The 129,198-nt window shown below is 43.6% G+C and overlaps 2 protein-coding genes and 1 pseudogene across 3 annotated transcripts in view; 1 reads left to right on the top strand and 2 right to left on the bottom strand.

Annotated features, from left to right (window-relative positions):
• RPL6 (ribosomal protein L6) overlaps nucleotides 1-1,719 on the bottom strand; it is a 5,098-nt gene extending 3,379 nt beyond the window's left edge. The window contains exons 1-3 of the mRNA XM_044244239.1: nucleotides 1,651-1,719; nucleotides 517-753; nucleotides 330-428 (exon numbers count right to left, since the gene is read on the bottom strand). Coding sequence (XP_044100174.1) covers nucleotides 330-428; nucleotides 517-753 — 336 coding nt within the window. The 5' untranslated portion in view covers nucleotides 1,651-1,719. The remainder of the gene's footprint in view (nucleotides 1-329; nucleotides 429-516; nucleotides 754-1,650) is intronic.
• Nucleotides 1,720-17,973: 16,254 nt separating this feature from the next.
• Nucleotides 17,974-103,671, top strand: PTPN11 (protein tyrosine phosphatase non-receptor type 11). 2 transcript variants are annotated; one of them, XM_044244237.1, is made up of 16 exons: nucleotides 17,974-18,164; nucleotides 40,753-40,875; nucleotides 47,727-47,921; nucleotides 50,932-51,124; nucleotides 55,678-55,794; nucleotides 56,457-56,570; nucleotides 73,255-73,351; nucleotides 76,085-76,164; nucleotides 76,297-76,455; nucleotides 80,425-80,556; nucleotides 84,501-84,667; nucleotides 85,797-85,864; nucleotides 86,368-86,519; nucleotides 97,044-97,156; nucleotides 98,931-99,032; nucleotides 99,706-103,671. In XM_044244237.1, the coding sequence occupies exons 1-15, from the start codon at nucleotides 18,151-18,153 to the stop codon at nucleotides 98,998-99,000; spliced, it is 1,794 nt and encodes a 597-aa protein (XP_044100172.1). In that variant the 5' UTR covers nucleotides 17,974-18,150; the 3' UTR covers nucleotides 99,001-99,032; nucleotides 99,706-103,671. The 2 variants fall into 2 exon arrangements, with proteins under 2 accessions (XP_044100172.1, XP_044100173.1); XM_044244238.1 differs by having other exon boundaries at nucleotides 17,975-18,164; nucleotides 84,513-84,667.
• LOC122903413 lies at nucleotides 33,673-34,512 on the bottom strand (annotated as a pseudogene).
• Nucleotides 103,672-129,198: the final 25,527 nt, after the last annotated feature.

The raw sequence follows: 129,198 nt of genomic DNA, 5'->3' as shown, positions 1-129,198 counted from the left end.
ATGGAAATTACAAAGCAAATGTTGAGAAAATGTCTTGTGCATGGTAGAGGAGCCAAGCAACAGTCCTCTGGTATCTAACTGTTCTACGGGCTCAGCAGCACCAAGAATTCGTGCCCCACGTAATTCTCCCAACACCATGAGGCAGACCTTTATTCCTGCTTTACTGGCGAGGAAAAGCAGACAGACGACAAACGTTTAAGAGGCCTGGGGGTAAACCCAGAATCCTCCATTAGTCATTTTCTGGCCAAGGCACACCTTTAAAACCGGAGAACACCAAAAACCCCTCATGGTTTTCAAGTATCCCGTTTACAGGCTCTTCCAAATCTTACCATTTTGCGCAGTTTAACCACTCGGGTACCACCGTTCTTGTCACCACCAACTGGTTTTGTGATGGTAGCAAGAACCTTCTCCTTCTTTTTCTTTTCAACCTGTCACGGAAATGCATCAAAGTCAGGCAGACAAAAATTTCTAAGGTGAAGACAAAAGTCGAGGTCAGTGATCCTCCTCACCCCTTACCCTGGATTTAGCTGCCGAATACTTCCTCTTGTACATGGCCTTTCTGGAATACATAGCCGATCGGGAGTACCTGCCAATTCCTCTGACTAGGACAGGGTTTCGGCTGCAGTGGGGCTTCCCCTTCTTCGGAGTTTTAGCCTTCTGGTTACCCTTCTTAGCCTTGCCACCGCCATCAGCCTTCTTGGCTTCAGGTTTCTTCTCCTTAGTATCCGGCTTCTCAGCTTTTTCGCCCGCCATCTACCAGGACACACATTTAAAAATAAAGGGACTTCTCCAGTTATCACAGGACAAAGCAGGTCTACACAGTACACGGACAGGCTTCCGAGACGACGAACCCGCGAACCCTCACCCTCTCTTCCCAAGCAGCCGTAACATCCTTTCACCCCTTCCCTGAAAAACCCCAAACCACACACACGTGCAATAACCCTCACAGTGGTTAGTTTTTAAGAACCTGAAGAGCTCTTACCACTGTTTGCTAAACATTTAGTGGCTAAAAGTCCCTGTTCCATTCAATCTTTATTCCTGTTCTGCGAATTAGAAATCTCACGAATCGCCACAGTTTATGGAGCAGCGACGCTGGACCCTGAAACCAATTGCTTCCACAGCTTCTGCGCTTTTAGACTGCTGTCTCACTTAAGAAATCCGGCTTAGGAAGGAACACACACCGGCCCAAACTCAGACCAGACTGAAAGGCGCAGAGCCAAGAGGCGACTTCCGGTCGCGGACGTGTTAAGAAGGAAAAGTTGAGTTTGGCCTCAGCCCCGAAGCTCAACGTGGCTCCGACGAGCTCGGAGGCGTTTTCTGGAACCCGAACCCGGGATTCCGGAGCACGCGCCATCATCCTGGTCCCTACCGCCCCACTACCCCGCTACGGATCTGCAGAAGGGTCCTGTAACTCCAGCCCAGAAGAGTGGCAAGCAGCCGGGAGTTCCGGAGCCTCTTTGGCACCCCACCTCACCCACTTCGTGCCCCGCGCAAACCCAGGCGAGACAAATGAAGCGTCTAGGAGGGCTCTCAGTTGGCCCCGAGCATGTCCGACTCCTGCAGGTGTCCACTTGATACCCTCCTGATTCGGATGGCGAAGGATGGGGGATCCAGATATCGAGTCTTGCAAAGAGGCCCCGCCATTCTTACCTTGCAAGATGGGAAAGAGAACTAAGCTCCCGGCTTCCGGTCTATAAGGAATCACGGGAAGAGCCTCACTTCCTTCCGGATACGAGGCATTATGGGAAATGTAGTTTTCTCTCCTTTGCCACATACCAAGAGCAATTTCTTCTTTTAAGAGGCGATAGCCAAGAACATTTTGAACATATTTCACTTTATAGACCAATAAAATTCTCAAAATACTTTTGGAAGTCGACATAAATTACAATTTTTTATTTTGCTTTCTAAGAGCATTAGAAAGGACTGACAATTCACTGTTAAGAGGGGAGAGATAGATGAAAGACCAAATTCCAAAAAAAAAATATAAATAAATAAAGCGAAATCTTTCCTATGAAAGGCTAGTTGGGAACCTTTCATAGACGTTTTCTCTGCAATTGACTTAATACCTACATCCCCTTTTCAGACTATAGCCTATGCTCAATGGCCGAGAGTCAGAAAAGACAGAATTGGCTGGCTTAATTGGTAGATCATGTAACTCTTGATCCTGGGATTGTTGAGGTCAAGCCCCACACTGGGTGTAGAGATTACTTAAAATAAATTCATTAAATAAGTAAAAAAATAAGGGGTGCCTGTGTGGCTCAGTGGGTTAAGCTTCTGCCTTCAGCTCAGGTCATGATCCCAGGATCCTGGGATCTAGCCCCACATCAGGCTCTCTGCTGAGCAGGAAGCCTACCCCCCTTTCCCCTCTGCCTGCTTCTCTGCCTACTTGTTATCTCTCTCTCTGTCAAATAAATAAATAAAATCTCAAAAAAAAAGTTAAAAAATAAAATGAATAAAATATATTCCTGCTCTCAAAGAACACACATTCAAAGGAAAAATAAACAGAAAAAAATGAATATAAATGATTTCTTCTGGGAGATTTTGGAAGTTTTGCAAAAGAGTTGGGTTTTGTGTTGGATTTGGAAGAGTAAATACAAATTTGGCAGGTGAAAGTGGTAACTGGAAAAATTAATGCAAGAGGCATGGAAACATAAGAGCATGCTTGTTCATCCCTTCTACAAGCATTTCTGGTTACTTTGTACTTCATTTCTTTTCTTTTGGAAATTTTTTTTTACTTTATTTTATTTATCAAATTATAGTTGACACACAATGTTACATTAGTTTCAGGTGTTGTACTGCTTTCTTCATTTCCTTTAAAAAAAAAGATTCAATTTAATTTATTTGTTTGAGAGACAGCAAGCATGAACAAGGGGTAGGAGCAGAGGGAAAGGGAGAAGTGGACTCCCCACTGAGCGGGAAGCCCCACATGGGGTCGATCTCAGGACCCTGAGATCATGACTTGAGCTGAAATCAAGAGTCAGATGCTTAACCAACTAAGGTGCCCAGGCACCCCCAGTTTCTTCATTTCTAAAATGAGGATAACAATATGACCTGCCAGTGTGCCTGGATGGCTCATTCAATTAAGCATCTTTCTTGGACTCGGGTCATGATCTCAGGGTCCTGAGATCAAGCCTCATGTGGGGCTTCCTGCTCAGTGGTGAGTCTGCTTCTCCCTCTGCTTCTGCACACACACACACACTCTCTCTCTCTCTCTCTCGCAAAAAAATAAATAAAATTTTAGAAAAGAAAAAAACAATATTACCTTCTCCACAGTGTTGTTGGAAAGATTAATGAATCACTATACACAAAATCATGAAGAACAGTATTTGATGCATGGTAAGTGCTAGATAAATGTTAGTTCTTATTATCATGACCTGCCCCCCCACCCCCTGCACGACACCACTGTCATCAACATCGACATCATAGTTGTTATGAGATCCTAGTTGGTGAGATCCATAGTTGGTGAGATCCTACCAGGTGCCAAATATTCTGCTAATGTTTATGTAGCAGGGATAATAAAACCAGTACTGTATGCTATGTGGTTAGAACCCGTGTTATATGCCTTGCTTTATTTTATTCAATCCTCTCAACAACATACGAAGGATATTATTAAGAGGAATCTGCAGCTCAAAGAGGTCAAGTAACTTATTCATAACAGGGATCTGATTTCAGGGATTGCACTTTTAACCATTCTTATATAAAGATTAAAACGATGACTAATGAAGATGAAAAAGAGAGTTCCTTGCTCATATTAGAATTAAGAAGAAGTATATTTATTACCTTTGCAAAATAAACAAAACACTATATCTTATCGTTTTCTACTGTATCCAAGTCCTTAAGGCAACATGTCCACATATATGACAGTGTTTGGCCTGAATTTTCCATTCTTTCATTTGCTTGTTGTTAGTGGTGAGAGCTTTTCACCTTGATTTTCTTCAGATCCAAATCACCTGTTTTGCGGCTGTGTCTCCTGGGAATCATATAGCCTTTTCCCATTCTGGATGACTAAAGATACAAATGTAGTGATCAATGTCTCAGAAGGCCTCAGAGATTTCCGTGGAACCTTTCAGACTACAGTGAATGCAGACTCGCTATGCCTGCTGAAACACGTGGCTTCTAAACAAGTCTGTCTTCCTTCCATGCAAATTAGGGAGGCTGCATTTGATGCCAGTGTAGGATTATTCACTGTCTGGGCCTATAATAGTCTCAAGGAAAAGCTTGGGGGACTGCTCTTTCTTAAGAATGGGAAGTCAGGGTGCCTGGGTGGCTCAGTGGGTTAAAGCCTCTACCTTCAGCTCAGGTCATGATCCCAGGGTTCTGGGATCTCTGCTCAGTGGGGAGCCTGCTTCCCTTCCTCTCTCTCTGCCTGCCTCTCTGCCTACTTGTGATCTCTGTCTGTCAAATAAATAAATAAACATCTAAAAAGAAAAAAAAAAAAAGAATGGGAATGTCAGCAGCTTTACTTGTTCAGCTTCCTGAGCAAAACACCTCCTAAAAATAGTCACTTCAGAAAATGTATTGGAGGGCGCCTGGGTGGCTCAGTGGGTTAAGCCGCTGCCTTCGGCTCAGGTCATGATCTCAGGGTCCTGGGATCGAGGCCCGCATCGGGCTCTCTGCTCAGCAGGAAGCCTGCTTCTCTCTCTCTGCCTGCCTCTCCATCTACTTGTGATTTCTCTCTGTCAAATAAATAAATAAAATCTTTAAAAAAAAAAAAAAGAAAATGTATTGGATGCTGTGAAGTGTGTAAACCTGGTGATTCAAAGACCTGTACTCCTGGGGATAAAAATATATGTTTATGAAAAATAAAAAATTAAAAATATATATAAAAAAACAAAAAAAAGGAAATTTATTGAAAAAAAAAAGGAAAGTGTATTGGAATGAATGAAGTGCAGAGTTGCTCACTTAAGTCTCTAAAAAAATTAAGAATTTCATAAGCTTTCACGTAGTAAATGCACCTACCATTGAAATAAAAACACAAATGAACCCCCTCTTGTGTTTCGTTGCGGTACTGCAAAATTACTTGACAAAATATGGTCAATGTATTAGCTACAAAGTAAACATTATTATCAAGCACCTAGTTTTGCCATATATAAAATGCTCTTAAATTTGCACAGTGCTTCATTAATTACAAAGGAGACGTTTTTGCAGAGACTAAATCATTTTAAGCCTCAAGGCAACCTTTTTGAAGATTTTATTTATTATTTTAGAGGACAGGAGGGGCAGAGAGGGAGGGAGAGGGACCAGCAGACTCCACTCTGAGCATGAAGTCCCATGTGGGACTCTAAGCAGGACTCTATCCCATGATCCTGACATTATGATATGAGTCAAAATCAGGAGTCAGACCCTCAACTGACTGAGCCACCCAGGTGCCCCTGAAGTAGGAATTTAAGATGAAAGAACTGAAACTCATTTATAACAAATGATTTGCCCAATGTCACACAGGTACATTGAATCCTACCTCTTGGTGCCACAGAAAGACAAAATCAGCAGGCAGTTATGCCACAGAGAGGGTACTGACCTTGTAACCTGGAGCTCACTTGATATATGATCTTATGATAAACTTCTGCATATAAGTCTTCTTGTTTTTATTTTTTATTTTTATTTTTTTTTTAAAGATTTATTTTATTTATTTATTTGACAGACAGAGATCAGAAGTTGGCGAGAGGCAGGCAGAGAGAGAGGAGGAAGCAGGCTTCCCACAGAGCAGAGAGCCTGATGCGGGGCTCGATCCCAGGACCCTGGGATCATGACCCGAGCCGAAGGCAGCGGCCTAATCCACTGAGCCACCCAGGCGCCCCATAAGTCTTCTTGTTTTTAAATTGGGGATGGGGACTCCTGGGTGGCTCAGTCAGTTAAGCATCTGATTTTGGCTGTGGTCATGATCTCATTGTCCCCACATCAGGCTCCCTGCTCAGCGTGGAGTCAGCCTCACTTTCTCCCTCTCCCCTTCCCATTGTGCTCTCTCTTGCTCACTCACAAATAAATAAATAAAATCCTTAAAATTATATATATACAGAATTGGAACAATATTGACAACATTGATAATACCTCCCTAAGTTAAGATCAATATAGTGATTTACTCATTCATTGAATTTTCTCATAAAAAAGTTTAGGGAAGGGTGCCTGGATAGCTCAGTTGGCTAAGCATTCAACTTTCAGTTTTGGCTCAGGTTATGATCTTATGGGTCATGAAAATGAGCCCTGTGTCAGGCTCTGCACTCAGCAGGGAGTCTGCTTGAAGATTCTCTTCCTCTGCCCCACCTCTCCCCTAAAATGAATAAATCTTAAAAAAAAAAAAAAAGAGGGAAAGGGGTACCTGGCTCAGTTGACTAAACATCTGCCTTCTGCTCAGGTCATGATCCCAGGGTCCTGGGATTGAGCCCCATGTCTGTCTCCCTGCTCAGTAGGATGTCTGCTTCTCCCTCTCCCTCTGCCCCAGCCCCTTTTTGTTCGCTCTTTCTCTCTCCCTCTCAAATAAATAAATAAAATCTTTTAAAAAATAAAAAGAAAGTTGATGAAGGGGTGCCTGGTTGGCTCAGTCAGTAGAGCATGCAACTCTTGATGTTGGGGTTGTGAGGTTGAGCCCCACATTGGGTGCAGAGATTACTTAAAAATAAAATCTTTAAAAAATAAAAGAGAGTTAATGGAAACACTATTTTCAGTGCAACTCCCCACCCCCAAACCCTAGAAATAATTCGAATGTCCATTAACAGAAGTGGACTAAAAATGTATATCCATTCTACAGAATATTATGCAGCAATAGGAGAGAATGACTTCCATGTAAGTGTGTTGTCTATACAGTAGCATTAGCCAAAGGTGGTTATGGAGCATTGGAAATGTAGCCCGTTCACACTGAGATGTGCTGTAAGGGTAAAATACACACTGGCCTTTGAAAGCTTAATAAGAAAAAAAGAATTTAAGATAGCTCACTCATTTTTATACTTATTGATTTATGTTGAATGATAATATCTTGATATATTGGGGTAAACATATTTTCACTGATTATACCCCTTTTTACTTTTTAAAGTGTGAATATTGTAACATTTATTAATAAATTAAATAAAATTATTATTTTATTTAAATTATTAAATTAAAATTATTTATTTTATTAATAAAATAAAAAATAGCAAATAAAATTATTTATTTATTTATTTATTTTTAAAGGGTTTTATTTGTTTATTTGACAGAGAGAGAGAGAGAGATCACAAGTAGGCAGGGAAGCAGGCAGAGAGAGAGGGGAAGCAGGCTCCCTGCTGACCAGAGAGCCTGATGCGGGGCTCAGTCCCAGGACCCTGAGATCATGACCTGAGCTGAAGGCAGAGGCTTAACCCACTGAGCCACCCAGGTGCCTCTAAATACTATAACATTTAATATTGCATATATGGCTCACATTATATTTACACTGGACAAAATGCTGGTTTAGGGATATTTACTACATATTAAGAGAAAAAATTAAGTCACGAACATATACAGTCCTTGTGATTATATATGCATGTAAATACACAAACTTAATATAATTATTTTATTATAACAATGGATTCATACATATTATGAATCCACAAATACAGACACATATTATGAGCTTGTTTAAAAAACAGAATAGAAAAAAAAAATCCTGGAGGAGTCCAGGATGGTCAAGGAGGAGGAGACCTTAATGTTGTTTGGTCCCAGGAATTCAGCTAGATAGCTATCACATCATTCTGACCACCTGTGAACTCAACCAGAGATCTAAGAAAATAATTGTTGCAACTATATAAACAGAAGAGTGTACACTTTCTGCAAATATGGCAAGATGGAAAAACTCACCACAAAAAAGAGAACAAGAGTTAGTACTGACTGCCAGGTCAGTATGGTCATAAGTAAGATGTCGGAACTAGAATTCAGAATAACGATTATAAAGATATTAGCTGGGCTTGATAAAAGCAGAGAAGACACTAGAGAGTCCCTTTCTGGAGAAATAAAAGATTAAAATCTCATTAAAGATTAAAATCTAATTAAAATTAAAATGAAATAAAATATTAAAATCTAATTACAATCTTATCAAGTAAAATTTAAAAGGCTATTAATGAGATGCAATAAAAAATGGAGCCCCTAACTGCTAGGATAAATGAGGCAGAAGAAAGAATTAATGATATAGAAGACCAAATGACGGAGAATGAAGAAGCTGAGAAAAAGAGAAATAAACAACTAAGGGATCATGAGGAGAGAATTCGGGAGATAAGTGAAACCATAAAACAAAACAATTTTAGAATAATTGGGATCCCAGAAGAAGAGGAAAGAGAGAGGGGGAGAGAGGGGTTAGAAGATAAATTGGAGCAAATTATAATGGAGAACTTCCCTAATCCAGGGAAGGAAACCAGCGTTCAATTCCAGGAGGCACAGAGAAGCCCCCTCAAAATCAATAAAAATAGGTCAACACCCCAACATGTAACCCTGAAACTTGCAAATCTCAGCAATAAAGAGAAAATCCTGGGGCGCCTGGGTGGCTCAGTGGGTTAAGCCGCTGCCTTCGGCTCAGGTCATGATCTCAGGGTCCTGGGATCGAGTCCCACATCGGGCTCTCTGCTCTGCAGGGAGCCTGCTTCCTCCTCTCTCTCTCTCTGCCTGCCTCTCTGCCTACTTGTAATCTCTCTCTGTCAAATAAATAAATAAAATCTTTAAAAAAAAAAAAAAAGAGAAAATCCTGAAAGCAGCTCGGGACAAGAGGTCCATTAGCTACAAGGTTAGAAACATTAGTCTGGCAGCAGACATATCCACAGAGACCTGATAGGCCAGAAAGGACTGGCATGATATATTCATGGTGCTAAATGAGAACAGTATGCAGCCAAGAATACTTTATCCAGCTAGGATGTCATTTAAAACAGAAGGAGAAAAAAAGCTTCCAAGACAAACAGAAACTAAAAGAATCTGTGATCACCAAACCAGCCCCACAAGAAATATTAAAAGGGATCCTTTAAGTGAAGAGAGAACCCAAAAGTAACATAGACCAGAAAGGAACAGAGACAATATACAGAAACAGGGACTTTACAGGTAATACAATGACACTAAATTTATAACTCTCAATAGTTATTCTGAATATAAATGGGCTAAATGTTCCAATCAAAAGACACATGGTATCAGATTGGATAAAGAAGCAAGACCCATTGACATGCTATCTGCAAGAGATTCATTTTATACCTGAAGACATTGAAAGTGAGGGGGTGGAAAGACATTCATCATGCTAATAGACATCAAAGGAAAGCTGGGGTGGCAATCTTTATATTAGACAAGTTAGATTTTAAACCAAATATTGTAATAAGAGATGAGGAAGGACACTATGTCATAATTAAAGGGTCTATCCAACAAGAAGATCTAACAATTGTAAATATTTATGCCCCTAACATGGGAGCAGCCAATTTATAAGCCAATTAATACTAAAATTAAAGAAACACATGAATAATAATACAATTATAGTAGGGGGACTTTAACACCCTCCTCCCACTGCAATGGACAGATCCTCTAAGCAGAAGATCAACAAAGAAACAAGGGCTTTGAATGACACACTGAGCCGGAAGGACTTCACAGATGTATTCAGAAAACTCCATCTTAAAGCAACAGAATACACATTCTTTTTTTTTTTTTAAAGATTTTATTTATTTACTTGACAGACAGAGAGCACAAGTAGGCAGAGAAGCAGGCAGAGAGAGAGGAAGGGAAGCAGGACCCCCGCTGAGCAGAGAGCCCAATGTGGGACTCGATCCCAGGACCCTGAGATCATGACCTGAGCCGAAGGCAGCGGCTTAACCCACTGAGCCACCCAGGCGCCCCCAGAATACACATTCTTCTTGAGTGTTCATGGAACATTCTTCAGAACAGATCACATACTAGGTCACAAATCAGGTCTCAACCAGTATGAAAAATTGGGATCATTCTCTTGCATATTTTCAGAGCACAATGCTTTGAAACTGGAACTCAATCACAAGAATAAATTTGGAAAGAACTCAAATACATGGAGGTTAAAGAGCATCCTACTAAAGAATGAATGGGCCAACTGGGAATTAAAGAAGAATTGAAAAATTCATGGAAACAAATGAAAATGAAAAACATAACTGTTCAAAACCTTTGGGGGTGTAGCAAAGGCGGTCCTAAGAGGGTAGTATATAGCAATACAAGCCTTTCTCAAGAAGCAAGAAAGGTCTCAAATACACAACTTAAATTTATATGTAAAGGAGCTGGAGAAAAAAGAGCAAATAAAGCCTAAACCCAGCAGGAGAAGAGAATTAATAAAGATTAGAGCAGAAATCAATGAAATAGAAACCAAAAGAACAACAGAACAGATCAATGAAACTAGGAGCTGGTTCTTTGGATGATTAATAAGATCGATAAATGCCTGGCAGGACTTATCAAAAAGAAAAGAGAAAGGACCTGAATAAATAAAATCATAAATGAAAGAGAAGAGATCAGAACCAACACCAGAGAAATACAAACAATACAAGAACATATTATGAGCAATTGTTTGCCAATAAATCAGGTGATCTGGCAGAAATGGATGCATTCCTAGAGACATATGAACTACCAAACCTGAAACAGGAAGAAATAGAAAACCTGAAAAGACTGATAGCCAGCAAGGAAATTGAAGCAGTCATCAAAAATCTCCAACAAACAAGAGCCCAAGGCCAGATGGCTTCCCAGGGGAATTCTACCAAACATTTAAAGAACTAGTATCTATAGTTATGAAGCTGTTCCGAAAAATAGTAATGGAAAGAAAACTTCCAAACTCTCTCTACGAGGTCAGCATTACCTTGATCCCCAAACCAGACAAAGACCCCAGCAAAAAAGAGAATTACAGACAAAGATCCCTGATGAACATGGATATAAACATTCTCACCAAGACAGAAGCCATTAGGATCCAATAGTTCATTAAAAGGATTATTCACTATGACCAAGTGGAATTTACTCCTGGACTGCAAGGACGGTTCAACATCCACCAATCTACAACACATTAATAAAAGAAAGGACAAGAAGCACCTGGGTGGCTCAGTTGGTTAAGTGGGTGTTTTTGGTTCAGGTCATGACCCCAGGGTCCTGGGATCGAGCCCTGCATCCGGGTCTCTGTTTAGCAGAGAACCTGCTTCTCCCTCTTACTCTGACTGCCACTCTATCTACTTGTGCTCTCTATCTCTCTGCTAAATAAATAAATAAAATCTTTTTATTTATTTATTTGACAGAGAGAGAGAGACACACAGTGAGAGAGAGTACACAAGTAGGAGGGGTGGGAAAGGGAGAAACAGGCTCACTGCTGAGCAAGGAGCCTAATGTGAGGTTCAATCCCAGGACCCTGGGATCATGACCTGGGATCATAACTGACTAAGCCACCCAAGCAGCCCTAAATAAATAAAATCTTTAAGCAAAATAAAAGAAAGGACGAGAAATATAGGATCCTCTCAATAGATGCAGAAAAAGCACTTGACAAAGCACATGACAGCATCTTTCCTTGGTTAAAACTCTTCACAGTGTAGGGATAGAGGACTCAATATCATAAAAGCCATATACAAAATGCCCACAGCCAGTATCATCCACAATAGGGAAAAACTGAGAGCTTTTCTCCTAAGGTCAGGAACACAGCAGTGATGTCCACTATCACTACTGCTGTTCAACATAGTACTAGAAGGCCTAGCCTAGACAATCAGACAACAAAAAGAAACAAAAGGCACCTGAATCCATAAAGAAGAAGTCAAACTCTCACTCTCTGCAGATGACTCAATGCTCAATGTGGAAAACCCAAAAGACTCCACCCTAAAATTGATAAAACTCATACAGGAATTCAGCTAAGTGGCAGGATATAAAATCAATGCACAGAAATCAGTTGCATTTCTATAACCATGAGACAGAAGAAAGAGATATTAAGAAATTGATCCCATTTACAATGGCACCCAAAATTGGAAGAAACCTAGAAATAAACCTAACCAAAGAAGCAAAAGATCTGTACTCAGATCTATAACTATAGAAAGGTCATGAGAGAAATTGAGAAGACACAAAGAAACGGAAAAACATTCCATGCTCATGGATTGGAAGAACAAATATTGTTAGAAATGTCTATGCTACCTCAAGCGATCACATGTTTAATGCAATCCCTATCAAAATCCATCAACTTTTTTCACAGAGCTGGGACAAATAATCCTGAAATTTGTATAGAACCAGAAAAGACCCCGAGTAACCAAAGGAATGTTGAAAAAGAAAAGCAAAGCTGGTGGCATCACAATTCCAGACTTCAAGCTCTATTACAAAGCTGTCATCATCAAGACAGTATAGTACTGGCACAAAAACAGACACACAGATCAATGGAACAGAATAGAGAATCTAGAAATGGACCTTGAACTCTATGGTCAACTAATCTGTGACCAAGCAGGAGAAGAATGTCCAATGGAAAAAAGACAGTCTCTTCAACAAATGGTGTTGGGAAAATTGGACAGCCACATGCAGAAGAAGGAAACTGGACCATTTTCTTACACCACACACAAAAATAGACTCAAAATGGATGAAAGACCTTAATGTAAGATGGAAATCCATCAAAATCCTAGGGGAGAATAGAGACAGCAACTTCTGTGACTTTGGCCACAGCAAATTCTTGCTAGACACATCTCCAAAGGCAAGGGAAACAAAGGCAAAAATGAAGTATTGGGACCTCATCAAGATAGAAAGCTTTGGCACAGCAAAGGAAACAGTTGACAAAACCAAAAGACAACCAACTAGATGGGAGAAGATATTTGCAAATAACATATCTGATAGAGGGCAAGGATCCAAAAATCTATGAAGAACTTCTCCAACTCAACACCCAAAGAACAAATAATCCAATCGAGAAATGGGCAGAAGACAGGAACAGACATTTCTCCAAAGAAGACATCCAGATGGCCAAAAGACCCATGAAAAAGTGCTCCACATCACTCAGCATCAGTGAAATACAAATCAAAGCCACAATGAGATACCACCTCACACCAGTCAGAAAGGCTAAAATTAAGAAGTCAGGAAAGGACAGATGTTGGCAAGGATCTGGAGAGGGGGAACCCTCTTACACTGTTGGTGGAAATGCAAGCTGGTGTAGCCACTCTGGAAAGCAGTATGGAGGTGCCTCAAAAAGTCGAAAGTAGAGCTACCCTATGACCTAGCAATTGCACTACTGGGTATTTACCCCAAGGATACAAATGTAGTGATCTGAAGTGGCACCTGCACCCCAAGGTTTATAGCAGTGATGTCCATAATAGTCAAACTATGGGAAGAGTCCAGATGTCCATTGACAGATGAATGGATTAGTAAGATGTGAGATATATATATATGAATACTACTCAGCCATAAAAAAAAAAAAGAAATCTTGCTGTTTGTAAGTGTGTGTTTGGAACTAGAGGGTATTGTGCTAGTGAATTAAGTCAATCAGAGAAAGACAATTATCCTATGATCTCACTGATATATGGAATTTAAGAAACAAAACAGAAGATCATAGAGGAAGGGAGGGAAAAATAAAACATGATTAAATCAGAGAGGGAGAAAAACCATAAGAGACTCTGAATCATAGGAAACAAATTGAGGGTTGCTGGATGGGGTGGTGGTGGAGTGATGGGATAATTGGGTGATGGTCTTTAAGGAGGGCATGTGATATAATGAGCAAGGAGTATTATAGAAGACTGATGAATCACTGACCTCCACTTCTGAAACCAATAATACATTAATTTGTTGAATTTAAGTTAAAAAAAGGAAAAGTAGACAAAATCTTTATACATGTTATTTATGTGAGTGTGTGTGAGGTATATCTGTGTGTATTTGTATAGGTATAGAGAAAAGTGAAAGAATACATATCAGACCATTAACACTAGTGGGGGTTTGAGTTGGCAATATGCATACATGAGAAGCAGGGAAAATTACTGTTTTTATAAAGTTTGTTGCAAGGAAATTGTATTGCTTTTGTGATTGAGAAAGAAATCAAAATAAAATATGTCTCAATGAATACCTCTTTTTTTTTTCCCCTAAATGAACATTTCGTAAGCCTGTTCTAAACCAGGCACTGTACTAGACTCTAGGCATACAAAGATGAAGAAGGGGGTGCCTTGCTGGCTCAGTCAGTGGATCATGTGACTCTTGATCTCAGGGTCGTTGAGTTCAAGCCACACACTGGGCATGGAGCCTGTTTTAAAAAAAATATATAAAATAAAGTAGAAGAAGACAATGACTTTGGGGCGCCTGGGAGGCTTGGTTGGTTAAGCGACTGACTTTGGCTTAGGTTATGATCCTGGAGTGCCGGGATCAAGTCCCACGTCCAGCTCCCAGCTCCATGGGGAGTCTGCTTCTCCCTCTGACCTTCTTCCCTCTCATGCTCTCTCTCTCTCTCAAGTAAATAAATAAAATATAAAAAAAAAAAGACAATGACTTTGTTCTAAAAGGAACCCATGATCTAGGGGAAGAGACAGAAGAATCAACCAACAGCGATGTTAAACTGTTAGGGGCTTTAGAGAGATGACTAGGCAGCCCCTAAAGCATAGGCAGGGTGTCTCTATTTTCTTCTCAGGAAGTGTTTGAGGGGTGTGTGCGGAGAATGTTTCCTGGAGGGGCTGATTGAGTTAGAGTTGAATCTTGCCTGCTGCTTAGTTTTCCAGTTGGAGATGGGTTTAAAGGGTGTTCCAGACAGAAAGAACTCAATTTAGGAAGACAGGGATGCAAGAAACAACAACAGGGCTTTGGAAACTCTGAGATTATGTGAGGGAGTGGGAGTAAATGAAGCTGAACAGGTAGGCATTGTTCATATTTAGAAGGGCCTGATGTGCTAATGTAAGATTTTCATTTAATGCTACAGGTTTTGAACTCCCTCATAGAACAGGAGAATGACATGATTAGATTTGTACTCTCAAAAGATCATTCTTGCTGCAGCCTGTATAGAATATAGGAAAGAGTGGGGAAGCAATGGTTTCTGCATTCAAAGAGATCACAGTTTACTTTGGAAAAGAGACAAGCGATAACCAGCATTTAGCAACTACTTACGTGGCCAGCGCTAAGCACTTCATAAATAGCAAATCTCTCTCTCTCTTTTTAAAAGATTTTCTTTATTTAGACAGAGAGAGAGCAAGTGCACAAGCAGGTGGACCCTGGGATCATGACCTGAGCCGAAGGTAGACACTGAACGAACTGAGCCACCCAGGCGCCCCCAGGGGGAAATATTTCATGCTTCACCACCTACCTGTGGTAACATGTGGACCCCTCCATTTTTTCAAAAGAAGGAAACTGAGACACAGAGAAGTCAAGTGACTTGCCTCTGGATAGCCAAGTAGGCAGGCTGAGCTTTGGAGATCAAGAACTTAACCCCCACATAGTACTGTTTCTTAGATTTATAGTGGACTGTGTTTGGTTCTAAGCTAGGATAGGTGACTCGGGGACCATCTAACCTGTTCTGGGAGAATCAGGTAAGTTTTCCTATCCCAGAGGAGATGACTTCTAGTCTGAGATCAGAGACATAGATTAGAGTTCATGAGGAAGGAGGTGAGAAAGAAACCTCCAGGGAGAGGGAGTAGATTGTGTAAAGATACTGAGCTGTAAGAGAGCTTCATATATTGAGGGGAACTGAAGGTCATTCAGCATGGCTGAGTCACAAAGTCCTGGGAAGAGGGGCTGGTGAGGTAAGTGAGGGACCGGACTGAGTTGTTAAATTTTTTTTATGATTTCATCCTAAAAGCAATAAGTAGCCATTGAAGTATTCAATGCAGGGAGTGACTACTTTTGCATTTTAGATTACTCTTTTTATTTGGTGGAGAATGGGTTAGAAAGGGCAAGTCTGTGGGCCTAACATCAGTCAGTGTTGTTTGAGTCATCTAGAGGGCCAGGACTTTTAGGGGGTCTGGAAAGAAACGGGGTAGGCAACTGCTTGTTGAAGGTCTAGTATCTAAATTAAACTGACATATATTAACGATACGTTTTGTCAGGTTTTTTTTTTTTTTTTGTTGTTGTTGTTGTTTTTTGTATCACCAAGGCTTAGGAAGTCAGCACCTCATATCAGAGTATTAGAGTTCTCTTTTTAGGAATGAGGTGGGGAGCATTGGGAGGAAATAAAAATAAAGATTCTGGAGCTACATAGATGTGGGTTCGAATTCTGACTCTGCCACTTACTAGATCTGTGGCCTTTAATGAATCACAAGGACATTCATCAGGTAAAGGCTCTAGCTTCTCATTCTGGTCTGAGCCATCATCATCTCTAGTCTGGAATATTACAGTATTCTGAACTAGTCTGTTTTCAGACTTGTTCTCTTGATCTGATTCTCCCAGAGTACCCTTACTTTATTACTTTTAATTTTAAAACAGATTATATTCCTTTTTTGCTAAAAATATTTCTTTTTTTTTTTTTTAAAAGATTTTATTTATTTATTTGACAGAGAGAGATCACAAGCAGGCAGAGAGGCAGGCAGAGAGAGAGGAGGAAGCAGGCTCCCTGCTGAGCAGAGAGAGCCCTATGTGGGCCTCGATCCCAGGACCCTGAGATCATGACCTGAGCCGAAGGCAGCGGCCTAACCCACTGAGCCACCCAGGCGCCCGCTAAAAATATTTCAATGGCCCTCCATTTTACCATTCATTTAAATAGCCTATAGGACCCCAGATCATCTCTATTCTGTTCTCACCTCATCTCCTACTGGTCTCCCTTCACCCCTCCCATGGCCTTCTGTGCTCCAGTCAGAGAGCTTGTCATAGTTTCTGGAAAACAGGAGGCAGCCTCCTGCTTCAGGGCTTTTGCACTTGCCTCTCCCTATGCTTGAAATGCTATTTGCCAGAGTCATTCCCAATGACTACTCTAGGATCAGATTTGTACACAGATTGTAATTCTCAGTGAAGACTTACCTAACTACTCTACTGAAGATGAAATATAGGGGTGCCTGGAAGGTGCAGTGTTTTAAGCTCCAACTCTTGGCTTAGGCTAGGGTTGGGAGACTTACTCTCCAGTGGAGCCCACCACTCAGCATGGAGTCAGCTTGAGATTCTCTCTCTCTCTCTTTTTCTGCCTCTTTCTCTCTCTCTCTCTCTCAAGTAAATAAATAAATCTTAAAAAAAAGATAAGGGATACCTGGTGGTAGGGCAGTCAGTAGAGCATCCACTCTTGGTGGAGTGCCCAACTCGTGGTTTCTGTTCAGGCCATGATCTCATGGTTCTGGGATCCAGCCCCTTGATGGGCTCAGCAAGGAGTCTACTTGGTATTCTCTCTCTCTAAAATAAATAAATAAATAAAAATCTTTAAAAAGTGGTAATATAAAGGGGTATGGGGAAAAGAAAGGAAGACGGAAATACAGTATTTTCTTGAGTTAAAACACTCAGGGTTTTTGTCTTCAGTTCACTACCGTATCCCCATTGTTTTTTTGTATCCCCATAGTTTTAAACAGTGCCTACCAGAAAGAAAACATTCAACAGATGTTGAATTATCATGATAATCCAGATAACAGTCACAAAGGACTTATTAAATAGGTCAGGCCGGGAGTTCTAAGCATTTTGCATATTTAATCCCCATAATAATCTTATGAGAAGAATACAATTACCATGTTCACTTTACAGAAATGAAGAAATGGAGAACACTGAAGCTCAGAGACTCAACAGTTGACGCTCAGGAACTTTCCTAAGATTACACAGCTGAAAAGTGGAGCGGAGATGGAATAAAATGAATGAAATTCGATTTGGCTCTCAGGACAGGGATGAAAATTGACACGGTGAGAGAGAATGCAATCGCCTCGTGGGAATGCGGTCAGTAGTGAGGGCGCCGCGCGCGCCTTGCAGCCCGGGTCTAAAGGAGAGTGCAAGTGCTTTGCTAACTGCGTCGCGGCGGCTCCACAGAGACTACGAACTGCCATTACCAGCCGCCGCTCAGTCTCGGGCGGAGTGGGAGCAGGAAGTGGCGGCGGGCGTCGCGCGGGGTGACGTCACGGCAGCGCCGGTGGGGATAGGCGGGGGAGGAGGAGGAGCGAACCGGGCTTGGGGGGCGGCTGCACAGTCTCCGGGATCCCCAGGCCTGGAGGGGGGTCTGCGCGCGGCCGGCTGGCTCTGCCTCCCTGTCCGGTCCCGAGCGGGCCTCCCTCGGGCCAGCCCGATGTGACCGGGCCCAGCAGAGCCTGAGCAAGGAGCGGGTCCGTCGCGGAGCCGGAGGGCGGGAGGAACATGACATCGCGGAGGTGAGGAGCCCCGAGGGCCCGGCCCGGGCCTCAGCCCGGCCCCCGCCGCGTTCGATCAGCCCCGCCCGGGAGGGGGCGCCCCGGCCGGGCTTCGGACTCCCGCTCAGGGTCGCGGGGGGCAGTCTTCCTCCGAACTTCTCGTTCTCCCGGGGTCGGGGGCCCGGCGCCACCGCGCCCCCACCTCTCGGGTCCCCATTCATTTCCTGCCTCCCCGAGTTCCGGCTCCCGCAGCGCTGGGGATGCCCGTCAGGACGCGGGCAGGTAGAGCCGCCCAGGGAACCGCGGACGCCAGCGGCCCGGCTCGGCGCCGCATTCCTGACCCATTGCCTCATGAGAATTGCCTCATGGTGATTCCGAAATAACCCCGCTCACTTGGGGAGGCTCCTCGGCTCGGGACGCGGGAGGGGAGAGGAGGGAGTTGCGCGGGGCCGGGCCCCCGACAGTCGAGCCGCTCTGGGTCACTCTGCCTCTCGCGTGCGTTTGGGGGCTTCACTCGGGAACTTGACCCCTTTATGTGGCTCTTTGCACCTCCGTTCCCCCCCACCTCTCACGTGTCAGAAATGGAAAAACTGACTGTATCTGCTGCTATTAGAAGTATTTCCTTCCTCCGCGGTCTTCGCTTTGGGAGATGGGAGGGAAGGGAGCCCTATCTCTTATTAGCTAATCCTCAACCACAGCCTCGAAAGTCAGGTAACATTAATCGCCCCCGTTTTACGGATGTGGAAACTGAGTGTCAGAAGTTTCACGCTAATAAATGACAGGATTTTGCACCTAAGAGTCAAAGGAGGATTAGTGAATTAATGAGATCCTTTGCAGGTTCAAGGTAATAATACTTCTAATAGCTAACGTTTATTTAGTTCTTACTGTAAGTCACACACATTTAATTCTCACTATAACCCTATGAGAAGAGGAATTCTTCTTCTTCTGTTATCCTGGTTCTAAAGATGAGTAAACTGATTTTCAGAAGTTAGGCAGCTTGCCTGAAGTCCCTGAACCAATAAGTGGTGGAGCCAGAATCCCCACTGTTTAATCACCATGTTGCTATTATTATTTTATAACTATTGTTAATCATTTGTAAGCCTTATTTTGTTGTTGAACTGCAGTGTGACCTATTGTTTTCAGAAAATGATCCTGTTATTTTGTATTGCCACTCTATATACGATTGTTTGGTCTTTTCCTTTATTGGCTTGCCATGGTCACTGTCTTAGACATTTAAAAAACTGTTTCAAGCTGTTGGGGTTATTTTCAAAATCCTGGGAATGTCTTCTCAAAATACACCTGCAAATTATTTATTTGTGGAATGAAAAGAGGGAGAGAAAACAAAACCAAAACCTCTTAGGGAGTGAGTGATTTGGACAGGTCTCCTGGCCAAGTGCTTACAGATCTGGGTAATATAGAACTGCATTTCATCAGAACAGTGTATAGCCTCAAATGTTCTAATTCTTTAGGGAGCTTTTAAATAAAACAGTTGTCTATTCTTGAATCTGTCAAATAGTCATTGAACCTTTTGTTCCTTGTGTCTGCTCTTCCAGACAAGTAAGGATCTGCTTCTTTAGGAGACAAAAAGACTGGGGGTTGGGAGTGGGGAAGGGGCCGAGTAGTAATAGACCCTACATTGTCCAGCTTGTTAGTGTAGAATTGGAGAAGTTGGGGTTATGGCCAAAGCTGTAAGTGGCAAAGATCATTCTGTTTCTCTGGCCCTCTTATGTTATCGAAAAGAAATGCATTCCACCTAAAAAATCAGCTTGTGAACATAACACATGTAATTGGAAATTATTTATTATATTTTCAGATTGCAGGTCTGTTTTATTATTTTTAACCAGCTTTTTTTTTTTTAAAGATTTTATTTACTTATTTGACAGATCACAAGTAGGCAGCGAGGCAGGCAGAGAGAGAGGGGGAAGCAGGCTTCCTAGTAAGCAAAGAGCCCTATGTGGGGCTCAGTCCAGGACCCTGAGATCATGACCTGAGCTGAAGGCATAGGCTTAACCCACTGAGCCACCCACCAGGCACCCCTTTAACCAGCTTTATTGAGGTATAAATGGCACGCATTAGATTACATATATTTAAGCATACAATTTGATGTTTGGACACATGCACATAGTCATGAAACCATCATCATCGTGAAGATAGTGAACATGTCCATCATCCCATATGATGTTTCCTTGTGACTTTTTAAATCCCTTCCTTGCTTGTCAGGGGACCACTCTTCTGCTTTCTGTCACTACACCTTAGTTTACAAATCTTAGAATTTTATATAAATGGAATTTTATATCTGGTGTCTTATACTCAGCATAGTTACGTTGAGATTCATTATGTTGTAGTATGTATCAAAAAGTTCATTTCTTTTTATTATTTGGTAGTATCCCATCGTATGGGTGTACTACCATTTGTTTATCCATCCACCTGTTGATGGAAACATTTGGAATGTTCTAGAGTTTGGCTGTCACAAATAGAGCTGCTGTGAATGTTTGTGCACAAGAGGTATTTACCAAAATACCTCTTGGGGGAGTGACTGGCTCATCTAGTTAATGCATATTTAACTTCTTCAGAAATTGCCAAACTTTTCCAAAGTAGTATATTCCTACTAGTAGCATATAAGAGTTCTAGTTATTCCACACCTTTAACAACACTTGGTATGGTCAATTTCTAAATTTTAGCCATTCTAGTGGATCTGTCATGGTATCTCATTGTAGTTTTCTTTTTTAAAGATTTTTAAAATTTATTTGAGAGAGAGAGAGCAAGTGTTCATGTGTATGAGTGATGGGGGCAGGGGCAGGGGCAAGGGAGAAGCAAACTCCCTGCTGAGCAGAGGGCCAGATATAAAGACCCTGAGATCATGACCTGAGCTGAAGACAGATACTTAACTGACTGAGCCACCCAGGCACCCTTCATTGTCGTTTTCATTTTTTATTTTTTTTAAAAGATTTTACTTATTTATTTGACAAAAAGGGAGAGATGGCAACAGAGAGCACAAGTGGGGAGGAGAGGGAGAAGCAGACTCCCCTTGAGCAGGGAGCCTGATGTGGGGCTTGATCCCAGGACGCTGGGATCATGATCTGAGCCAAAGGCAGATGCTTAACTGACAGAGCCACCCAGGCACCCCCTCATTGTAGTTTTAATTCATATTTTCCTTGGTGACTAATGATGTTGATTATCTTTTCATGTGCTTATTTGCCACCTGTATATTTTCTTTTGTGACATGTCTATTTGATCAAATATTTTCCCCCATTTTTATTAAAAACATTTTTTTAAAAATTGAGATTCAAGAATTCTTTATTCCAGGGGCATCCAGGTGGCTCAGTCAGTTAAGGATCTTTGGCTCAGGTCATGATCTCAAGGTCCTGGGATCTGAACTCTTGTCAGACTCTGCCCAGCAGGGAGCCTGCTTCTCCCTCTCCCTCCATGCTTCTGCTCTTTCTGTCAAATAAATAAATAAAATCTTTTTTTTTTAAATTTTTATTTTTTAAAAAATATTTTATTTATTTATTTATTTATTTGAGAGAGAGAGTGAGAGAAAGAGAGCATGAGAGGGGAGAAGGTCAGAGGGAGAAGGTCAGAAGCAGACTCCCCATGGAGCTGGGAGCCCGATGTGGGACTCGATCCTGGGACTCCGGGATCATGACCTGAGCCGAAGGCAGTCGCTTAACCAACTGAGCCACCCAGGCGCCCTAAATAAATAAAATCTTAAAAAAAAAAAGAATTCTTTATTCTGGAAACAAGTCCTTTATCAGGATTGCAAATATTTTCTCTTAGTCTGTGGTTTGTCTTTCATCTTTTTTTTTTTTTAAGATTTTATTTATTTGAGAGAGAGAGTGCACAGGCATAGGTGGAGGGTAAGGGAGAAGCAGATTCTTTTCTAAGCAGGGAACAGGGCTCAGGACTCCATCCCAGGACCCTGAAGTTATGACCTGAGCCAAAGGCAAACAGATGCTTAACCAACTCAACCACCCAGGTGCCCCCCTCCTTTTAAAATATTTATTTATGTATTTCACACACACACACACACACACACACACACACCCATTCACCCATGAGTGGGGAGAGGGGGAGTGGGAGAGGAAGAGAATCCTCAAGCAGATTCCTCAGACTCCCCTCTGAGTGCAGAGCCTGATGCAGGGCTGGATCCCAGAACCTTGAGATCATGACCTAAACCGAAACCAAGAGTTGGATGCTTAACTGACTGAGCCCCATTGTCTTTTCATATATTTTTTTTAACAGTCCCTTTAGAAAGAACAGAGGTTTTTAATTTGATGAAATCCAGTTTATCAATTTTTATTTTATTAAATTAATTGATTAACTAATTAATTTTAAAAGACTTTATTTTTAAGTAATCTCTACACCCCACATGGGGCTTGAACTTACAGCCCGAGATTGAGAGTCACATGCTCTGTTGGCTGAGCCAGCCAGGTGCCCCTCAATTTTTTTTTAATGGATCGTGCTAAGGAATCTTTGCTTAATTAAACCAAGGTCCCGAATGTTTTCTAATAGGTTTCTAACAGGTTTATGATCTACTTTGAGTTAATTTTTGTATATGGGAGGTGTGAAGATTTGTATGTATGTGCACACGTACATATATATATTTTGCATATAGATATCCAGTTTTAGCACTGTTTGTTGAAAAGACTCTTTCTTTTGAATTTGTATCTTTGTAGAAAATTTGTTGTCCATTTATATGTGGGTCTGTTTCTGGAATCCATGCTGTTTCATTGATCCGTTTATCTGTCCATATGCCAATACACATGGTCTTGATTATTGTAGTTTTATTATAAGGCTTGAGGTCAATGTTAGTCTTCCAGTCTTTTAAACAAAAGACTTTTTCAAATTATTTTGTCTTTTTCAAATTATCATTTAAAAAAAATTTTTAAAGATTTTATTTATTTATTTGACAGAGAGAGATCACAAGTAGGCAGAGAGGCAGGCAGAGAGAGAGGAAGGGAAGCAGGCTCCCTGCTGAGCAGAGAGCCCAATGTGGGACTCGATCCCAGGACTCTGAGATCATGACCTGAGCTGAAGGCAGCGGCTCAACCCACTGAGCCACCCAGGCGCCCTCAAATTATTTTTAACCTTGGTATTAATTCAATCAAATAGTTATTGAACCAGGCAGGATAAAGCAGTAAGATTGGCAAAGATGCTCTTCATTTGGTTGAGAGAGGGAGAGAAAAGAAAAACCTGCAAATGAAGATTACAATTTCAGGTAGTAGTAACTGCTGGGAGGGCAAAAAACAAAATAAGTGGGGATAACGTTAGTTTGATGAGTTTAGGAATGATCTCTCTGAGGAGATGACCATAGGAGTTGACTCCTGAGTCACCAATATTATTCTCAGTTTTGTTTTGCCTAATTATTAAAATAATTCTTTTTGGTGTGTTTAAGATTAGATTTTATATGCATTCAGTAATTAAAATGTCAGCATATTCAGTATACTGCTATTTCTCAACATCGTAAGTAGGGAAATGAAGGCAGTGAACAATGAAATGACTCCCCATCCACCCCCCTACAGGTGATTTAGCGGTGGCAGTACCGAATTTAGATTTTCGAGGTTGCTGGTGTGCACCACTCTGCCTTGCTCAGCTGACAAAATTGCCTGCATTCTCCAAGCCCTCTTTCAGCGTATGGCAGGTCCTTTACTTTCCCCCCCTTTTTTGGGGGGGGGATTGTTTATTTATTAGAGAGTACAAACAGCAATAGCTGCAGAGGGAGAGAGAGGGAGAAGCAGGCTCCCTGCTGAGCAGGGAGCCCAACATGGGACTCCATCCCAGGACCCGGGGATCATGACCAGAGCCAAAGGCAGACGCTTAACTGAGCCACCCAGGCGCCGCTACATTGCTTTTGTTCTTCTGAAAGATGATGTACGGTGACTTGAGCCGAGAGGAGCGGAACGTTTAGCTTGTTCTCAGACTCCAGGCTTTTGGTTTATCTGTTGCTGGTCAAGTACATTTTGTCCCAGGCTCTCCCTGGTGGCCATGTTGGTTTCTCTCCTGTGGGAGTAAGTAAACTTGCCTTGCTGAAAAATAACAGGCCTTGGTCTTCCCAGATGTGACTGGGATGACTTTATTAATGTTGTGTCCCGATGGCAGCTCTGGGTTTTGGCCAGAACTGTTCAAAGGCAGGGGCCACTGCTAAGATTACTTACCCTTCTTGCGCATGGTCAGTGCAGAGACTTAGAGAACACACAAGATCCTGAAAAAGCAGAGCCAGCTCAAGTTTGTGATTGTTACTAGTGGGCCTTAGTGTACTTTGTTAGGCAGCTGTAGAACAATAGGATACTGTCCTTATTCCTCTTTCCCTCTGGGAAACAGACAACACTTGCCATCTGATGGTGACATTTCTAAGGTTAGGCAGATACTGCCTTACCTTTAAGACAAGGCAAATGCTCATTCTCTGTGGGAGTTGTGGACTGTGGCCAAGGCTTTAACACCCTGAACTGGATTCAAACTCCTTAAATGCGAGTTCTGTTCACTACTGCGATTCGGAGGGGTGTGTGCATTTTGCAAACTTACATGTGCCGTGGTCCTTGACAACGTTGAAATGTGGAAGATGTTATTCATGGTTGCAAGGAGCATTGAATTCGGAGAGGGAGACAGACTTGTATGCCAGCATCATATGAGTTTGGTAAAGCTAGTACCAAACGGAAATAGAAATTTATCAGGAGAGGATTTTCTGTATATATACTGTATGTGTCTGTATATACACACATAAATATATACAGACATAGGATATGTTGCTTGGAAAGGTAGTGGATTCTAGATGCAAGTCTTTATCCTCCCATGTTTTTTAGTATATGTGCTGCCGAAGCGAGCACCTTTATCCTCCCATGGAACCATTCTTCTTTCTTCTTCTTCTTCTTCTTCTTCTTCTTCTTCTTCTTCTTTTTTTTTTTTTTTTAGATTTTATTTATTCCTCTGAGAGAGAGATTGCAAGCAGGGAGAGAGGCAGAGGGAGAGATAGAAGCAGACTCCCTGCTGTGCTGAGAGCCTGACAAGGGGCTCGATCCCAGACACTGGAGATCATGACCTGAGCTGAAGGCAGATGCTTAACCATCTGAGCCCCCCAGACCCTCCCCATGGAACCAATCTAATGAAACATTGATCCACTCACTCAAGAACTATTATTGGGAGATTACCGTGTGCCAGGTGCTGTGCTAGGCCCTCGGTGTTCAGATGTTGGGAAAGAGCGAGTGTGGAAGGGCTGAGGTGGGGAAGTTCTTGGAGTACTTCAAGAGCAGAAGGGAGCACACTGGGGACGCTAGGGGACTGGACCACACAGGACCTTATGAGGTCTTCGAGGGTCATGTGGACCATGGCGAGGAGCTTGGATAGTATTTTAAGAGCAGCGTAAAGACACAGAAGGATGTGATCAGGGGAGTGGCATGAGCTGGTCCGTTTAAAAATATCTCTCGGGCGGGCGCCTGGGTGGCTCAGTTGGTTAGGTAACTGCCTTCAGCTCTTCACAATTCTGGAGTCCCAGGATCGAGTCCTGCATCAGGCTCCCAGATCTATGGAGAGTCTGCTTCTCTCTCTGACCTTCTCGCCTCTCATGCTCTCTCTCAAATAAATTAAAAAATCTTAAAAAAAAAAATCCCTCTGGCTACTGTGAAGGAAGGATTGTAGGAGACACGAGTGGACTCAGGGAGAGCAGACAAGTGAGAGAGAAGCTTTGAACTAAGGTAGAAGCCCTTTGTAGAAAGACTGTCAGAGGCAGTTTGCTTTTGTCTCCTTGTCGTCAGAGCTGTGGTGCTGAGCACTGAAGCCCCATGAGAAGATATCATAAAGACAGAGCTATCTGCTACCATTAAAAAGCTGCCTCAACAACTTTTTTCTAGCTTCTGTTACTTAGACTGCTTGTCCCCATTGACTGCCCTTTCTTCATGACTTATCCTTTGCCTAGAAGATATTAAAATTTAATTAGAAAAGAGGAATATTCTTATAATCTGCATCAAGTACCAAACTATAAACTTTCTCCCCAAGGACAAAGATAATGATTTTTTCAGAGCAGCTGGTAAGAAAGATATACCCAGTGTCACTTTATATTTAGTCGAGAAACCGAAATTAGACTTTGGATCCCTAGTTTAAATTCTCTTCTTAGCATGGCAGCCTTGAATAAGAATAAGTTCCTGAAATTATTGGCCTGCTTGACTGTTTCCCCACACCACGGGGGGAAGAGGGTGCATAGATAAAACAAAATATTCAGCATCATTGTATTTTCTTTTTGGCTCATCAGCATTTTTTTTTTTTTTTTTTTAAAGACTCACTTGACATAAATAAGTTCCTATCCTCAGAGAGCTAAGGCTTTGCAGAATCTGCCTTCACGGACAGGGAGGGTTGTGGGTAGGGAGGTGGGTGGTTATCTAGATTCCTGGTGTGATTTCCTAGCAAATTGTTTGGGTTTGTAAACTTCCCTGCAGGCAGAGATTCTGTCTTTTGTTTCTTCAAGCTCGCTCAGGCTCCTGTGTTTTAGGTATTTCATTTTGGACATTGATTTGTGGCTCTTTCTCACAAGTAGTGGGCACACACGCTTTCAGCTCCTTGGAAGAGTTGGGTGGTGGTACCTGCCTAGGCCATGTGTGACCTGAGACCCTTATTAAGTAATAACGCCAGAAGGTGGCCAGTTAGAAGGGGTTGTCAGGAGTGGCAGGTTTGCAGATGTTAGAATGAGCAAAAGGGGGACACTTTTCCTTCCCTCTGCCTTCCCCATGTGACTTTTTCTCTACTTCCCTCCTCCTGATGTCTTATCCTACCTGTTTTTTTTTTTTTTATCCAGCCCCCTGCCAATTTCATTCCGTCAACAGCCATTAATTAAATGACTAGTATGTACATGGGAGGACTGGAAATGTATCTGTTTCTTCTCATCTGATACCCTTGGACCCGTGGTATTAATCACTTTTGTTGATAAACTCAAATGGAGTTCTGCTAATTTGCATTTCCCCATCTTTTCACGTAATGCAGATGCATTTATGCTACTTTTTTTTTTTTTTTTTTTTTTTTTTGGTTAGACTAACCTCTACTGCTTATATTCACACCATGTGGGAAATGGGGCCAGTCTTCGAGATGTGTGGCCTCAGTACCTAATTTACAATTGTTCATAATCCTTGAGGCCAGCCCCATATTAATTCTACTGTTTGTCTTTACCCTCCCTAATTCTAAGGGATAGAGTGAACTCCACCTTCTCCTTAGTAGTAATAAGCATGCTACACATCACAGAATTGTCAGTGATTGGACACAAATATTAAATGTAAGTGGGAAAAAGTTCTGGGGGATTACCAGTGCTTTTTGAAAAAATTGCTAAGGAAGAAGAATTTAAAATAAATCAAAGCTCTCAAGTAGGGAGGTTATGGACTAGAACTTTTTAATTTCTAATTATATGCTATTTGAAATAATGTAGGGATAGCCCCTGAACCCTGAAGTTAAGTTTATTAAAAGGCAGTGTAACATAAATGATACACATGTCAGAGTGGCCTGTGTGATACTGACATAATTACGCCTGAGAAGAATCTTTCCTGCTGTCTTCCACCAGTAATAATAATGCTAACAAAGGTGATAGCCAATGTTTATTAAGCCCTTGCTCTGTCAGGTCTTTGTGTTAAATGCTGGTTATAGTTTCACATGTAAACATCACCCTCCTCTGTTCATTCTTAATAACATGATCGGTATAATTGTAAGTTGTAAAGGAGATAATAGAGTTTATTTAATAAAGGGGTAAAGAGACAACCGTTCGCCTTATCTCCTCTTGTCAATCTACGTGATGGGTAGAGTGGTGTTTACATACACCTTCCGCAGTGGAAGTCAATTTGTAATATCTTTTGCACCCTCGGCACCAGCAGGATACTCTATGTAAGCACCAGCAGGATACTCTATGTAAGCGTTATTTCTGTGAAACATGCAAAGGTGAGAACATGTGGTTACAATAAGACAAGCTGTGGGTTTATATCCTGCTTTAGAAACTTTTAGAAGTAAATAGGAGAATGTAATGGTTACATTGGCACATGGCATTCAGTAAATGTTACCGTAATTTTAGCCAGCCATAAAGTATGATAGCCAATACAACATTATTTTGTTCTTGCTGTCGGAACTGGCTCACAATTGCTGGAAAAAAGCCTTTGTAATAAGCGTGGAGAGATCTTCTTGATTTTATAATTTGTAAGTTCTTATTTAAATATATAATATTATTGGTAGTAAAACTATAAATCTGTCTTCTTTCTGTCCCCATACTTTCTCTCCATGTAAGTTCTCATCTCTGTCTTCTCCCTGTCATCCCTTTTTGGTACCTAGTACAGCCAGCTTCAGGGATAAGGATGGATAACTCACTGATGATGGGAATCATGCTGGTGTCTTGAACAAATAGATTTTTCAGAAAATTTTAAAATAATTTTTAACTTTACTTGGAATTTGTTTCAAACTTTGAGAAAAATTATAAGAATAAGAATAATGCAAAGAACATGCATATGGATGGATTAACATTTACCCAGATTCACAACTGCTAACTTCCCATCCCATTTTCTTCATGTTGTGTGTGTGTGTGTAAATACACATATATAATATTGTATAATTTTTCTTCAAAATTTGAAGATAAATTACATAGATCATAGCCCTTTGCTCCTAAATACTTCAGTGTTTATTTTCTAAGAATAAAGTTATCTTTTAAAAAAAAGATTTTTATTTATTTCTTTAACAGAGGGAGAGAGAGAGAGAGAGAGAGAGAACGAACAAGTAGGCAGAGGGAGAGGGAGAAATAGGCTCCCCACTGAGCAGGGAACCTGACATGGGGCTCGATCCCTGTGGGATCATGACCCGAGCTGACGGCAGAAACTTACCTGCCTGAGCCACCCAGGCACCCCATCTTTTAAAATTTTTAACTAGTAATTTTACCATCGGTAATCCTTTTTTTTTTTTTTTAAAGATTTTATTTATTTATTTGACAGACAGAGATCACAAGTAGGCAGAGAGGCAGGCAGAGAAAGAGAAGGAAGCAGGCTCCCTGCTGAGCAGAGAGCCCAGTGTGGGTCTTGATCCCAGGACCCTGGGATCATGACTCGAGCCGAAGGCAGAGGCTTTAACCCACTGAGCCACTCAGGCGCCCCCATAATAATCCTTTTATCTGACCTGTTGTATTCCAGCTGTGCCAGTTGACCCAATCATGTGCTTCATAGCATTTTTTTTTCCTCTTCTAGTATGGGATTCAGTTGTATTTAGTTGTTAGATCTCTTTAATCCAGAATACTTCTACAACCTTTTGTCTTTTATGCTACTGATCTCTCCCCCTTCCCCTTTTAAAATAAAATATTTCTCATTTTGAATTTGTCTGTTTCATCATTACTAGATTTCAGCCAGAGTACTATGTAGGCGATCCTTCTTGGAGTATTGTATCTCGAGATGCATGATGTCCGCTGGTGATATTAACTATCAGTGACTACCTGGTTAAGGGTTTGTCCACTTTCTCCTTTGTATAATATTTTCTCTCTTTTTTTCTTTCTTGGTAAAGATTTTATTTATTTATTTGTCAGAGGGAGAGAGAGAGAGAGAGAGAGTGCGCATGCGAGCACAAGCAGGGGGAGCAGCTGGCAGAGGGAGAAACAGGCTCCCCATGAGCTAGGAAATGGATGCGGAACTCGATCCCAGGACTCTGGGATCATGACCTAAGCCAAAGGCAGATGCTTAACCAACTGAGACACCCAGGCGCCCCATACTTTTTCCCTGTAACTGATCAGTGGTTGATGAAGACACAATGTAAGACCATGAAGGTATCCAGCCCCCCGCCCCCCAGTTTCTCCCTAGGCTTAGCACCCATTGATGGATCTTGCCATATCCAGTCTTTACTGTGATGTTTGCTAATTGCATAACAGGGACATTTAAAGTTATACTTCAGGGGTACCCGGGTGGATTAAGATGCTTAAGCATCTGCCTTTGGCTCAGGTCATGATCCCTGGGGAGGGAGTCCCGCGTCGGGCTCCCTGCTCAGTGCAGAGCCCATTTTTCCCTCTTCCACTTCTCTTGCTCCTGCTCGGGTTCCTGCACTCGCTGTGTCTTTCTCTGTCAAATAAATAAAATAAATAAAATCTTTTAAAAAATAAAGTTATACCTCAATTTTATACATCAGTAGCTTTTAAAAAACAGATACAGAAATATATATATATATTTATATAAATATATATATACTTATGTACTTTGAAATATTTCTTTCCGGGGGCGCCTGGGTGGCTCAGTGGGTTAAGCCGCTGCCTTCGGCTCAGGTCATGATCTCAGGGTCCTGGGATCGAGTCCCACATCGGGCTCTCTGTTCAGCAGGGAGCCTGCTTCCTCCTCTCTCTCTGCCTGCCTCTCTGCCTACTTGTGATCTCTCTCTCTGTCAAATAAATAAATAAAATCTTTAAAAAAAAAAAAAAGAAATATTTCTTTCTGAATTAAATTGCAGGATGCAAAAACATAAACCTGTGCCTTATCCTGACCTTTCCCAATCCAAGGAAAAAAAATTTAGTATGTTTAGAAAAATGCAACTCACATTAGTAAATGAAAATACATATATTTCTTTCAAATATGTTTGCTTACTGGCTTTGTTGAAGGGAAAAACAAATCCAGAATATAGGTGTGATTTTTAAAAAATGCACTTAATAGAAGGAAAATTATATTTTCTTCTGACTCATAAATTAAAGCCTGAAACTAAACAGTTTATATTCAATCTACCAGAACCCTGGTGGAATGGTTGCCAAACTTTGTAGCGATGTTTATGACTTTGGTTCTTTTCTTCCAATGTCCCGATTAAATATAAAATTTCATTGCTTTAAATGGGATTTGTTTATGGGGGTGCACAATGTGGTCTACTTTATTTAGCTTGTCCTATAGAAAGAACCCTGAGTCCCTGTTTTGTTTTAGAGATGGTGCAAGGTGGGGGAGGGGCAGAGGGAGAGGGAGAGAGAATCTTTTTCTTTTCTTTTTTTTAAAAAAGATTTTATTTATTTATTTGACAGAGATAGAGCAAGAGAGGAAACACAAACAGGGGAAGTGGGAGAGGGAGAAGCAGGCTTCACATGGAGCAGGGAACCTGATGTGGGGCTTGATCCCAGGATCTTGGGATCATGACCTGAGCTGAAGACAGGTGCTTAATGACTGAGCCACCCAAGCACCCCAAGGGAGAGAGAGTCTTAAGCAGGTTCTGCACCCAGTGCGGAGCCCGTTATGGGGCTGGATCTCACGACCCTGAGATCATGACCTGAGATGCAATCCGGAGTCAAGTGCTTAAACGACTGAGCCACCCAAGCATCTCATTTGTTTTTTAATATGTATTTGTTACCATGGTTATGAACACCTGTACATTTACAGATGAGGGGCACACAACACAACTGGGTGAAGTACTGTAAAGGTGCAAGAGTGGTAACAGAGACACAGAGAAGCAGACCAAGAGTTCTTTCCCTCCTGCTATAGTTAAGATATCAAATTTAGGGTTTTTCAAATGCTTTGGGAGGCTTTGGGACACATTTTTGCCTTATGCACAAGGTGTCCTGGACCTGTGCATAATTCTTTTTTTTTTTTTAAGATGTTATTTATTTATTTTAGAGAGCACGTGTGCGCGCGCACACACACACAGGAGAGAGGGGAGGGCCAGAGGGAGAGGGAGGAGCAGACTTTCTGCTGAGCAGAGACACTGACCCAAGGGCTCAGATCCCAGGACCCTGAGATCATGACCTGAGCTGAAGGCAGACACTCAACCGACTGAGCTACCCAAGTGCCTCTGCTTTGGAAAAAATATTAAAATTGTAGCCATACAGATAAGGGAAGATAACTACCTTAGCACTGCAAATTGGATAAAAATTATGTACTAGAAATAATTTTTTTTTTTGGAAGAGCTAGTGGGGCAGGTGAAGAGAGTCTTTGCCAGCTGACGCTTGTCTTCTGACAACCTCTTGTGACACCACCTATGACCTATATCAATGGGGAGCTAAGGATGTGGAAGAGCCCTGACAGGCGTCCCCGCTCTCCCACGACGGCTGCTTTTGTCCTTCCATTCTAATAACAAATATTTAAAGAATCATGTGTTAGCCCCTTTGTGTGGAGCTGGAGGTACACATTGGTACGGTAGCAGACAGGTTCTCTCTCTTGGAGCTGCCAGTCAAGTCTTTAACCTGGTATTTGGAGGAATGTGTGATGAGATTTCATGTTGATATCACCCAGGGGATGCTCAGGGTGCTGTGGAAAGGTGAGATGGGAGTGTCTGAAGAAAAGCACGTGCCAAGGCCACATGGGGCATATTTGAAGAAAACATAGAAGTCACCAGAATAAGAGAGTCAGGTTGGAGGGCAGTTGGGTGGCTCAGTCCGTTAAGCATCTGACTCTCGATTTTGGTTGAGATCATGATCTCGGGGTTTTGGCCATGTGGTCAGTAGGGAGTCTGCTTAAGGTTCTCTCTCCTTCTCACTCTCCCCCCTCCCCTCTCATGCTCAATTTCTTTCTCTCTCTCTCTCATAAATAAATAAATCTTAAACAAAAAAGAGAGAGAGGGAGAGAGAGAATCAGGTTGGGGCCACACCTTGCAGGGTCCTGTGAAAATCTGTGCCTTTATTGTAAGTATTTTATTCTGCCTAAAAACTAAATTCTTAGTTCCAAAGGTGAAACTCTTAAGGGCTGGTTCTTTGCTAAGCATTTTATGTGTATTAACTTATTTGTGTCTCACAACAGTGCTATGAATTAAGTTTTTCTAAGCATAGTGAGAAACCCCAAAATCATAAAGTAAAAAACCCAATAAATTTAACCATGCCAAGGTGAATTTCTGTGGAAAAAGAATACCACAAACAGTGAAAAGTGCAAAAAGCTAAGATGAATATTTGCCACGCATGTAATAAAGAATCATTTTCTGTTATATCAAGGGCTTCTGTAAATCAGTAAGAAGGAAAAAAATAGAAGAGAAAGCGAACAATGGGAAACTGACAACTCACAGAAAAGGAAGAAAAAGGGGCTCTGAAAACATAAAAAAGTGCTTAATGTCACACAGAAATGCAAACTAGAATGATACATTTTTCCATGAATCAGATCGACCAAGATGAAAAAATTTGGTAATATATGCAGTATTGGCAAAAGTGAGAGATAACAGGGACTTTCACACTCAATTTAGGGGAGTCGAAACTGGTACCTTCTTTTGAGTACAGCTGGGGAGATTTGTCAAAGTGAAAGGCAAACTCTAGCCAAAGCAATTTTCTGAAAATCTAATTTATGGATATACTTGAAAAAGTGTATAATAATGATTGCAAAGGATGTATTCTGCTGTATTGATTTTTTTTTGATTTGCAAATACAGTTTATTTTGCAGAAATTCAACATAATAAACAGCAGCACCTCCCACCCCACCCCCACTCCCGCCCCTGCCCTTCTCCCCGTCCTGCTGGATGCAGAACGTGCTATGCGGAGAGTGAGCAGTGAAGCAGCCCTGCTGCTTTGGAGGGAATTTCAGGAGTGATGGAGCCTGCCTGCACATGACCTCCCCCCTCCCCGCCCCCACGCACCTGTCCACTGCACAGTCCACCAGAGCCTGTCTGGACTACACTGGACCAGTTAAATGGATCCAGCCCAGTTCTCCACTTCCTTCGTGTCATCTTCTTTCTCTTCCTTCTTCTTGCTGGGTTTTGATGGTAAGGTTATATAGGGAACATTTGGTAGAGGGACTGTTGCAGGTCTGCTGACTTCCAGCAAATTCTTGTCTAGTTCTTCCTGTTCTAATTCTTCTAATTCTGCCATGAGCTCATCCTCATCAAACCCTTCTCCATATCCTACAGGTTTTGAAATAGCTGTTGAAAGCTCCTGTGCAAGTTCTTGCTGGTCAGCAATGTCCTGCTTTAACTCATCAACTTTGTCGATGGCCGTGTTGTCGTGGGCAGCCTTTGTGGCCTTAGCAGCAGAGCCCATGTTCTTGAGCACCTCTGTGTTGGTCCTGGCGTTCTCCAGGGCCTCCCGCTGAAACTCGGTGGTGGATAGTGTGCCATCGATCTGTGCCAGCTGCTTTCTGTACCTCTTCCTGCGCTTCGGTCCCTGGAGGCCCTACAGGCTTCTTTCTGTGCCGGGCTTCTTGGTGGCGGTCAGCTCCTGCTCCAGCTTCATCTCCAGGAATTCCTGCTTCTTACTTGGCATCTCCAACATGTCCCACAGCCACTGGATGGCATCCTGAGGAGTCAGGCTGCCCTTGCTGGTCTTACCCCCTCCTGCTCCAAACAGTTTCCAGAACAGTGACATGGTTTCTGCTTGCCAAGCCAACCTATGCCTCCTGCTCCAGCTCTGCTCGGGTCCAGCACCTGCTCCCCTTGTCTTTTTTTTTTTTTAAGATTTATTTTAGAGAAAGCGAACGCACTGGGGGAGAGGCAGAGGGTAGGAATCCAAGCCCCCACTCCCCACTGATCGCAGAGCCCAGTGTGAGGCACAGTCTTACAACCCTGAGATCATGACCTGAGCCAAAACCAAGAGTTGGACGCTTAACCGACTGAGACACTCTGCTCTGCCCCTCTGCTGCATTATTTGCAATAACAAAACTAGGCAAACTATAAATGTCCTGTAATGGAGATTAAATTCTTGCGAGTATATTCATACGATGGAATGTTGTGTAGCCATTAAAAAGAATGTACTGCCACAGAAGGATCTTCAAGTTGTAAATGAAAAATATTGGGGTGTAGATCAGGAGGATTCCACATGTGTGTGTTCGTGGAGGCAGTAGTATGTTTGCACACATGTATTTGTTGCTATGTCCATTTTCTGGATGAGTTAATAGGGAAGTGAAATCACTAGCTCATGTTCACAGAGTCGGATATGAACGAGGGCTGTCTAGCTGTAGTCCATGGGATTTTTCTCAAGGCCAGTCAGAATGATGTTTAGATTCCCCTTAAAACACTAGTGAGATGGTATAGGAAAAAGTAAAAATAAGGTGAATTTCAGTTAATGTTAACAGCAGGAATGTTGATAGATTATTCCTTGTCAGAACAACCTTACATTTATTATGATTGTCAATAATAATATCTAACATTTAGTGCTTAGTGTGCACCAACACTTGGACAACTAAGCATCTTGAACTTAACACATACCAAATCAAACCCTTGATTTTGCTCTCCCTACCCTTTCCATGTTTTTTTTTTTTATCTGCTAGAGCTTTTTTTTTTTTTTAAAGGTTTTATTTATTTATCTGACAGACAGAGGTGGCAAGTAGGCAGAGAGGCAGGCAGAGAGAGAGGGGGAAGCAGGCTCCCTGCTGAGCAGAGAGCCCGATATGGGGCTTGATCCCAGGACCCTGAGATCATGACCTGAGCTGAAGGCAGAGACTTAACCCTCTGAGCCACTCAAGCACCCCCCTTTCCATGTTTCCAACCTTCTAGTTGACCAGACTCCAAACCTAGGAGTCTTCTTACTTTTTTCTTTCCCATTCCATGTATAATCCTTTAGGAAATCCTCTTGTCTACCCTGAAGATAATTTTATCACTCCTCCCACTGCTGCCACCTTGGTCCTTTTACCATCATTTCTTGTCTGGATTGTTTATCACAGTGGCTTTCTTAACTAACCTGTGTGTTTTCCCTGTGCAGTAGTTTGAAAGGTGATTTAAAAATGTAAGTCAGATCATGTTGCTCCTCTGCCTAAACCTTCCAGTCCTTAACCATTTCACAAAAAATAAAGGTTGAAGTTTTTATAGTGTCTCCAAGGCCCTACATCTTCTGGCTTTTCATTACCTCACCGGCCTCTTCTGCCTGTCTGTCCCTTGCCCATTTTGCCCCAACCACACTGGCCTCTTGCATACGTGTCATATACTGTCCACCCATTGCCTGGTATGTCCCTCTCCTGTAAACAGGCATGCTGCTGCCTTGCTTCTTTGAGGTCTTGTCAGATGTTACCTTATCACTGAACCCCACCTCCCCTGTAGCCTGTATAAGCATCCCCTCTCGCTGCTTTCTTCCTCTTTTTTAAAAAAAATTTTAAAAAACATTTTATTTATTTGACACAGAGAGAGAGAGAGAGATCACAAGCAGGCAGAGAGACAGGCAGAGAGAGAGGAGGAAGCAGGCTCTCTGCTGAGCAGAGAGCCCGATGCAGAGCTCAATCCCAGGACCCTGGGATCATGACCCGAGCTGAAGGCAGATGCTTTAACCCACTGAGCCACCCAGGCACCCCTAAATTTTTAAAAACGATTTTATTTATTTTATTTGACAGAGAGAGTGTGTGTGAGAGAGAGAATGAGCAGAGAGGGGGCAGAGGGAGAGGGAGAAGCAGATTCCCTGCCAAATACGGAGCTTGATATGGGCTTGATCCCAGGACTCCGGGATCACAACTCAAGATGAAGGCAGATGCCCAAGTGACTGAGCCACCCAGGTGCCACACTTTTTTTTTTTTTAATGATTTATTTTATTAATTTGTTAGTGAGTGTACATGAGTTGGGAGAGGAGCAGAGGGGTAGAGAGAGGGAGAAAGAGAGAATCTCCAGCAGATTCCCCGCTGAGCAGGGAGCTTAGTTTCTGGTCTTGATCTTACGACTCTGAGATCATGACCTGAGCTGAATCCAAGAGTCAAGGCTTGGGTGCTCAACTGACTGAGACACCAAGGTGCCCCATTACTTTATTTCTCTTGTAGCAGTTAATCACCACATGACATTTTATTTAGTTACCTTTTTTTTTTTTTTAAATCCCTCCATTGCAAAGAAACCCTCTTGAGGGCAGGGTTATTCTGATAACTGGCATGTGGTCCTCATAGCCTGTGTTGGGTATCCACTGTTTGTGGCATGAGTGAATTTAGTAAGCCCTCTTTTTTATTATCCCAGTTTATTCTTTTTTATTTTCATTTTTTATTTATTTTATTTTTTGCCCAGCCCTTATTCTTTTTTTTTTTTTGAATAGCTTTAATGAGATATCATTCACATACCATATGTATTTAAAGGACACAGCCCAGTGGCTTTTAGTATATTCACATACTGCACTATAATCTTAGGACATTCCCATCACCTCCAAAAGAAACCCTGTACCTATTAGGTATCCACCTTCTCAAAGCAAGCACTGATTTACTTTCTGTCTATGGATTTGCTTATTCTGGACTTCACATCAATGGAATCATAGAACATGTGGCCTCTTGTGTCTGGTTTCTTTCCTTTAGCCTAACATTTCTGAGGTTTATTCAAATTGTAGCATTTATCAGTACTTCATTACTTTTTTTTTATGATTTGCTTATTTATTTATTTGAGAGAGAAAAAACACAAGCAAGGGGAGGGGCAGAAGGAGAGGGAGAGAGAGAATCGCTCAAGCAGACACTGCGTTGAGTATGGAGCCCAATGTGGGGCTCAATCCCACGACCCCAATATCCTGACCCGATCCAAAACCAAGAGTCTATTGCTCAACCAACTGAGCCATCCAGGTGCTCCCAGTAATTTGTTACTTATAATGGCTGAATGATATCATACTGTGTGGATTCTCAGTTTATTCTTAAATGGAACATGAGAATTATCATTGCAGAAAAAAACGATCAGGACTCCGGTTGCTGAGTCCAAGGAAGAAAGAACTTGCCCGGGTCATGAGCTAGTAAGCGGTAGAGCTCAGATGTGCACCTGGGTCTGGGTGAGTGGAGCCCTAATCACAAGGCTGTAGAGCTCTCCGTGCCTTAATGAATGATTTACGACAGCTCTTCCTCTTGCCTTCTCTCTCTTTCACTGTCCTAACACACTGTAATTGGGCCAATATTTGTAGAAAAGTCTCTTGAAAGTTCATTTGATTATCAGTGCCAGGACTCTACGTTTAATAATGATGTACGTTCCCTGGAGTATTGAATTAGCCTATAAAGGTCAGATAATTTGACTTTAGAAATTACTCTTTTTACCACAAATCTTGGTGACTTTTGGAATCCATGAAGGAAATCTTGCTGGGAACTAGAGAGGAAGTCTCTGAAGTGGATGGCATTCATGGTGGACTTCATTATTTGTGTGTGTGTGTGTTTTTAAAGATTTATTTATTTATTTGACAGACAGAGATCACAAGTAGGCAGAGAGGCAGGCAGAGATAGGGGGAGAAGCAGGCTCCCCGCCAAGAAGGAACCTGATGCGAAACTCGATCCCAGGACCCCAGGACCATGACCCGAGCCGAAGGCAGCGGCTCACCTGACCCAGCCACCCAGGCACCCTGTTTTTTTTTTTTTTTTTTTAAAGATTTTATTTATTTGACAGAGATCACAAGCAGGCAGAAAGGGAAGCAGAGAGAGAGAAGGGGGGAAGCAGGCTCCCGACTGAGCAGAGAGCCTGATGCCGGCCTACAGTTCTGGGATCATGACCTGAGCCGAAGGCAGAGGCTTTAACTCACTGAGCCACCCAGGTGTCCCTATTTGTGTGTTTTTAAAATCTTTTTATTTTGAAATAATTTCAAATTTATACAAATGTTATAAGAATAATACAACTTCGGTGTACTTTTAACTCAGATTTAGCAGCTAACATTGTACATGTTTGCCTCCTCCCATATGTATACACACACTGTATGTATAACTTCAGTCTGAACCATTTGAGAGTAAGTACCAGATATGATGTCTTGTTACTCTAAAATACTTCAGTGTGTATTTCCTAAAAACAGAGACACAGACATAGTTAACAGTATGCTTGTCAAAATCAGGAAATTTACATTATAATATTATTATCAAATTTCTGCCTTCCCCTGGTCAGTGATAACGCCCAGAAAGAACCATGCAGTGTATTCTTGTGTTCTTTTTCTGGCCTGTAATCTGGAAAGTTCTTTCTTGGCTGTCCCCTCCCCCTTCACAGTTTTGACATTTTTGAGGAATACGTGCCAGTGAGTTTGTAGAATGTTACGCACTTGGGGTTTGTCCGATGTTCCTCCGAATTCGATTAGGTAATGCTTTTTTGGCAGGAATAGCACAGAAATGGCACGTGTTCTCAGTGCGTGTTGTGATGCCAGTTTATTTTTTTATTTTTATTTTTTTATTTATTTTATTTTTTTTTTAAGATTTTATTTATTTATTTGACAGAGAGAGAGAGAGATCACAAGTAGGCAGAGGCAGGCAGAGAGACGGGGGGGAAGCAGGCTCCCCGCTGAGCAGAGAGCCCGATGTGGGGTTCGATCCCAGGACCCTGAGATCATGACCCGAGCCGAAGGCAGCGGCTTAACCCACTGAGCCACCCAGGCGCCCCTGTGATGCCAGTTTAATCCATAACCGGTGGCGTTAACTTTCATCAACTGGTTAAGATAGAGTCTGTCAAGTTCTCCACTGTGAAGTTCATGAATATTCATTATTTGTTAATTAATAAGCATTTTGTAGGGAGGTTCTTTGAGTTGTTGTAAATACCATCCTTCCTGAAATGTTCACCCACCAGTTTTAGTGTCCTCTGATGATTCTTGCCTGAGTCATTCATGTGCTGGTTACTAAATGGTGATTTTCTAATCCTCTTATACCTTCTATACTGCTTATATATTACATATATATAAAATATTATATATTCTATACTGCTTATATATTATTCTTTGTGATTCTGTTGCAAAGAGCTTTCCCTTTGTCCCTTTTTTTGTTTAAGATTTTATTTGTTTATTTGAGAGAGAGCCAGAGCTCTAGGAGGGGGAGCGGCAGTTGGGGGAGGGAGAAGCAGGCTCCCCACTGAGCAGGGCTCTGTGGCATGGTAAGGTACTCCAAGCTCATCTTACTTTTTTAGTGCCCCAGACCTGGAATTAGCTCTTTCTCCAAGGAACCCAGTTTCTTTTGTTGGAGAATGGTATTTAGAAATCATGATAACGGGGCTGGTTATGCTGATGGCTTCTGGGGTTTCATTGCTTCCAAGCCCTTTTGGAAGAGAGAACTAGGAAGATACATATGCATCTGCATGCACAAAAGCACATAGACGTACACAGAACCATACATCTGTATTTCTGCAGCCATCTCTATATGTGTATTAAAAAGTAGAGTTTATATTGCCTCCAATTTTTTTTAAGATTTTATTTATTTATTTGACAGACAGAGATCACAAGTAGGCAGAGAGGCAGGCAGAGAGAGAGAGAGAGAGAGAGAGAGGAGGAAGCAGGCTCCCTGCCGAGCAGAGAGCCCGATGCGGGACTCGATCCTAGGACCCTGAGATCATGACCTGAGCTGAAGGCAGAGGCTTAACACACTGAGTCCACCCAGGTGCCCTATATTGCCTCCAATTCTAATCTGCTTTATTCTGGTTTTCCCCTTTCCATATTTGTATCCCCTCTCTAATAGTGAGAAACCTGGCTCTCATTATCCTTAATATGTTTGTTTATTCACTAGTTTCTTTCTTTACTTGGGTAATTCTACTCCGTGTGTTCAATCTCCTGGCCATATGGACTGTCTTTCAGGGCTTTGGGCTCGGCTTCATACCCCCATCCCCAGTCCCACTGACCATGCCCCTGGCCCCACTGACTATGCTAGCAGGATCCCAGGATCCTTCCAAGAGGAAGTCTAGGAGGGGGGCAGTGATTAAAGAGAAGAGGGGTAAGAGGAAGGGAAGGTCCTATTTTATATTTTTATTAGCTACTCTACTCATGGGCATTTTAGCTGTCATGGTGTGGAAAGTAGTGCTTTCTGGAGAATTTCTGGAGAATTGTGGTTTTCATTGCTCTATTTTTCTCTCACTCAAGATGGTTTCACCCAAACATCACTGGCGTGGAGGCCGAAAACCTGCTGTTGACAAGAGGCGTTGATGGCAGTTTTTTGGCGAGGCCCAGTAAAAGCAACCCTGGAGACTTCACCCTTTCCGTCAGGTAAGTTGGAAGAAAAAGAGAACACTGCAAGGGTTTTTCAGGTGGGAAATGTTGAAACCCTTCCAGGACAACTTGCTACCCTCATTGAGTGTTTGAAGGCCTGCCTGCGGGCCTGTGGCAAGGCCTGGTCTGCGTGTCAGATGCGACTCAAGCCCGCTTGCAAGGCTCAGGCGTGGCCTCCTGAGAGTAGGGATGTGGGAATGCGGCACAAGGGGTGTCATCATGGGCATTTCTTCTCCCTTGAGGAAACCCCTGAGGGTGAGGTGGACAGAGTGTTGCAAGTCCTTAAGCCACACAGTGCTCCATCCTGGTTCTCGTCATCCTGAACCTGGTGGCCTGCATTTTTCCTTTTTCTTTCTGTTGATTTCTTTTTGGGAAAATTGCTTTCTAAGAGTTACTTCAGATCAGTTTTCTTTTTCAAGTAATTAACATCACTGAGGAAGTTGTGGTCCCTTTTGTTCCCCTGCCCAGTCCCGTTCTCCTCCCTCTTTCCCCAGAGGAAACCACCATCGAGAGGTTGGCATATATCCTTCCTGAATGTGTTTTTATACTTGTACTGTCTTGGTGCTATTGTGAACAATATAAAGTTGGTGTGTGTGTTTTTAGAATTCATATCCATGGTCTTATAATATATCTGCTATTCTGCAACTTCCTTTTTAAAGTTTTTGAGTTCTCTGCTGATCTAATTCTTCCTTTTAATGGCCAACATAATTTACTTACTTCTTAATTAAAAAAAATAATAAAAGCAGATTCAGATTCATAAAGCAGTAGAGTTATAGCTCCTCGAATAATCTAGAGGAAAGGGAATAAGTACATAAGAGAAAGTTAGTTTCTAGAAAGATTCTGTCACATTTGCTCATAGAGACATGTAACAGGATGCTGGTCATACTGTTCAAAAAACTTTAAAACAAACTAAAACCAACTCAATGTCCCACAATAGAGGGTTGGATAAACTGGTCGGTTTATTTAGGATTCCCTTTTGGACTTGGGAAATATCTTTTTGGGTTAGGTTAGTTTTTTTGAGGAGCCCCTGTCCTTAGCTTTTACTTGTGTTCTTCTTTTTTAAGATTTTACTTATTTATTTGAGAGAGCGCATGCGCGTGAGAGCACGAGCAGGGGGATGGGGGAGAGGGAGAAGCAGACTTCTTGCTGAGCAGAGACCCTAATGCGGGGCTGGATCCCAGGACCCCGGGGTCATGACCTGAGCTGAAGGCAGAGGCTTAACCAACTGAGCCACCCAGGCACCCTTGTGTTTCAGTTCAAGGAATGGATCTTTCAATCCTAAGGATTTACCTCAGCACAGGCTTCTAACTTAAAGCTGTGTGATATTTGGGCTGTAAGAGTTTGGTTGGAGAGCATTTGATGCTGCTGCTGCCGCTGATAGCAGACGTGACTGAGGACTTGACATATGTACCAGGCCATTGCACCACGCACTCGGCGTATATCATTGTATTTAATTTTCCTGACAGCCTGGGAATAAGTTCCACAATTACGTTCATTTTGCAGATGAGTAAGCCGAGGCACAGAGGTTAAGTTAGCTGGTCTCACGACTTGTCAGTGGCAGAACCAGGGCTAGAGAATTGGTGTGATTTTTTTCCCCATTTTTCCTCAACGTTTTTTTGTTTTTTTGAAAAATGCCTGACCTGCAGAGAAGGTGAAAGGTGAATATAGTGGACATGCATATTCTCTTCACTAGCCAGTGTTTTGTCATATTTGCTCTTTCTGAGTATGTTTGTGTATATACTTTTTTCCCCCTGAGCTTTTTGAAAATAAGTTGCAGATAATCAGGATATTTATTTTTTATCTTTATTTTATTTTATTAAAAAAATTTTTTTAGAGATTTTATTTTTAAGTACTCTCCATACCCAGTGTGGGGCTCGAACTCACAACGCCGAGATCAAGAGTCTGCATGCTCTACTGACTATGCCCGCTTGCCAGGTGCCTTTATTTGCATCTTTAAATACTTCAGTGTATATGGCAGAGAAACAAGGGCTTTCTGGACAGCTACAGAATCATTAAGAGTAATACATTTTAACCTTGCTTTAATAATCTTGTCAAATATATAATATACCGTCTGTATTCAGACTTCCCTGATTATTTCAGTAATGGCTTTAGAAGCAATTGAGTCTCTCCACCTTCCACCCCTCCTCTGCTCCTAGACTAGATTCAGGAGAATCTCGTCAAAGATCATTTATTGCATTTAATTTGTATGTTTCTAGTCTCTGTCTCCCTCCTGACCTTTTCTTTTTATCCCCATCTTTTAGCTTTTTGGGGAGTCAGGCCAGACATTTCTTGGGTTGTTCTTCAATCTCAATTCGCTGATTGTTTCCTCATTTTCACATTCACATGAAACATTTGGGCAAACACACTCCAGAGGTGATGCCGGACCACCCCATTATTTCACAGAGTGCCTGTTTGGCCCATTCTTTGGTGTTATTTGGTTTAACCGCTGGATTCAGGTGCTTGCCAGATTTTTTCCTTACAAAGGCGCCTTTTTCTTTTTGTAATTATTAAGTGGTCTGATGGGTGATAGTTTGTATCTTCTTCCCCAGCATTTTCTCTCTTCGTGTTTTTAGCATTCGTCGATGAAGTTTGTCTGAATAAATCATTTATGGCACCTGAACAATTATTTTTCTAATTCTGTTATTTCTTTCTTTTTCCTTTTTTCTTTCTTTTTTTTTTTTAAAGATTTTATTTATTTATTTGAAAGAGAGAACACGAGCAGGGGAGGGAGTCAGGTGGGGAGAGAAAGGAGAAGCAGACTCTCTGCTGAGCAAGGAGCCAATGGGCACTGGATCCCATGACCCTGAGATCACGAGATCATGACCTGAGCCAAAGGCAGATGCTTAATGATTGAGACACCCAGGCGCCCCACATTATTAATTTGATGTTCTAATTGCCCCACATTCGGTTGGCGTGGTTCCTGTATCCTTTTGACATTTCTCCAGTGATCTTTGAGTACATCCTTGCCTTCTGGCTCTGTGAGATGTTTCAGGCTATTTTTGTAATTTTTTTACCCCCGAAGCCTGGAATCATTTTGTTTCTCTCAAGAGGCTTGAGTCTTTCAATGGGAAATGGTGTTCAGGAACCAGGATTTAGAAGCTAGGTGTGTTTATTGCTTCTTGGCCCTCACAGTAGACAGAGCTGGGAAATAAATATATATATATTTCAGACCAAGTGTTATTACTGATAGTTCCAGTTCAGTGCAACTTTCTTACCTTTTGCCATTCCATATTTGTGTTTCCCTTCTCTTGTATGGGGAACCCTGCTTCCAGATGCAACAATATATGACCTCACTTGGCCAATTCTATAATACAAAAATTGTTCCAGAAATACTATACCACTGTCGTTCCTTTTTTTTTTCTTTTTTTTTTTTTTAAGATTTTATTTATTTATTAGACACACAGACAGAGATCACAAGTAGGCAGAGAGGCAGGCAGGGGGGCGGGATGCAAGTTCCCTATTGAGCAGAGAGCCCGATTGGGGCTCCATCCCAGGACCCTGAGATCATGACCTGAGCTGAAGGCAGAGGCTTAACGTTAACACTGAGCCACCCAGGCTCAGTGGAATTAGTTTTCTGTGTATTTGTGAGTTAATTATAAAGCGAGATTTCTATTTGTATTCAGTGTTTTTCAGGTATTCATTTTTTTCTGATCTTTGTTGATTAAATTATATGTTTGGAGTATGTGAAACATTTACAAGATTTAAAAATAAAACTGTATAAAAAGGTATTTTCTGAGAAATCCCCCCCCTTTTTTTGTGGGAGAAATCCCACTCTTATCTATGCCTTGCACCATTTCTATCCATCCCTGAAGGTCATCATTTCCCTTAGTTTCTAGTTTATCCTTTTGTTTCTTTGTACACATGAAGTAGAATACTATCTTTCCCTATAGTTTACTTTTTCACTTACAGAAATCTTTTAGTCATCTTTCTCATCTTTGTAGTCAACTGGATAGTGTATAAATGTATACAATTTCCCTACAGATAGGAGTTTAGTTTTTTCTAATATTTAACAGTGACCGATACGGCTGCAGTGAACGGGATCCTATTTTGCATATGTTCTGTGCTTATGAAAAAGCTGTCTTTTCAAAGCTGAGAAGTGATTTCCTGGGAGGGAGGTGACTGGTGGGGGAGACAGTATATGCAGAGGTGGCATTGCTTTATCAGATTCTTCTTCGTAGCGATTGCACCATCTCGCGCTCCCACCAGTCTTACGCGGGGGGGCCCCGTTTCTCCACAGCGTCACCATTTGAGTGTGGTCAAGTTTTCCCTTTTCATTAGCTTGATAGATGAGAAATGGTGTCTTTGCGAATTTTAATTTTTATTTCTCTCAGGATTGAAGGTGAGCATCCTTTAATGCATTTAAAGACCATTTGTGTATCTTTTTTGTGAACTTAGAACCACTGCTTTTGACAGTTGTGCGACGTGGCCGTCTTTCACTTTTTCTGTTTCTTTGTCTGTGCGTAGCCGCTGTTACAGATGTCCGCGTGCCTCTGTGTGTGCGTGTATGCGTGTGTATATGATGTGTTTATTGTTGTGCTTCTGTGCAATCCAACCTTTATATTATGTGCCCATGCTTAAAAATTAATCATTATGTTACCTTATATTCAGTTCATCAAGGAAGATTCCCCCTCTCTCTTTTCCTCCTCCTCCCACTCTCCCTTTATAATCTTGAGGAAAAAAATACAGAAAAATACATAAAGTTACGTGGAATCACTCATGTTGTATTTATGGCCATTTTCCCTTCAAAATAGAATATAAAATAAAACAATTTCCCTTCACTCACCATCCTTGATCCTTTGCTTCATTTTGTCCCATTGGCAGCTAGTCTCATGAGTTTGTTATACTTCATTTAAAAAAAAAAAAAAAATATATATATATATATATATGTTTGTAATATAATAAGTAACATTACCTGGAAATAGTATCTTCACGATAATAAAATATAACACATATATATGTGTGTGGGTATGTCTGTATCTTAAATAATCTATAGTATTACTGTGTGTGTGCTTAAATTTTCATAAATGGTACATCCTGAGCATATCATTCTATGCTGTGCTGCTTTCATGCACGATTATGTTTTTGAGCTCCATCTGTGTGGCTGTGTATTAATGTCGTTCATACCTGAAATATCTTTCTTCGTGTTATGGCGTTAAGTAAAGGCTAGAAATGGGAAGCTCAGATGTTCATGTAGAGTCAGATATAGTTGACCCGAAGGTGAGGGTGACCGGAAGGACCCTCTTTACCCACTGGAGAAGGTTTTCACGAATAATTAGAAGTAGGCATTGTCAGGAACATTTTGGGATGGCTTTTTCTTATTGTCTTTAGTCTCCATGTTCTTTTTTATTTGGTAGAAATGTGTTTATATCTTCCAGAGGCTTCATCAATAATCTGCAGGATCAGATTAAAAGCTCATATAGGTCAATGGTTATCATTTTGGAAGTGCCTGGCCCCTTGGTAATGATGAGTGTCCTTGTGATGTAGTCATTTGTTCAGAAAACTGAATGGAAATTACAGGCTGCTTAGGCTAACCAAAATACCAAGTTTTATTTATTTAATGTTTCTTTTAAGATTTCATTTATTTATTTGGCAGAAAGACAGTGAGAGAGGGAACACAAGCTAGGGGAGTGGAAGAGGGAGAAGGAGGCTTCCCTCTGAGCAGAGACCCCCCAATGCGGGGCTCAATCCCAGAACCATGGGACCATGACCCGACCTAAAGGTAGACACTTAACGACTGAGCTACCCAGGTTCCCCTAAAATACCAAGTTTTAGAAACTTTTGATCAATGTTTTGTCACCTCAATGGGAAAACATTTTAGCTATCTCGTGCTGGAAACTGTCAGTTGTCTGTGTTTTAAGGTACAATTAAGGTCTGTGATTATTTAAGGTATGATTTAAGGTACGATTATACATGGTATCTTAAGTGTACAGTGACATGAATTTTGACAAATGTATTTATTTATGTTACCAACACCATAGTCAGAATATTTTCATCACCCTAGAAGATTCCTTTGTTCCCCTTTCTAATTTCCCTCCTTCTAAGTAGCTACCACTATTCTCTAACCCTATAGACTAGTTTTGCTTATTCCGCAAGTTCATTGACAAATGAAGTCATACAGTACGTATTCATTTGTGCCTGTCTTCTTTCTCTCGCTCTCTTTTTTTAGAGATATTATTTTTAAGTAATCTACACCCAATGTGAGCCTTGAACTTACAACCCCAAGACCAAGAGTCACATGCTCCCCTGACTGTGCCAGTCAGCCATCCTTGGCTTCTTTCTCTTAATGTAATGTTTTTTGAGATGTATCCCTGTAGTTGTATATTTTAGTGTTTTTTTTTCTTTAATTGCTGTGTAATGTTTTATGGTGTGAGTATGTAACTATTTATCCATTTTGGTGATAAATGTTTGAGTTTCCAGGATTTTTCTATTCCACATAAAGCTGCAATGAATATTCTCATACCAGTTCTTGGGTAGCTATATAGTTTCATTGGCGGGGGGGCAAAATACTTACAGTGGTTTTATTGGATTAGAAGATAGATTGATGTTTAATATATGTGTCTCTATTTATTACTGATGAGAAAATTATTATCACTTAATATATGCAATTTGATAGGTTAGAATTTCAAAATAGAAGTTGTAGAAGGGAAAGGAGCCAAGAAACAAAGCCTCTTGGTGTTGAAATGTTGACCATGTGGTTTTCACTCACCACATTTATTACAGGAAAAGTATAAACTGGCTTCTTGGGTGTGTTGCAAGGTTTAGGCAGAATCTGATACGGAATATGACATCCATTTATACTAGTATGGCTCTTTATTGGTTTTTGTTTTCCCCCTAATGGACTCTTGTAGAAGAAATGGCGCCGTCACCCACATCAAGATTCAGAACACTGGTGATTACTATGACCTGTACGGAGGAGAAAAGTTTGCCACTTTGGCTGAGTTGGTCCAGTATTATATGGAACATCACGGGCAATTAAAAGAGAAGAATGGAGATGTTATTGAGCTTAAATATCCTCTGAACTGTGCAGATCCTACCTCTGAAAGGTCAGTGACTGTGGTGCATTTCTTTGATGCTGTAGGTGTTGTACGAATGCATCGTGGGGCCTTGGCTTTATCTGTTTCCCAAGCGGTCATCTTTGTAACTCAAGTTGTTTTACTGAAGCAAGAACCACAGGATCAGATTATTTTCTGAGCGCCCCTTTCTGTAAAAGCTTCAATCAGTGTTCCTTACACTTAGTTTCGCAGGGCTCTCAGACAATTCCTGTATATACTTGGTACGTGCAGTCATTTTCAGATGACTGAACTTGAGCTGATCATCTCTGAGAGCTCCTAGAGCAAAACAGCTGCTAAGGGAGGCGCCAAAACAGCCGCAGTGCCTGTGCTCGCTCCCGACCAGCTATGCATCGGTGCCACCAACAGAGGTCAGCTTAAGCTCAGCAGCCGAAAAGCGGAGCTCAGAGGGTTTTTCACCAGTTCTGTTCTGTTGTGTCCACAAATGTGGGAGAATGACCTTACCTAGAGGGAGCTAAATGATTTCAGAGGGCTTCTTCCCCTTGTATAGGAACCAAGCTGATGAAAACCAGGACTTGACTTATTTTTCTTAATTTTATTGGTTTTCGACATTTCCAGTCTCCTGTCTGACTCAGGACACATTCAGGGTCTCTTTGTTAGGTTTGTGTATTTTATATCTCCAGACAGCTTTCTTCAGCTTGCCCCTTTATGTCAGTTCTGTTTTAGGCGGATCTTTTGTTTCCCCAGATACCACTGCAGCTTCAAGCAAAAGGCTGTTGGCCAACTCAGTTTATTTCTAAATTTTACTCTGTTCAGTTGAGTGTGGATGAAAAATAACTCAAAGTATATTCCTCTAGCGATGAGCCATTAGTGCTATCCGCCACGATCGTGCTTGCTCTCTCACCAAGGTCCTGGGGGGAAAAGCCACATTAGTCATATAACTATGTTAAGATTTTTTAAAAAGTTGGTCTTTATTTATTTAATCTCTACCCCTCCCTCCCCAGCATGGGGCTTGAACGCATGACCCCGAGTTCAAGAGTCTCAGGCTCTTCCAACTGAGCCAGCCAGGTGCCCCTCTAAAATGTTTTTTATAGTACCTTTTTTTTTAAGATTTTATTTATTTATTTGACAGGGAAAGAGAGAGAGAGACAGTGAGAGAGGGAATACAAGAGGGGAAGCGCGAGAGGGAGAGAGGGTGCTTCCCACTGAGCAGGGAGCCCGATGTGGGGCTCCATCCCAGGACGCTGGGATCATGACCTGAGCCTAAGGCAGAAGCTTAGCCACCCAGGCACTCCAAAATGGTTTTTTTTTTTTAATACTTTATTTATTTATTTGACACAGAGAGAGAGATCACAAGTAGGCAGAGAGGCAGGCAGAGAGAGAGGGGGAAGCAGGCTCCCTGCTGAGCAGGGAGCCTGATGCGGGGCTTGATCCCAGGACCCTGAGATCATGACCTGAGCCGAAGGCAGAGGCTTAACCCACTGAGCCACCCAGGCGCCCCCCCAAAATGTCATCTCAGAGTCTGTCCTCATGGCCCACATTAGGACTCTGGAGTACTGGGTAAAAATGCTGATTGCTGGGTTCCTTTCAAATTAATGTATTGCTGTCTCTGGTTAGGAAGCATGGAATTTTACATTTTTAGCAAACTCCCTCACCCTTTCTCTAGATGTTACATGCTTTTAGAGCTTGGAATGATAACCTAGTGTATAGTCCAAAGATACTGACATCAATCTTCGAGGTTTTTGAAGTATTGGTTGGAAATGTTAAGAAATTTGGAATGCTTAAATTAATTTATAGTGAAAATCCTTTTTTATGTAGTATTCACATACTAAAGCAAGGGCACACATTCAAATGATTTTTTTGTTTCTATCATGACTTTCTATTTTAATTTTTTTAAAAGATTTTATTTATTTACTTGAGAGAAAGAGAGCATGAGTGAGGGTGGGGGGGTTGGGGAAGTGGGGAGGGGCAGAATCAGACCCCCCACTGAGCAGGGAGCCCAGTGTGGGGGCCATTCCCAGGATCCCCAGATCATGACCCAAGCTGAGGGCAGATGCTTAACTGACAGAGCCACCCAGGCACCCCCATTTTAAGTTCTTTAAATGGCTGTGATTATATAGTTGGTCCTTTTGGAGTAGGGCATGGAGAAAACACAAAGTACATTTTTTTTTTTAAAGTAATTTTTTTTTTTTTAAGATTTTATTTATTTATTTGACAGATAGAGATCACAAGTAGGCAGAGAGGCAGGCAGAGAGAGAGAGAGGAGGAAGCAGGCTCCCTGCCGAGCAGAGAGCCCGATGTGGGACTCGATCCCAGGACCCTGAGATCATGACCTGAGCCGAAGGCAGCGGCTTAACCCACTGAGCCACCCAGGTGCCCCCACAAAGTACATTTTTAAAAAAAGATTTTATTTATCTGACACAGAGAGAGAGATCAGAAATAGGCAGAGAGGCAGGTGTGGGGGGTGGGAAGCAGGCTCCCCGCTGAGCTCGATCCCAGGACACTAAGACCATGACCCGAGCCTAAGGCAGAGGTTCTGAGCCACCCAAGCACCCCACAAGGTACATTTTTTAAAAATGGGAGATTTAAGAGAAAATGGGAAAGATTGAGGGCATTTGTTTACAAATGACTGTGGGATCATTTGAAGTGTAATGGTTTTTCTTTTTTTTTTTTTTTTTTTTAAGATTTTATTTATTTGACAGAGAGAGGTCACAAGTAGGCAGAGAGAGAGGAGGAAGCAGGCTCCCTGCTGAGCAGAGAGCCCGATGCGGGACTCGATCCCAGGACCCTGAGATCATGACCTGAGCCGAAGGCAGCGGCTCAACCCACTGAGCCACCCAGGCGCCCCTGTAATGGTTATTCTTAACATCTTTCTCATTTTTCCTGCCTGCTTGGGATGCAAATTGTCCCGCGTGGGATTGGCCAGTCTCTTGGAGGAATGGATCTGTTTTTTAATTGTTTTTAGGAAAGCTGGATATATATGTGAGAGAATACTGTGAACCCGTGGCAAAACTCAAATTGATTTTCATTTAAAAAAATTTAGGTGGTTTCATGGACACCTCTCTGGGAAAGAAGCAGAGAAATTACTAACGGAGAAAGGAAAACACGGTAGCTTTCTGGTACGAGAGAGCCAGAGTCACCCTGGAGATTTTGTTCTTTCTGTCCGAACTGGTGACGACAAAGGGGAGAGCAATGATGGCAAGTCGAAAGTGACCCACGTCATGATCCGCTGTCAGGTAAAGTCCCGCTTGAACCCCAGCTCTGGCAAAATGTCCTCTTCGGGTGATTCTTCTGCTGGAGGAAGACAGATAGCACTTCCGAAGTCAGATTTTCTGTGCTCAGGCACAGGCTTATATGCTTTCAGAACATTATTTATTATAATTGTTTCATCATTTCAGAACTTTATTAAATTACCTCTTTCCAGTCTATCGCTGGCAGATTAAATCATGCCTCAGAGCATCATCTTTTACCCTGTACCACCTGATCTGTTTTGGCCGGAGTTGGCCTCAGTCTCCCTGTTCCTGAAGTGATGGCCTCGGCTCCTCTTTAGGGTTGTCACAGTCTGGCCTGATACTGTATTTGCCTTCTTTCTGGAATTCGTGCATCAAGGCTAGAAGAATTGAACTCTTTCTCTTTCTCTCTCTCTCTTTCTTCCTTCCTACCTTCCTTTCTTTCCTTTCCTTCCTTAGATTTTATTTTTGAGTAATCTTTACACATAATGTGGGGCTCAGTCCCGTGGTGAAGAGTCATATGCTCCACCAACTGAACCAGCCAGGCGCCCCTGAACTCTCTATTTCTTGTGATTTTTTTTTTTTTAAGATTTTACTTATTTATTTGTCGGAGAAAGAGCACGAGAGAAAAGCATACAAGCAGGGGGAGCAGCAGGCAGAGGGAGAAGCAGCCTCCCTGCGGAGCAGGGAGCCCAATGCCAGACTTGATCCCTGGACCCTGAAATCATGACCTAAGCCAAACACGGGCACCTAACTGACTGAACCACCCAGGCATCCCTCACTATTTCTTGTTTTTAATGTGGTTGCAGGACTAAGGGCTAAGGAGGTTAATTTTTGGTCAACTGTGTCAAACATTCCTTAAAAGAAACTATTTACTTATTGCTTTGGTTTTTAAATTAAATTAAATATATATTAAAAAACCCCAGCTTTATTGAGGTATGATTCACGACCATTCAATTCACCCTTTTAGAGTGGACAGGTTTTTGGTATATCCACATATCCAACTACCGACACTAATTCCAGAACATTTTCAGCACCCCAAAAAGAAACCCTGTGTCTATTACCAATCACTCCTCATTATCTCCCCTCCTTTCAGCTCTCAGCATCCCCTAATCTACTTTATATTTTTATGGATTTGCCACTTTTGGATATTTTATATAGATGGAATCATGTAATATGTGGTTTTGCCTCTGGTTTCTTTTACTTTGGATAATGTCTTCAAGGTTTATCCATATTGTGGTGTGTGTCAACCAGCTCTTTATTGTCAAAACATTCCATTGTATGGCTAGAGTACATTTTGTTTATCTATTAAAAAATTTATGGGCATTTGGCTATTATGAATGCTGCTATGAACATTTGTGTACAGATTTTTGTGATACTCTATTTGGTGAGACAACATCCTCATATTTTCTTTTAATTTATAAAGTACAGTTTCCTTTAGTTCTTTGAACATATTTATACTAGCTGATTTCAAGTTTTTATCTGGGCTTTCTCAAGGACAGTTTCTATTGAGTGCTTCCCCCCAATGTTGGTCCAGACTTTCCTGTTTCTTTGCATTTTTCCTAATTTTTTTGGTTAGAAACTAGACATTCTAAGTAATATAATGTGGTGATTCTGGAAATCAGATGCCATCTTTTCCAGGGTTTGTTGTTGCTACTTTTTCTTGTTTCTGTAGTTATTGTTGCTCTTTCTGTGTTTTGTGATTTTCCTTTATTCTTTGCTATGTGAGCTACTGAAGTCTTTGCTTTGTTAACTTAGTGGTCAGTTAATGATTGAACAGAGATTTCCTTAAACGCCGTGAACCATTAAGTCTCCCAGCCTTTGCCACAGGGGCTGTGTATGTGTGTGTTGGGGTACAGTTTCAGTGTTCTGGCAGATTACAACTCTGCCTTAGCCTTCACTTTCTATTTGTACAGAACCTCAAGGTCAGCTGGAGGGGAAGATTAGGGTTTCTTTGGATCTTCCCTGAACTTCACACAGCCCTGCACATACACATAGCCTCCTAGCTTCTTAAGAATATGTTAGAGTCTTTTTTTTTTTAACTCTTAAATTCCAGTTAGTTAACATACAGTGTAATATTAGTTTCAGTGTACAGTATTGTGATTCAGCTTGTCCCTTCAAAAGCCAGTGCCCATCACAAGTGCACTCCTTAATCCCATTACCTATTTCCCCCATCTTCCCACCTGCCTCCTCTCTGGTAACCATCAGTTTGTTCTTTTTAATTAAGAGTCTGTTTCTTGGTTTGTCTATGTCTGAGGTTTTCCACGCCTTCCATGGACATTGCTTAGATTTTCCTTTTTTTTCTTTTGGTCACTGTTTTATTTGGCTTAACTGGAATTGCCAGTGCAGGCTGCTGTGATATTAAACGGTTGCTGCTGATTGTTTTGGGCAGATCCCCTGAAGACAAGGCTCTAAGTCAGGTCAAATAAACATGGGCTCTGAAAACAGGATTTTTCCAGGGAGATGCTAAATAGGCCCAATACAGGTATATCTCAGAGATATTATGGATTCGATTCCAGACCATTGTGGTAAAATGAATGTTGCAGTAAAGCAAGTCAAATTAATTTTTTGGTTTCCTGGTGCATATAGAAGTTATGTTTATGCTGTACGGTACTGTAGTTTATTGAGTGTGCAGAAGCGTTGTGCCTGAAAAACAATAGACAGTATACTTTTCTTTTGGACAACATACCTTAATTAAAAAATGCTTTATTGCTAAAAAGTGCTAACCATCATCTGAGCTTTCAGCAAGTCATAATCACTGATCACAGATCACCATAACAAGCAAATATAATAATAACGAAAAAGTTTGAAATACTGAAAGAATTACCAAAATGCGACACAGAGACTCAAAGTGAGGAAATACCATCAGGAAAATGGCTGTCAATAGACTTGCTTGATGCAGGGTTGCCACAAACCTTTAATTTGTAAAAAATATTTATTTGTAAAGTGCAATAAAACGAGGTTTGCCTGTAGGGATTATTCTCTGGGGATCGGTCTCTTGAGAGAGGTCCAGATTCATTCTCTTCCCCTCCAGCTGTGCGAGGTCGCTGGCTTTCACAGCTACTGTGATTATGAGGTTGTTGGTTTTCAAGGCTATAGAAGAGCTAGAGAGAGATACATGGGAATATAGGGCAAGTTAAAATGTCATCATTTGCTCCTTACCAAGATGCAATCATTTTTCTTGAATAAATGGTCCTTGGAGTGTTGCAAGTTCTTGGTTAGTTTCTAGAGTTCTGAAAAATTTGATGACAATTTTTACTAGTTTTTTTTTTTTTTTTAAAGAATTTTTATATGTTTGTATGTCAGAGAGACAGAGCACACAAGTGGGGGAGTGACAGCGCTGAGCAGGGAGTCTGATGTGGGACCTGATCCCAGGACCCTGGGATCATGACTTGAGCCAAAGGGAGATGCTTAACCGACTGAGCCACCCAAGTGTCCCTTTACTAGTGTTTTTGTTGCTTTTATTGAAGAAAGGATTTTCAGAGGTCTTTCCTTTGTCATTCTGAAAGTGCTTCTTCCCTACTCTATTTTTTTTTAAGATTTTTAAAAAATATATTTATTTGACAGAGAGATCACAAGTAGGCAGACATGCAGGCAGAGAGAGAGGGGGAAGCAGGCTCCCTGCCGAGCAGAGAGCCTGATACAGGATTCCATCCCAAGAGCCTGAGATCATGACCTGAGCTGAAGGCAGAGGCTTTAATCCACTGAGCCACCCAGGCACCCCCACAATTTAATTTTTATTTTTTTTTAAGATTTTATTTATTTATTTGACAGAGAGCGAGAGAGACATCACAAGCAGGCAGAGAGGCAGGCAGAGAGAGAGGGGGATGCAGACTCCCTGCTGGGCAGAGAGCCTGATGTGGGGCTCGATCCCAGGACCCTGAGATCATGACCTGAGCTGAAGGCAGTGGCTTAACCCACTGAGCCACCCCGGCGCCCCCACAATTTTATTTTTAAATAAAAGATCATACCCAAATATCTTCTTATATAATTTCTAGGGTATCGTATTTTCTTAATAATAATAATATCTTTTCCTGTTGCTTCCCTTAAATAGCCCATTTTGATCTTTTTGTCAGAAAAAATTTCCTGGCCTCTGTTTATAACTTCCCTTTTAAATTTTCATTGGAAGAAGAAAGTAACGACATGTATGTTGGCTTTTAGTGCTGCCTACCCAGCCTTGGAGTTTGTTGTGTTTCAGAGAGAAGTAGTTATTTACCTTTTCTTCAGCAGCCTACTGTATAGTTTCTTAGCCTATATATGTAAATAAATAGTAAAGAATACTGTTTCTCCTTTCTTTTAACTTCTTAATTAACTTAGGAAGGGGACAATTTTTTGCATCCTAGTTGCTGAGCAATACTTAGAGCTGCTCACACCTCCCGGTCAGCTCTTTCACTCTGGCTCAGTCTCTCCAGTTCCATTATCCTTGCTTCCTCTCCTTTGTACTCCTCCCGCTGTTTGATCTTGGGGGGCGGGGGGAGAGCCAGTCTCTGTACTTCAGTTGGGAAAAGCAGTAATTTAGCATAAAGGTAATAAGCAGGATTTTTTTCTTGTCTTGAAAGGAACTGAAATATGATGTTGGTGGAGGAGAACGGTTTGACTCTTTGACAGATCTTGTGGAGCATTACAAGAAGAATCCCATGGTGGAAACACTGGGCACAGTACTACAACTCAAGCAGGTGAGCATATGGAAATCTAAAGCCCCATCTCCTTGTAAAGTTACAAAAAATCCCAACATAGAATATTTCAAATAGAGAGTAGTAAAGTAGTCTCATGAATTTCCCCACACTCATCACCCAGCTTCAACTGTGATCAGCTAACCAAGGCTTGTTTCATTGTTCCTGTGCTCACTGCCCTCCTCCTGTGGCATTTGGAAGCAAATTCTACATATTACATAATTTCCGTGATTATCTCCAGGTGTATCTCTAAAAGCCCTCATAGAGTTTTTAAAACAAGCTTTTACCAAGTTTGCATCTAGATCAACCTTTGGTTACCTTTGGGTTATTAAACTTAACTCACTTTGGAGTAATTGCTATCTTGAAGTTTACCTAGTGGCAGATTATGTCATCGCTCTAAGTAATATTGTAGTCTATTTATAAAGAAAAATAGGTTTGAATATTAGCAGAGTAAAGTGTGTGTGGAGATTGAAGAAAGACATATTTCCTCACAAAACAGAAAAGAAAGTGAAACTATTTGAAAACTTTTATTGTGAATTACTGTGTCCTTTGAATTTCCTGTCCTTGCCTTACAAATGATCAACATGAAACTTTTTTTTTTTTTGCATTAACACTTCTTTTTTTAATACTTTCTTCATTTCACACCAACTGCTGAATTTGATTAGCCCCTCAACACAACACGTATCAATGCTGCTGAAATAGAAAGCCGGGTTCGAGAGCTAAGCAAATTAGCTGAGACCACAGATAAAGTCAAACAAGGCTTTTGGGAAGAATTTGAGGTACGTTATTAAGTTTTTTTTTTTTTTACATGAGTTATTAAATCCTATTTTTAATGAGAGAGAAGTTGGCCCTGTATTTGGAATTGGATCTAAAAGACCTGAATCTGTGTTCTTTCTTAATTCAGCCATTGATTGACATGGAACAAGTTGCTGAGGGGGCTTCTTTGAAATAGAAGGGCATTGTGTTCTGGGAGAAGGGAGTTGGCAGTTAATATTAAATGAATGAGCCAATAGCTCCATTTGCCTCTTTTGGTTTGGACTGCTGGCAAACACCCAGAAAAACAAAAGGATCTAATTCCTTTGGAAGATTTCCAGCATGGGCTGGCTTCTTTAGAAAGAATCTATAGCCTTATTGCAGTGAACAAGTAAAAGTGAAATACCTCATGGCAGTTTTAATTTGGGAGTTGCCATTTATAACTTTGGGAAGTTAAGTGAACTGATTTTTTTCCTGAAACCAACTTGGGTAGGAGAATGTGTCCAGAGGGAATGTGCTGTGTTCCTGTTCCATTCTGGTATGTCACTTGCCAGTTTGTATTGTAACGTCATTCTCTCTCTGCTCATCCATTGGACTGCAAACTTCCTCAAAAACAAGAGTTGGACCGTGCTCGCTTCGGCAGCACATATACTAAAAACAAGAGTTGGACCATACTTACCTTCATAGTTCCTCCTAGCATGTGGCACAGTGCCTAGTACATGGTAGAACTTCCATAAATAGTTGTTGAATGGGTGTTTATATTTAGCTAATATTTGTGTCCACTTATTATTACTCTTCTATTTATGGGAACAGTAGACTATGCCATACTTTCTATTTATGGGAACAGTAGACTATGCCATACTTTCTATAGGACTTTAGACTTCATAAATATTTGTGGGATGAGTGAGTGAATGGCCACATGAAGTCTTTGAAACCACAGTAGGGCAGATCAACTTGTTGAGATAGACATCATTTCCGTTTTACAGAGGAGGAGCTGTGAAGTAAATTGTCCAGGGTCTACACCACAAATACTGATTGTACTGCGGCATTGAGGTTGAGTGCACAATAGAATGGACCTAGTCCTCGCTCCACGTTGCTGAGCAGGAACTTGAGCTCAGGTTTATTCCTTTACCCCAGGCATGGGGTTAATCAAACCGAGGACATTGTGGTGGACAAGACAGACAGGGTTTCTGTCTTGAAGGAGCTTCCCTCTCTAGTTGAGAAAGGGAAGACAGTGAGGGAGGGCATCACCAAGAAAGTGATGATCAACATAGTGAGTCAGGATTTTTAAACCTCAAGCTCAGTGCTCTTTTCATTCTGTCCCGCCAGTGGAGAAAATAAAGGGCAGCATTTCTATTCATTTTAATTATATTCACTTTATTTCATTCATTTCATGTAGTCTTCATAAAGCCTTATGAGGTACGATGGATAAGTACAGAAATTCTACAAACCTTACATTAAAATTTGAATGGAGAGGGGCGCCTGGGTGGCTCAGTGAGTTAAGGCCTCTGCCTTCAGCTCAGGTCATGATCCCAGGGTCCTGGGATTGAGCCCCGCATCGGGCTCTCTGCTCTGCAGGGAGCCTGCTTCCTCCCCTCTCTCTTCTCTGCTTGCTTCTCTGCCTACTTGTGATTTCTCTCTCTCTGTCAAATAAATAAAATCTTTAAAAAAAAAATTTTGAATGGAGAAGCTATTTTTCAAAACTTTTTATTACACAAAATTTCAAATATATACAAAAGCGGAGAGAAGGGCATAATCCTAAAAATGTGTCTGTCACTGAGCATTAACAATAGTTGATATATGGCCAGTCTTTTAAAATTTTATTTATATATGTATTTATTTATTTAAAATATTTTATTTATTTGTTAGAGCACAAGCAGGGGGAGCACCAGGCGGAGGGAGAAACAGGCTTCTTGCTGAGCAAGGAGCCCGATGTAGGAATACATCCCAGGACCCTGGGATCATGACCTGAAGCCAAAGGCAGATGCTTAACTGACTGAGCCACCGGGTGGCCAGTCTTTAATTACTCCCCACTGATTCCCTGAGCCTTGGCTTATCTTTTTTTTTTTTTAAGATTATATTTATTCATTTTTAGAGAGAGAGAGCACAAGCGAGAGCTGGGATAGGGGCAAAGAGAGAGGGAGAGAGAGAATCTCAAGCAGATTGCTCACTGAGCATAGAGCCCTACACGGGGCCTGATCCCACAGCCTTGAGATCATGACCTGAGCCAAAACGAGGAGTTGGATGTTCAGCTGACGGAGCCACCCAGGTGCCCCAGCCTTGGCTAATTTATTTATTTATTTTTAAAGGTTTTATGTATTTATTTGACACAGAGACACAGTGAGAGAGGGAACAGAAGCAGGGGGAGTGGGAGAGGGAGAAGCAGGCTTTTCACTGAGCAGGGAGCCCGATGTGGGGCTCGATCCCAGGACTCTGGGATCATGACCTAAGCCAAAGGCAAACACTTAACAACTGAGCCACCCAGGTGCTCCATCCTTGGCTTATCTTGATGCCAATTCCATGTGTTTTTTCATCTATAACTATTTCATTTCAAAAGATTTTAACCAGAATATCATTCTCACAACTATTAACAGTAATTCCTTAACATTAATGGATGTCATTCACTGTTCGCATTTTCCTGATTGCCATGTGTGCACGTGTGCACATACACACAGTTTGTGTGAATCAAGAACTGCTTTTTCCTGTTTAATTAAGAAAAAAATTTGAGGGGCGCCTGGGTGGCTCAGATGGTTAAGCGTCTGCATTTGGCTCAGGTCATGATCTCTAGGTCCTGGGATCGAGCCCCATGTCGGGCTCCCATCCCAGTGGGGAGTCTGCTTCTCCCTCTCCCTCTGCCTCTCCCCCTGCTTGTGTGCTCTCTCTCCCTCTAATGAATAAATAAAATCTTAAAAAAATTTTTTTAATGTAATATATAAAACAGATTTGTATAAAGAACCCTCTATCATTATCAGCTTTGCCAAATATTATTTTATTAATAAATACTCTGTGTTTATGGAATTCTTAAAAATTAATCAAAATACTGTTATACATCTAGAAAAAGTAAAAGCTCATCAAATACCAGTATATCATGCTAGTTGTTTTATAATTAAAAAATTTATTTGTTGGATTATGAGTCAGATAAGCTTCACACATCTCTCTCTCTTTTAAAAAATGTATTTTTTAATTTTTTTTTTTAAGATTTTATTTATTTATTTTATTTGTTTATTTGACAGACAGAAATTACAAGTAGGCAGAGAGGTAGGGAGAGAGAGAGAGAGAAGGGGAAGCAAGCTCCCTGTCAAGCAGAGAGCCCAATGTGGGGCTTGATCCCAGGACCCTGGGATCATGACCTGAGCTGAAGGCAGAGGCTTTAATCCCCTGAGCCACCCAGGCACCCCTAAAATTTTTTTTTTTTTTTAAAGATTTTATTTATTTATTTGACAGAGAGAGACCACAAGTAGGCAGAGAGGCAGGCAGAGAGAGAGAGAGAGGAGGAAGCAGGCTCCCTGCCGAGCAGAGAGCCCGATGTGGGACTCGATCCCAGGACCCTGAGATCATGACCCGAGCCGAAGGCAGCGGCTTAACCCACTGAGCCACCCAGGCGCCCCTAAAATTTTTTTTTTAAGATTTTATTTATTTATTTGACACACCGAGAGAGATGACAAGTAGGCAGAGAGGTAAGTGGAGAGAGCGAGGGAAGCGGGCTCCCTGCCGGGCCAGAGAGCCTGATGTGGGGCTCGATCCCAACACCCTGAGATCATGACCTGAGCCAAAGGCAGAGGCTTAACCCACTGAGCCACCCAGGCGCCCCTCACACATTTTTCTTTTTTAAAAGTCTCCTGTTTCTTATATTTTGGCTCCCTTCCATCCTTTCTTCCCTCTTCCTTCTTCTCCCTCTCCCTCATCTTTGTGTGTTCAGGCTGCTACAGGCGGGCTAGTTATGAACAGTAATGTGTTTCTCATGGTCCTGGACGTCTGAGGTCAGGATGGCAGCATGGTCAGGTGAGGGCCCTCTTCTGGGTTGTAGACTTCTTGTATGCTCACATGACAGAAAGGATGAGGGAACTCTGTGGGGTCTGTTTCTCCCTCTCTTTTTATATAGAAAGATTGCACGCATGCATGTGAGCAGGGAAGGAAGGCAGAGGGAAAGTAGCAGAGGGGGAGAAGAGAGAGAATCCCATACTTAATCCTGTGACCCTTAGATCATGACCTGAGCCAAAACCAAGAGACGGACACTCAACTGATAGAGCCACCCAGGTAACCTTAGGGGGGTCTCTTTTATAAGGATACCCCACCTCTTAATATCGTCAACTTTGGGGGCTAGAATTTCTTTCTTTCTTTTTTTTTAAGATTTTTTATGTATTTATTTGATAGAGATTACAAGTAGACAGAGAGGCAGGCAGAGAGAGAGGAGGAAGCAGGCTCCCCACGAGCAGAGCGCCCGATGCGGGGCTCAATCCCAGGACCCTGAGATCATGACCTGAGCCGAAGGCAGAGGCTTCAACCCACTGAGCCACCCAGGCGTCCCTGGGGGCTAGAATTTCATTCAACATGAATTCTGGGGGAACACAAACATTCAGACCATAGCACACTCTTTATTGTTGTTGTTAGAGAGAGCAGGTTTGTTGTCCTGGAAGTTCTTTATGGTCTGGGTTTTGCTGAGTTGTGTTTACTAAAAATGGTTTAATATTTTTTTCCATTAAAGAGCAACAAACCCAACACGTCTTAGGGTAGATCCTTCAGAGGTGGATAGTCTCATTCCTAGGCTTTTAACTCGCTGGTAATAGTCCTCTCTGTGTGGTTGTAAACTAACGGGCTATATAATTAGGTTATGGGTTTCATTTTAGGTTTGGGTTTTAGAAATTTTATTTGTAAGTATATGAAATGTTGCCTTTGATCCTAAAGTCAAACCTAAAAAGTGTATTCAGAGAAATCTACCTGATACCTCATCTTTTCTCCCTTTATAGCCATTTTCCAAAAAAGTTGTAGTGTATCATTACATTTTAAAATACAAGCAAATATGTATATATTTCCATATCCCACTCTTTCACAGATAAACAGTAGCGTAACTTTACAAGTTTTTTTCCCAGCCTTGCTGTTTTCACCATCCTGGAGATCATCCATAGTATTATCTAGAGACAGTCTTCATTTAGTTTTACTGCATAGGACTTCATTATGTGGATGTACCATCGTTCTTTCTGCCTATTGATGGGCATTTGGATAATTTCAGTGTATCACAAAGAGAACACAAGGAGTGGTCTTGTGCATGCATCTTTTCCTATTTTTGCTGACTGTTGTTAATAGTAACATTTTTAAATGTTTCACTTTAAAAAAACAATGGTTGTTACTCATCATTAATTTTTATTATGTTATACACAATTTTGGTTAGTGTATTTAAAGTCTGAAAAATACCATTTTAATTAAAATTGAAAGGTATCAAACCTTCTTGGTAAAGATAAGAAATAGCAAGCTACTGTGTGATCTAGATCCATGTTCATCTTACACATTCTTTTAAAATGGTAGCCAAGATGATCATTTGTACACACCACTTTTCCTTTACAGTGACTATGAACTTTCAAAAAAATGACAGCAGTGAGGTGGGTGTCTATCATAGTGGTGGGTTTTTGAACACTAAGTTCACTTGGGCAGTGCTTAGGGAAACAAAGTAAAATCATCCCAGAGAGCTTGTGACAGTAGGGGTGTTTTCATGATCTTGTTGGTCGGATCAAGATGTGAACTCAGAACAACTCCTAGCCTGACTTTTCTGGCCTTGGAAAAAGAACAATTCTACATGCTAACCTGATGATTTCACGCTGTGATATTTCAAATTCACATCTTCTTTTATACATCATTAACAACAAAGGGGAGATTGAGTTGGCTTTTGGGAGAAACGGAAAAAACAAGATCATGTCTGTTCTCTGTAGATGTCAGTCTGCAGAGCACATGTCTGTGCTAAGTTGTTATTCACTGTATCAGAGTTACTAACGTTAACCCTGATAGCAAAGCTAGATCTTTCTGGATCTCTTAGGTACCTCCTGCTCAAATCTAGTTAATTAAAAAAAAAAAATGCCCTTTGAGGTTGTGGCCAGGGGAATATGGCTAAGAACAGAACCAAATCATTATAGAAAAAATTAGATGTGTAGAACTGGAGACTCACCATAAATCCTTTGAAACTGAAGTTTGATCCCAACAGCAAGGCAGGAAGACATTATTGTTTTGGCGATGGTTCTTTAGTTGTTTCCTGGGAGGTGACAAATTTGGGATCAGTTCCTTCTTACCATGTGTTCTGATGGTCTTTAAAAGTGAACCAGAGCTCTAAATTCCAATGCCTTTCCTAACTTAACTCTGACAGCTGTGTTTTGTTTGTCTCTATGCCCGACTCTGTTATCCGTAAAACTCTGTGTGTCCTTCCAGGTATGTTACCCCAGAAGACACTTACAAATTACTTCCACGTTGGACGCATCTTAAATAGATTTTCTTGTGAAGCGCTTTGAGTCTTTTTTTCTTTTGCTTCTAAAATAAATTCAGGTTGTTGATCTTCTAGGGTTATGTTGTAGGATGAAGACATTGTGACCCCAAGTCTGATTTTTTTCCTAGAGACTGCCCATTTTTGGTCTGTGTAAACATCTTGTGTCTCTGGTATATTTCTCCTTTTAAATGGGAAGAAGCGGATAATAGTTCTAGATTTGTTTGTAATGAAGTAAAGTTCTGCTGAAATGAGATACATAATTGAAAAGGCAGGTTATGATCTTAGAATTCTGTGCCTGTGATGTGCCTTGTCTGAAACCTGAACTCAGCCCTTGTGCGTCTTAGTGATGTGCATACTGCGTGGCTGCATTTTGAGGGTCTTTGCACTCTCTTCCAAGTATTGTAATACTTACAGTGTAAGGTCATTGGCTTTTACTTGGAGAAAGACCGAAAGTCTTTGCAGGGTTCTTTTTTTTTTTTTTTTTTAAAGATTTTATTTATTTATTTGAGAGAGAGACAGTGAGAGAGAGCATGAGCGAGGAGAAGGTCAGAGAGTGAAGCAGACTCCCCATGGAGCTGGGAGCCTGATGTGGGACTCGATCCCGGGACTCCAGGATCACGCCCTGAGCCGAAGGCAGTCGTCCAACCAACTGAGCCACCCAGGGGTCCCTCTTTGCAGGGTTCTGAGCATAGGAGGGATGTGATCATGCTGGCTACCACATGGGACACCCTCTGTAAGGGGCAGACAGAAGCAGGGAGACCAGCAAAGAGGCAAATCACAGTAATCCAAGCAGGGAAATGGCAGTGGTTTGATTCAGGGTAGCAGCAGCAGAGGTGGCTGGGTTCTCGAGATGTTTTGAAGGTAGAGTCGATGGATTGTGTGGTACAACAGAGTTGGGGCAAGGATTTGATGAAAGTTTTTGGCTTGAGCCATTGGTAGGATGGAGTCACAATTTACTGAGATGGAGAGACTGGGAGAATGGGTTTGGGGGCAGGTGGTCAACTTTCATCTTGGACTTGTTAAAGTTTGAACTGCCTGTTCGACATCTGATGGGAGTAGGATTGTTCCTGTGGTGTTATGGGTGGGCCTGTACTAGAATGTTCCTTTCTCACTTCATCTTACTACCACTCCTCAGTTCCCAGCCTCAGGGTCATTTTTTCAGGAAAACCTTCCTGGATCCCTGTCCGCACACCTGGATCAGTTCTTATTACACGTGCACCTAGTAGCTGCCCTTTCCTTGATAATCCTTGCTGTCCTTGGGCTTCATGGGCACTCTCTGTGGCTATTGTTTTCATGCTTATCTCTTGTACCGTGAATTCACAGAAGCAGATGACGTTAATAGGTCTGTTGGAATAACAAGAGGTTTTGCTGAAATGAAACCATAAAGGTGAACAGAAAAAGAGAGAGAGTTAATCCTGCTATTTAAGGTCTCCTGTGTGCGTATTATCCTAAGGAAAGAACCCAAAGCAGCCCGTGGGCCATACAAGGACAGGTAATCCTGTTTTATTTCCTGCAGCCCCCAGGAGAGACTACAGGAAAGCCTGGTGTGTGGTAGATGCAAAGGATGTGTTTGTATTGAGTGTTGAATAGAAGTTGTTTTCAGAGGGGAGAGAGAGAGAGAAAGAGGTATTGGATTCAGACTGTATATTCAACAGGGAACAGCTTTCTGATGCTTAAAAAGTATGAGGGAATGTTCCAGGCTTTGCTTTGAGATGTGCCTCCTTATTCCCATGCAGTTTTCATGGGGAGGCCCTGCTTGAGGATTGTGAACGCACATTTTAGTCTTCGAGATTACACACTTACATCTACACACTTGCCCAAGAAGATCTGATTCAGGGTGGCAGGAATGAATTTCAGAAAAATTTTAGCTTTGAACCTCCTGTTTCAGACTTAAAAAAACAGAAAAACCAAACCCACAGCACACACCCATACAAACACCACACAACATCATATCCACTGGGGTTATTTTTTTCCCAGCACCGTAAAGCTCGTTTTGCTTAGTAATTTGCTTTTTGTTTTTAAAGCCCGTCCTCCTCCTGTTACGCAAGCCTCTCTCTGTCATGGTCTGAAGCTGTTTTCAGTTTGTGGGCATTGCAGTCATTTCCCTGACAGCTACACAGATGTCTTGGATCCTGCCAGCAGCTCTGCCAACCGACATGTCTCCAGGAGGAACTAATGCCTGTCTTTAAACCCACAGTCCGGTTTGATTTCCTTAAAGTGATTACATCCTGCTCAGGGGAGCTATAAATTCTATTTGGAGACGCTTCAGTTTTATGGAAACAAGACTTTAACTGCACCCCAACGCTGTGTCTAGAATCATAATTCTGGCTGGCGATCTCTAGCAGAAATCTTCCTTCCCCTTGGTGGCTGAGCCCTACTGCCCCCGAACAGCAGCCCCCCGCCAGGGCTCCAGCCTTGTGCTGAAGAAGGTGCCGGGATGGCAGGCCGGAGCCGGAGCCAGGATTTCCACGTCGGCCTGCGCTCCCAGTTGCTTAATAGGAGACGTGCTGCCTTCCTGTGGGCAGGGTACTGCCGCAGTTCGAGGCTTTATTCTGCAAGCTAAACGCTCCGTTCTGGAGAAATTCTTTTGTTTCCTTTGGACTGTTTCTCTTTCGGCACCTCTCTCTGTTCTGTTCTTTGCCCCTCCGGTGTCAGGTTTCTCTTTTTGGAGTTGGGTCATTTTGCTGGAGCTGCTTGACATCTTCCCAGAGCACAAGAACTGTAGGTGCTTTCGGGGGCTTCCCCATCTCTGCCTCACATTTCCCTTTTGCCCTTAAACGACCTTGCTTCTTTCCACTGCAGCCATCGTCCTCTGTCTTCTGCATCGGAGTGCCCAGTGCTGCGGCCTCCATTTCTTCTGAGCTCCTGCCCATCTCACCTTTGGGATGTGACTTCTTCCAAGGTAGTGAGTGAACACTGGTGGCAGACCCCAGTGGCTTTCTTATTGTGTCATAAATAGTCTTTGCTGTAGCCTCTCTTTCCCGGTGCTGTTTTGGAGACCACTGTCCAGCTCCGCATTCCCACGGTTTGCTTTTCTTGGTTTTTGTGACCTGTGGCAGCATGCACCTGGTTTCTGCCTCCTTCCCCTCCTTGTGCCTCTTGCTGTTCGCTGCTTGTTCTCCTGACCGGCTAACTCTGCTGGTTCTCGAAGACACAGTCTGGGCCCTCTGTTCATCTTGCTTGAAATTCGCTCTCTGCTGGGGGGCATGTGCATTCTCAACCTATGCTGGTTACCTCAAAGTTTATTGTGCTTCTGAACTCTGGTTTTGCCTTTTAAATTATGCCTTCTACATTTCTTGGCTGTCCTGTGTCTTCAAATTTGAGCATTCAAAATAGGAGTCAAGTAGACTCCTATAACTGAACAACCGAAATACAAACCGAATAACCCCCTTTATTTCACTGTCTCTGGTGCTCAAGCTCTTTACCCTTTGGCTCCGTGGGCCGGAAGGAAGAGCCTCTCATTGTTCCTCTTTGTCTCCTTCTCCCATACGTTGCCACTCACCAAGTGCTGTTGAATCTTCTTTCCTAACGTCTCTCTGCTCTTAGAGGTTGGAAGGAAACTAGCATTTATTGTCTACTTGGTGCTGCGTATTGGGCTAGGAAAGACACCTCATTGCATCCGTGGGCACGTTGCCGGAGCGAGGCGCCTGCTCAGGACTGCTCAGGGAGGCTGTGGCAGAGGGGTCTCGCCTGACACCGGGGGTGCAGGCTCTCATCACCCCGGAAGACACAAGCTATTCTTTCCCCCGTGTCTGACCTTCATTCACCCTTCATGCGAATCTGCATTCAGCATTTCTCCTGTCCCTCTTTGCTCAGAAACCATTAGCGGGTCCCCATTTCCTACCCGAGACATAACTCTTGCATTTTGATGAAGAAACTAAACCCCACACAAAGTGAGAAACTTGTCCCCACAGGACACATAGTTGACGGTGCACTTCCACGTAGACTTGACTCCAAGTCCATGCTTCTTTTCAGTCAGCTGTTGAAGAGTCTTCTGCCTCATTGTCAAGGCCCACCATTGTTTTTCTGACTCTCTGCATCTAACCCCATTTGCCACCACTTTCTAACACACAGCTTCTAGACTCATCTGCCATTCTCCTTAACCCTTTTTTTTTTTTTTTTTTTTTTAGATTTTATTTACTTATTTGACAGACAGAGATCATAAGTAGGCAGAGCAGAAGGCAGGCAGAGAGAGAGAGGAGGAAGCAGGCTCCCTGCTGAGCAGAGAGCCCAACTCGGGGCTTGATCCCAGGACCCTGGGATCATGACCTGAGCTGAAGGCAGAGGCTTTAACCCACTGAGCCACCCAGGCGCCCCTCCTTCACCCTTTAGTAGCTCTGGCCTCTTGGCCACATTTGCTTGCCCTCTCTAACTTGCTGGGATGTCTTCCTTTCCTCCTTGGACCGGTCTCAATACTTCATCTGCTTCAGGCCTCAGCTCTTCCCAGAAACCTGCTTCACTTAGTTTTCATGGATCTCATTTGCTAAATTCCACACCACATAATTAATTCCACACTTAATTATGGATTTGTCTTGACTGTTTGGTGCAGTTTTGTGTGTCAGAACCTGTTCTTCTACAGGGACTGTGCCTTTTAATTTATTTTTTTTCTGATTCTCCCCCTTCTTGGTGGAAAGGAGACGGGGCTTATGATAGGCAGCTGGTTGGGGGCCAGATCTTGGGTTAGTTCTGTCTGTCATCTTCATAAGTGCTTGTCCATCATATGGGGCCTTCTCCTGTGACGGGAGTCTACAGCTGCCCCTTCGTTCCCAGCTGGTGTTGTGGACGCGTTGAGGACAAGCTGCCCCAAGTCCACTGCACAGAAGTGGTGACAGGCTGTGCAGCGTGGTGTCAGGAAGTGGGGGCTTTCACCCGCCCGTGGTGCCTGGTGACACTGCAGAGTTTGCAGTAGAGAGGATGGGATGAGAAATTGCAGTGTTCCTCTGCATAGGGGACAGATGCCAGAGGAAAACAGAAGTTCATTCAGACCGGGTAGAAGGCCTGGTTTTGGATCCTGCCCAGGTGGTTACCGCTGTCTTAATAATTATTCACGGCGTCAGAGCCAGGGAGACCATCTGCCCGACAGCCTTTCTCAGCTCCCTCTCTGTCCTTCAGGAGGCCATGGCCAAGTGTGGGGTATATGTGGGGGGAGAGCTAATAGGAGCTTTTACATTTTTATTTATTATTACTTTGTTTATAAAAACCCTTCCCCTATTATCGAAGTTTTCGAACACTCAAAAGTAGAGGAAATAGTGTGATGGACCTTCTTTTTCCCAACACCCAGCTTTGACATTTAACATTTTATTAATCTTCTTTTCTCCATCTCCACCCCTCCCCCACCTCATCCATCATATATACACCCTTGGAGTTTTGTTTTTTAAATTTTTAAATTTTTATTTATTTTTAAAGATTTTATTTTATTTATTTGACAGACAGAGATCACAAGTAGGCAGAGGCAAGCAGAGAGAGAGGGGGAAGCAGACTCCCCGCTGAGCAGAAAGCCTGATGCGGGGCTCCATCCGAGGACCCTGGGATCATGACGTGAGCCGAAGGCAGAGGCTTTAACCCACTGAGTCACCCAGGCGCCCCTGTAGTTTAGTTTCTAAAGCAAAGTAAATTGGGGCGTCTGGGTGGCTCAGTGGGTTAAGCTTCTGCCTTCGGCTCAGGTCTTGATCTCGGGGTCCTGGGATCAAGCCCTGCATTGGGCTCCCTGCTCAGTGGGGAGCCTGCTTCTCCTTCTCCTTCTGCTTCTGTCCCATCGCCCACCCACCCCCACCCCGCCCCGGCGCTCATGTCACACTCGTTCTCTTTCTTTCAAAATAAATAAATAAAATCTTTAAAAAAAAATAGAAGCAGAGTAATTGTACAGTTTGGTCTGGCCTTAATGGTTAGTGGTGTTATTTTTTTGATTTGTCCCCACTGCTCAGAACAGTGCAGGCAGAATGATCATTGAGCTGTCGTCATGGTGCTTGGCGATTTGAGGCTCTGCCATTTTGTTTGCTGTCTGTCTGTCTGTCTCTCCTTGATCCTGCTCCATTTGGATTCATGGCATTCTGGTCAAGAGTCAGGTCCAGTGGTTTCAGTCAGGGCTCTGGAAGTCATGTGGGGGTCTCTTTTGGTCATTACAGTAAGTAAGGACTGCTGCTACTGGCATTTAGGCTGGCAGGGGCCCCAGGGAGTGGGAAGCAGGGGTGTTCATTCATCATAAATGTCAGGGGGATGTTTCTGCACCATGAGCACTTGTCCCATGCACTGTTGGTCATGCTCCTGGGCACTTCTTCTTTTTAAAAAAATTTTTTTAATAATTTTTAAAAATTTTATTCATTTATTTGATAGACAGAGATCACAAGTAGGCAGAGAGGCAGGCAGAGAGAGAGGAAGGGAAGCAGGCTCCCTGCTGAGCAGAGAGCCTGATGCAGGGCTCCATCCCAGGACCCTGGGATCATGACCTGAGCCAAAGGCAGAGGCTTTAACCCACTGAGCCACCCAGGTGCCCCAATATTTTATTTTTTAAGTAATTTCTGCATCCAAGGTGGGACTGGAACTCACGACCCTAAGATCAAGAGTCACATGTTCTACCAACTGAGCCAACCAGGTGCCCCAGCTCCCGGGCGCTTCAGAATGTACACTGTGGAGCAGGGGATCGGCTTTCTCTTGATGCCTTTTAAGGCATCAATTAAAATCTGATACAATCCGTTTGGCTCTAAATCTGTTTTGGCTTGTGCAATCAGGAGACTGTAGCTAGCTTCTAGCATGTTTTTAAGGGTTCATCGTTTGATCCAAATTCTTTGTTTGTAATACTTGGGCAAATGGGGTATCTTGCAGCCTCTGTCCCAGCTTTACATTGTCCCTTTTTCTGCCTGTCATTACCATTAGCATCCCTGCCACTGCCCAGTGGAGAATGCGGATGGAGACACAGTGACATTTAACTTGACAGGTCGTTTGCAGCTTTCTTGTGCCCCAGGGACTGCTGGTGAGAGAGAGGTTGTGGAAGATAAACCACGGAAGGGTTGTAGCCTGTGGGGGCCGGCTTATAGGATATTCTTCTGCTGCTTCCAGCCATCAGCCTGGTGCACCCCATAGCAGGTGGTAGCTGATTATCTCGGGGGCAGTTAGGGAGCCTCAGTGGGCAGAGTATGGCCAGTCACCCTTCTGAGTTCTTTTTGTTTTCAGCCGCACTCTAGATGGATGGCAGCCTTCCTCTGCAGGAAATGAAATGTGTTCAGACAACTTGGGCCCCAGGCGCAGATGAGAATGGACTAATGGGCACCGAGGATAGAGCTGGGGGAAGACACACAGTTAGTCATTGTTAATCTGTGACAGCTGCCGGCCGCTGCCGGTTAGCACGGATGGTGCCCAGGGTGCAGGTGCTCTAGGCTTGTCCTTTCTTGAAGACTCTGGGGCCCGTAGGCTTGTCTCAGCCTGTGTGCTGTGCAGACCCCAAATCTGCATGATAGAGGCGACTGGTAACTTGATGCAGGATGAGGGAAGCCCCTGGTCGACCTGGGGAGAGGGTCCAGCCAACTTGCGTGTTTCTGCACTTTCCACGGTAATCTCCCTTAACTCTGACGCCATCCCTGCGGGGTAGGTAATTAGGACTGTTCCCAAGTGACTCTTGAGGAAGCTGAGGCACAGACTGCGAAGCAGAAGCTGAGGTTAGAGGCAGGCCTCCGTGAGCTCAGAGAAGAGTCTGCCTTGTTCTGAGAAGCTGAGACTTGGGCTAAGTGCTCGCTTGAGCGCCTCACTGTCAGGCTCGTTTTGAATCAAGCAGCTAATTATTTCCTAGCCTCCCCCCCACCCCCCCACCACCGCGCCGCTCTTTATAGCTTTTGTGGATCTTGTTTCTCTTCACTTGTTTGACTTTTAAGTGGCTGAGTCAGTTTGCAGCGTTTGAGCTGCTTTTTGAGCCTCACTTGCCTATCTGAAAATCACGACTTAACCTTTTTTCCTAACGTGGCGACATCGCTCTGGAAGACTGGCTCACAGTTCAGAGGAAATGCCAGCCCGCAGAAGGCAAATGGCTTTAATTACTTAATCTGGGTTCATTTTAAAAATTGGAATGACCGACTCCTCATCGGAGTTCTGTGTCCATTGTATTTTATTCCTGCCCAGGCTCCAGCTAGCTAACTGCCTGTGCTGTGAGCCGTGTGTCAAGGCCAAATGCTGCATTTTCAATCTGAGATTCAAATAGCAATTTAAAATCCCGACTTTCATACCTGTCTGTGAAATTCACTTAAATGGAATGGAAATACAGTGGGCTGCTTGTTATGAAACATTGACTCTCACTCCTGGTAGAAACCTTTACGAGCTGGAATTTATATATACATATACAGCACACATATATTTTCTTCTTTTTAGTTTGCCTTCTACTTTCTTGATTTGCCTGCTTGTGATTTCTTCTCACAAATTAGACTTTTTGGAAACTAACAGTCCCTTAAAGAGGTACATTTGGGGGCGCCTGGGTGGCTCAGTCAGTTAAGCATCTGCCTTTGGCTCAGGCCATGATCTCAGGGTCGTGGGATTGAGTCCCGCATCGGGCTCCCTGCCAGTTGGGGAGTCTGCTTCTCCATCCCCCTCTGTCTCTCTCCTCGCTCCTGTGCACGCGCGCGCTCTCTCTCTCTCTTTCAAATAAATCCAAGTCTTTACAAAGAAAAAAAGAGGTGCTTTTTGTAATTTTGAAAATAAAACCTACCCCTTGAACATGTTGCTGCCTGGCGTGTCCACCTTCCTGTCTGCTTCTCCAGAGGATCCTTTTTGCTTCCCCATGTCTCCTCTTCAGCTGGGGCTAGTCCCACTGTGACTGCCTTGTTTAGTCTCCCCCTGATCATGTTCCCCACCTCCTTCCCCTACAGAAGTGTCCCTCTTGACCCCTTCCAGGAATCTAACATTCTCTTCCTCATTCTCTGGCTGGGAGAAACCTGGGGAGTGGGTGTTTGTGTAGACTCAGGCTGGCTGCCTCGCGCTCTAACGTGGGTTTCTGGCATAGGAGGAACAAAGCTTGCATGCCCCCGATCCAGCCATACCCAGTACCTCTTCTGTTGGAGCTTGCTCTGAATTAAACAATGGTAAAAGTGGGCAGTAGATCATAGAGTCAAGAGCCTGATCACAACTGTTATTTATATGCTCTACACTGATGCTCATTGGCTTTCATTCTTTTTATTTTTATTTTTTTTAAAGTAATCTCTACACCCAGTGTGGAGCTTGAACCCACAACCCTGAGATCAAGAGTCACATGCTCTTCTGACTGAACCAGCCAGGCACCCCGACTTTCATGCCTTTTTTTTTTTTTTTTCCAAAGACTTTATTTATTTACTTGAGAGAGAGAGATAGTAAGAGAGAACACGAGTAGGGCATGGGGAGAGGGAGATGTAGGCTCCTCACCGAGCAGGGAGCCTGACCCTGGACCTGATCCGAGGACCCGGGGACCATGACCTAAGTCAAAAGCAGATGCTTAACCGACTGAGCCACCCAGGCACCACTCCCCCGCCGACTTTCATTCTTAATAATTGTTACTTTAAAAGGTTTCTCTACTAATAAATATTAACTCATTGTAAAAAATTTAGGCCAAAAAAGTGAAGAAAAGGCCTTTATAATCCCACTACCCTGAGAAAACAATCCTCATTACCTTTTTGATGTATAGTCTTCTGCCATTTCTTAGTTACATAGGCGAATGCAAACATATGGCTTATGTAATAATACTGTTTTGGAAGTCTGACCTTCTTTTCACTTAACACTTACCCTGATCATTTTCTCAAGGCATTAAAAATTTTCCTAGAATGTCTTTTTAAATGGCCGCAGAATGGGGCGCCTGGGTGGCTCAGTGGGTTAAGCCGCTGCCTTCAGCTCAGGTCATGATCTCGGGGTCCTGGGATCGAGTCCCGCACGGGCTCCCTGCTTGGCGGGGAGCCTGCTTCCTCCTCTCTCTCTCTCTCTGCCTGCCTCTCTGCCTACTTGTGATCTCTCTCTGTCAAATAAATGAATAAAATCTTAAAAAAAAAAAATTTAAATGGCCGCAGAATATTTGTTTGTATGAATTAATTTCAGTGTTACACAGGCAGCCCTTTCTTACCGGAAATTGTTTTTGGCACTGTTGATGCAGTTTTAAGATGAGCATTCCTGTAGCTGTCGCAACCCTGAACCTTTCCTAGGATAAAATTTTTATAGCAGAACTGCTGAGCCATGCTTTATTTTATTTTTTTTTAAAGCTTTTGACATGCAATAATATTTACTTTTTTTCCCTCCAGACACTACAACAGCAGGAGTGCAAACTTCTCTACAGCCGAAAAGAGGGTCAGAGGCAAGAAAATAAGAACAAAAATAGATATAAAAACATCCTGCCCTGTAAGTATTAATATTCTGTTCAGTAACAGTGACTCTTGGAGTGTTGGCTTCCTCAGTGTCCCTGTAACTTTTCTTGTGTGCCACGTGCCTCCTCAGAAGATCCGGGGCCTTAGACCCTTTCAGTTGTGAGTGGTTTCCAGAACCGTTAAACATGGTGGGATGGTTGACGTTCACCGCGTTCCTGTGTTGCCCGTCCTGGGTCAGACTGCCACCAGGTGATCCTTGAGTGGGTTGTTTCCTTCTGTTAATTAATTTTATCTGCCTAAGAGTGAGAAGCTCAAGGCTTGCCATCTCCCAGGGTCAGGCCACACCAAGATCCTTAGGGGGCCCAGGCTTGTGTCCTTGCCCTTCATTCAGCATTCAGCCTGTGGGGCTTGGGGAAGGCCCACCTCCTCGCTGGGACTCCATTCCCTCTTCTGGAGAATAGGCAGTCTCCCCTCAAGGACTCTTCAACTGCTCTGCTCCCTGACCTCCGGAGCTCGGGTTACAGGAGATACGGATGATACCTACACTTAGCTTGAAAAGGACCCGGAGGTATCCACAAGGCGTTTAACACCCAAGTGCTGCCCAGTAGAGCCCAGGCCGAGCCACAGAGAACAAGGGGCCTGGAAGGATGGAGGTCTTGGGTGAGGACCCCAGAGATGGCACGAAGCCGTTGTCATAGCCCCTCTTTCCTGAGGGCTGACCCTGTGCAGGCTCTGCATCGGTCTCACTTACTTCTTACCCCAGCATAGAAAACAGATGTTCTGATTTTCCCAGTTTTATAGACCATTTCAGCAAGGTTGCAAGCAAGGGAGAACGGGCATCGGAGCCCCCAGAGCCATGGTCTTAGCACCACGCTCTTTCTTGGAGGGGTCTCCGGAGGCGGCTGTGCAGGGCGGTCCTCTGGGGGGAAGGGAAGGAACACTGAGAACTTCTTCTGATTTATATCCTTTATCTAAAAAGAGAAAGAAAGAAAAATTTAAATCTGACATACAGATTGATGGCAGTGCATGCATAATGTATTTACCAACTTAAAAATAGGGCTTGTTTGTATATATATGTGTATATTTCAGTGTTCAAAAACTTCACAATGAAAGTTTTATTGGAATGCATGAGCAAATTTGGTGAGCAGTGCAGTAATGTCTCATCAGATCCAAGCCACTTTGTCAGGTATAAACCCATTGTGCTTGCATGTGTGAGTGTATGTGTGTGTGCCTGTGTGTGTGTGTAACATGGTCTTTCTGTGTACATAGGTACACGTACGTGGTACATATGTATATCGCATCAGTATGGTTGTTTGAGTTGTGTGTAGGTGAGGATGGGAGAAAGTGGAGGCATTAATAGTAGTGAGAAGAGGCGATACGAATTTGCAGAGAATCAATCTGAGTCACAACATGGTCCTCATGTCCTTGGGGAAGCCTCATCCTGTTTATGTCTAAGTTTTCCTTTCTGCTCAGGAGACCTAATGGAACTCGTTAGTAAGATGCAGGGATGTAGGAAAAGGTGACGGGAACAATAGTATGCAGTATTTGAATAGAGTATCATTGCCTTTTCCTCTCTTAAAAATCCCAGTCAGGTGCTTCCTCTTGATTAACATCTTATTTCTTTAGAGATGGGGAGTCTGAGACATGCAGCTGTATTACTAATTCCCATTGTAAAATATTTTTTTAAGAGAAGAAAGGTGGGGAGGGGCACAGGGAGAGAGAGAGAATCTTAAGCAGGCTCCATACCCAGTGTGGAGCCTGACGCAGGGCTCCATCTCACAACCCAAATCAAGAGTTGGACACTTAACTGAGTCTCCCAGGAGTGCCCCTCCCCCCATGGTAAAATATGTTGCTTAGGTAGAGCACTCAGACTCCTGTATCAATCATGTACTTTTGTACAGAATTTAGTCAGTTGATACTATCAAAATCTTACCTTCTAGATACGTATTTCATTCTGCTTCATTAAAAAAAAAAGACCCCACCATTTGTATTATGGAAAGTTTCAAATATACTCATAAGTAGACAGAATAGTATAAAAAACCATACATACCCACTGCCCTGCTCTCAGTGTTGTTAACTCATACCCAGTCCTGTTTCATTTATACTCTGAGCCACTCTTCCTGTCTCCCCAAATTATGTTGAAGTGAATCTCAGACATTATGTCATTTATCTGTACTTTACTCTAACTTTTGTTTTAAAAAAAAGCCACCTTTTTGTTTTGAAATACTTTTAGACTCACAAGAAGTTATAAAAATATACAGAAGGTTCCCATGTACTCTTTTTTTAAAACATTTTTAAAAAGATTTTATTTATTTATTTGACAGAGAGAGATCACAAGTAGGCAGAGAGGCAGGCACAGAGAGAGAGAGAGAGAGGAGGAGGAAGCAGGCAGAGAGCAGAGAGCCCGACTCGGGACTCGATCCAGGACCCTGAGATCATGACCTGAGCCGAAGGCAGAGGCTTAACCCACTGAACCACCCAGGCACCCGGTTCCCATGTACTCTTTATCCAGCTTCTCCCAGTGATAATAGCCTGTAGATCCATAGTAAATTGTCAAGACCAGGGAGTTCCCATTGCTGCTTTTTTCGTCTTAAAGATAGCATTATGAGGCATCATATAGTGTTCAGATCGTTGTTGTGCTCATTTAGGATTTAATCTTTTATGTGGTTTTATCATTAAGTGAACAGAACTTGGTCTGGGTGGAAGGGTAACTGATTTGAAGTGACGTGTCCTGAGGAAGTATGACTGTGATCTCTTTTTCTTCCAGTTGATCATACCAGAGTTGTCCTACACGATGGCGATCCCAATGAGCCCGTTTCAGATTACATCAATGCAAATATTATCATGGTAATCTTTGCTTTCCACAGTGTTTTCTGACAGTACATTGCCAGCCATTGTTTGTATTTTATGTTTTCTATTGCTTGTGACCCTGAAAGCAACGTTCAAGTGTTTGATGCATTTTCTTCCTAAAATTTCTAGCCTGAGTTTGAAACCAAATGCAACAATTCAAAGCCCAAAAAGAGTTACATTGCCACGCAAGGCTGCTTGCAAAACACGGTGAATGACTTCTGGCGGATGGTATTTCAAGAGAACTCCCGAGTGATTGTTATGACAACGAAAGAAGTGGAGAGAGGAAAGGTATACTCAAGTTCTTCTGATATAGTATTTTTATTTTTATTTATTTTTACTTTTATTTTTTAATTTTTTATTTTATTTTATTTTATTTTAAACTAAGAGGTTTATCTGATACAGTATTTTTAAAGTATTGGCCATGTCAGGTTGAACATGTTAAGAATTGAATAAACAGATTAAGCTGGGGAGCCTGGGTGGCTCAGTGTGTTGAGCCACTGCCTTCGGCTCGGGTCATGATCTCAGGGTCCTGGGATCGAGTCCCGCATCGGGCTCTCTGCTTAGCGGGGAGCCTGCTTCCCTCTCTCTCTCTCTCTCTGCCTGCCTCTCTGCCTACTTGTGATCTCTGTCTGTCAAATGAATAAATAAAATCTTAAAAAAAAAAACAAAAACAGATTAAGCTGATTCTAACTGACCCTCTGGAGAAAAGAGAGTAGAAGAAATTCAGTTGTGACATGCCTTGGTGTAGTTCTCTTTATATTCCTTCTGCTTGGGGTTCATTGAGCTTCTGGAATCTGTGGCTTTAGAGTTTTCTCTGCATTTGGAAATGTTTTATTATTTCTGCATACACGGGACAGCAATTACACGTGTATTGGGCTGCTCGGCATTGACCTGAGGCCTACTGAGGCTTCGTTCATTTTGTGCAGTGGTTTTTCTCCCCCTTGTTCCATTTGGGATAGTTGCTTTGGCTGCGTGTCTTTAAGTTAATCTTTTCTTCTGCAGTGTCACCTGCTATTATTACTATTAGTGTGTTTTCCATAGCAGAAATTGTTTTTTTCATCTCTAGAAGTTTTATTATTGTTGTTGTTTCCTTTTAATGCCTTCTGTGTGTCTCTTTTTAACTTATGCCTTTTGGACATAGGGAGTGTATTTGTAATAACCGTTTTAATGTCCTTATCAGTGATTTCACTGGTCATATAAATTATACTTGTCGTGACGTGTGAGCATTTAAACATTAATTTGAATTATTTAAGCAATATAGTCATATACATATCCAAACACATGATGGTTATGGTTAAAATTGCCTTTGTCACTGTCCCTTGGCCACCCATTTAAAGTCCCTGTCACCAGTGTGATGTGTATCCCTCCATGCTCTCTTCTTGGCATTTATATACATACATGTGTGAGAGGCATTTACACGTATGTGTGTGCTTACATATGTATGTGTGCCTGTGGAGGTATATAGCACTGTTTTCTGAAAAACACTGTATGCAAAAGTGTTTTCATATATTAACTTTGTTGTGCATCTTGGGCCCCGCCCAGATGAATGTTCTAACATCTACTATTAGTACATAGTGGCCTGTGGCCTTCTTTTTAGTAATTGCATGATGTTCCGTAGTAAGGATGTACCATACGTTATTTCACCATTATGAATCGGGCACTTAAATGTTTCTGTTTTTGCTGTTAACAAACAGTGCTAAAACGAATAATCTTATTCTTATTTCTGTGTGTGTGTGTGTGTTTGTGTGTGGCACGTGTTTCTCTAGGTTAGATTTCATAAAAAGGAATGCTAGGTCCCAGGGTAGGCATGTTGTAAGTTCAAAGACACTCCGCCCAACTGCTCCCAGAGTGGTTGTCCCAGCATGCCCCCCCCGCCCCCAACCCAGCTGCTATGTCAAGTACTCCTCTCCCCACACTCTTCATGATACTTCAGGTTTTAAAAATTATAACAGCCCACACCTACAGAGAAGCAGACAGATCTCACTGAGTGACATTTCTCTGTGTTATCCCAGAGTGAGCCCATCCATGTGGGGTTTTAATGTGGAAAAGTTCTGTGTTTTTGTGTTTTAGTCGAAGTTATTTTGTAGCTACACTTTAATTGGTTCACATAAAATTTGCCTGGAATATAGCACCCATACCTTTAAGTTAAACCTGAGACAGAGGAGTGATTCTGGATTTTAGCGCTCCTGATGTAATTTTCCTATCATTTTGAAGGGCAGCATGATTTTGTAGGTTTTTCACTGCTGTGCTAACTAGTCGTCGTGCTTCTGAAAACCTTTAAGGCCAGATCTGGTCATTGTGAAACAGAGGCTTCCTCCAGCAGCTACCCGCAGTAACATCAGATTTTTAACTCAGGCACCTGCCCAAGTATAGAAAGGAAAACTGAGCCATCTGTCCTGCCTGTTGTCTGGTTCATAGGTGGCTACCTCTCCTTACAGGACTTGGGGGCACGAAGAGAAGGTTCTTGTGTCACTTCAGGGGGATTCGTTTTGTTCCCCTTGAGAAGACCTGCCGGAAGCTCCTAGAACAGGCAGACATTGGGCCAAATCAGCCTGCCCCTCTGCTTGCTTCCATCCTGCTTATGCTGTTCAGTCCCAGGGTGGAGAGCATGATGGATGCATTCTCTCCACAGTCCAGAAGTTCTTCTTCTTCTTCTTTTTTTAAAAGATTCTATTTATTGGACAGAGATCACAAGTAGGCAGAGAGGCAGACAGAGAGAGAGGGGAAGCAGGTTCCCTGCTGAGCAGAGAGCCCGATGTGGGGCTCCATCCCAGGACCCTGAGATCATGACCTGAGTTGAAGGCAGAGGCTTTAAACCACTGAGCCACCCCGGCGCCCCCAGAAGTTCTGATAGCGTGCTCTCTTGGTCTCAGACTCTAGATTCCCTTTGAGTCCTGGGCTTTGGTTTAAAATGTGTTAGCTGTCACATTTTAGAATTTTTGCCAAAGTCTACGTCAGAGTTTGGAAAACTAGGAGGAGGGCCGGGTAGTCTGCTGATGTTCAAAGTCTGCTGAAATGTTTTCAAGTTTGTGATTTAATTTTTTGTTCTCTGTGAGTCTCTTGAACAACGAACAGTCACAGAATTGATTGGCCAACAATAGCATTGAGTACAGCTAATATTTAAGGTGTTTATTTGGGGATAATAAAAGTTGTATCAAATCTGTCGAAGAGGTATTTGGATCTACCAAACAGTGCAGGGAGAAAGCTGAATTCAGAATATTAATAAATAATAGACCATATAAGCCATTCCCAGGCAAAAAAAGTTGCACTATTAATCCTTCTGTTCAACTTTCCTTCTGCTGTGTTTTTTTTTTCTTTCAGTTAATCATTGACTGAGGGGATGCCTGTAGCTGCTCTCTTAATTATAGTTTTAGCACTGAATTTCTCTGTCTTCCTAATAGAAAAAGTAAATTTCTCTTGCCGATATTGGTATCTTGGTGGTTGTGGGAAGTTCACTCCCAGAAAAAAACAAAACACAAAAACATTCTCTGCCCAGGACACGTCACCAGATATATACAGGCTCATTTCTCATTGAGCTAAATATCTTCCTCTTTGGCACCAAGAATGATGTAGTTGGTGCCATATTTTTCAATCTGTCTGCTCTGACGCCAGCAGCTGTTGCAGGCTTGGTGTTCCCAGGCACCCAGGGAAGCGAAGGGGACGTGTATAGTAGGTAGCAAACGGATCTGGATATAGAAGAAGCAGCTGGTTCAAAACCCCATCGGCTGCCTTGCTGTGTTGGAGCTGTTCACACGTGGGTTAGATAAGGCACAGAGTCCTCCTACACGGGTGCGGAAATGAACCAGACAAGTCTGGCTCTTTGGGCAACCCGTCCACCTCCAGAGTGCTTGCTTGCCTTCCTTGCAGAGGGACTGGCAGAGCTCTGGAATTCAGACTTCAGTGATTGCTAGGCAGAACCCTCAGATTGGGTAGTCCCTCATTCTGCATCTTTGGTTCTTTGGAGATAAATGAACAATCCTTGACCGTCCTTTGACATGCATCTTAGATCAGACAGCCCTGCAAAGGCTGCTCTGTCTTTTAGCTTCTCCCTGGTTTTCCACGCACCTGCTTTTCTTATTTAAACTTATTTTTCCTCTCCTTTGAAAATTCACCAGATGCTAGATAGGCCATTTTCTGAATATTGAACATTAAGCAAGACTCGAATTTTTTTTTTTTCTGAGTATTTATTTTCCTCTGGTTTAGGCTTTAATTTCAGAATTCACAGAGATTAACTGTCTTTTCTCTGTTCCCTTTCAGAGTAAATGTGTCAAATACTGGCCCGACGAATATGCTCTGAAAGAATATGGGGTCATGCGTGTTAGGAACGTCAAAGAAAGTGCTGCTCATGACTATACATTAAGAGAACTTAAACTTTCAAAGGTTGGACAAGTAAGTATATTGTCGTATTTTAGAGACTTTAGTAACTGGTTTTGGCATGCAGTAATTCGAGGTCATGTGGTTACTCATATTTGCGTGCGTTCACGGCCTCGTTTACTCACTGATTTATTGGGTGCCTTCTAGGTACCAGGGGCCCAGGTGCATACTGATACATTACAAACAGGATGGGGGCAATCCCTGCCCTCACAGAGCCTAGGGAGATGGAAGGTTAAAAACTCAGCAACCAGTTAAGCTTTCTAGTTGGTCTGAGGCTATGAAGGCTTCAGGAAGTTATGTTAGAAGTGACTGGGTACCTGAGATGGAGGAGCCAGGGAGGGCCTGTCTGAGGTTGTATCACTTGAGGCCAAGGTGGGGGAGCCAGGCATCCAGAGAGCCCAGAGAAGAGTGTTTCCAGCAGCGGGAACAGCAGTGGCAAAGCGCCTGAGGCCAGTTTCGTGACCACATTCCGTGGCATCTGATCTTAGCTGCACGTAGTTTAAGTTTGTCACTGGGGTGACTAACTTTATAAAGCAGTGTTAGATTTGGATTCATTTTAATTTTGGGGTTAGAGGGGGCTTATTTTTTTGAGGTTGTTTGGGGACCCGGAGATGAGTGAAGTCTTTGAGGAATTGGAATCATGTAGCAGCGAGGATCCACACACACAGATAGCCATGCTCCCGAGCAGACGGGCTGCAATAGGTCCGAAGTGCCATGAAACGTAGCAAAGGCCAGGTTTCCTTCTGGCTGGGACGTCAGGGAGATCATCTCAGAAGACACTGGGCTTGTCTGGGTCAGGTTTCCACTGGAGAAGATGATGGGGAGAGGGCCTCCAGATGGAGGTGTCACTGTGAACCCCGGGCCTGATGTGCAGACTGAAGGGAAATGGGATTTATGGGGAATGAAGGCAAGTGGAGAATCAAGAGAATAGCCGAAGAGAGGGGGGACCAAGTCGGGAAAAGTCTCAACTGTCATGTTCAGAATGTGAACTCCATGTATTAGGAGGCTGGGTGCTGGGTGAGGCTGCTGCCAAGCGAACGCAGATGCAGAGCTGCATGCCAGGAGTGTGTCTGACAGTCCCCAGTCGGGGGGGCCCGGGCTGGATGAACCGAGTGGCCAGCAGGACTGCTAGGAGGCTCTTGGGTGTTCTGGGTCTGGTGGCCTTCTCTCCAGGTTAGAGCCCAGGGACTCCGATACTTGTTTCCTTATTCCTGCCTTTGGAAATGAATATTATGCAAAATGCCAGAATAAATGGAAGAGGAGCGACGGACAGATGGACAGATGTGCCAGATGCATTGAGGTGGCACCTGCAGGGCGTGGGGAAGAATCAAATGCAGTGTGAGGGGACAGTGGCGCTGCGGTGAGGGCAGAAGAGCAGGCAGAGACTGTGCGGGAAGCCAGGGCTTGCGTGGTCCCGGGGAAAGGTGGTGCGGGGCGGTGGACAGAGGAGGACTGCCTGGAGGAGAGAGAGGAGGCGATGTGAAGGGGTTTGGTTACAGTGTAGGTGGGGGGCGAGGGCGGTGTTAAGGATGACCGCCAGTTCTCTAGCTTGAGCGCTGGGTTGGTGGAGGGGCGGAAGGGTGAACGGGAGGAGGGACCGGTAAAGTGTGAGATACCTTGGAGACGGCGAAGCAAAGAGGCCAGGGAGGCAGGAATGGAGGATGGCGATGGGGGGAGATGGGTTCCAGAGCATTGCGGATGGATGGCAGCAGGGGGGCAGGAGGAGGAGGTGACCGCAGACGCAGATAGAGGAGCCTACATGCAGTTTCTTGATGTTCTCCATGAGGCAAGGCCATCAACTGGCATTTGAAGGGAATCAGAGATGAATTATCTTTGGAAAGTGGGGAAAGTATTCAATAATAATGAGTAGAGACGGTGAGGAATCCATTGAGTTTTCAGGCAGCGCTGAATGCCCAGTTGAGCTGGTGAACATGAATGTTCAGCGACACCAATCCCCTGGTGTGATTTTTCTCCGTGGGTATAGAACGGAGAAGGTGCGCCGTTGGTTTTGTCCAGGCCTGGGGCTTTGCCCAGGGGTGTTCTGGATGGAGAGAGGTGGAGAGAGGGTGAAAGGGGGATTGTCAGAATAGTACACGGGGGTGGGGGGACCTGGGTGGCTCAGTTGGTTGAGCATCCCATTCTTGATCTCAGCGCAAGCCCCGTGTTGGGACTCCACGCCCAGCCTGGAGCCTCCTTAAAGTAGTATGCAGAACCCAAGCCCGACAAGGGGACAGTGGGGGCAGGAGAGGCGGGTGGAGAGCGGAAGAGGGCTCAGTGGTCTGCTGAGCTCCACGAGGTGGTCGGGGGACCAAAGCGAGCTGGAAGCCTGGGCGGTTGTGGTCCAGGATGGGATGCTGGGACTTCTGATGTTAGCGGGGCTGCGGTTCTGCTGATGGTGGGCTGGGGGAGGTTTACCCTGCTGCAGAGACAGAGAGAGAAGCTGGAAAAACATAGCTGTCAAGCAGAAGTGGAAGAGATTTAGAGGGCACTGGCCAGAGATACCACATAGGTTCATTCAATTTTAGGCTCCGCCACCCATCTTCTTGTTATCAGGTGTTTCTGAGTAGCAGGTGGATGTTTCTTCAGTTTTAGTGATAAACCATCCATCTTCTTGCTAACAGAGATTTTTGAGCAGCAGGTACAGGAAATGTTGGTATTTGGGTTTGTGTTTTATACCCCGTGGGTTCAGGCGCCATCAGAGGACAGGTGATTCTCCAGAATTCCTGGTTGCATGTTACCTGCTTTTTATAGAACACATTATATTTTTTTCTAAAGCGCTGTGCCATGATCTCGTTACATTTCCTAGCAGGGAGGAGTTGGGTTAGAGATCTTTTGGGACAGAAATTTACCAAGGAGGAGGAGCAGGGATATGCTGGGCTTCTGGGTTCCTTCCCTGTCGTTCCTATGTAGCCCCCGAGTTTGAGCTGACTCATATCATCAAGAAATATTTTATCATGACATCAGTAAATTAAATGCACGTAATTCACAAAAAGATCTTAATTGTGGTTCAACTAACTTGAATGTCCTGAAGGTCACTGGTGGTGGACACTGGCTTCATTTTTCTTTCTTTTTTAAATCTACTTTAAAAACATCAGTAGCTAGGATTTCCTTCAGATACAGAGGACAGAGAGGGAGCAGTCAGCAGGGCTGCTACAGCGGCCTCATCTGGGTAGACCCAGAACGTGGTACTTTTGGTCTTCTCTAGACTTGACCTTTGTTAATGACCCCTGTCCTCAGAAGGGCACTGGTGACGGTGCTGCCAAGGAGTGACTATGTGTTTACTTGGTCTTGTTAAGTCCCTCTCAGTAGCATGGTGAGGGAGATTATCATTCCTCTTTGCACATGAAGAAATTGAGGCTCAGAGAGGCCTGGAGACCACAGTGATTATGAGTGCGGGGGTTCGGACCTAAACCCAGCCTTCTGGTCACAAAGCTTGACTTCTTACCTACTTTGAATTAAACAGAATGTTTAAATACTACGATGAAATAATAAAAGTGGGTGTTTTGGGAGAGGGGAGGAGGGGGCTGGGTGTAAAAAGGCACAGAGGAATATATGTCTTGAGAAGACAGCTATTTTCTAATCAGCTGGGAAGGAGAGCCCCAGGTCCCGGAAGCTTCAGTCGCCTCCTGAGTTGGGCTACCCGTGCACGAGGAGGAACGGGGACATTGCCTGCCCCTGAGGGTTCAGAAAGGTGACTCAGAAAGGTGGTTGTAGCTTCCTGAGGAGCTAAATGCTGTCCTGTACATTTTGGCTCTTAGGACAGAGGCAAAGAGTTGCCTTCAGGATTGCTCAGCCAGATCCAAAAGGAGACGTGATTGGGAAACTCATCTGACCTTTACACGAAGCGTGAGGTGACTTGGCGCCTGCCTGTTCCGTTAGCTCACGTCAGGTTTGGGGAAGATCAACACTGGGTGATTCCTCAACCCCTTGATTTATTTAATTCTTTTTGGTTTTTCTTGGCTCTACTCCAGGGGAATACAGAGAGAACCGTGTGGCAATACCACTTTCGGACCTGGCCGGACCACGGAGTGCCCAGTGACCCTGGGGGCGTGCTGGACTTCTTGGAGGAGGTCCACCATAAGCAAGAAAGCATTATGGACGCAGGGCCTGTGGTCGTTCACTGCAGGTGACTGGCCCCTGCCCCCTCTCTGGGCTGTAGCCAGGCTTCGCTCTCTGGGCCACTAGGGCTTGTTTTTACCCACCCACCTCAGCTCTTGAACTGTGAGAAAAATCTAATCTCTATTTGAGGCATGCATAAACTGCATTAAGGGACATTGACCCCGGAGTATTTTTCTCATGGGTCCTGCAGGACTGCCAGGTATTGGCGGTGGCCGGGCAGGGGGTGGTGAACTTAGGCCTTACTCTCAGGGAGCCCTTACGTAGTCTAGTAATGTCTGCTTATGTTTTTTGCTTTTTAAAAAAACACGGTGATTTAGAATTCATCACCTTGATTGTGATCCTATTCTCTTCTGCCACAGAAATAAGATTCATTCCCCGCCCCCATAAGACACTTGTTTGCTTCAAAAGATTTGGACCACTCCCCACCTAGGCTCTGGAAGCCCCGCCCATGGCCCCTCACCATGGTTTACAGCCTGCTGGCACCCAAGGCTGGGCTTCATGGTTGTACTGGGGAAAGTTTAGTTTCCCAAAGCTCATCCGTACACTGGGCAAATAGCTGTGTGTGAAACTTCACCTTTTCTTTTTTCTTTTAAAGATTTTATGTCTGTCACAGAGAGCACAAGCAGAGGGAGCAGCAGGCTCCCAACTTAGCAAGGATCCCGATGCGGGACTCGATCCCAGGACCTCGGGATCATAATCTGAGCCAAAGGCAGACGCTTAAACAACTGAGCCACCGGACTGGGACGTCACTTTTTTAAAAGCTACTGTTTATTGAGCACTTGTTCTGTTCCAGCCTCTGAGCTTAGTGTTTCCCATACATGACCGACATTTGATCCACACAGCCACCTTGTAAAGTATGTACCCTTATCCCCATTTCACAGACAAGGAAACTGAGGGTCAGAGAGGTATGAGACTTGTCTCAGGCACATTGTACTGGAGAAGCTGGGCTCCAAGTACAGTTTGGACTAACTCCAAAACCCTGTGCTCTTAGCTAATCTATTCTCAAATACAAATAGACAGTCTTATAAATACTCCCAAGAGCAGACATTGTTTCTGTTAATATTAAGAGTTGGTTTTGAGTCTGAAACCCCCATGAACGACTCCATTGTCACTGCTCTCTGTCCTTTTGCCCACAGTGCTGGAATCGGCCGGACAGGGACGTTCATTGTGATTGATATCCTTATTGACATCATCAGAGAGAAAGGTAGGTCATCTGGAGGGCAAGAAGCGATAGTTCCCATTTTTCGTTTATGGAAGGAACGTGCTGGTGAAAATAGCCTGGGGGAGAGAATTTGAGTGTTAAAACATTTTCACAAAATCTGGGCTGAAGGCTTTGACTTTCATTATCTTTGCGGGAGAACAAAAGTGATTCGATTCGAGCTTTTGACATGAAACGCAGCTTAGGAGCTGTGGGTCCCACTGCCATGGTCTTTTGTTGACGGTGTGGTGGTGGTCTCTGCCCACCCACCTCATCCAGGCTGACTTTATGGGGTTGGAAAGCGAGGGGGTCCCTGACCTCCAGCACTTTCTTGGGTTATTTTCTGGAATCATTTGTATCGGTCAGAAGGCCAGTGTAGCCCTTGGAACATGTTCAGTTAGAACATTAAAGACTAAATTTGCTCTCTGAGTCTGCTGAAAGTTGTGCCTTAAACCATTTCATCCCGGCCCTGCGGTTTCTCCTAATGCCTTATGGTGCTTGCTTTGCAGGCGTCGACTGTGACATTGATGTTCCCAAAACCATTCAGATGGTGCGGTCTCAGAGGTCAGGGATGGTCCAGACAGAAGCACAGTATAGGTTCATCTATATGGCTGTCCAGCATTACATCGAAACACTACAGCGCAGGATTGAAGAAGAACAGGTACCGGTGCCGGAGGGGCTGGTGGGCAGGTTTTCTTTTTCTTTTCTGGGTAGCTCTGCCAGATGCGCTTTTCTTTTGAGCAGGATGGGCCTCTGAGAGATACCTGTCACTGTTTGGGAATGGGAATCTCATTCCCACCTAGGAAGGGCCTCTCTTTATTACTCTGATATTTCAGGACCGCTTAGCATAGGGGATTAGCTGCTATTGTCCTGGCCTGGCAGTTTGGGGAACTGCCCCTTGGAAAGGTTGGGATTTTCTCAGACAGACCCCAGGAGCTTCACAGGGCAAGTTTGGAACTGAAAGCCTCGAAGTTTCCAGGCTGTTCTGGTTTAGATCCGGGCTGTCTTTATACGGATCTCATATCTTAAACGGATGCTTCACTCTTCAGAGCACACAGCAGTTTGAACCATCAACTTGGTTGAGTTGGAAACAGTGAAATTTCAATTTTAATAAGCCATGCATAATGAAGAAGAATGTGGAGTTGGAGTGTTTCCATTTGAAGCTATTCATAACAGACACAAAGCTGAGTTAATTAGGAAGACGCTGAGAGGAGGGAAATGAGGAGACTGCTCCTTTGGGGATCTGGGAGTCTCCCCCACTCCCCTCTCAGCCCCGCCGCTCTGCTGCAGACGGGAAGTGTCTAAACAGCACCGATACCTGCCTGCTTTGCCCTGTGTATTGCCTTCCAGAGGACCTGGCTTCTCAGGATGCTACCTGCCGGCAAATTGTGAGACATCCAGCCTAGCAGAACAGCAGCCACATTATCAAAGCTTGGCTAGCCAAAGTAAGATACCTGTTAGTTAGCTTAGTACGTTCAAAGTTCACGTCAAAACACTAGAGGGGCTCTTGGGTGGCTCAGTCGATTAAGCATCCGACTCTTGATTTCGGCTCAGGTCACGCTCTCGGGCTTGTGAGATCGAGCCCTGGTGTCCGGCTCCACACTCAGTGCTTGTCTGCTTGCCCCTCTCCCTCTGCTCCTTTCCCCACACACTCTCTCTCAAATAAATAAAATCTTAAACCCCAAACACTGGATTGTTTCATTGTACAAAAACATCTTCAGCAACAACAGTTTGGTATAGATATGTAAGGTCAAATAATCAACAAAGTACTGGTTTTGACCTTCAGTGCCTTAAATCTGACTTGGTGTCGTTGTAAGTTTTGTGAAATATTTAGATGGTTACTATAGGCTATTTTCTTTCTCTCTCTCTCTCTCTCTCTTTTTTAAAGATTTCATTTATTTGAGAGAAAGAGAGGACAAGCAGAGGAAGGGGCAGAGGGAGAAGCAGACTCCCCCCGAGCAGGGAGCCTGATGCAGGACTCGATCCCAGGACCCTGCATCATGACCTGAGCCGAAGGCAGATGCTTAATGACTGAGCCACCCAGTGCCCCACTATAGGGTATTTTCTCTTTGTCTCCCAGTTATAGTGAATTTGGGCCAGGAATAGTTAAAGCATAAAGTTGCCTAAAGAGAAGGACTTAGGTCCTAATCAATACAAAGATTATTTATAAACATAGTATAAACACAGTTGGTATAAATTCAGGAATATCTTTTTTTTTTTAAACATTTTTTTTAAAGTTTTTATTTATTTATTTGACAGACAGAGATCGCAAGTAGGCAGAGAGGCAGGCAGAGAGAGAGAGGAAGAGAAGCAGGCTCCCTGCTAAGCAGACAGCCCGACATAGCACTCAGTCCCAGGACCCTGAGATCATGACCTGAGCCGAAGGCAGAGACTTTAACCCACTGAGCCACCCCGGCGCCCCTAAATTCAGGAATATCTTGAGGCATATTATGTAATCTTGTTTAGAAAAGCTGGGGGGAAAGCTGTCTTTTATTTATTTATTTATTTGAAGAAAGCTCCTTTTATTTCATTCAGAAACTTCATTTATCCTTGTTTTGGTGACTTAAGGGCCTACCCCTCCCTTCCTTGGTAGCAGTTCAGGTGTTCTCATTACCATATACAGTCTCTCTGACCCTAAATCTCAAGCTGTGATTCGGATTTAGGAGCTCCTTTAAGAATATCTTTATCGCTGCCGTTTTGGTAAAGAGGTACCGTGATCTGGTAGAAAGCTTAAGCGGTAGCCTTAAGAAACAGTGAGGCGGCCTGAGTTTTAAATTAAGCAAAGGCATGAAACTCACTTAGGATCATTGATTATTCTTTTCAATACCATCATTTCCACAATTCTGAAGAGTTAAGGACCTTCGGGACTGAAGGAATTTGTGAAAGAGGATAGATGAAAAACGACCAGCATCTGGGGTGGTGCGCCTGGGGAAGGAAGCAGGAAGTAGCACCGGCACTGGGAGGAGGCGAAGCAGAAACAGGTGGGCGTCCAAGGGAAGGTGCAAGTGAGGCGAGTTTGAGAAAATTCTCAAGTTTTTATAAAGGGTTCTTCCCACACTCTGCCATTTACTTGAAAATAGATTTCTTTATGAACTTCCATTTACGGTATTAAAAATTTTTTTTTTTAATTTGGAAAAACAGTGCATGGAATTCCCTTCACCCTGTTAACATTTCAGCACACTTTATCATTCATTTGTATTTTCTCTCTATATCTACAACGTGTGCTTCTAAAAATGAAATGCTCGTAAGTTGTCAACCTTTTTGCGCCCCTGCCTCTTAATGCTCTGATGTGTGTGTCCTGGAAATGAAGACATTCTTCCACCTAACCACTGTGAAGTGTTCAGAACCAGGGAGTTAGCATTGATACAGCACGGTTTTCTAGTCTGCAGACCATATCCAGTTTTCTAGTTTGTCGTCCTCCTGTCTTTCTGTGGTCCAGGGTCCCCTGGCGCATTTGCTTGTCACATAGCTTTCCTTTCCTCTAGGACAGTTTCTCGGTCTTCGTCTTCCTCGACCTTGCCATTTTTCAACAGTTCAGGCCAGTTATTTGATGGAATGCCCCTCAATTTGGATTTGTCTGATGTGCTCTCTTGATTAGATTCAGGTCATGCGTTTTTGACAGGCCTGTCATAGAAGCCATGTTCCGTCCTGATACCTCCCGTCAGGAGTACCTCTGTTGACGCGTTTCACGGCTGGCAGTGTTCTCTTTGATCACTTGTTGAAGGTGTTGTCTGTCAGTTTTCTCCACTGTGCAGTGATCATTTCCCCCTTTTTATTTTTACTTTATTTCATTTATTTATTTTTTAAAAAGATTTATTTATTTGATAGAGAGAGCACAAACAGGGGAGTGGCAGGCGGGGTGGGGGAGAGGGAGAAGCAGGCTCCCCTCGGAGAAGAGAGCCTGATATGGGGCTCGATCCCAGGACTCTGGGATTATGACCTGAGCTGAAGGCAGATGCTTAACAACTGAGCCACCCAGGTGCCCCGATTTCCCCCTTTTTACATAGTATCTTATAGGAAGATGTTTGAGACTATATAAATAACCTGCTTTCCATCATTCTTTTTGCCCAGTTATTTTACATGTACTCACTATTGCCTGGAAAATTTACTCCTGCGATATCTGCCCAGTGGTGGTTTCTTACTTCCATAAGTCCCTTTTCATTTATTAGTTGGGAGCCTTCTCTAAGGAGGAAGAGTTTTCCCTTCTCATTCATTCATTCATTCATTCATGTCAGAATGGGTGATAATCCATTACTGCTATTTATTTTGTTGCTTAGATTATTCCAAATTTGGCTAGTGGACACCTGTTCATATTGGTTCTTCTGTCCTTTTGATAGATCCCATTTTTGAGTACTTCCTTACCCTTTTTTTTTTAAAGATTTAATTTATTTATTTGACAGACAGAGATCACAAGTAGGCAGAAAGATTGGCAGAGAGAGAGAGAGGGAGAAGCAGGCTCCCTGCCGAGCAGAGAGCCTGATGCGGGGCTCGATCTTAGGACCCTGGGATCATGACCTGAGCCGAAGGCAGAGGCTTTAACCCGCTGAGCCACCCGGCATCCCCCTTACACTTTTTTTTTAAATGAAGTTTTTATTTAAATTCCAGTTACCGTACCTTGGTTCCAGGTGTAGAATTTATTAATTCAACACTTATGTACAATACCTTGTGCTCGTCACAAGCACCCTCCTTAATCCCCTCACTTAATTCATTCATCCCCCTACCCCCTCCTCTCTGGTAGCCATCAGTGTGTTCTCTGTAGTTAAGAGTCTGTTTCTTGGTTTGCTTCTCCACCACCACCCCCCCCGTCCCCCTGTTCATTTGTTTAGTTTCTTACTTTTTTATATATATTTCTTAGATTTTTAATTTATTTATTTGAGAGAGACTGAGAAAGAGCGAGAGCTCTGAAGTGTCAGAGGGAGGGGGAGGAGCAGACAGCGAGTCTGATGCGGGGCTTGATCCCAGGACTCCGGGATCATGACCTGAGCCACCCAGGTGCCCCATCTTGCTTCCTCACACTTTCTGATGCCGGAATATGAAGGCGTGGCCTGTACTCTCCAGTTGTTTTTCCTGGAAGCCCTGATTCTCTTTATTGTAGAGTGGTATTTTGAAGCCAAGATCTGGCTGTACTTACTGGTACTGTATTGCAGTATTTGTGTTGCTAATTAGCTAATTAATTACTGCTATAGTTGAACTTTTGCTATACAACCTCATATTAATGTGGGTTTATATATTCTATTGTATATATAACTCTCCTTTTCCATCCAGTAGTTTTTAAAAATTGACTTTTTATTTTGGAATAGTCTTTAAACTTCTAGAAAAGTTGCAAAGATAATACAGAGTTCCTATGTGTGCGTCATTCAGTTTCCTGTAATGTTGACATCTTGTATAACCATCGTATCTTTATCAAAACTAAATAATCAACCCTGATATATTGCTAGTAACTAAATTTTACAATTTATTTGAATTTCACCAGTTTTCCCATGAGTGTTCCTTTTTGTTCTAGGATCCTGTCCAGGATCCCACATTGAATTTAGTGCCCCTCTGATCTATATTAACTTCTTAGTCTTTGTTTTTCTTGACTGTGATACTTTTGAAGAGTGCTAGTCAGGTATCTTATAGAATGGCCCTCAGTGTGGGGTTGTCTAATGTTTTCTTGTGATTTGGTTGGAGTAATGAATTTTGGGGCCGAGTACCAACAAGGTGAGTTGCAAGGTGCCCTTCTCATCGCTCAAGGGGTACCCGATAATAACATGGCCTGGGGATATTAACCTTCATCACTTGGCTTAGGTGGTGTCTGCCAGATTTTTCTCACTGTAACAATGACGCTTTTTCCTTGTCCTTACTCTTTTCTTTGGAAGTGAGTCATTTAGTGCAAACCATACCCAAAGGAAGGGGAGGAATCAAGCTCCAGCTTCTGGAATGGGTAGTTTCTTTCTTTCATTCTTTTAAATATTTTATTTTATTTACTTGACAGAAAGATCACAAGTAGGCAGAGAGAGAGGGAGGGGGAAGCAGGCTCCCTGCTGAACAGAGAGCCGGATGCGGGACTCGATCCCAGGACTCCGGGATCATGACCCGAGCCGAAGGCAGAGACCTTAACCCACTGAGCCACCCAGGTGCCCCCATGGAATGGGTAGTTTCTATATAATTTATTTAGAATTCCTTTGTAAGGAAGATTTGTCTCTTCTATTTATTTATCCCATTTTCTCTTTCTTTTTCTTTTTCTTTGGAGAGAGCGAGAGAGAGAGTGCACGTGCACACAAGCAGGGGAGGGGAGGAGCAAAGGGAGAGGGAAAGAGAATCTTAAGCCAGCTTCTTGGCCCCCCCCGCACCCCCTCCCCGGCATGGAACTTAATGTGGGGCTCCATCTGACAACCCTGAGATCATGACCTGAGCCAAAATCAAGAGTTGGGCACTTAACAGACTGAGCCACCTAGATGCCCCAAGAGGATTTTCATTTGTCCCTTTTCCTCCTGCTCTTGGCTTTTGGGCTTTTCAAAAAAATTAATATATATTGCTTTATTTTGTAGTCTTAATTTTTTTTTTTTTTAAGTAATCTCTCTGCTCACCTTGGGGCTCGAACTCACGACCCCGAGATCAAGAGTCAAATGCCTTACTGATGGAGCCAGCCAGGCACCTCAAGCTTTTTTTGTAAATTAAAGTTTAAGAATGGACTGCAGTTAATTTCACATGGCAAGATATTCAATGCCAGATGATTTTCAAGACTTGCGGTTGGACCCTCCTCTCAACCTTGACTGTGTGTCAGCTGGCAAGGCTGTAAGATTTAGTATAAATACTACAAAAGGTTTGGTAACTCTGCTATGTCCTTGAATTCAGGGAAGGATAGATCAATTTCAGACCATTTTTTTAGGGCTCCGTAACAAATCTCCCTCTACACCCCTCCCCTAAATCAAAACAATCTCTATCCCCTGAGATTTTTTTCTTGTTCTATACGGACAGCCTGGGCTGTCACAGTCCTGAGAAATGAACTCATCTGATTTGTGGATCAGTTTTATTTCTTGTTCGTTCTAAATAAGCAGAGAAACTCCAGTATTTTTATGCTTTTCCTTGAGCAACTTAATTGACTGAAATAATTCCTGTCCCATTTGTATTAAGTATTCCCCATTAGAAAATTCTTTTGTAATCACTATATGTAAAAATACTGGGGGTGCCTGCGTGGCTCAGTGGGTTAAGCCTCTGCCATCAGCTCAGGTCATGATCCCAGGGTCTTGGAATCAAGCCCCGCATTGGGCTCTCTGTTCGGCAGGGAGCCTGCTTCCTCCTCTCTCTGCCTGCCTCTCTGCCTACTTGTGATCTCTCTATCAAATAAATTAATAAAATCTTAAAAAAATAATAATAAAAATACTGATTTTTTTCAAGAAAGTATTTAGAAGGGAGGGAGAAACAGAGGTTGCTGTTCAGTGGGTATAGACTTTCAGTGATCTAAGATGAAAAAGTTCTAGAGATCTGATGCACAACAATAGCATATAGCTGACAGTATTGCATTGTGCACTCAGAATTTTGTCAGGAGGCTGTATCTCATGTGTCTATCATTTTTCTTTTACCACAATTTAGAAAATTGTTGAGCAGGAAGCAAGCTCATACTTCCAACTTACTGATTGTGTATTTCTTTAAAAAAATAGAGTTAGGATTTTTCAACTCCAGAATAAGGTGGTTTTTTTTTTTTTTCCTTTTTAAGTTATTTTAATAAGGCTCCATGCCAGTGTGGATCCCAACACAGGACATGAACTCACAACCCTGAGATCAAGACCTGAACTGAGACCCAACAGTCAGATGCCCAACTGTCCAGAACGAGTTTTAAAATAAGTGATATTCTCTGTCAGGTCTTCCACTTAATATTTCTTTCTTTCTTTCTTTTTTTTTTTTTAAGATTTTTATTTATTTGACAGACAGAGATCACAAGCAGGCAAAGAGAGGGGGAAGCAGGCTCCCCACTGAGCAGAGAGCCTGATGCAGGGCTCAATCCCAGGACCCTGAGATCATGACTTGAGCCGAAAACAGAGGCCCTAACCCACTGAGCCACCCAGGCGCCCCTTAATATTTCATTTTAAATTCTGTCTTTTAAAAACTAATTTTTTGTGGGAGTCAGTATTTCAGCACTAAGAATCTGTGGTTGTTTTCTGAGGCCTTTCAATTTTTAAACACAGTTGTTCAGGGACGCCTGTGTGTCTCAGTGGGTTAAAGCCTCTGCCTTCGGCTCAGGTCATGATCTCAGGGTCCTGGGATCGAGCCCCACATCAGGCTCTCTGCTCAGCAGGGAGTCTGCTTCCCTTCCTCTCTCTCTCTCTGCCTGCCTCTCTGCCTGTGATCTCTGTTTGCCAAATAAATAAATAAAATCTTTAAAAAAACAACAACCCCTCAGTTGTTCAAAACATTAAAATACTGTGTAAACAAGACGTTTTCTCCTTGGATTTCTTTTTTGTAACTTCTTTCCTAGACTGTAAGTTCCATGATGGCTGCTTGGTCAGGTAACAGACAGGTTGGGCTGCTTTAACAGTGTAATTAATAGTGGCTTCAACAAGACAGAAGCTCATTTCTCTTCTAACATAAAAATCCAAGTTGTCAGTCTCTTTGGGAAGGAACTGGGCATCTCAGCTCCACAGGGTCATCCAGGGTCCGGAGCACTTTGCATCTTGTCACCCAGTTGTCCTTTAGGACGTTTCCTTTTCCACACGGTTGCAGACCGCCCGAGGGAGCGAACAGACAGCAAGCAGCTAAGGGCCTGTTAATGTCAAGCTTTTTCTGTGAAGAGTCAGACAGCAAGTCTCTTAGGCTGTGCAGCTTCCTTTTTATTTTGGTCCCATGTTCACATATGGTTGCTTTATAGTTTATAGGTTGGAGTCGTAACAACTCTTGTTGTATGCGAAATAAAATTTTCTGCTTTTTATTTGATGTTTTGGGGTGAGTTTTGAGGAAGGAGAGGAAGAAGAACCTTCACCGGTGGATTTAAATTTGTTTTATGTTTCATTTTGTTTATTTATTTATTTTTATTTTTAATTTTTGAAGATTTTATTTATTTATTTGTCAGAGAGAAAGAGAGCACAAGCAGGGGGAAACGGCAGGCCCCGTAGGCAGAGGGAGATGCAGACTCCCCGCTGAGCAGGGAGCCTGATGCAGGCCTCAAACCCAGGATCCTGGGATCATGACCTGAGCCAAAGGCAGTTGCTTAGCCGACTGAGCCACCCAGGCGCCCCTTATGTTTCATTTTGAAAAAAAAAACTTAATAGTACTTATACCTGTAATTGAACATTTTGTTTTGTCACATTTCTTCCAAGTTTTTTCCCATTTATTTATTATTATTATTATTTTTAAAGATTTTATTTATTTGTTTGACAGAGAGAGCGATCACAAGTAGGCAAAGAGGCAGACAGAGAGAGAGGAAGCAGGCTCCCCGCTGAGCAGAGAGCCCGACACGGGGCTCCATCCCAGGACCCTGAGATCATGACTGGAGCCGAAGGCAGAGGCTTTAACCCTCTGAGCCACCCAGGCGCCCCTATTTTTTATTATTAAAGTAATCTCTACACCCCACATGGGGCTCCAACTCACAACCCCAAGATCAAGATCACTCTTCTGAGTGAGCCAGCCAGGCACCCCTCTTTTTTCTTTTATAACAGCAATCGAATATGGCAGGCACAACTGTCAGCCCAAGTGCACCCCTCATTTCTACCCCTGGAACTACAGGGCAGTAGCTAAGTTTGCAGTCAGACGCTCAACCAACTGAGCTACCCAGGTACCCCTGCTTCCAATCTCTTTTTAAAATACAAATACCAATAATCTACACACAATAGATAACATTGTTTTATATGTTTAGAATGTTCAGCCAGATGGTATAATACTGTTTTATTGTTTTGTAATTTGTGTTTTCCACTTAACATTGATTATGAAAACTGTTTTGATAAACACACAGTATCCCTCTCTCTCTCTTTTTTTTAAAGACTTTATTTGACACACAGAGAGAGAAGTCACAAGTAGGCAGGGCAGCTGGTAGAGAGAGAGGGGGAAGCAGGCTCCCTGCTGAGCAGAGAGCCCCATGTGGGGCTTGATCTCAGGACCCTGAGATCATGACCTGAGCCGAAGGCAGAGGCTTAACCCACTGAGCCACCCAGGCGCCCCACACAGTCTGTCTTTTCGTTGTTTCTCTTCACTGTTGCATATTATTTCATGGTATGAAGACATCACATCGATTTATTCTCTTGGTGTCGACATTATTAAGAATAACATGTCACTGGACATCCTTTTATAGCCCTTTTAGGCTTCTGTGTATGAGTTTCTCAAGAAGCAAATGATCAAGGTTGTCGAATATAGTTTTGTTATTACTGGGTACCAACTGGTCAGTCCCGTGAGTTTGGCCCAATAGTGCACCATTTCAGCCTCACCCCAGCGGCAAGTGGAAGTCCCTGCTCTGTGTCAGTATCTGATGTGGATACCCTTTCTGATATTTGCTGGTTTTCTTGAATAATCACTGAATGAAGGCACCATTATATAATGATGATTGGTGGGTTCAGTTTTCAGAATTGGTTGTTTTTAGGTGAACTTAGGAGTGAAGAGTGATAAATCGTGTAACTGGGACTCCTACCAAATATAGTTCACTCTGCATCTGTAATGAGATTACATTCTACTGGTTTTCCTTGCCAGTTTTTTTTCCCCCAAGAGTATCATTAGAGCCAAAAATGAAGTTTTAAAGATGCCTAGGATCTTTTCTGGGATGGAGGTGGGAGGTGGGGAGGATACAGTAAAGTGCTACCATCTTCTGTACCTGTAGGCCATTTTTACACAGGGTGAACTTACTTCTGGAACTCTTTTCCCAACTGTTTATCTGAGAATCATTAAATGTGTTGCAAGTGAACTATGAAATGATTAGATGTTAATGTGGCAAAGAAAGTGAGAATTCTCTTAGCTCAGAAATAGATGCATTTGGTTTAATATAGTAAGTTGTTAATGCATGACTCTGTGCTTTTGAATTATATGGTTCAAAAGTACTTTTTACTTGTATGGTGTTAATTACATTGAGGTGAATTCCCTAACATTTGATCGATGTGTCATTATTCAGGGTCCAACCTTTCTGTCTGCCTGTCTGTCCGTCTGTCTTTGGTACAATGCCTCTTTGCTTCTTTTTCCCTTTAAAAAAGTCCATTTCCTCATATATGCAATCTTCACCTTTCAGAAAAGCAAGAGGAAAGGGCATGAATATACAAATATTAAGTATTCTCTAACGGACCAGACAAGTGGAGATCAGAGTCCCCTCCCGCCTTGTACCCCAACACCATCTTGTGCAGAGTAAGTAGTAATGAAGGAAATTTTTTCTATCTGAACACAGTCCTATAGAAAAGCTTAAAAACCAGCAGGTCTTTGCAGCACATGCCTGTCATTATTGTTACCCTGCTGATTAACAAGTGTGTAAGTGGCTTTCTAAACTAAATTTTAATTTACCTAAACCAAAGGCTGATTGGTACTAACTATGATTATGTAAGGTTATCAGTCTATCCAGTGGTGGTTCTCTAAGAAGAATCTAATTTTCCTTTTTATGGGGTGGGGATGATTTCTCTTGTTAATGATAGACAACAAAGGTAGGTAATGCCCCTTTGGTTGTTTTAAGACTCTATGCTAAATAAAAGTAAGTAAGTTGACCATTAATGTCCCAACACCATCATGATCTGCTAATTTTCCTGTCAGCAGAGAACAGAAATCTTCTTTGAGCCTTTAAATCAAGAGTCCACGAACTGGAGGCCTCAGGCCAAATTCTGGCCAAGCCTGTTTTTGTACAGCTCACGAATGGTTTTTAAGGTGTTATATTTAAAAAGAAAAAAAAAAAAAAAAAAAAAAGGCAGCACAGAGAATATTATATGCCAGAGACTGAGACAGAAAAACTTTGCCAACCCCTTGTTTAAGCTAAAATATGTGTTAGGAAAACATTAGTTAAATCGATTATGTGAATGACAGTCTTAAATTATTGTTTTTCTTTATATTCTAAGGTAGTCTGTGGTTTAACATTTACTTTTTATTTTTGCCCAAGAGTCTTATCTCTGTTTGCTTCTGATGTGGATTTTTAAACCCCTGCTGACTTTAATACTCTATATACACATTTTAGATAGCAAATATGAGGCTTATATTTACATTTGGCTTCTAGTTAACATTGAAATGAAATTATACAGCAAAAGTATTCTCTCCTCCAAGTTGCCTCTTCCTTCTGCCTGCTTTTTGCTTTCCCGGTGGACTGATCAGGAAGGTTGATATTTTGAATTGCTGTCTGCTGACATGTGCCGTGGCGCCAAGCTTATCAGGGCTCTGAGTCCTCGCCAGAGAGCTTTCCCTGAATATTGGCACAGCGCAGGAATTATGACCGTTCCCTTACCGCCGGTGGCCTCTCCACGTGACACATTCTCTGCCTCTCCACTCCCATCGTGTTCCTTATACCTCGGACCCCAAGGCCCTTCTTGTCCCTCTCAGGTTGGCATCTTTGGCTGCTGGGTCCTCTGTCCCCCAAGGACTGCTCTGATCTCCATTCTGCTCAGTAGAATGGAGTCTGGCCTCTGGTGCATTGGCCTTCCATCCCCGGGGCCTATACCACAATGGGTATAGTGGGATTCAGGGTTCCATGGGTCTGTGGGCCTCACTGCCCCTGCTCTTTCCTTCCTTGGACCTCTTGCCTGTTAGGCTCCCTCCGCTTGAAACGAATACCCGTCCTTTCTATGTGCTCACATTTTACCCTGCTTGAAGGCCTTACTCAAAGAACTCATATAGGCCTCCTTTGCTCTGCCTGCCAGAAAAACGGCTCACTTTCCTCCAACCCCAGAGAACACAGGGGCTCGAGACTCTTACTCTTCTGTTAGCTTGCTTTTGCTGTAACGTGACAAACACGTTACAGCAAAAACAGAAAAAGCGCATGTGTGGATAACCAACCAGCCTGTCCTAGAGCGTTAGCTCCTAGGGGCCTGTGTCTGTACCGTCTCGGGTCCCCCGAAGAATGGATTCTGTGCTTTATAAATACCATGCGTGCTTAGCGTAGTCAGCGCTTTTATTCATGTTTTCTTTCTTTTTTTTTTCTTTTCAGAATGAGAGAAGATAATGCTAGAGTCTATGAAAATGTGGGTCTGATGCAGCAGCAGAAAAGTTTCAGATGAGAACACCCAGCAAGACTTCAGCACAGACACAGGTATTTGCACGGACGCGCTCCCGGTGCTTTATGTCATTGGTGGGGATTTTAACAGGTGGATAATTTGTGAGTGTTCTAGCGAGGGGCACCTCAATGAAGTTTTACAAACCAGGCTCTTTTTTCTCTTCCTAAGCTGGATTTATTTTTTAGTTCATTAAGGACTGAAATCAAATTCGGAATTAATTCTGTGAGGGACAGAGAGACGGTTGATGTGGGTGAGGAAGGGCAGGGGTCACTGTACCTTCCATTTGTATTAGAGTCGGTTGACCCAAGCTGTGCCGGAGACAGTCTTTGGGGGCCCGGGAGGCAGGGGACAGCTCTGGAGGGTCGGCGTCAGGATGCCCGTGTTCTCATCCCTTTGGCCCCTGACTGGCTGTGTGACCGGGCTTTGGCCTCCCCGGGCCTGCACCCCTCTCTCTCACCTCCACATCCCTTCCAGCACTGTCTCTGGGATCTCCTGTCCCTTGTACGTCTCCTCCCTCAGTCGCCTCTATAGACAGCAACCCAGGTTGTGAGGGATGTTGGAAACTCATAGTTTCAATGTTGCAAGTTGAAATTCCCATCTCAATGGGTAGTACACTTAAAAGATTTCAATGCACTTGAAAATGGTTTAATGCCTTGAGAAACTTTTAGATGTGTGCTCCTTAAAAATTCTAGCTTATTTCTTCCCCAGATGTGGACCTTTACCCTCTCCCTGAAAAGATCAAGAACAGATGCAAGAAAGTACATGCGAAGAATGAATTTGTATTTGGAAGGCTTGTGTTGTGGTTGACTACCTTTGGATAAGCAAAATTCAGAACCATTTAAAGACCACTATATTCTAACTCGACAATACCTGATTACCAATTACTCATTTCCTCAGATAAGAAGAAATCATCTCTACAATGTAGACAGTGTTATATTTTATAGAATTTTATTTTAAATTGAGGAAGCCGTTAATTGTGCTCTATATTTTAATGATGATGGTGATTCAAATTCTACTTATTGGCATTTTCTTTTCTTTTTATGACCTTAAAAATTCAATTATTTTTCTCCTTGTGAGGGATGACAGGGCTTTTATAAGAGGAAAAACGTTTTGGAAAAGGTGACAACATCCCGTGGGAGTAAGAACAGTTTCATTAATCATTGCTTATCCAGTAGTGGATAATTCATTTGATGGCCTCTTTTTTTGGCTAAATGATAATTAAGCCAGTGGCCTCAGCCTGTCAGAAGTCGACTATCTACCTTTGCATTGCCATTAAAAAATCATGGGAAAAAAGAATCATGGAAAATTGGGAGAAAAGATGTGTTTTCTTCTTAGCAGATGACCAGGCTGAGAAGGATGTGGTGGGAAAATGTTTGTCACGTTTTCTTTTCATTTGAGTCATTGTCTCGTATTTAGCGGGGGAGAAAAAGCGCATGTGTGGATAACCAACCAGCGTCGTGGTTATCGATTGTTGGTGACAAACCACCCCAAAACGCAGCGGCTGAAACAATACTTCTCTTGTTTGCCTCCTCCCTGTTCTTCAGTCTGGGCTGGGCTCCGCTGAGCTGTTCCTGTCCTCTCGCTGGTGTTGCCCGTGTGGTCAAGGGTGGGTGGGCTTCTCTCTGCAGGTCCCTGGCCTTTCCTTCTGCGTGCGGTGGCTCCCAAGTGGCCCCGCCAGCAGGGTAGCCGGCCGCCTACATGGCCGCTCAGAGCTCCCAAGGGTATCAAGCAGTAATGGCCGGGCCTGCTTAAGACTTAAACCCAGAACTTCCACTGCCCTCTTGTGATTAAAGCATCCCAGGGCCAGCCCAGATTCGGGAAGGGGGATGGCACCAAGGCATGGAGCGGAGAGGTGTGATCCATGGGGGGCCCCCAGAGTAATGGGCTGTCAGAAGCAGTGCCACACAAGAACAGCAATGGTTAGAAGGAGAAGCTGCTCGTGACCTTGGGAAGTGGAAGCTGCTTGCGATTGCTGGTGTAAGCTGGAAGTCAACTGACAAATAGAGGGCCTTCTAGAAGCTTCCACTTCTGCTGGCTCTGAGCATATTTTCTGAACCAGCACTTTGGGAAACTGGTCTCTAAGGAGGGCTGTGTTGAGGGGGCAGAGCATCTGAACGCAGAACCACCCCACCCCGAGGCTCCGGCGGAGGGTGGCGCAGGCGGCGCTTCCTCCCCGAGCACGCGAGTTCAGTCCGACTCCACCGCCCCTCTGACTGAATTAGCAGTGGCTCATTTTTGTTCTAGTCAAGCAGTAGGATTTGCTACCGTTCTACCTGAAGTGCCTTCTCCAAAGACATCCTCTTTGCCCTGTGTGTGGAATCATCCTTCGGTGAGTGTGTTTCAGTGAAAGAATCACTGGTTGACTTTGTAAAGACGATAAAGTGCCATGGCGGCTTGGCCATTAGGTTATGGTCTCCTTGCGCAGTCTTCTTGCTTTGGCTCCCGACCGGTCCAGTCCCGCAAGTGCTTCGGTTCTGAGGTCTTTACCTCCTGTGAAGTCTTGAGGTAGTTTAGAAACTGCCTCCGCCGCCATTTTCACAGACAAAATGCACATTGACGCTCCCCCCAACCCCCCCCCACAACCCAGTGAACCTAGAATGGCTTTAGAACACTGGTGTGGCCCAGAGGTAATCACCTTCTAAGGGGAATGTCAGTGACTACTGTCTTCTTGTCAAGCCTGTAAAGCAAGAGATTCCAGTTCAGTATTTGCAACAAGGGTCTTGAATCCTGCTCCTTTTATTGCATTGTCGCATTGAATTCTCCTTCTTTGCCTTGATTTTGTGCTATAGTTGAGACTCTGGACTTTGAGGGCAAAGTCTTTCACCAGCATACAAGGGTTCGATTGTACAAATTTACCTGCTGCATTAATGTCTCCGCCTATAGCTTAAGATGGAGTTATTCCGTGCTCAGAACAGAATCGCCTGATCTAGGCTAGCTTTGCTTGTTACAGGACATTGATTTCGTTTAGATTTCCCTCCACGAAGTCAGCCAGCTATCATGGTATGTAAACCTCTGCCAAGACAAGATTGTCGTAGCCCCTAGGTTGCTCAGGTTTGTCATGTGTCCGGTGAAGAGGGGATTGCAGGTCTCAGATCTGAGATTTCTCTCCACGAGATGGAATCGGGGAGGGGGGCGATGAAAATGTGGGGAGCTGGAGGTGCAGGTGTTAAAAGTGGTGGAAATGGAAGTTCCAAAGAGGTGGTTTGTGAGGAGGTCAGAGGCGCGGGGCCCGCACGTGGTGAGAACTTGAATAGGGTGATCAGGTTACCTGGCAAGTAGGTGTGATAGATACAGGGATGAAGTCTGCTCCTGGGTTGCTGGTAGACATTAAATCTGCACAATATCCTGTAGCTGGTTGAGTATTTAAAAACGATAAGCATAGGGTTTTATATTTGGGGTGAAGAAATTATCTGACACATGGTATTGGGGTTTCTTTAAAAAAAAAAAAAAGCCAAATTTCAGAGTCCTAAGAGCTTTTTTAAAAAAAAAAAAAATAATAATATAAAGACACCTCACCTCCAGTGGATGACCCTCCTGAAAATCACGGTCCTCTCTCCCATTGAATCAGTGACTTTTCAGAGGTGGCAAAATGGGCGTGAGAAAATTGCTGTCCGACTTTCTTGGTGTTTGTGCATTCTTATGGAGCCCAGTTGCTTTGGAACAGCCAAGAAGATTATCAAGATTCTTTTTAGGGGTACCTTTACTGGGGATCTGAAGAACTCATATAACATCCTGGGTTATTTCTAGTTTGGGGGAATGTGGAAAGGTATGCAATTGTGAAGTGTTTTGTTGTAGCTTATTAATCCATGAGGGGAATTTAGACTGTAGACATAAGGACACACCCAGTGCAGTTTGTTTTCTGTATGTTGTTGGGGAAATAAAGTTTTATATAGCAAGCACATGGCCTCCCTGATTTCAGAATGCCTTTATTAGAATCTGTATTAGCCCTTAATGTTGTTGAAACCTTTCTCCCTCTTCCTCCTGAAAATACAGTTTATTGTTTCTTCTATCATTGAAAAGTTTGTTCTTTTTTCACTATGGGCAGTTCACACAAGGCAAAAATATTAAACAGTTGGTTTTAGTGTGTTGTATAACTTTACTGTATATCAAACTAATTTTTACAAGTTTTCATCCTAAACCTCAAATCATGTAATTAATAATTTGCCTGTTTATTTATGACATAATTGTGATTCTTTTATTAATAAAAGCTAATGGAAAAGGATCCTTTATTAAGCTGATGACTAGACCTACATTTAATTTTCCTGCAGTATATGAAGTATTGTACCAGAGTATTAAAAGATATGTAATATTTTATTGATAAATCTATCCTTTAAAAGGAATACGTTTTAGGATGTCATCATTTTGATGTGAATCATGTAAATGTTGATAATATGCACTGTTTATTATACATTTAGTGTTTCGAGAGATTCACTTAATTGCCTTTTTGCCCATGTATTATGTAGTCTGTTTGCAGTTGTTTTTTTTTTAAAAAATGACATGAAAAGAATAGTTTATGTAGAGAAACATTAGTGGATGTTAATTGTCTCCCCACCTGTATTTATGGGTGTTAGTTCAGTTGCATTGCTAGTTGCAAAGCCGTATTATCAGAGTAAACGTGTATTTGTAAACTGTATGGGAACTAAAAATTAGGAATAAAACCATTTTCTTATTTTATGGTATTAGTCATTTACTTCATTGGAAATGTCCAGGAAAAACCGGGATGATAGGTCCCTCAACCTCTTCCACTAGCCAAATGCTGGCTAGCAGCTCTTATCTGGAAGGTAACTGGGAATACAGAATACATGAGTCAGTTCCTCAGGCATTCATTCAGTGCCCACTCTGACTAGCTTCGGGAGACAGGCAGGGGATGCTATTTGCAAGAACTTTGGAGTAAGTAATGAATAGAAAGTATGTCTATAAAACATACAGGAAACAATCAGGAAACATACAAACAATGTAAATGGTACCTGATGGGGCTATGGAATGCCGATGATAGAAGAGGGTCATAGGAGTAAATTGTGTACCACAGGACACTGTCTCATCCCTTTAGGGTTTTTTTTTTTTTTTAAAGATTTATTTATTTATTTATTTGGCAGAGATCACAAGTAGGCAGAGAAGTAGGCAGAGAGAGAGGGGGAAGCAGGCTCCCTGCTGAGCAGAGAGCCCGATGCGGGGCTCGATCCCAGGATCCTGGGATCATGACCTGAGCCAAAGGCAGAGGCTTTAACCCAATGAGCCACCCAGGCACCCCTCGTCCCTTTAGGTTTAGGCCACAAGTAAACAAGGCCATTTGCTGCTTTTGACAGCACCACATGAACATTGGCAGAAAGAAATTGTTTTATAAGTAACGCAACGGGTAGTTCTCAGTTCTCTGTTGTAAATCTAAGAAGAGATTTATATTACTTATTTACACTGTGAAATATTATTGTCCTCTTGGTCTTGGCCGAGTTACTCAACAGGTATCCGTCAGGTTTAGCTGGTTTCACCCGTGAGACCAGTCCTCTAGCCATTCAAAATAGGGAGCCCGTGGGCAATGCCAGACGCTGCCCCTGTGCTAGACTCGGGCCGAGCGATGACTGGCACAGACATGGTGGCCACCCTCCCAAAGGTGACGTCCTAGTGGGAGCTGGACCTTGCACAGGTCAGTAGGCAGAGATTTCCACTGGGATGCAGAAAGTGCTTGAAGATGCGGGCTGCTCAGACACAGCAGGAAAGGCAGAGATCAGACAACCACTTCCAAACGATGAGGATTATGAGGAGGGGCTCCGTTCTCTCCCAGGGGCACGTAACCTTCCACAGACGGAAGGCCTCTGTGCTGCAGTGCTGGTGACCCTCTGGGGTTCCAGAGACAGTGCTGGTGTGCCACCAGCCTGGAGATGCCTCATTCCCCATCATCCTTCTTGAGATCCTGGGCCGTATATGCTTGAGAAGGCATCGGCAATATCTTGTCTTTATGTGTTGTGAAAGAGCTTCCAGTTCTACGCACAAGGAACGTTCTTCGTTCCTACGCACAAGGAAAGCCCCGAGAAAATGTGCGGATTAGAGACAAAGCGGGAATTCACGTAACAAATCAATTGTGAATGGAGAACTGAGGACTGGATGGACTCGATCATCTTGTCAGTGAAAAAGCTTCTGAAGAAAGTCCCTACTCATTGTTGGGCACTGCTACATATATGCTTTGCATGCAGCCATTCGCTTTGGCTCTGGGAGAGGCCACACAAAGGGACCGTCAGGACCTCGAGTGAATGGCTTCACTGCAGGTGCCATTTCCCGCCCAGGAGCTGGCGATGCTTCCAAAGAACTGAATTTGCGAAATGATAATGAGTCCGAAATAGAGATTTGCTGTTTTATCAATAGCAGCAGTTACCAACGAGTTGATACTCATGTCATTTGAGGTCAGACAATTGAAATCCTGAAGTGACATCATGATATAAAATACCGCTTCTAAAATGAAGGTTGTGAGAAAGTGATACTGCCCGATAAAGCCTGCCGGCAACGTATGCACAAAGGGATTGCAGATTTGAAGTCCTCGCTACCTGATAAGACTGTATGGTTATACTGGACTGGCAGGGATTTGGGCTTCAGATTCTCTTCCATTCAGCAAAGATGAAATCCACAGCGCAAGGGGCCTAGTCTCCGAGGAATGGATGAACAGAACTAACTGTTCTCACTTTCGAGGCGCTGGGTCTAATTGGAGGGAGGCAGATAGTTCTAACTGGACTGGAGTAGACAGTGTCCAGGTTGTTAATGTCAAGTGAAAGTTACATAGGAGTGGATTAGAGGGGAATTAGAATTCAGTGGTGGAGGTCGCTTGAGCTTCCTCCTGACCAGTGGGGAAACCTGTGTGTTTGTGTGTGTGTGTGTGTGTGTGTGTGTATCTCTTTCTAAAAATGAACTTGCAAGCAATAGCTGTTTTTCTGTTCAACTCTTGCTTCTCCAGCACTGAACAAAGGAGAATAATTCTCTTTATTGTGATTCATATGGATGGCCTTTCTAGCACTTTTGGGACACATTTTTGCAACAAAATGGAGTACATGTTTACATGTTTTAGTGTTTCCATTCTCTGTGTATCTATACACTGCATTTTTAACTGTTCAGTTCTTGATGTCTAAATTCACTATTTTCAATAATCTAGGCCAGTTTTGCTGGGGCTTCCTTGTATAATCGAGAGTGTACATTATGGTTTGGAACGAGCCATTTCACTCTGTAATCATCACCAACATCACATTATTTTTTTTTTTTAAAGATTTTATTTATTTATTCGTCAGAGAGAGAGGGAGAGAGAGCGAGCACAGGCCGACAGAGAGGCAGGCAGAGGCAGAGGGAGAAGCAGGCTCCCTGCCGAGCAAGGAGCCCGATGCGGGACTCGATCCCAGGACGCTGAGATCATGACCTGAGCCGAAGGCAGCTGCTTAACCAACTGAGCCACCCAGGCTTCCCCAACATCACATTATTTAAGAGAGAAATCAAATTCATGTCGTTGGGGCAAGGATTTTTTTTTTTCCTGCATCGCGTTTTCGTAGACTCGCACAAAGCAAAGTTAAATCGTCATTTAGTTAGGGCGCCTGGCTGGCTCAGTCCAAGGAACTTGTCACTCTTGATTTCAGGGTCGTGGACTTGAGCCCTGTGTTGGGTGTGGAGATAAATAAATAAAAAACTTTTAAAAGTTGCAGTTTAGCTTTACAATTAACAAATTTCCTTTATTAAGAATGATAACATTAGGGACGCCTGGGTGGCTCAGTTGGTTAAGCAGCTGCCTTCGGCTCAGGTCATAATCCCAGCGTCCTGGGATCGAGTCCCACATCGGGCTCCTTGCTCAGCGGGGAGCCTGCTTCTCCCTCTGCCTCTGCCTGCCTCTCTGTCTGCCTGTGCTCGCTCTCTTTCCCTCTCTCTCTCTGACAAATAAATAAAATATTTTTAAAAAAGAAAAAAAAAAAAGAATGATAACATTATATTCAAGTAGGACTATTCATGGAGAATTCAGGTGGCCCGAGCCCCCGAGTTTCATCAGTGTGGCTGAGTCTTGGAAATGATAGCATTTGAATGTGGCCTCATGATTCAGTCTCGTGTGCAATTCGGTCTCGTTTGTTTTCAGACTAACTCTATCGTAGTAAAATACACAAAACATAAAATTGACCATTTTAACCATCTTTAAGTGGACAGTGCGGTGGCCTCACATGCATTCACACTGTTATATGGCAGTGACAACCGTACATCTCCAGAAGCTTATCGTTGTCCCAACCGAAACTCTGCACCCATTCACAAACATGGCTTTGTTTTTATAGGGTTCCCCTCCTGAAGTTTAGGGCCCTTCTGAATTTTGGAATTTTGTGTATTTTTGAATCGGTAATACATTCACTTAGAACAAAACGTAAAAGATTCAGTAGAGGGGTGCCTGGGTGGCTCAGTGGGTTAAAGCCTCTGCCTTCGGCTCAGGGCATGATCCCAGGGTCCTGGGATTGAGCCCCGCATCGGGCTCTTTGCTCAGTGGGGAGCCTGCTTACCCCTCTCTCTGCCTACTTGTGATCTCTCTCTGTCAAATAAGTAAATAAAATCTTTAAAAAAAAAAAAAAAGGTTCAGTAGAGCACACAGGGAAATAGCCCTCCACGCCTTTCTCCCACGGAGAGTTTCCATCATACCCCAAGGACAGTGAGCAACTTTGAACACCTGTCCTACCATGTAAGTGCTGGTTCCAACGGGTCTTACACTTCTTACTAGGACAGGTAATGCTGAATTGTCCTCTAGTGGGGCTGAACCTGCTTTATCCCTAGCAGCCCGTTGCCTCACACTTTCATCTGCTTGGCATTTGTCAAACCTGCACCTTGTCTGCCCGGTGGGTAAAAAAATCATAGCTCGATGTAACTCTGATTGCATTTCTCACGAAAGTGAGGCTGAGCATTTTTATACCTTTCTGTGAACTCTTCATTTCGCTTGACTTTAAAAAAAAAAGATTTTATGTATTTATTTGACACACACACAGAGAGAGAGAGAGAGAGAGATATCACAAGTAGGCAGAGAGGCAGGCAGAGAGAGAGGGGGAAGCAGGCTCTCCACTGAGCCGAGAGCCCGATACGGGGCTCCATCCCAGGACCCTGAGATCATGACCTGAGCTGAAAGTAGAGGCTTTAACCCACTGAGCCACCCAGGCGCCCCAACATTTTTTCTATTTAGTTCTGGATCTGTCTTGTTTTGAGTTTAGGAATAAACCTCTGTTTTTCCAATTTATTTTATTTTATCTTTCCCCAACCTCCAGGCGAATAAAGATACTGAATTCTCTCTCTATAACTGACTGAGGTGGCTGGAATTACCGAGTCACCAGGATCCCTTTCTGTTAACTACTCTTCCGTAGATGTGTGCAGGATAGACCTGTCTGGGCTGGGAGTTGTGATTTTGGTCTTGCTGTGATTATAATTCTCAGGGTGGGGGAAAGAGGAGACCAGCTCGGGAAACGCGTTCTTAGCATCGGGTCTCTACATCAGCCGCCACGTGGGACTGGCCTTAATTGTCCCAGCAGCTGGGTTGAGAATGGCTTCAGATTTTCTTTCTTTTTCTAACCCCCTCAGCTCAAGTCAGACCCACAGAGGGGTCTGTTAAACACAGGCTTTGGATTCCAGTAGTCCTCTGCTCTCCAGTGGCTTTGTATCATCCTCAGAATCAAATCCCAGTTCCTTACGGGGCATCTGGAGCGGACAGAACTTCCCTGCATGGGACTCTCTTCCATATCTTATTTTATTTATTTATTTATTTTTTTAAAAGATTTTATTTATTTGAGAGTGGGCAAGTGAGAGAGAGCAAGAGTGTACAAGCAGGGGGAGAGGGAGAAGCAGACTCCTTCTGGGGCATCGAGCCCGGAGCCTGATGTGGGGCTCCATCCCAGGACCCTGGGATCATGACATGAGCTGAAGGCAGATGCTTAAGGGCTGAGCCACCCAAGTTGCTCCTCTTCTCCATATTTTAGAGTATTTTGCATCCCTGGACCTGACCTGGTAAACGTCAGTGGTGCCCACAGTCCCTGTGGCAACCACAAGCACCCGCATGCATTACCAAATTCCCCTGGAGGGGGTTAGTACCTCCCCTGGCTGTGAAGCTCTGTGTGATTCTCCAGCCTCTGTCCATGCAGGGAGCTCCCTACAGTCATGTACTCACGACATCTGCTAAGTCGATTTCAGCAACAGGACATTTGCACGTGCTGATCCTCTTTGCTGAAATGCTCTTCTCTGGATCTTCACATGGCTGACTTCTTGTCGTTTCTATTTCAGTTCAAATGTCATCTTCCCAAAAATACCCTTGCCACCCTAAGCAAGTGTCTTGTGTTCGCCACAGCACGTCGCTACCTCCAGTTACCTGCTGTTTATTTGTTGGTTCATTGTCTTCTCCACTAGAATGTCAGTTCCGAGAGGACAGGGACTTTGTCTTGTTCTTCGCTGGATCCCTGATTGCTGCATTAACAATTTAACACAAACATAGTGGCTTAAAACAAACAAACTTGGGGCACCTGGCTGGTTCAGTTGGTAGAGCATGCGACACTTGATCTCGGGGTTGCGAGTTTGAGCCCCACATTGGGTGCAGAAATTACTTAAAATCTTAAAAAAACACAAACTCACTATCTTACGGTTCTGGAGGTCAGAAATGTGAAATGGGTTTCACTGGAGTACAGCTGAGGTTTTAGGAGGGGTGCATTCCTTCTGGAGACTGTAAAGGAAAATTCACTGCCTTACCTTTTCTACCTTCTAGAGGAGGCTTCCCACACTCTTTGCCTCCTGGCCCCTTCCTCTATCTTCAAAGCCACAAACAGCTGGTCACATCTGATGCTGACATTCCCGACTCCTTATTTCACTTATAAGGACCCAAATGATTATATTGGGCCTACCCAGCTAAACCAGGATAATCTCCCCACCTCAAGACTCTTAATTTAATCACACCTATAGAATCCTCTTCCATGTTAAGTACATGACACTCTGATCTCCTGTTGTTGCTTCCCATTGGCTCAATCCGTTGACCTCACCTTCCATTGGCCAACTCACCTGTAAACCAGAGAGTCAAGGTGTCCAGGTGCTGGAGTCTGTAGGGCAGAGAATGGATCTGGGGTGGGGGTAAGGGGGTAAAGAGAGAATAAAAAGCCCACTGGAGCTTCCCCACTCAAGGTGCAGTCTGCAACCGACACCGTCCCCACCCTGGGTGCAATGCCGTCTCAGGTCCGACTTCAGCCCTACTGAGTCACAACCTGCATTTTTACAAGATCACCAGCGGATGCATAGGCACATTTGTAGTTTGAAACGTGATGCACTGGAGGATTTCTGAGCCGCTAAATGCCACTGGAAATGATACTCAGGCTTGGGTCAGTTCGTGTCTGCAGAACATGCAGTTGAGGATCACCTGACGTCACAAGAGCAGCCACGAGGAGTAAGAAAAACCCAAAGGCTTGATTTCAGAGAACAAGACAAGCGTTATCCCACAGCAACTTGGAAACGGCTTCAGATATTCTTAGATACCACATCTACCAAGACCGAGTTTGTGAAATCCCAAGCATATGTGAAATCCGTCTAACTATGGGAAGAGAAGGGGAAAGAATTTTAAAGGAAGCAAACTCTAAAATTAAAGTCTCTTCAGGAGGTGACAGATATCTGGTTCCTGATAGATTCCTAGACTTGTAAAAGCAATTTCTTTCCCATCATCATTCATACATGTTTGATTGCTGATTTCCATATTACCATGTGTCCCTCCCCCCACATTAAAATCAATTTCTGTCTTTTTAAAGGGTTGATTCCCCCAAGGGTTACTTTGTATGAAGTTTTTAGAAAATGCCTAACAAAGGTTTGAGTTATGGACAGAAAAAACCCCTGAGCTTCAAGCACACGAATGATCCTCTAGCCGTGCCCTATTGAGAACTGATTTATTGTGTTTAATTCCTTTTCTGTATTTGAAAATGGACTAAAATCCTTGGCTGGAACCATATGATTCTTATCTTTATATTTTAGAATAAGTCATCAGGTTTCCACTAAGGATAAGTTAGGATAAACATTTTGGTTTAAGATACTAAATACAACTGGGGTCCAGTGGAGATAGAATATTTCAGTCCTAGGCGTGTGGGTTTTCTTGGAAAATCAGGGCTTTGGGACAGCACAGGCTTGAATTTGTTTCCTGGTTTTGCCCCTTACTCGCTGTGTGATGTGGGAAAGTCAGTTAAGGCTTTGATTCTGATTCCTCCTTAGGAAAATGGAAATCATGGTAGTTTTTGTGAACAACCATTGAGAACTTTATGGCAATAAATGCTCTCCCTAGCACTTAGTACGTGCTCAGTAAACATCTGTGATCTTCTTGTAGGGCTTGGGAAGGTCTTGCCAGCCCTTAACATCGCCTGTTCCTGTGTTATACAGATTTACCTGTTGATGGCACATAACAGGGAAGATGTGAATAAAATTCATGGGTTACTTTCTGGTTTACACAACCCTTAGAAAAGGTCATTGTTGAGCAAAAATCTCTTACTTTTATCGTCAATTAGTACTGCAAATCCTTCACTAGCCTTCCTCCTTGGCACAGAATGCAAAACTTAATTCAGACACACCTTGAAAGTGCCAACATGCTTTTGTTTTTTTGCTAATGGCTTTTATTTTTTACTTTTTGGAAAGATTTTATTTATTTATTTGTCAGAGAGCGAGAGACAGAGGCAGGCAGAAGGAGAAGCAGGCTCCCTACCGAGCAAGAAACCTGATGTGGGACTCGATCCCAGGACCCTGGGATTATGACCCGAGCCGAAGGCAGATGCTCAATCAACTGAGCCACCCAGGCATCCCTGCTAATGGCTTTTAATCTTGGGAACAGAAATGGGTCGATCATGTCCTCCGCTTTGGAAAAGTGGGAAATTGCTTCAATCTGTTAAGTGGGTGTTTTGAAAGAGGTGAGACTGGGGATAGGCAGAGAATAAAGACCCAGTCCTGAGTCCTGCCTGTGAGACTTCGGCAAGTAACAAGATTTCAGAGCCTCCCTGAGAAAGGGGCTGACCATCACAATGTACTTCCCATGCAGCTGTGCAAAATCAGTGAGTTAGTAGACATACACAAACAAGAACAGCCATTCATTTATAGGAGCAAAGCAATGGAAGATGCCCCAAATGGCCCCTTTGGCCGAAGAATGGACGGACTCAGTAGGGGGTTTCCCATACGCTGGTGTCTGACATAACAGAGGAGAGGGGTAGATCACATCAGGGTGGACCCACCATACTAACCAAGGGACAAACAAATCATGGAAGAACATGGACAGAATGAGACCATTCATTTTGCCTCTTTGGCACCATAGGAAAGCAATAATGTGATCTGTGGAGAAAACAAAATTATTTGTACTAAAACTAGAGAGGAAAATATGGGAAGGATAAGCCCCAGTCTCTGGATAGGTGTTGCTTTGGCCTGAGGAAGGAAGGAGGATAATGGGATCAGAGAGGGGCCAAGTGGGGTGCCAGAGGCTTTAAAAATGTCTCTTTTCATTAAATGTTTCCATGTTATTAATTTTTATAGCCAATTATAGATCATATGTTTGTAAGATTCAATGTTCCATGTATTCTGTTGAACATTCAAAATATTTCCACATGAAACATGAAGCAGGTTAATTGAGATAATAAATGAGACCATCAGCTTGTCAGTAGAAAGTTCAGTGATGCAATCAGCCCCATTAATTGCCAGTTGTTACTGTTTATTGAGTGATTACTATATGCAGGTACTGTGCCAAGTGTTTGACCTGCATTTTCTTATTACAGCCACACAACCCTCCAGGAAGATGCTCTCACTGTCTTCATTTTACAGATAAGTGAACTGAGGTAGATAGCCCACACACAGCAGTGGAGCATGTTGTTAAGTGCGAGGCATCAGTGGTGCTGTTGTGCTTATATCACTTCATTTCATCTTCCAGCAACCAGGGGTACCACACTGAAAACACGGCTTTCTTCCAGGGGTTGGCAAGCTTTTTCAGCAAAGGGCCAGATACTAAGTATCTTAGGCTTTGTGGACCATATGATGTCTGTTAATGACCATTCAATTATGCTGTTGGAGCAGGACCGCAGCCAGAGACAGTGCATGAATGAGTCCTGCAGTGTGCCAATAAAACTTTATTGATGGACACTGAAGTTTGAATTTCGTTTAATTTTTATATGTCCCAGGATTACATTTTTCTTTTGATTTTTTCCAACCATTTAAAAATATAACTTTTTTCTCTTTCTTTCCTTTTCCTTTCTTTCTTTCTTTCTTTCTTTCTTTCTTTCTTTCTTTCTTTCTTTCTTTCTTTCTTTCTTTCCATTAGCCCACGAGTTATCAAAAAGCAGGCTGGATCTGGCCTGTGGGTTATAGTTGGCCAGACATGACTTTTTTGATGATCATTTCCATGAGGGCAGGAACCCTGTTGACTTTACTCAGCATTGTATACTGACTGAGCTGCTGGTACACCATTAGGGACTCAGTACATGTTTGAGAAATGAATGAATAGAAGTTGATACAACAGAAGTCAGATGATGGTGATGTTTTCTTTCCATTTTTGGCAACCGCCCTTGACATAAGTAGGGGGAGCACTTCTTAGGGGGGCTCTATTAACGATGTCTGTCCTAGACAAACTGGGATACTTGGTTATCCCAATGTTCCCCACTGGGGAGATGCACCATTGTTGGTGCAGAACCATTGACATCCTGTGTCAATGGCCTTTGTGTATCTGTATTTGCACATGGTTGTGTGTGGATATTAAACAGTTACTGAGTTTCCCCCACAATTTTTAATTTGAAGTCATTCAAACCTGCAAAAGATTTGCAAGAATAATAGATTAGTGCAATCAGTAGTCATCTACTGGTCACCCTGATGGGGCCATTTCTGACATTGTGCCCTGTTTATACTATGTATCTCTCTACCTATCTGTTATCTATCGATCGATGGATCTGTCGATCTATCATCTATCATTGTTTATCTAAGAACCAGGTACAGATGCCATGACCCTTTACCTTCAGTATGGCAGTGTGCAAATCCTCAGAGCATGGACATCCTCTCTCATAACCACGATGCAATATTCACACTCAGGAAATTGAACATTGATACAACACTGTTGTCTACCATACAGGCAATATTTTCATTTCCCCAGTGGTCCCCAAAATGTCTTTTACAGCCTTTTTTTTTTTCAACCAGGATCTGATCAAAGATCATACTTGGCACTTAGCTGCCTTTTTTTATTCAGTCTCTTGGATTTCAGAATAGTTCCCCTGCCTTTTGGTCCTTCATGGCATTTGTATTTGAAAACCACAGGCCATTTGTTCTGTACAATGTCTGTCAATTTGGATTTGTTTGATTGCTTCTTATGATTAATTTCAGGTTCAACATTTTTGGCAAAAATGCCATGTGGGTGATGTTGGGTCCCCAGTGGGTCCCAACTTGAGGCTCAACGTGTCATGTGTCCCTTCAGTGATGACGTTAACCTCGTTCACGTGGTCAAGGTAATAGATCTAATTTTTCCCCTGCAGAGGAGTCTTTTGCCTCCACAGTTAACATCTGCCATTTCTTAACTCAAAGGAAATGCCAGCCAGGAGAAGAACCATTGGAGGGTGTTAGCAGGAAAAGACAAGCAGGTAAAGGCACCTGTCTGACAGGCGCAGTCTGCCGGCTTCCAGGTTCTTACAAGTTTAAGGGTGACCGAATCCAGCAGCAGAAATACCTCATGGCTTCTTGCTTCCTTGCTATATATATGCAAAGCAGCGCTCTCACTCAGCAACTGTAGATTTATTGATTGTGTTAACTCTCCACGATTCGGTGGTTCAGGCGGGCTGCTGGGTGCAGCAAATCTTCCTCGGTGGTTGCATTAGTTTTCAAATTGTGTAGCTACGAAGACCGGTGGTGGCCAGCCTCTCCCCCGACCCCCCACTCTACATTGCCTTTCCAAGGGTGGCAATGCAGATATGTGCCACTGTGTTCCAGGCCACCATTTCTCTCACCTGACCATTACAATAGTCCCATAATGGTCCCTCCAACATCTGCCTAGCTCCCTTCCTTACCCCATTCCATGCTCCTTAAAGCAGCCTCCCGTGCATATTACAAAATTCAAATCCAATCACTGACCCTCTCCTTCTTGAAACTTTTCCTATTGTTCATTGGATAAAAATCCCTAGTCTATTATCTGCCTTGGATGGTCTGGTCCTTATCTTTCTTTTGGACCTCATTTTCTTCCACTCTTGCCTGTCATTAGTCTCTGAACCCAGGCCACGATGGCTTTCTTTCTGTTTGATAAAAATGCTTTTGCCTCAGAGCATTTGTGTATGCGTCATGATTCCTGTACCTGAAACATTCTTCCTTTGTTCTCCTACTGAGGTAACTACTAGGGTTGTAGGGTCATTAAAGACAGATCTAATTTTGTGTATGGCTATACCCAGAAGCTCCAAAAAAGTTAACTAAAGATTTATCTCTTGAGTCAGCATTGGCTTTTCTAGGCCAACACTGACTTTCTTTCACAGTGGCAAGATGGCTGCCAATACATTTCCAGGCTCAACTCCTACCCCCTCAGCAAGCTCTTAAGAAGAGAGACTACCTCTCCTCTAACAGTTCTTACAAAAAAGATGGCGTTGGTTTTAATTAGATTACCACTGGTCACACGCCCATTGTTGAGCCAATTATTATGGCCAGGAGGATGGAATACGCTCATTGGTCAGGCTTGAGTCATGTGACTGCTCTTTGGAAGGGGATGTGTCTTGGCCTTTCCCAAGCCTCTTGGATTGAGAGTTGGGGAGGCGTAGTCCCAAAAGGAAGCAGGGTCCTATTAATCAGAAGAAAAGGAGCAGGTGCTGGGCGGCAAAATAAAAGTTGCTAATTACTGAGGTAGCAAGGGTAACTGAGCTGGCTCGACTCGGCCTAAGGATGAGGTCGGGGAAATTCTAGTGAGAGGAAGGAGCAGGTTTGTCCTATTAGACTCTGTGTGTGCGTGCGTGTATGTGTGCACACGAGTACACGCGTGTGAGTGCATGTATGTGCAAGTAAGTGGACACACGTGTGTGGGTACATGTATGTGTGCATGCCTGTGCACAAGTGGGTGCATGTGTGCATGTGGTTGCATGTGTGAGTATGGGTGTGCACACGAGTGCATGCATGTGAGTGCATGTGTGCATGTGTACACATGTGTGTGTGTATATATATGTGTGCATGCGTGTGCGCAGGTGGGTGCATGTGTGCATGTGAGTGCATGTGTGAGTGTGGGTGTGCACATGAGTACCTGTGCATGAGTGCATGTGTGCATGTGGGTGTAATATGTGCTATGCATGTGTACACGTGTGTGGATGTGTGTGTGCACACGAATGCATGTGTACATGTGGGCACACGTGCATGTGTGTGAGAGTGCACACGTGCATGTGTGCTGTGCGTACATGTGTGGAGGAGGTGCTGATGGCAGCTGCTCAGGGACCATTAGCTTTTGAGAACCCAGACCCTGAAGGAGGGAAAGTAAGTGGAGCACCCTCTCACAGAGACAACCGCTGATTTCACTCCCCCCAGCCTGGCGTTCTGATTTTTTTTATTTGTTACTTTTTCTTTGTCTGGGGGAATGCACATCTGACTGAGTTTTGAACACCTAAGGAGAATATCGCAGGCAATTTTAATGGCAAAGAAAATCGAGTTTCCCGAGGCTGAGAGCAACACTGATTGCAATATACCCGCGTTCATAACCCCTGGGAGGTTGCTGAAGTCTTTCCTTCTATGGCTCTTTTTCATAAAGGCAGTTTGGCAAAGATGAAAATATTCGAGCCTCCTGCAAATCATTTTGTGTAATGGACATTGACTACTTCTCACATTTTTATGGAATTTTTACAGAAGCCTTTCTTTACACATCAGGGTTTTTTATGGCAGACGCCTAAAGACTTGAGCCCATTGAACAGAGCTGGACTGAGGTTCTCGGGTATTCATGTTGGATATAGATTCCCGGAGTCTCTGGGTCCAAAGCCTCTCTGGCTGGGCTGTATTTGTATGGTCTCAGACTTTCCATAGTAACGTTATTGGCCACAAAGTGAGGGGGAGGGTAGGTCAAGGGAGAGGAGGTTTGGGGAATGAGAGAGAGAGAGTTTCTTCTTTGGGGGGGGGTCAAGAGCGGGTTCTAGAGTTTCTTGGGCTCCCTATTTATTGTAAAACTTAAAATGCAAGAGTGGGAATTGAAGTGCAGGAAGAGGGGGAAAAAAAAGTGGCCCAAATGGGCAATTATGAAAATCAACCCCAATTTCTAAAACAGCGGTGCCTCTGTGGGGGAAGGTGGCAATCTGGCTCTTTATTTAGTCAGGGTGGCTGGCAATCAATGTGTTCATTCAAGACAGCCCTGGATGCTTCTGGAAAGGATGTCTCTGGACGCAGACATCTCTGCAACGCAAGCTCAAGTCAGACACTTGTGCGACACCAGGGACAGCCAGCTGTCGCGGCTTACACTCCAATATTAATTTGCCTGTGCCCTTGGACGGGTGTCTTCCATCTCCTAGACACGTTTGGCCCTGTCACTGGGGTGGGGAACCAGAGAGGACGGCAGTACAGAGTACAAAGCACGATTGTGGTTGATACAAGGACAGAGCTTTAAATCACCGGGAGAAAGCATTCTGCCTCGTTCAGATGTCATTCATTCTCCGATTACCCCAGAAAGAAAACTTCAGCTTGGTGCCAATGTGGCTTTAATGCCTGGTATTTTGCTAATTTCTCCTTCTAACAAAGAAAATTGGATACGACTTTTTTTTTTTTAAATTTTGAATTTGCATTTCCCCTCTACCTTCTCTCTATGTAGCTGGTGAGAACTCGTTTTCCATTTCCAGCAAAAACAACCGCCGCTCGCAACAGTGCGTGTTCTGGGCACTTTTGTAAAGGTTTAACAGTCATAACGCCTTTCATTTGCTTAAGACGTAAGATCCTGTTATTATTTCCACTTTATAGAGGAGAAAACCAAATCACAGAGAGGTGAAAGCACTTGTCCAAGGTCACACAGCTAGTGGGTACCAGAGGCAGGATTTGAATCCAGAAAGCCTGCTTCCAGAGTCTGTGCCTCAATGGTTCTCCTTTGCAGAGGCATGATTTTCTTTGAAAACATATTCAAGAGAAAGGCGGGGGTGCTGGGTGAGTGTCCGTGTAAAGGAAAACATTTGATAAATAATAAAGCATGCACAATGATGAGGATATGGCGACATGGTGACCATGGTTTTGAGTCACAGAAGCCTGGGAAACGTTGGGGACTGTAGAAATCTGGAATTCTGCACATGAGGAAAATGCCTGCATCAGACTTGGAAAGAAGCCAGATGGGGGCTCCTGAGTATATTCTAAGCCACAGCTCTGGTAGCTTCCAGAATTTCTTGTCTAGGATGAGAAATGGCTTCCTCTGACGGCCATGGAGCTGGGCGACTCCCTTGAAGGGTGCTGGGCAGGTCGGACTCCTTCCGTCTGACCTTGCTGGAGGGTGAGGTCTGGGTGCCGCTGCCTCTTGAAGGCGGTTTTCATGCACTGTCCGTGGCACGGTGTGGGGCGTGCTGGCTGACCTACGGCCAAAGTAATTAATGGGCATTTTGTTCGGCACAGTCACCTCATGTCCCCTTGGGCAGTGCAGATAAGACAGAGGAGTCTTCACGCAGCGGCACAGACGGCTGTGGGCAGCTCACCTCACCTCGCATGTCATCTCGCCTCCTTCTGCTTTGCCAACACACCCTGCCTCCCAGCCTCACCGGGACTACGGGGACTCCTACCCCAGGCAGCCCTGACCCCTACTCTCTGGCTTACGTTACCCTTAACTCATAATCTCACCTTAACACAGTCCTTACGTGATTCCCCTACTTCTCCCCCTTTTCCACCCACTCATCCACTCACAGTCCCCCCCACCCTTTATTAGGACATACCAGACAATTAAAAATGGTCCACATTTAAGGCGTACGCTGTGATGATTTGACATAGGTAGATACAGTGAAATGATGGTCTAGTAACCAGTAATTAGCACACCTGTCACCTCACACGTTCCCATTTCCAGCCACCCATTTATTCATTTACTCATTCATTTATTCCCTACCTGCCCCCGTACTTATTGAGCATCTATCATGTCATCTAGGGTTCCCGCAGGAGAGACAAGGCACACGCTCACTGGGCAGCTGGGGAGAGTTGAGTAGAAAGACCTGTTAATGACGCGGGTGCAGTGAATGGCACTGGCCCACTAGCACAGCAGGGAGCCATTACCTCCGCTGGGGCCAAGGGAGGGAAAGGAGTTGGGGGGGACTCAGTGACGAGGGGCTACCAGTAGGAGCACCTGATAGGTCAGGAGGTATGCGACAGTTGTTGGAGCAAGGAGGGGTCAGAAGGAAACGCCCCAGCTTCTTCCCCTCCTGCTTTCCTGGCTCCTCCTGGACCACTCCATATTGCCTCCACAACATGGAGCTCAGATGGCCCCAGAGGCCATGCATCAGCACATAGTTGCTGTCACAGTAAAGAGAAAAGTGAAATGTATATTTTACTTAAGGCTCCTTCAAAAGAGGAAGAACAAAAGTTGAGAGGTCTTGGTCTTAGAAGCAGATAAAGAATAAACATTTTTCTCTGTGGAAATAATGGTTTTCCTAGAGGCTTAGTGGGGCTGGGACAAAAGAATTCAATCTAAGACATCATTAGGAGGCAAACCCACCTGATTTTGCTGTATATTATGTCTGGCTTCTGTAAGGCAGAACTCACTGTAATCGCTCAAACTTGCTCTCATGGAGGCTCAGAGAGGGCAAGAGGTTTGCTCAAGGACACACAGCTTGTTTGTCAGTACAGAGCTGGGGCTGGAACTCAGGCCTCCGGCTTCCTCGCTGTACACTTGTTCCATTTTATCATCATTTGTGAAACTGTCTTCAGTTGTTCCCTCTCTCTGGGGACAAGTCCGAGTCCTCACAGTCCCTGGAAGAAAGTGCGGTGCTGTTTTTTAATCTCCCTGGCTGCATTTCATTTTTTCCAAGTGTTAATGGCACTTCCCATCATGCAATACTCCAAACAAATGCTGGGTTGTCTTCTTGGCCCTTTGCCATGTCAGAGAGTTCAAAACATGATGGTTTTGTCATCTGCCCCTGAATGCAAATTTTCGTTCCAGCAGCCTCTGCCACGAGCAGGTTGGTCAGATCTGAACCCGCCATTCCTCCTCCCTCCTTTGGCTCCACAACTTTCCCATTTGTCAGGGGTGACGTCATATATTTGGGCTCCCAGGTGGTCAACCCTTGGGTCCGTAAGTCTCTGAATCTTCTCTCTTTTATTCCCTCTGTTAAACTTCTTTGGCTTTTCAAGTTCTTACTGAGCAGTATAGACTAGTGGTTTAAAAATAGTGCAAAGGATGGGGAATGTTGGCATCAGACAGACCTGGGTTCAGATCCTGTTTCTGCTACTTTTCCATCTCTGAGATGCAGGACAAGCTTCAGAGGCTCGTCAAGCCTCAGTTCCATGTGTCATCCCGATCTCCCTTCCACAGAGGGCACGTTGCCGACAGCCTCTTTGTTCTCCCCTTCGGGGATCTCTCAGCAGGAGAGCCACCTTGCTTCTGTCCCTTTCCAGGCCAGCCTACAGCTCAGGCCCCATCAAGGAGGAGCATGAAGGCCCGGCCACCTGGACCCACTGGGGACATCACTGCATTAGTACTGCCACTCCCTGTGGGGTAGGTGGAGGGTGTGGTTCGTCTTGTATCACGCTCTGCTTCCTCTCTGACCACACCTGCTTTCTTCCCCAACCTTGCACAGGGATTCATCCCAAGGGTCCTCCTTAGTAAGTAACTGATATGCTAAACTGTGTCTCAGAGTAGGTTTTCTGGGACAGTGGATGGTCATCACACCCATTCCCAACTAACTCACCCTGGGACTTTGGCCATGTCTCTCCTTTCCTATCTGTGAAATGGGAAAAATGCCCACTTTTTTTTTTTTAAGATTTTATTTATTCAGGGGCGCCTGGGTGGCTCAGTGGGTTAAAGCCTCTGCCTTCGGCTCAGGTCATGATCTCAGGGTCCTGGGATAGAGCCCCGCATTGGGCTCTCTGCTCAGTGGGGAGCCTGCTTCCTCCTCTCTCTCTCTGCCTGCCTCTCTGCCTACTTGTGATCTCTGTGAAATAAGTAAATAAAATCTTAAAAAAAAAAGATATTATTTATTCAAGCAACAGAGAGAGAGAGAGAGCGAGAGAGCCGGAGCCCAGGGAGGGAAGGGCAGAGGGAGAGGGAGAAGCAGGCTCCCTGTTGAGCAGGCAGCCTCATGGCTGGGCTCCATCCCAGAACCGTGGGATCATGACCTGAGCCAAAGGCAGATGCTTAACCGAGTGAACCATCCAGGTGCCCCGATAATGCCTACCTTTCACCATGGTTGGGAGGATCACATGCAATCATAGATATGAAGGGCCTGGGGCACAGAGTCTTCTTCTCCTTGGGCTAGTGACTGTTCCTCTTTGGGCCTCCGTTTGACAGTCTGTCAAAGGAAGGGGTGGGGTTAGATCGGTGGTTTCCCTGCATATCGGACTCACTGAGGTAGCTTGCTCAGGTCCAAAGCCATGGGAGCGGCGCCAGCACCGAACAGAGAATCAATCAGATCTTGAATAAGTGAATGAATAAGTACTTCGGAAGAACTTAGGGCCTTTGAAAACACTTCATTCTTTAAAACATTTCCACTCTTTTAAAATATTTTAATTTATTTATTATTTGAGGGAATGAGAGTGCGAGAAGGGGCAGAAGGAGACAGAGAAGCAGCCTGCCTGCTGAGCAGGAAACACGACACATGATACATGGGGCTCGATCCCAGGACCCTGGGATCATGACCTGAGCTGAAGGCAGACACTTAACGACTGAGCTACCCAGACGCCCAGAACATTCCCACTCTTATTTACAAACACGAATCTGCCCTCTGACTGAAGAAAAGGTTTATCAGATTTCGGATGGAACTTGAATTAATGAAGTGATCGTCAGGGACCCAGGAGTGTGGCCTGCAGAAGGGGTCCTGGATTCTGAATCAGTCCAAAGACCTGCGTTCTACCCTCTGCTCATGTCCACATGCGCGAGCCTGGGCCTCCTGTGTCTATCTGCAAAATGAGAATAACTAATATCTGCCTGGCTGGTCTCATAGTTTTCTTTCTTGTGTCAGGAGAATTGCAAAAATTACTTGGAAACATGGATTACTAATAAACTAGTTAATTCATTATTTACTTCCTATTTACTATGTACCAGGCATGGTGCAAAGTGCCGGAAATTTGGCCATGAACAAGAAAGACGCAGTCCCTGCCTTGTAAGAGTTTATAACTTAGTGGTGGTGATGGGGTAAACGAAAAAATAACTAATGACACAAATAAGTATATAATTGTATTTTGTGAAAAGAAAAATGGTAGAGGCTGGGAAAAGGAGGTGTGTGTTTGTGTCTAGCAGTGAATATTTAGAGAATATTTAAGGGGTATTCGGTTGGAGCTCAGGAAGGGGGCCTGTCTAAGGATAAAACCTGGAGCCAGAGAAAGAAGCAGCCAGTCAGAAAGCAGGGAGAAGAGCATTTCTGGCAGAGGAAGTAGCACAGACAAAGGTCCTGGGGCAGGAAGGAATTGTGTATATTGTAGGAGTTAGAGGTATGACTGCAGGCAGTGAAAGAGGAAACCAACTAGCCTAGGAAGACTCTGGGGAATAGAGAGGGGTCCAGTCATGATGGGGACGTAGGTCTCAGCATGATGTGTGGAACGGACAGCCACCAAAAGTCTTTAAGCAGGTGAACATCTCAATCCCACTCCCTTAAAAGAAAACATGGCAAAGGAACGGAGTTCTTATTAGTGGCATCCGCATCCACGGTAATAATAATGGATGTCGGTCTCCATTGTAACAAACATTCTGTTCTTTCCCCCCATTTACGCTGAAAGCTAACTCCCCCACCCCCTACCAGGTTATCTCATCTTTACAAGATACCTTGATGGGACAGTCTTCCAGGAATTTCTGGAACTGCTGTTATAAGTAATCTTAATCTACAGTCAGAACATCCGAGGGGCTCATTTCCTCTGATTTTTGTGGGGAATGACTCAGACTTGCGTATTTTAAGCAAGAGAGGGGTGCACTGGCAAACAATGTACAAGGACCCATTCCAGTGAGGACCATTCCCCTCTTGTCACTTTGCTCTAGGTCAGGTTCTCTCTCTCCCCACTTCCCGCCTCCCCACGTGGTGGTCTACCACCAGCCAGCCCGCAGCCAGTTCAGCCTGATGTTTGCATAATTTGAATAATAATTTTGCATAATAGAGGCTCTCATTTAAATGATGTAAATTTCCTCAGTCCTCTCTCCAGATTAGTATTCATCCATTCAGCGAGATCACTTTTAGGGGATGAGATAGAAATATTTACAAAAGAGAATGGAGTGTGGAGGATTTGAGGATGTTCTAGGGAAAATAAGAAATTTTTTGTTGTTTCGTTTGATACATTTGAGGGTGGAGGTCGGAGCTGAAGGCACAACCTTTTTATGCAACTCAGCGGATTTTCATGCACAATTTCCCTGAGTCAATTGGGGTGGGGAAGAGGGCATGGAGGATGGGTTCTAAGAGTTAGGTCCATGGGGAGGGAGGGAGGAAGACATTGGGAGGTAGGCAGTCCAACTCTGTGTCTGTATTCTTCTTGGGAGATGTGCCGGAGGGTGCTCTGCTGCCCTCTCCTTCCTCCCTCTGTAAATCTTCCATATCCTCTGTGGATGCAGCCCTGGTGTATATTATATTTATCACCTTGTCTTATGGAAGGGACAGTGGACTTGGGGCTGGGCAGCCCTGTGTATCTGTCAGGGTTCTTTGGTTGTAAGCAACAGAAACCAGCTCAGCCCCGTTAAGTCAAGGGCCTCCCCAGAAGGCTCAGCATGTGGGGAGGGGGCATCCAATCAGCCCCACCTACTTCATGCCCCCTTCTTGGCTTGGGGTGATGGGGGTACTCTGCAGACCTGACATTTGGAGCCCCCATGGCAAGAGTGCAAAGGGAGCCCCATATACTGTTTGTTTACGTATTTGAAAATTACAGATCTCACATATGTAAACTTAACTCAGAGGTGATCTATCCTCTTTGGCACAAATACTGGAAGGACCTGGAAACCCAGGTTTGGGTTCAGAATCTTGGATACCTCAGAGTTATGGGCAGGAGTTGTGGCCTTAAGTGGAGGGTGGCAGTTATCACTTCGTGACCCCGAAAGGAGGGAGCCATAAAATAAATAATCCAACAACACACCCTTCTTGCCTTCTGATCTCTTCCTGACACCCTCCAGGGGCCTAACCATGATGACATCCAGATGGCCTGGGAACCCACTCGTGCAGTCTGCGGGGTCACCCTGCTTTGGTCAGGGTAGGGATGGGGAGAGTGTATTCCAGAAGCCAGCTGACATGTTTGGGTCCTGAGAACAGCCCAGAACAGCTTATACAAGATGGGAGATATTGGGTAGGTCTTGGCATTGGGAAGCACATGGGGATGGGAGCTAAACCCCACTCTGGCCGGTGACTGCTGTGCTGGGCTGTGGGCTGGTGTTGCCAGGGGCTCTGGGTTATGAAGAGTAGCCAATCATCCAGATTTTGAAAATATGAAATTTTAAGGTTTAAACACATGGGCAGCTAATTAAAAAAAAAAAGATTTTAGAGCACACTGAAGGTCTAATGAACACTATTCACAAATAAACTAGATTTGACCCTGAGGCTGCTCTAAATAGGAACGAATTTGAGACTTCTGTGAATTTGAGTCTTCTGTGTCCATTCCAAATTCCACTGGGGGAGCCTCTGACCTACTTGGACTTGGTTGTCCCTCCCTGGTCTAATCAGTCACGGCTGGGAAAGGTCACAGCCCAGTGGCCCATTCACCTAGGGACAGGCTTGGTTGGTCCGAGAGCCATGCAAGTCCCCTTGAGGGCAGTAGTGACCTACAGATCTGTTGCAAGCATGGACTGTGGGGTGAGGCACCTCTTGGGTTCCCATCGTGGCTGTGACGCATGGCTGCACACTTCTTCATTGTCTCATAGTGCTGGGGGTCAGATGTCCAAATAAGCCAACATGAAAGTGTCAGGAGGGCACGTTCCTCTCTGGAGCTCTTGGGGAGAATCCATGTCCTTGCGTTTTCCAGCTTCCTGGAGGACAACTGCATTCCTTGGCTTGTGGTAACTTCCTCCATTTGCCGAAAACAGCAACGGCCACCTGAGTCTCACGTTGCACCTGCTGACCTACTTCCTTCTTCACATGTCAAGGACCGTATGATGACTTTGGGCCCACCCAGATGGTCCAGGAAAATCTCATTTGAAGGTCAACTGCTTAGTACTCTTCATTCCATCTGCTACTTGAATTTCCTCTTGTCATGGAAGAGAGCTTATTCCCAGGTTCTAGGGATCAGGACGATGGCGACATCTTGCTGGGAGGAGGGGGGCGCATTTTTCTGCCTACCTCAAGGAGGTTTCTGAGCTTTGCTGGTCATCTGCAAACTGTGGGGAGAACCATGCCTTCTTCACGGTTGTTAAAGGGTTCAGGTGGGAGCCTGTGCAGTATACCAGGCCCAGTCCCTGGCACATAGTAGGCACCCCCATTAGTCCCTTTCCCTCCTTTCTTTGAGCTATTTGCTTCAATGTGGGTGGAGCCTCGGTTTACTCAAATGGCAAAGATATACCAGTTCTCCTACCTCAAAGGGTTGTTCCCTCATTCATTGATTTCTTGATTCATTCATTCATTCAATATTTATTGAGGACCTACTATGCGCCAGACACTGAGCTAGGTGCTGGGGCCAAGCAACAAACACCAAAGACATAGGTTTTCTTCCAGGTGGCAGAGGAAATAGTAAATATGAAAATAGATTAATAATCACAATTGTCTATAGTAATAGATAAAGGAACAAACGAGGATGAAGGTCATGGTTGTGGGGCTGTGGGGTGCTATTTTATCTATATATTTTTAAAGATTTTATTTATTTATTTGACAGAGATCACAAGTAGGCAGAGAAGCAGGCAGAGAGAGAGGGGGAAGCAGGCTCCCCGCCAAGCAGAGAGCCCGATGCGGGGCTTGATCCCAGGACCCTGGGACCACGACCCAAGCTGAAGGCAGAGGCTTTAACCCACTGAGCCACCCAGGCACCCCAAGGGATGCTATTTTAAATGGAGAGGTCAGGAAAATCATGCCTGAGTGACATGTGAAATGACTTGAGAGTGGTTGTTGATTGACTTATCAATCAGCAAATCAAGCTGATTTCCAGCTTGATTATGGCAGAAATGGATAATCTGGTTGTTGGGAATCAGTATGAATTACATAAGACTTCTTCCACAAACAGTTAAAGGGTTTCTGGCTTCTTTTTTTGTGTTGAATTTTATCATTTTTAGAAGAAGTGACCCAAAAGGCATATTCATCCATCCTTTTAGAACAGGCTGGACAATTTTTCTGAATTAGCTCATATTCCCCCCTGGGGGGCTCTGAAGGTAGCAGACAGAGAGACCCTGCCAGTGCTGTCCTCGTCTCCGTCTGTGACCTCCCCGCAATGCTCAGCTGCTGGAAGCCTCAGCGGTCTCATTAATGTCGGAAAAGCACTTTGGGTCCCCAGCTGAAATATACCAGGAAAGGCAGGGCATAATTATTTTGTTTTTCCCATATCTTCAGTGTGCAGAAAGACCATCAGAGGCAGCCTGAACCTTCTCCATCGAGAACAAGAGGCTGCAGCTAATGGAGGGAGGAGAAGAGACGGGCAGAGGCAGACAGGGGAGAAGAGAGTCCTTCTGGCCTCTGGCTGAGGACAGGTCATGTCCTGGTCAGAGCCTTAAGGAGGTAGACCCTGGCTGGAAACAAACGACAATAACAATAGGTTTGATTTGCTATGCACTAGCTCACCGACTTCTCACCCGCCCTAATGGGATTGACTATCCCCATTTTACAGATAAGGAAACCGAGGCTCAGAGAGGGTAAGTGATAATGCTTAAGAAAGTTGATGAGCTGAGAATTAAACTCAGCTCCACCTAGACTTACTAGAACACATTTCTGCTTTCAACGTACATCTAAACCTTCGAACTTTTCCCCACCCCCACTGCCATCTCTGTGTCCAGCCACTGTCACATCTCACCTGGACTGTGGCAGCAGCCTCTGCCCTGGCCTCCCTGATTACGTTCAGCACCCCCACCCCACCCCCAGTTGCCCTCTACCCTGTGGTCTGTTCTTAGACCGGCAGCCCCGGAGATGCTCAGTCCCTCCTCTGCTTAAAACTTCAGAGGCTCCTGGGGCACCTGAGTGGCTCAGCGGGTTAAGCCGCTGCCTTAGGCTCAGGTCATGATCTCAGAGTCCTGGGATCGAGCCCCGTATCGGGCTCTCTGCTCAGCAGGGAGCCTGCTTCCTCCTCTCTTTCTGCCTGCCTTTCTGCCTGCTTGTGATCTCTCTCTGTCAAATAAATAAATAAAATCTTAAAACAAACAAACAAAAAACTTCGGAGGCTCCCATCCTATCCCCTCACACTGGCTTACAAGCCTCACATACTCCTTTGTCCCCATCTCCTGTCATTTGTCCCTTTGCCCTCTTCCCTTCTTGCTCTCCTGTAATCATGCCAGGAATTCTTCTACCTTAGGGCCTTTGCAGAAGCTGTTCCTTCTGCCTAGAATGCCCTTCCTCAGAGAGCCACATAGACCTGTTTGAAGTCTTAACTCCGAAGTCACCTCATTGACCCATCTCTGACAACTTTCTTTTTTTTTAAATTGCAATCTTGGGGCGCCTGGGTTGTTTAGTGGGTTAAGCCTCCAGCTCAGGTCATGATCTCAGGGTCCTGGGATCAAGCCCTGCATCAGGCTTTCTGCTCAGCAGGGAGCCTTCTCCCCGCCCCACCCCACACTGCCTACTTATGATCTCACTCTCTATCAAACAAATACATAAAATCTTCAAAAAAAAAATTGCAATTCTTTCCTCCCACTCCAATTCCCTCCTTTTTCTTTATTTTTCTCCCTCAGACTTCTCGGTATTTAACAGACTCTTTCACTTATTTCTTTTGTTTGTTGTTCACCCTTCTCCACGAGAATGTCCGCTCCACGAAAGCCAGATGTTTTGTTTACCATTCTCTGCTGCATCCCAGCATCAGGAAGAGAGCCGGACACATAGTATGTGCTCGATAAATATTTGTTGAGTGAATGACTCCAAAGCTTTTGTTGTCCACCACACCTACTACTTTGCTGAATTGGCTTCTTGTCTAGAAGAACGCTGAATTCTTGCCAACACTTGCTATAGTCAGACATTTCCATTTTCTCCAATATGTGGGCATAAAATAAGATCTCTTTGTGTGTTTCAAATATTTCTTGATATGTCTGGGCACTCAGGTTTTGACACGTCTGAGCGGCAATGGGTCTGTTTCTCCCTCTGCTTGGGAGACCAAGGCTCTTAAGGAGACCGTCTCTTGGCATTTCTTGAAAAGATGGGAGGGGCGCCTGGGTGGCTCAGTGGGTTAAGCTGCTGCCTTCAGCTCAGGCCTGATCCCAGGATCCTGGGATCGAGCCCTGCATCGGGCTCTCTGCTCAGCCGGGAGCCTGCTTCCTTCTCTCTCTCTCTGCCTGCCTCTCTGCCTGCTTGTGATCTCTCTCTGCCAAATAAATAAATAAAATCTTAGAAAAAATGGGAAATGGGTCTTTTGTTTGGGGTTATAATAAGACAAGCAACTCATGTAAAACGAAGTGAGCATCTGCTCTGCACACCGGGTTTAATATTTAGGGATAATTTAAAACCAAGGAAAAGGCAGAGTTATTAATAAACAGTTGAGGGGAAGTGTGAAGAGAGTACGAAAATCTTCAATTGAAAAAGCAACTGTAGTTAGCATCCAAAATGAGACCCTGCTTAGCATTCTGTTCTGCTCATTTGCAAATTAAGAGATGTATTGTTTTAAAAATAATTAAGTCTAATTTTGTATGTTTGGGAGATAGCTCTCCACTGGCTTAAAAATCTTTATTTATTTGCAATGCTCTGAATGCAGATTAATCTCCATTTCTAAGCCAAGTGTTTGCTGTTTCTGTATACTCAAATGCTCACAGAGGCAAAGCTGGTATGTCTGGAGAAGCGATGGTCTCGGGTTCTGGGGTTCTGGGGAGTTATATTTGGGGTCCTTTGTGAACCCCCGAATTCCTTTAGAGCAGCGATCTTAGCAACTAACGAGTCTAGTTTTCTTCATTTTACCGGTATGAAAACAGAGGCCCAGAGTGGAGAAGGACTTGCCTAAAGTCACACAGCAAGTCAGCAGCAGGTCTGGGATCCGAACATAGGCCTC

This window comes from Neovison vison, chromosome 3 (genome assembly GCF_020171115.1).
Source record: "Neovison vison isolate M4711 chromosome 3, ASM_NN_V1, whole genome shotgun sequence".
NCBI lineage: Eukaryota > Metazoa > Chordata > Mammalia > Carnivora > Mustelidae > Neogale > Neogale vison.
Note: the sequence above shows the minus strand (reverse complement) of the source record. Positions and strands in the feature narration are given on the sequence as shown.

Coding starts and splice junctions, on each gene's coding strand:
- PTPN11 (XM_044244237.1), top strand. Junction 85,865..86,367: donor TGACATCATCAGAGAGAAAG/GTAGGTCATCTG, acceptor CTTGCTTTGCAG/GCGTCGACTGTGACATTGAT. Junction 86,520..97,043: donor GCAGGATTGAAGAAGAACAG/GTACCGGTGCCG, acceptor TTCACCTTTCAG/AAAAGCAAGAGGAAAGGGCA.